Here is a 144,179-nt window from a genome sequence, read left to right as displayed (position 1 = left end):
GATAGATAGATAGATAAAGATAGATAGATAGATAGATAGATAGATAGATAGATAGATAACTTAAAAAGTAGAAGAAGGGGCACATGGCTGGCTCAGTCAGTGGAGCGTGCAACTCTTGATCTCAGCCCCACATTGGGCATAGGCTTACTTAAAAAAAAATAGTGAACAAAGAATAAGTAAGAATCCTAATAGTTTGCTGAGATTCTGTAAAGCCCAGGGAAAAAGAAGTTGAAATAAGTAGAATATAAGCAGACTTACTTCAAAAAGCATATCAGAAATGAAGAATGTTATAATTTTTTTTTAGTTCTTCACCTTTTTAAATTTGTTTTTAATTTGACTGTAGTTGACACACAATGTTACATTAGTTTCAGGTGTACAACATAGTGATTCAGCATCTCCTTAAGTTGTGCTATGCTTATCACAAGTATATCTACCATCTGTCACCATACAACGTATTCATTTTATAACATTTTTATCATTGTGAATATTTTTCTCTTTCTGTGCATCAAGGGAAGCTAAATAACACTGACTGTATGTATTGTGTGTGGACCCAAACACCATGACCAGCCATTTCACTGACTAATAAACAGATCAGAGTAGGACTATTGTGAGTCATTAGAAAACATGAAACCATTACCAACCATACTTCTTTATCTTTCTCTCTCTTTTTAAATGTTTTGTCCTGTATGGAAGTTGTCCACCTAGAAAAAAAACTTCCATAGAGTTGGGCAGCATCCACTAATTTTAGATAGAAAATTTATATTTCATACTTGATCTGGGATATGTCCACACTAATTCTTTATATTATTTACAAAAGGAAAGAGAAACAAAAGGTCTGCCTTCACAGGACATAGACAAAGGAGGGCCATGCAGAAAACTTGTGAGTGATTAGACATAAAAGAAAAAAACCATTTAGACCATTTTGTAAATGAAAACAACTGAAATAGAAGCCACAGAGCATGAATAAATTTGACATAAAAAAAATGTAGTGCCTTAATAAGATAAGTAGAATGTAGAAAAGAGAAAAGATATGAAAAATCAAAAATCATTTTATCAGAGATAAAAATGATTAAAGAGAAAGTGGAATATTAAATATAGATAATATGGAGATAAAGGAAACCCTAAAGGGAGATCTAAAGCAAGGATCAGAGTTAAGACTAAATATTATAATTAAAAAAAAATAAACTTTCCTGAAATACTAAAGATTTGGAAAGTACATATTGAAAAAGCATGCTCCATACCTGAGAATGAAGAACAAGTCATATTCTAGCAAAACTCCTGAATATTAAAGGAAAAGAGAAAAAACCTTTTGTGTCTCTAGGTGAAAAGACCAGATGACATACAAAGACTGAAAAACAAGGGCCAACACATAGCAATGTGATTTGAAAACTAATTCAAAATATCATTTCCCATTAAATAAAGATGGTGTGTCTTGGAGAAATGCTTTTAGCTTGTGCAAGATAAATCTGGAACTCTGACATAGTAGATAGTAAGGGACTGGCTTCCCAGTTTTTGTTTCAGATTAGAACACTACCTCAGAGCCAAGGGAGCAGTGAAGTATCCTGCTCTGTTTTAGAAGTATTTATTATCACTTTTCACCCAGATTTCAAAAGAAATAGATTTATCACATTTATAAATATTCAAACCTATATCACCACATTTTATTATATTTTCTTCACTTTTTAGTGCCTTTTTAAATGTATGCATACATTCTAAATATTCATACAAATTTGTCACTTCCATATCATACAAATATTACATTACTCTTGGATATACTTGAATACAAAGATTTTTTAATGGTCACATTGCATCCCATTACATGCATGCATTTAAAAAACCAGTCTCTAATTGCATATTGTCCTATGATAAATTAGGCTTAGAAGAGTATTCTTGTCTTTTAATTGTCTGCATCAGGGAGTCTACCATGTGCTTCAAAAGGATTATGTGATGTTTCCTGTCAAACAACTTCTTATATGACACAGTTACTGCAACTTGAATTGCCTATTGCATTATTAAATGGGACTGATTAAATTGAAGATAATCTTGGAGATAATACAATTAAAATATTCTCCAAAGATCCGGTATTACCCTACAAGCCCTGTCACATGCATATGCCATTTTAAACTGGGTCCTCCAATATTTCAATAAAGTTAGAGAGAACATGGTGGTCGTGGGAAGGGTGATGAGGGAGGAAGAAAGGGAGGGAGGGAAGAAGGGAGAGAATTTCAGCCACACACACACACACACACACACACACACACACACACACACACACAGAAAGAAAACAAAAAGGAAAGAAATAGGTGAAAGGGATAAACAGGGAAAAAAGAAATAGCTAGGGACTAGAAGGTGGATCTGAACCTGAATACAGATAGATCCAAATTCCATAGGAAAATAAGAATTCCTGATTTAGATGTTATCCATTCCTTGAAGCCATATAAAACTCATTATACTTGTTACTTTTCATAAACAAACAATAGGCACTCATTTCATTACACCTGTGAAAAGAGGGACTTTGGGTCCATCATTTAGCAAAGACACATCAAAAAGTGGTGTTCTCTCCCGAGAATAATGATGCGAACTACACTGAGGGAAACTTTTAATCCTGACAAATGTTAATTCGGTAGTCTACAAATAACTTTATTAGTAAATGCTAAGTAAAGCCATTCTCAAACGTTTCGGTCTCAGGACCCCTTGTTGGAAGAGGTCATCAAGAAGATGTGACCACTGGTTGACCCACAAGCAATTGGCGGCTTCTCCCCACCTTCCCTGTCTTTGGAAAATAGATTTGCCTGTCCACCACATCTGAAGCAGTTCCAAGGAGGCCCTGAGAGAGCAGTGTGTCGTGGAGACCATCTGCCCGGTATACTTGGCAGAACCCCATTAAGGCCTTTGTCTAAACTTTGAAGATTCTAGAGAGCAGGTGCAGAGATCTACTTGTCTTTCAGCCGCCCAAGACAAGCCTCCTAAGTTCCCTTGCTTGTTAAGACTGCATCTGTCAACCTGGAGTGGTTTCCTCTTTCTCAGGTTTCTCCTTGCCCTCTGTGTACGGGGGATTCACCAGTTCACCGAAAAATTCCCAATATTGTGAAATATCACCCCTTTTAACTGTTTAAAAATTACTGAGGGGCGCCTGGGTTAAGCGTTTAACTTAAGCTCAGTTGGTTAAGAGTCTGATTCTTGATTTCCAGCTCAGGTCATGATCTCAGGGTTGTGAGATCGAGTCCTGCCTCTGGTTCTGTGCTGGGTGTGGAGTCGGCTTAAGATTCTTTCTCCCTCTGCCCCTCCCCCACCCACTAAAAAAATTATTGAGGAGAATATGGAGATGTTGTCTCTGTGACTTGTATCTATTAATATTTTTCATTAGAAATTAAAACTGAGGAAAATATTTACTTATAAAATCATAAACTTATATGTTAATATAAATTATTTTTTAATTAAAAAAATTTCCCAAACAAAAAACTTTAGTGAGAAGAATGTCATTGTATTAAATACTTTTAAATCTCTGTAATGACTAGCTTAATTGAAGACAGTAGCTTTCTTATATCTGCTTGTTTGATCCCACAGTAAAAATCAACAATCCCAATCAGCATACTCATTTTACTCCATAACATTGATTGATCTGTCTTATATTTTGCATAGATCTTTTATTCATATATGATTTTTATAACATCAGACATTGATTATTTGAGAAATATTGGTTCACTGAGTAATGCATGCAGATCTTCTAAATGTTTGACATATTTCATAACACAGTAGCAAAAAGCCTAATTTTTACTAGTATAACCAATTTCAACAGGAAAGTAAGTATTGGGAAACTTTCAATTTCCAGGAACTAATACAAGTTTTCCAAAATTCTAATTTTCACTTCAAGGCCCAAATTTGATTATTGACAAAATTGCTGTCAGTTATTTTCTTTGGCTTTGCAGGCTCTTTGTTCATTGTAGACAAAATTTGTGTCAAATATATCAAGTCTGGTTAACCATAGGTTGTCCATTCATTTGCTTTTTCGAGTAAAAATGATTTTCCACGAAAAAAAGCAGATCAGCTGCCCACGCATACAATTGCACATAGGCTTTTCCTTGATTACTCATTACACTTCAGTACACCTGGAAAATGATTTATGCATATTTCTCATTTTGTCACATAAAATATTAAAAAGACACTCAAACATGAAGATTTAATAAAATTAATAATTTTTATTGACCCCTCAAGGACAATCTCAAATGAAACTGAGTTTTATTTTTTTTCCAGCAAGTTTATGGTAATGAAAAATATGATGATGCTAATACATTTTGAGGCCATGCCTTGTTTTGGGTTAATTTACCAGGAGATTTTCTACCATTGCTGTTGCACTGTCAGTGAAAATATCACACAGAGAGAAAGGCACAGAGAAAAAAGATAATATGATATTATAATAGTAGTATAAAAATGATTTTGAGCTTAGAGATCCTCTGAAAATGTTTTAGGAACCCACAGGGGTCTGTAAGCTATGCTTTGAAGACAGTTACTATGATAAATAAATCCTAAAAATATGGTAGTCCCTGGTGGACAATCCAAAGTGAGATCCTTTCAGTTGTCCTTTAGGAGTGCTTATTTAATATATACATATTTTTTCTTTCCTAACAAAATTCTGAAGAATATATTGTTAGCAGAAGAGGACTGAGGTGGGCACCTGGGTGGCTCAGTTGGTTAAGCTACTGCCTTTGGCTCAGGTCATGATCCCAGAGTCCTGGGATCAAGTCCTGCATCAGGCTCCCTGCTCAGCAGGGAATCTGCTTCTCCCTCTGACCCTACCCCCTCTTGTGCTCTCGCTCTTTCTCAAATAAATAAATAAAATAAAATCTTAAAGAAAAAAAAAGAATAGGACTGAGGTAAGAGCACCTATACCTTTGTTTTGCCCTGAAAGGTAGTATGAGACTGTTTCCAAGGGCCGGGGTGCCATGTTCAGATATTTTTTTTCAATTCCACCAGTGCTGTTGATACATACAGACTTGATGTCTGATAATAGTCATTTAATAAATATATATTAGCTAATAAATTACATTTATTGATAGCTATTAGTATACATTAATATTTACAATAATTAATGAAGATGTATCACATGAATAAACAGGAAAGATTTGAGTCTTAGTTTTGCAACTTCCCAACTGTGTGACTTTGGGGAACTTAGCCTGTTTTTTTCTCAGTATCAGTATTTGTAAAAAAAAAAAAAAAAAGCATTCTATGAGTACCCCTATCATAGAGCTTTGGTAGTTTATGCTAGAAATTCAACTCAGTGCCTAATTCATGGGAATGTCTCAAATATTAGCTCAATATATTTAATTCATTGTCTATCAAGCTCTTCAATCATCTCATTGTATTAGTTTGCTTATTTTTTTTTCAAGATATATTTACTTTAGGGAGTGAGACAGAGCGCATGCATGGGGGAGGGAGGGACAGAGGAAAAGGGGAGAGAGAATCTCAAGCACACTCCCTGCTAAGCATGGAGACTAATGCCGGACTCCACCTCAGGACCCCAAGATCAGGACCTGAGCCAAAATCAAGAGTTGGATGCTTAAGTGACTGAGCCACTCAAGTGCCCCTGCATTTCCATATTTCCTAAATATCACTGAGAAGAATTTTATATCTGTGAGATTTTTCATACTAATGCATATATATATCATAGTTCAATAAAAAAAAAAGAATGGAAGGAGGGAAGTAGGAAGAGAAGGAAGGAAGGAATCACTTTACGGTCAAACAGCAGGAAGAATTTAATATGAGGATTTATGTATAAAAATGATGCAAAAGAGGGGAGCTTGGGTGGTACAGTCAATTAAGAGTCCAGCCCTTGGTTTCAGCTCAAGTCATGATCTCAGGGTTGTGAGATTGAGCCCCGTGTCAGGCTCCATGCTCAGTGCACAATCTGCTTAAGACTTGCCCCCACAAATTTGTATGTTGAAACCTGATCCCCAGTATGATTCACTGAATTGGAATTACTCTCACCAGCCGCAACATAAAATCTTTGGAAAAGGTATGTGCTGACTTGATCAGAGGTGCAAAGGAAAAGAATCGCAAAGTGAAAGGACCAGTTTGGATGCCTACCAAGACTCAGAGAATCACTACAAGAAAAACTGCTTGTGGTGAAGGTTCTAAGACTTGGGATCGTTTTCAGATGAGGATCCACAAGCGACTCATTGATTTGCACAGTCCTTCTGAGATTGTTAAGCAGATTACTTCCATCAGTATTGAGCCAGGAGTTGAGGTTGAAGTCACCATTGCAGATGCTTAAATCAACCTTTTTAATAAATTATCAGTTCTTTAAAAAAAAAAGAAATTCTGTTGTTTATAAGCCATCCAGTCTATGGTAGTTTGTTAGAGCAGCACAAACAAATATCAGTTTCTATATTGACCTGGAGATGATATTCAGCATAAGACACCATGCCTCCTACCAGTGCTTCTGCCAGAATCACCAAAAGCCACTGGCGGCCCACCACTAGCTGGCACCGCCAGCAGAGCCCCAACCATTGACGCTGCTAGATTCCTCAGCCTCCCGGGGCTGTGCTTTGTCCACTCTTACCAGAACTGGTGCTAAAACAGGAAAAATGATAGAAAAATATTTTTTTTTCCTCCACAGTTTGGATTTCTTGCCAGTGACTCCCATTGGCAGAACAAAAATGGGAGTCTGGAAACGGAATATGCAGAATTCTAGCACCTGGAGCGTAGAGTTGAACCCAGCATGGCAGAAATGGAATTGATGGGAAACAGGCAAATGGAAACAGTAAATGTAAGTACAGCATGTAGATGTGGTGCATTGTGATGGAGCAATGTCTATGACAGGCTCTCATCCCCACAGATTCTAACCCTTTCACTGCCATGGAATTACTGAGCTCTCTGAAGGCTTGAGAAAACTGGAACTGAGGTGGGGAGAGAGAGAGAGAGAGAGAGAAATGTATTTCTGAGCCAAGATCCTGAGCAGAGATTCAATTTGGTCAACATTTATTTATTTGTCACATATTTAATCAAGCTCATGCTAAATGCCAGGCACAGCATTGCTATGTTGCTATGAGAGACATAGTGATGAATAGAAGAGGCCACTTGTCTTCTGAGAGTCAAAAAGTAAAGCAAAATATGCTCACAAAGAACTGAAATCTAGAGTAGTATATGGAAAAACTATGTAAGTAGTACATTTTGTGACTAGAAGAATAGGTACAATTTTGATGAGTAGATATGAGGGGTAAAATATACAGTAGAGTTTGAGTCAAGTGAAGATTAGGGAAAGTTCAAGGCTCATTTGACAAATAGCCACTATATCAGTTTATTTTTGCTCTAAATAACTATAATAGTTACCAGACAGCTGCCTTATCTTTTAGAAATATTAGTGTATTATAGATTTTTTTTTCTAGGAGACACAAAGTCTACAATTAATGTATTATAATTAGGAGATAATTCCCATTTTCTTCCTATTATCATTATTTCCCCTTGAGTATAAAGTCATTGTAACTTAAACTGAAAATACTAAAATATTTTAATGTCTTCCTAATGGTAAGAAATTAATATTTTCTAAAATATAATTTAATTATTTTTAATGTTTTTAATCAAAACAGGCTCATTTTAGACAATGTGGGAAATACCCTATGCAATATCTTGACTTCTCCAATTTATTGCTAATTTATTGTAATTAATATCAATATGTGGTAAAACACTTTTATTTCATAATTGAGGTCATCTCTGATTAATTCCTTAGATTAAAATTCTAGGAGTGGACAAACTGCATTATGGAGAAAAACACACTTAAGGTTTATGTTGTGTGTTGGTAAATCAATTCACACTTCTATCAAATTATGTTGGTTCTTTTGTGCTGGGCATGAATTTCATTATTTTATTGAAAATATTTACATATATCTTTGTAACCAATATATTGTTGTTAAGTTTGATCAGTATTTGGTATATTTATGATATTCGTGAAGTAATACTGGAGATTTTTGTATTACTATTACCCCAAAGCAACCTATATGGCATGGAAATGGATGTTTGAAAGAAATGAAGGAACTGGTGAAACTATCCAGTTCTGGGGATATTTTGCAGAGACAATTTTCTTTTGTTTAGATTTGGTTTTGATTTTGATAGATTTACATTTCTTTTTTCCTCCAGTTTTATTGAAGTATGACTGACAAATGGAAAATGTATATATTTAGGTTGTTCAACTTGATATTTTGATATATTGTATATATCCTTAAATAATTACCACAGTCAAGCTAATTAACATATCCATCACCTCATGTAGCTACACTTTATGTTTCTTTTTTTTTTTTAAGATTTTATTTATTTATTTGACACAGCGAGGGAGGGAACACAAGCAGGGGGAGTAGCAGAGTGAGAAGCAGGCTTCCCGCAGAGCAGGGAGCCCGATGCGGGGCTTGATCCCAAGACCCTGGGATCATGACCTGAGCTGAAGGTAGACGCTTAACGACTGAGCCATCCAGGTGCCCCTACACTTTATCTTTTTTTTTTTTTCATTTCTTTCAAGAAACAACAGATTTTGATGAGGATGCGCCCTCTTACACAGTTGGTGGGAATGCAAACTGGTACAGCCACTCTGGAAAACAGTATGGAGGTTCTGCAAAAGTTAAAAATAGAACTACCCTATGATCCAGCAACTGCACTACTAGGTAGGATACAAAAATACTGATTTGAAGGCGTACATGCGTCCTGATGTTTATCAACAATAGCCAAACTATGTAAAGAGCCCAAATATCCATTGTCCATTGACTGCTGGATAAGGACGATGTGGTGTACACACACACACACACACACACACACACACACACACACACACAAACACACACACGAATATTATTCAGTCATCAAAAAGAATATCTTGCAAACTTGCAACAACATGAATGGAGCTGGAGTGTATGATGCTAAGCGAAATAAGTCAGAGAAAGACAAATACCATATGATTTCACTCGTATGTGAAATTTAATAAACAAAACAGATGAACATAACGGAAGGGGGAAAAAAGAGAGAGAGAGAAGGAAGCAAACCATAAGAGACTCTTAACAATAGAGAACAAACAGGGTTGATGGAGGCAGGTGGGTGGGGGATGGGCTAAATGGGTGATGGGTTATTAAGGAGAGCACTTGTTATGATGAACACTGGGTATTACATGTAAGTGGCAAACCACTAAATTCTACTCTTGAAATTACTATTACACTATATGTTAACTAAGGAGAATTTAAGGGGCTCCTGGGTGGCTCAGTTGGTTAAGCGTCTGCCTTCGGCTCAGGTCATGATCCCAGGGTCCTGGGATTGAGCCCTGCGTTGGGCTCCCTGCTCAGTGGGGAGCCTGCTTCTCCCTCTCCCTCTGTCCCTCCCCCCAGCTCAGGCTCTCTCTCTCAAAAAAATAAAATTAAAAAAAAAAACCTAACTAGAATTTAAATAAAAATTTGGAGAAAAAATACATTATTATTAACTATAGTCACCATGTTGTGCATTAGGTCTCCAGAACTTATTCATCTTATAACTGAAAGTTTGTACCCTTTGGCTAATGTCTATTTCCCCTACCCTCCAGCCCCTGATGACCACCATTCTACTCTTTGTTATTTTGAGCCAGACATTTTTTTAGCTTCTACATATAGGTAAGATCATGCAGTGTTTCTTTCTGTGTCTGACTTCTTTCACTTAACCTCATGTGTTCTAGGTTCCTCTGTGTTGTTGCAAATGGCAAGATTTCCTTCTTTCTAATGGCTGAATAATATTCCAGTGTGTGAGTGAGTGTGTGTGTGTGTGTGTGTGTGTGTGTGTGTGTGTGTGTGTGTCTTCTTTATCCATTCATCTGCTGATAGACTCAGGTTTTTTCCCATATTTTGGTTACTGTGAATAATACTGTGAACATGGGAGTGAAGATAGCTCTTTGAAGTAATTATTTTATTTCCTTCAGATATACCCAGAAATGAGATAGATGGATCCTATGGTAGTTCTATTTTTAATTTTTTGACGACCCTCCTACTTTTTCATAAAGGCTGTTCCTATTTACATTCCTACCAGCAGTGTATAAGACTCCCCTTTTCTCTACATCTTTGCCAACCCCAGTTATTTTCTGACTTTTTGATGATAGCCATTCTAATATGTGTGTGGTGATATCTCATTGTGCTTTTGATCTGTATTTTCCTGATGATTAGTGATATTAAGCATCTTTTCATGTGACTGTTGGCCATTTTTAATTGGGTTGTCTTTTTGATTTTGTTTTTGTTTTGCTGTTGAGTTTACAAGTTCCTTACATATCTTGGAATTAACCCCTTAGTAGACATATGATTTGTTAATATCTCCTTCCATTCCATAGGTTGCCTTTTCATTCTGATTGTTAACTTTGCTGCGCAGAAGCTTTTTAATTTGATGTAGCCCACTTATTTGATATACTTATAGTTATTTTTCTGATTTAAAAATTAATTTACATCAAGTCGTCTATATTTTCCCTGGATGATACTTTTGCAATCTCCCCAAGTTTTGAGATATATTGTTGACATGATTGCTCTTTCCTAAATAGTCCATGATTTTTGCTTTAATTTCCTTTTTACTCTCTGATTTTTGTACTTATAGTTGCTTTGTTTTAATTTATGTATGGTGAAATTCAATCATTTCTCAATTAGCCTGTGTAATGAGGGTACTGTGTGGATTAAAAATGCCTTCAAATTCTTTGATATTTCACACATGGATGAAGAGGATTCAATTTATTTTCCTTTGAACTTGGGATAGTCTTAATGGCTTCTCAGAAAGTGGTTGAAGTGATGTTGGTGACTGACCTCCAATGCTAGTGCAGCCAAACCCTTTCAATCCACTAATTTTCAACACAAAAATAGATAACTAGAACAGGTTTTTTATCTTTTGCTTTTGTTTTTCAGAAAAAGCATAAATGGTGAATATATATTTCAGCTTTTGCTTCAGAATATCTTTGTTTATTAATCTTTATGTATATATGTATGCATGTATTTTCTTTTTCATTATGACTAAGAAAAAATAATGACAGAGTTGGTATGCATTTACTGACAATATTTTTACTCAGAAATCTGTAGCTATCACTCCATTTTCTGAAGGTATTTAATGTTTTTGAATATGTTAATCTCAACCTGTTTTTTGTACTTTTGCATGTGATTTTTTTTTAACTTTTCAAAATTCCTAAATCCCTATGGGGTTAATCTTTTTTCATGAGATTTCTGATTGTCACTTCATTGTGTGTGTTTTTTTTTAAGATTCTATTTAGTTATTTATTAGAGAGAGTGAGAGAGAGCACGCATGCACATGCAAGTTGGGGGAGGGGCAGAGGGAGAGCATCTCAAGCAGACTCCCACTGAGCACGGAGCCCTATACAGGGCTCGATCCCAGGACCCCGATATCATGACCTGAGCCGACACCAAGAGTTTGAGGCTTAATTGACTGAGACACCCAGGCGTTCCCTCGTTGTGGGTTTTTTTTTTTTTTTTCAACTTTTTATTCCTGCTTAAGTTTGGTTCATTTCAATCTTTGTGAAGTTTTATTCTAAAATAGTTTTTACTTTTTCTTCTGTCCTTATTGTTATGGTTACTTTAGAAACACAAAAAGGTTAAAAACTTTAAAGGATTTTTCCTTTTATTTTACAACTTAAGTAACTTACCTCAGCATTATTTTTCTTTTGCTCCTTCACTTTGCATTCTGAGAGAATATCACAAGTTATCTTATATATTATTGATTATCCTGTAACATTTACCTTACTTTTTACCATTTCTAATAATCACTTAAATTCTTATACTTACTCCTTTTTTATCCCGTGTCTTAGAGACAGCTATATTATCAAAAGAGGTGAATGAAAAATTATAATTCATGGAGTATACTTAACAAATGGATTTTTTGGGGGGCTTACATAGTCTGCATTCACTGTTGGGTCACATGTAAATCACCATTTTTTTTTTTTCATTTCTGTCATTTACTACCAGAATCAGCATAGTCTATAAGTATTAGTAGGGGAGTTTTTGTTTTTGTTTTTTTACTTTTTAATTTAATCCTTACATAAACCCTTCAAAATCTGCCCAATAAGTATTATAATTATTCTCAATTTATAATTATTTGATTTGACAAACACTTACATAGCATGTAATATGCCCAGGCAGTGCATATTAAATGCTTTATATAGTATCAACTCATTTTATTCCACTAGATGAGGTATTATTATTGTCCCATATTACAGATGTGGAGACAAAGACACAAAGTGGATGGATGAGTAAGTGGCCCAGTGTCACCCACTCTTATGGATTGAATGCTTGTGTCCCTCCTAAATTCATATATTGAAATCCTAACCCCCAATATGATAGTATTAGGAGGGAGGGCCTCTGGGGTGTGATTCAGTCATGAGAGCGGAGCCCTTATAAAAGAGAGAATAGAACTAGTGCCCTCATAAAGGAGACCCTGTAGAGCTCTGCCAGCCTTCCAACATGTGAGGACCAGAGAGCCATTCCTATGAACCAGGCCCTTCAGAGACAGTGGTCTATGAAATAGGAAACAGGCTGTCGCCAGACACTGAATCCATACCTTCATCTTGTACTTTCCAGCCTCCAGAACTGTGAGAATAAATGTTTGTTGTGTAAGCCACCTAGTCTATATTTTGGTGATAGCAACCCAAACGGACCAGAACACCCAGGTGGTAAATTGCACAATGGAGGTTCACCCCCAGGCAGGCCAGCTCCAGCGGCAGTGCACCTGCTCATGGTGCTATCATGTGCAACTGCCTACAAGTGGCATGGGACCAAAAATTGATGAAGAAACTGAAGATACATAAAAATTATATAAATTAATGTATAAAAGGGATATTTTAAATAATTTTGAGGGACACTGCCTTAACCTCATCACCTGCCCCCTCCCCAGTTGGGCACAGTGTACTAGTGAGCTTGGCTTATTCACAAGGCTCGTGTCAGGAAACGAAGTAATTAGCCTTGGGTTCCTCACGCCCTGGAGGCAAATACAGCTAAAAAGTGTTAATATATATTTTTTAAAGGCTTTAACAAATAATTTTTTTTGTTTTAAAAAGTTGAAGACACTTAAGTTACACTAAGAGCAATCTTTCATAGTATTTAATGATAATCATTTTTTTCAGATTTGTCACTTTTTTTAAATTAGCAGGTATCTCCTCTGTACATTGGCTTTTCTAAACTATTATCATAAACACACTTATTAAATGCCTATTCTGTGCATTGCACTGTCTCAACTAACAGAGATAAAGAAATAAGACATTATATCAAGTGGTTTATCATCTAGTTTTCTCTTTTAAAAATTATCCTGTTTCCTTAATTCTTTAACTGGTTGTCTTAATAGAAATAAGATCTACCAACCATTTTATATTTCTTAAAAAGGAGATGATGCATTATAATGTTTTATGTAAGCATTACAGTTAACATATGGCAAATTATTCTAGACAAGTGCTGTGTATAGATAATTCAAACTTTTTTTTTACTTAGTTTACATTTGTATTGTTCTAAATGTTTTTCTTTCACTTCTTTTTAAATGTTTTTCCCTTCAGGATCGTCATGATAAGTATGTTCTTAATCCCCTTTGTCTATTTCATCCACCCCCCCCTACTCCCCTCCCCTCTAGCAACAATCAGTTTGTTCTCTGTACTTAAGAGTCTGGTTTGGGTTTGGGTTTGGGGTTTTTTTTGTTGTTTTTTGTTGTTGTTGTTGTTTCTTAAATTCCACATATGAGTGAGATCATATGGTATTTGTCATTCTCTAACTTACTTCATTTAGCATTTTACCTTCTAGATCCATCCATGTTGTTGCAAATGGCAAGATCTCATTCTTTTTTTATGGCTGAGTAATATTCCATTGTATATATACCACATCTTCTTTATCAGTTCATCTATAGATGGGCACTTGTGTTGTTTCCATATCTTGGCTACTACAAAAAATGTTGCAATAAACTTAGGGGTGTATATATCTTTTCATATTAGTATTTTCATTTTCTTCGAGTCAGTGCCCAGTAGTGGGATTACTGGATCATACGGTAATTCTATTCTTAATTTTTTGAGGGACCTCCATTCTGTTTTCCAAAGTAGCTGCACCTGTTCACAGTCCCACCAACCGTGCACAAGGGTTCCTTTTTCTCCATATCTTTGCCAATATTTGTAATTTCTTGTCCTTTTTACTTTAGCCATTCTGACAGAGGTGAGGTGATATCTCACTGTGGTTTTCATTTCCATTTCCCTGAGGATTGCTGATGTTGAACATTTTTCATGTGTCTTTTGGCCATTTGTCTTCTTTGGGAAAATGTCTTTTCAGGGCTTCTGCCCATTTTTAAATTAGATTATTTGGTTTTTTTGTTTGTTTTTTTGTTTTTTTGGTGTTGAGTTGTATAAGTTATTAATATATTTTGGATATTAACCCCTTATTGGATGTATCATTTGTAAATATTTTTTTCCCATTCAGGAGGTTTCCTTGTTATTTTGTTGATGATGTCCTTCACTGTGCAAAAGCTTTTTATTTTTGTGTAGTCCCAATAGTTTGATTTTGCTTTTGTTTCCATTGCTTGAGGAGCTATATCTCAAACAATGTTTGTTTGTTTATTTGTTTTTATAGCTGATGTCAATGAAATTACTGCCTGTGTTTTCTTCTAGGAGTTTTATGGTTTCAGGTCTCACATTTAGGTCTTACTCCATTTGAGTTTATTTTTGTGTATGGTGTAACAAAGTGGTCCAGTTTCATTCTTTTGCATGTAGCTGTCTAGTTTTCCCAGCACCATTTGTTTGAAGAGGCCATATTTTCCTCATTCTTGCTTTTTTTTTGAATCATAGATTAATTTTTTTATTAATTTATGTCTATTTCTGGGCTCTCTTCTGTTGCATTGACCTGTGTGTCTATTTTTGTACCAGTACTGTTTCGATTCCTACAGCTTTGTTGTGTATCTTGAAATCTGGGATTGTGACACCTTCAGCTTTGTTCTTTCTTAAGATTGCTTTGGCTAGTCAGGGTTTTTGTGGTTCCATACAAATTTTAGTGTTATTTGTTTTAGTTCTGTGAAAAATGTTGGTATTTTGATAAGGATTGCGTTAAATCTGTAGACTGCTTTGGGTGCTATGGACATTTTAACAATATTGGTTCTTTCAATCCATGAGCATGAAATATCTTTTCATTTGATTATGTCATCTTTAATTTCTTTCATCAGTGTTTTATAGTTTTAAGAGTGCAGGTCCTCTTTAAATTTATTCCTAGGTATTTTATTATTTTTGATGCAATTGAGTAGGGGAGATTCTGAGCTGAAAATGCTGCAGCCACTTTAGAAAGGATATCTGATATAATATAAGATGTATTCCTTTCCAGTTGTCAGTGAAAGCATAGAGTATATTAGGTAAGGGTTTTCATTAAGTAGGGATGAATTCGTGGTCATCTCTTTACCATTCTTCTGCAGAACCCAACTGTTCTTCAGATGTTCACTGAAAATTTAGATAGTAAAATCTTTCCTGGTATGTTAGAGGTTTGTGTCCATTGCTATAGAAAACCTGTTTTACTTTATAACTTTTTAATAATGATGTTAATGGGGGGCATGTGGGTGGCTCAGATGGTTAAGCTTCTGCCTTTGGCTCAGGTCATGGGTCCTGGGATCAAGCCCCACGTCAGGCTTCTGACTCAGTGGGGAGTCTGCTTCTCCCTCTCCCTCGCCTCTCCCTCTGCTCATGCTCTCTCTCTCTCTGTATCTCTGTGTCTCAAATTAATAAACAAAAAAAATAATGATGTTAATGGTACTAGAAGTTTAAAAGGGATGACAAAGTCTTTCTGTGGAAAATAAAGCCCATCCTTCTGTGATTTGACCTGTTTGGTTTTATTATAGTCCTTTTTTACCTAATATTTTTTGGTTTACTGTTGCTATTTGCTCAACAATTCCTTCAGAAAGATAGATAATAGAAGTTAGGTCTATTTTTTCTTTCATGCCTAATTAGTGGAAAAGGAGGAGAGCAAAATGGAAGCTTGGAAAGAACACTTTTATTGCATATAGAAATGGAAAACATTTTTCTATAATCCATTCCCAAACTCTCAGAAGCTATATACAAGCACATTAAAATATGCCCAGCTATGTTATATTAAACCTCTAGTTATCATATAGTTTATATTTCCTAGGATAGGAATATTTCCAATATTCTGCCCCACATCATTCATATATGCATTCATATACGACTGATCAAATGCTCTAGTATTCTGTCTGCCTCTCTCTCTCTCTCTCTCTCTCTCTCTCTCATACAGAGACACACAAATGACACACAAATTCCCAAGGATTATTTTAAAATAGATGAACCAAGATATTATAGCCACTCAGAATCTTTATATATAGTTATATTACTTCATTTAGGAGTTGGGGATTTGAAAGTGGAAAACAGGCAGATGTAGGCATATGTAGGGACTATAATTTTTCAGTTACTCACCTTGTTTCCTTTTAAAATTCTTGAAATATTGAGAAATAATTATAATTATTCATGGAAGCCTGTAAACTTCAGACTAACATTTATGGGTTGAAGGAGAAATAGATATTCCATCTTCTGAGTAATCTTCTAATACAAAGTTTATTATTTAACTCTACTCTAGACAGATCCTTTAATGCTCAATGTCTTTTTTTTTTTGCCCCAGTATGTAACTTCTAATTTTATTTTTTGTATTTTTTCCATTTTTTAATTTAAATTCAATTAATTAACATATAATGTATTATTGGATTCAGAGGTAGAGTTCAGTGATTCATCAGTCTTCTATAACACCCAGTGCTCATCCCATCATGTGCCCCCCCAATGCCCATCACCTAATTGCCCCATCCCCCCAGTCTCCTCCCCTCCAGCAACCCTCAGTTTGTTTCCTATGATTAAGAGCCTCTTGGGGTCCCTGGGTGTCTCAGTCGTTAAGCATCTACCTTTGGCTCAGGTCATGATCCCAGGGTCCTGGGATCGAGCCCCGCATCGGGCTCCCTGCTCCGCGGAGGGCCTGCTTCTCCCTCTTTCACTCCCTCTGCTTGTGTTCCCTCTCTCGCTGTGTCTCTCTCTGTCAAAATAAAATAAAATCTTAAAAAAAAAAAGTCTCTTATGGTTTGTCTCCCTCACTGATTTCATCTTGTTTATTTTTTTCTCTCTTCCCCTATGATACTGTTTTGTTTCTTAAATTCCACATATCAGTGAGATCATATAATTGTCTTTTGATTGACTTATTTTGCTTAGCATAGTACCCTCTCATTCCATGTCTTAAATCAGAGTCTACATTGAGGTCACAGGTGACTCCAGCAATTCTTGTGTGGTTCCAATACATGTCGCTTTCTCTAACTACACACCTTTGGCACTCATTTGTCCTATCACTTTCTAGAAGTTGACCTGATTTGGAGAGACACTGTAATCCAACTCAGTAGGACATTGAACAATCAGTGCCAGAGGACATTAAAATTAGATTCAAATGGAAACTCTGCTTTGCTTGTTTAGTTATAATTGCCTAATGAGTGGGGGGATGTACTTCCACAATTAGCCTCTAAATCTCTAAGTTGGGTATAAGAAAAAAGAGCACATGTGGCATCCCCCAACCTCCTTACCAACGGTTCTGCCTGCTAAAACTACATGAAAACCAACAAAACCAAACAAAACCCAAACAAATAACAACAGGCAAACAACAATAACCCATGTCATGTAAGTTTGCTTAAATGTTTTTGTTACTCTATGTAGAACATCACAAATACCTCACAAATCTCAATCTCTCAGTGTTTCCCACATTTATAAGGCATCAGACAACTTATTGAGTACAGAATATAGATTTTCTAGGGGCATGTCAAAAGTTAAAGCAGCAGAAAAACATTTTTAGCAACTGACTTCACTTATCAAACACCAGAGCTGGAAAAAGGTCTCCAGCACCTGAAATCATTTAATGTTTTTATGGCAGTGATAAAAATCACTTCAGGTGTTGCTGCAGCAACAGTTTGAAAGCAATAGAGTTCCAATGTGGAGAAGATCCATCAAAAATAAATCAAACCTTGTTTCCCTGGTACCAAAGGAAGTATGTGTAATGGAGAGTTATTAAGATCAAAGCCACGTGCAGGCATTGGCCCCAGCACAGAGTCCTGTTGCCTGAGTATTCTCCAATCAATCACTACCCCTCTCATTTCTTCTTCCAGGTATTGTCAGGAGATTCATAGGCTGTAGAAACAGAAGGTAAGTTCTTTAAAGGCTTTGAGAGCTTTTCTAGCATGCCATTTTGCCACCACATTAAATACACTCACATACGCACACTCAGAGGAAAGAGAGAGAATGAAAGTAACTGCAAATAGTTTCATAATACTTATAAAGATTTTCCCCAATAATCATATCACTCTTTCATCATCAGAAAGTCAGCAATATTTACCTAATATCTACAAATTTCTGTCCTCTTTAATGTGATCTCATTTAGTATTTACAAAATCCTAGGTATAACCCTGCAGGAAATGTATACTTAATCGCATATTGCAGACCAAATACCAGTGCTCATAGAAGTTAAGTGTTTTGCAATATTTACAAAACTAACAAGTGGATGGAGCTAGCTCACTATTCAAAATCTTCAATTTCTTCTGTATTACTTCCATTTTTTTAAAGATTTTATTTATTTATTTTGAGAGAGAGAATGACTTCCCTACCTCTAAAGCAATATTTTAGAAACCTGTTATATATATTTAAAATGACTTTTAAGTAGAAGTTGTTTCTATTTTAAAACAGATATATTAAGTGGAAATACTATTCAAAAGTAAATTTCTTGGGGCACCTGGGTGACTCAGTCCGTTAAGTGTCTGACTCGATTTTGTCTCAAGTCATGATGTCAGGGTTATGAAATAGAGTCTCTCGTCAGGCTCCCTGCCAGGTGTGGAGCCCACTTAAGATTCTCTCTCTCCCTCTGCCCCTCCCCCTCTCTCTTTCTCTCCCTCTCTAAAAAAAAAAAAAAAAAAAAGTAAATTTCTTTCCTGAAAAGTGAGTGTTGATGTATTCACTTTTAAAATGTAATATTATATAAAATCTTGCATACTGTGTGCCATAGCTTTTGAATACCATAAAAAAGCGAATAAGACTATGTACAAAGAAAAATACAAAATTAAAATGGAGCTCAAGTTAACATGACTGAGATATTACTCAGTTTTGTTTTTTGTTTTGTGTGTGTGTGACTTCTTTCACTTAGTGTGATGTATTTCAGAGTCATCGTGTTGTATGTATTTTTTTAAGGATTTATTTATTTATTTATTTATTTGAAAGAGGGAGAGAGAGCACATAAGCAGGGGAGGTGCTCATTTACATTATTGGCTACTGGCCAAAGACATTAGTTCCTTGACTTGTGGACCTTTCCCTTGAGCAGCCTGAATATCCTAGGACAAGACAACCGTCTTACTTCAGAGTAAGTTAACTGAGAGAGAGAGAGAAAAAATAGTATGTGCAACCAAGAGAGAAGGAAGTGTTTTTTTATAACCTAATCTTGGAAGTGACATCCCATCTCTTTTGCTGTATTCTGTTGATCACAAAGGTCAATCCTGGTGTAATGTGGGATGGGAATATACAAGCATGTGAGTACCATGAGGTGGGGACCTCTGGGGGCCTTCTTGGGAGGTGGCTACCACAGACACTATCTATATTTTGGGCAGAATGCTATTTGCTGAGCAAGAATATCCAGTGTGTTCAAGGATGTTTAGCATTCTTACCCACCCCATCTCTGTGCCCCGCTGCATGGAACTAAATAACAGCCATTGTGAAAATAAGATATTCTACCTGACATTTGCAAAATCCCTCCACCAAGGAGCAATATCTGAAATAGGGGTATCTCTTGTTTTCAGAAGCTGCTTGTTAAAAAGGAGTCTCTCTGAACCTATTAGAAATGCAAGAGAAGTCTATGTGAATTAGTCAGCAGATTCTTATTTAGAGGCAAGCCAGCCAGCTTGAGCTCTTCATGTCAAGGTGCATCAGAGTGTTCATAAAGGTGATTCATTGTGACAGCAAGAATGCCTAATTATGTGTATAGCCCATTGAATTTTTAATAGAATACCCTATACATGAAGGGCTGAAAGATGTACTCCCCCATATAGCAATGTGTGTGTCTACTTTCCCATTGTTCTTCATCAAACAGCATTAGTGTGGAGACCTTCAATTCCACCTACTATAACAAAGCTGTAATTATTAAATCAATAAGTCTTTAGCCTGTTCAAATTCTATTTACAAATGTATTTACCACTGCAGTGTCTGCAGACTTAAAATTATTCTTCATTTTTAAGACAAAAGATCAGATATTAAATTTGTTTTCCTATGTCAGAATGATGTAACAAAATCAATTATTTCAGATTTATTGTACAAGTAACATACTCTTATTCCTTATCATTGTTTGTCAGAATGCCAAAGAACAATTTTTTATTCATTCCTTTATTTATTCATTTATTCAGAATTGAATAGATTTATTGAGCACACTAACTATTTTAAAAAACATGTGTTGGATACCAACTAGATTACAGAGATGAATCTCATCTGGATCCCATTCTCAAAAGGTCTACGATCTTTTAAAGAATATAATTTGCAGTGATTACAGGGAAACTCATGACTTATTTATTTTTAATTAAAAGTTTCACCCAGGTAAAATATAGTTAAAAATCCTTCTCATATACTATAGCACCCTAAAAGTCCAAATAGACCTAAAACTGACATTTTCTTAAAGCTTTTTAAATACTCAGGTATATGAAATAAAGACATCAGTGATTCATTAATATTGGATAGATATGATCTACTAGACCAAATTAAATGTTGTCTTGTTCTCAGCAGGTGTTCTTTATGGCATCAGATTGATATTAAATTATGTTATTTAAAAGAGACCATTGCATGCAGTCTTAAGGGATGGCAACACAGTGGCATGATAGAACCAGCATGCCCTGATCTCTAGGGCCAATTGCTACATTTTTAGTAACTTTGCAAGTTGGTTAACATCCTTTGGTAGCTTGAAATCAACTGTGGTGAGAGTAGTTACACCAGGGAAATTGACAAATGCTACAAATCAGGAACTTGTAAAATTCTTCACAGAGAGCTGGTTGTTAAATAGTAGCTTCTAGTCTGAAATTTGTGACCCAGTGAGATAGGCCATTCTAATATCACACTCAGTATCACGTTACTTTCTTGAGTTACATAATATGGCTATAACCTGTGCCAGCCAAAAGCATAATATAATAGTTTTCAGTCCAGAAGAACAAAGCATTCCAACACCATTTAGATTATCTATTTGGGGTGTATTATACCCTAAAAAATCAATGGGTTTTCAAGAAAGAGAATTCTCAATAAAAGTGTCTTTTTTGTCCTCCTTGAATATGATACTCTACTTCATATTCATGAAGATTTAATAGAAGCAGAAGAGTACACAAATTTGGCAGATTAGTATTTGTGTAGATCAAATTTTACCGCTTCTCTTTTGCTAGAGAGTAAGCGGTATTATTACTGTGCCAATGGGCTCAGAATGTTAGAGAGCGAAGCACTATTGTCATAAACATATAGTTTTACTATCGTTTTATTAAAACAAGATACAAGGCCCCTGACTGAACCTGTATGTCTTACATCAGGCAGTTATAAAATGTAAGTTTATGAATCTACACTTATTCAAAACTACGTCATACGTTTCTTTCTCTGGGAATCAATACCACTATTTTCTTCATATACTTTGAAAATATAGCAAGAAAAAGGAAGCATTTGCCAAAAACTGTATTACTATGATTTTAAGACTTTGATTATTAATACACATGGGTCAGAAAATTTCAGTTCATGGTTCCCAGAGTGAAAATATCTCTGGCAGGCTACATATAGTATATATAAAACGACATACATGTTATAGTGCATATGCACTGCCAAGATGCTCCATCTGTGCACAGTGGCTGAGTTATGGTTGCTGGGGGAGATATAACTTTCTAATTTACTTACTTTCATGTCTTTCAGAATTTTACTATACTGAAGACTTTTGTAACTTATGTTTAATTTTTTTTTAAAATACTGGACATTTTATATGTGATATGGAAATGCTCAATTCAATAAGCTTTTTAACAAAATTGTTATCCCCTAAATTCTGACTTGAGAGAAATTGATGACCACAGACAAGATATATAACTAGCAATCCATGATATTGAACATCTACCCCATTTCTTACCCCAAAGATTTTAGAATTTTATTTCACACAAAACAGTATATATAAAATGTTGATTTGTATCCAGAACCCAATTAACAATTCTAAAATTTTCATTCCACCTACTGACAGAATCATTCAATATATAATTGTCAGTGCAATCATACAATAGTTTTTTGGGTTTTTTTTAAGATTTTATTTATTTATTTGACAGAGAAAAAGCATGAGCACAAGCAGGGGGAGTGGGAGAGGGAGAAGCAGGCCCCCCGCTGAGCAGGGAGCCCGATGTGGGACTCGATCCCAGGACGCTGGGACCATGACCTGAGCTGAAAGCAGACGCTTAACCGACTGAGCCCCCCAGGCACCCCATACAATAGTTTTTTAAGGGTGATCTAACTAATATAGAGAAGCAGTTGCTACCGGTTATAGTGCTGGCATTTATATACAATAGTGTTTTCTTATTGTTATACTCTTATCAGAACTACCATACCTATCACAGTGCATTTGAAATGTTTCTTCATGTGATTGTCACCCACCAGGAGTTTTTAAGTGCTTTAAATAAAGGCCTTTTCACAGTGTGTGTTTGTATATTGAGCCCCTGTAATGGCCCCCGATATATCATATGTGTTTTTGATGAAATGTGAAAAATGAGTAATACAATTTTGGATTTGTAGATTTTCTTAATTTTGGATATCTCATTTATATTCAGTACTGATACACTCTAATTATTCATCTTCCCCAATAGCAATGTTTTGAGATAAGTCACATCCCTTTCTGAGCAAGAAAATGAGGTCCATAGGACTTCCCTCAGGCAATAGGACTCAGTAGTGGAGGACAGTGCCCCCCAAAGCTTTCTATAACTTTATTACCCTGGGGTCAGTTCCTTTATTGGCCCTACATGCTGCTAGCAGTGCCCATTATTTCTTAGAGGAACCCAAGCGCAAGAAAATAAGAGGAAGAAGGGAAGGAAAAGGAGGAATGTAAAATAAAAACCTGAAGACAATAAGGGAGCAAAGAAAGCAAGAAGGAAAGAAGAGAAGGGAACAAGAAGGAAGGTAGCTCAAGTGCTGTAAGCTCACTGGTCTAATGCCTACTTTTAAATTTTCATTATTATTGCCAGAGAAATGTGTCCTTTCCTTCCATCTGGAAAAGTCTAATGAGTTTGTACAGAAAAAAAAGGTAACTACAGAAAAGCTCACATTTATATTAAATCCAATAAAGAATAGATACTCTACATTTTTATTCAACAGGGCATGCCATTAATTGGGCAAATGCCAATGCTATCTATAGATTTGAAAGGCACAAAAACAAAATAATTAAGGTATAGCTTTCATTGAATTTAATGAGGTAGTAAACAAGAAAATGAGTTTGAAACATCTTCAGTGATTTCTTGTCTTATTAGCTTCTATTGCGAGGTAATAACTACACTCACACACACACAAAAATCCATGTAAATAAATTTTACTGAACAACGAATAGAATTACGGGAGCCATCAGAGTTAACATAATGCGCTGCAATTTATGTTATTATATTTCAATTTAATCTTATTACCATTTACTTTCCTTCACTAAAATAAAAATATCTGGGTGGTCTCTGTGACCTTTCTGTTCAATATGTTGATCAGTACAAGTCCAATTTTTTTATGTTTGGTCTCTAGACAAAATAATGTTTCACTTCTAGTTTGTGTTGTGAACTTAGATCTAGATTCTAGTATGTTAAGTGGGTGAATTTAGAAAGACTACCTGTTAAGGTGGAACATTGGTGAAGTGTGTGGACCCAGGACTCAAGCAGTTAAGGATTCGCAGTTTTGGAATTTGTGTAACCATGGATAAGTTACTTAACCCCTGCCCGTCAGTTTCCTCTCTGTAAATTGGGATTTCTATTACTTACCTCTAAGGTTATAAAGGTAAAGCATGTAGACGAGAGACTGACACATAATGATTACTAAAAAATATTGCTTTTATCTCATTAGTATTATCTATATGGAAGCATCAAATTATCCTTAAGGATACTAAAGCCAAGCAAAAGCAGGTACTTTCTGCACAGTCACAGAATTGATTAGTAGAAAAAACAGGACTAGAAACTAAACAACCTACTACCCAGAATTTTTTTAAATACAGAAGAAGAATGAGGAAGATGGGAAAGTTTCTAATCTTTTTATGATTATTAGTGGTTTCTCATAATTTTTCATAATTTGAAAATACTTTGAATATACAGAGTAGAATTCTTGTCCTGGATGCATGAAGTAATACTCAATACTTCGATAAATAAATGAATGAACAACTCTTTAATTTAAAGCTGGAATTTGTAGACTCCAGAGATTGTTTTGGGTAGAAAGGATTGAAAATAGAACTTTTTCAGGGACTTTTTTTTGTCAAAGTGGAAGTTGGCAGCAATGATGTCTCTTTGTGCTGACCAAAAGCATCTAAACATATTTCTCAAAACCTCTAAGAAAATTGTGAGTTTGGAAAATCTATTTTCAAAATTAAAGATATAATTAATAATGTACTATTTAAATTCACATTACTAATGTTCATTTTTAATAAAAGTGTTGAGTTAACTGGCTCAAATTACTTGAAATATATGATATTGCTATGATATGATACAAGAAAATAAAATCATTACGAGGAAAACATCTAGGACCTTATTGAATTATAGTCTAGTCAATGAATGTTGATTGTACAATAATTAAGATATTTAATAGTTCCAAATATAGCAGGCACTTCTAGATCAGTTCCTAGTGGAGGGAAGCCTACCCTTGGTTCCTGCTTCAAAGGAACTACAGTTTTATGTAATGTAAAAATTCCAGAACATTTTATAGAAATTTTCTGAATCAGAGAAATAAACACACACAATACACATACGTATATGGTTATGTATATGTTACTTGCTCATAATATATACATAAACACACACGTACATGTATACATATATACACATACTCTCTTAAGAAAGATAAAGGAAATGAGCAATTTCTTAAAAATTTTGTATTTTTACAAAGCTTTGCATATTTTTGGTAAGGCTTAAAACAGACAAAGCTTTCAGTTTTCTATGTCAACAGATGGAATCAGACATCTGGACAATCCAAAGGCTCTTTAGATCTTGAATTTTCAGTGAGTTTATTCATATGATTATATCTTTTTAATATTAATTGGAATTGCCATTGCCTGGATAAACATTGTCTGGGAGGCAAGAAACAACTGGAAAATAAATAAGACATGAATAAAACTTAACCACTTTTAACTTTCCACGTGAGTCATAACTTTCCACGTGAGTCAGCAACATTTATTTACTTTCTGTGTGCAGAGTTTCTTCTGCAGCAAACACCTCTAGGAGTTTCAAGTGTTTGGGAGAGTAGTCATTTGTTTACTCACTGAACATGAATTTATTGAAACATTTCAGGCATAGGCTCAAAGGATGTACAGTTGAATAAGGTACTTCCTTTACAGAGATTATATATAATTTTGGAAGATGAACATATAAAGGAATAACTTATAATACAATAAACCAAATCCTATAGAAAGACAAGGAACAAGTGTGTTTACAGTTTAGATGTTGGAGTGGCTGATGAAATATGGTTGAAGACACGTTTTATAAAGTCAGTTTTGAGCTAGAGCTTAAAAATAAATAGGTTGTTTCCCAAGATTAGAAAGAGGAAATTATATATACAAAATAGTTAAAGTAATCAAAGGGAATGGCTTTTTTCAGCAAATTTTGTGAAGTCTGGAAAGACTGAGGAATAGGTCAATGATAGGAAAGTCGGGTGGGAGAGGAGACTGGGTCAGACTCAGGAGAATCTTATATGCCTCACTAAATTATCTAGCAGTCTAGGAACAGTATTTAACAAATCCTAACCAGTATCTGAATTCTGCAGCAAATTTTTGTCTTCCTGAGATTTATAAAAATCCCTAATTGTAATCCTCAGCTGTATCAAGATGTATAGTTTCTACTGATCTTCCATTTGGGTCAGCAGTTTTAACAGGGTATTTAGCAATGTGATTGTTCTGCATTTAGAATATCAGAGGAAGGAGCAGAATGAAGGGAGGGTAATCCTACTACTGTCCCAACAGAGATTTTTGCTGGGCCCAGTGCATTCTTCTGTGTATGGGTTGTCTTTCAAAGGAAAGATTATGTATCTACCCCATGTTGCTCTCCAATTTCATGAGGCAACAACAACCTTGTCATTGGTCTATAAACTGATTGCGTGGCACCAAACTATTTGCCAAGAGTTTATGGGTAAACCAGCTGCCAAATACTGTAGAATGTGGGGGTCAATGGAAAGTTAGAATCAGACACATTACTTCCTCTTGGGATAAAGTCACCAGTCTAGTGGGAAGTTAAGCTTAAACAAAACCCATCCTGCTGGGGAAGCAGAATTCCTAGTCCCAAGTAGCTGTCACTGAGCTAAATCAGAGTAAGATCCCAAGGTCACTTGTAATCTACTTATTGCATTACATTCCCTGATGCTGAGCACTTATCAAATTATAATAACTTATTGGAGAGACTATCCTTCCCCCATTGTATATTCTTGGCTCCTTTGTCATAATTTTTTTTTTTAATATTTTATTTGAGAGAGAGAGAGAGAGAGAGAGAGTGGGAGCATGAGCAGGGGGAGAGACAGAGGGCAGAGGGAGAAGCAGACCCCCTGCTGAGCAGGGAGCCTGACGAGGGCCTCTATCCCAGGACCCTGGCATCATGATCTGAGCCGAAGGCAGCTGCTTCACCGACTGAGTCACCCAGGTGCCCTCCTTTGTCATAAATTAATTGACTATACATGCATGGGGTTATTTCTGGGCTCTGTATTCAGTTCTGTTGGTCAATATGTCTGTTTTTATGCCAATACCACACTGTTTTGATTACTATAGCTTTGTAATATAGCTTGAAATCAGGAATGTGATGCCTCCAGCTTTACTCTTTCTCAAGATTGCTTTGGCTATTCATAGTCTTTTGTGTTTCCATACAAATTTTAGGATTGTTTTATCTATTTCTGTGAAAAATGCTGTTGGAATTTTGGTGAGGATTGCATTGAATCTGTAGATCACTTTGGGTAGTATGGACATGTTAACGATATTAATTCTCCCAATCCATGAACATGGAATAACTTTCCATTTATTTGTGTCATCTTCAATTTCTTTCATCAAAGTCTTAAAGTTTTCAGTACACAGATCTTTTACCTCATTAGTTAAATTTAGTCCTAGGTACTTTATTCTTTTTGATGCAATTATAAATACAATTTTTAAAAAATTTTTATTTCCTATAGTTCATTATTAGTATATAGAAACAACTGATTTTTGTATATTGATTTTGTGCCCTGCAAATTTGCTGAATTTGCCTATTAGTTTTTTGGTGGCATATTTAAGACTTTCTATATAGATCATGAAACTGCAAATAGAGACAGTTTTCTTTCTTTCTTTCTGATTTGGATGTCTTACTTATTTTTCTTGCCTAAATGCTCTGACTAGGACATTCAGTATTGTGGTGAATAAAAGTGGCAAGAATGGGCATCTTTGTCTTGTTCCTGATCTTAGACAAGAAGCTGTTAGCTTTTCACCATTGAGTATGATGTGAATTGTGGGCTTGTCACATACGGGCTTTAGTATGTTGAGATATGTTCCCTCTATACCCATTTTGTTAACAGTTTTTATAATAAATGGATGTTGAGTTTTGTTAAATGCTTTTTCTACATTTTTTAAGATGATCATATGATTTTTATCCCTTGTTTTGTTAATGTGGTCTATCACATTGATTGATTTGTGGATGTTCAACCATCCTTGCATCCTTGGAATAAATCTCACTTTATCATGGTATATAATCTTTATAACGCATTATTGAATTCAGTTTGCTAATATTTTGTTGAGGACTTTTCTATCTATATTCGTCAGGAACATTGGTCTACAATTATCTTTTCTTGTGTCCTTGTCTGGGTTTGGTGCCAGGGTAATGTCAGCCTCATAAAATGAGTTTGAAAGTGTTCCCTCCTCTTCCGTTTATTGGAGGCATTTAAAAAGGATTGTTACTAATTCTTTTAAAAATGTTTTTAGAGTTTACCAGTGAATCCATCTGGTCTTGTACTTTTCTAGGACTTGTTGGAATAAAAACTTCTGTACAGCACAATAAATCATCAACAAAATGAAAAGGCAACCTACAGAATGGGAGAAAATATTTGCAAACTGTGTGTCTGGTAAGGGATTACTGTCCAAAATATATAAAGAACTCACACAACTCAATCTGATTAAAAAATGGGCAGAGGAACTGAATCGATATTTTTCCAAGGAAAACACACAAATGGCCAACAGGTATGTGAAAAGATGCTCAACATCACTAAAATCATCAAGAAAATACAAATCAAAACTACAATGAGATATCACCTTACATCTGTTAGAATGGCTATCAGCTATCACCTAAGAGATAAGAGATAACGTGTTGAGATTGTGGAGAAAAGGCAACCTTTGTACTTTGTATTTCTATTTGGAATTTTACATAATTTGTACATGTCATGCCATGTAAGATTTTTGTAAGTCTTTGATGGAAAGATTATATTACACATGCCTTTGTTTTCATTATAGTTTCATTACAGATCTATATTAGGAACTTAATATGTGTTTGTTTAACCATATTGACCATAGTAATTTAAGACTAATTTTTGTATGGTTTCAGTTAATGGAATCAAGAAGTAAAATAGAAAAGCCATGCCTTCTATTTCTTATCTACACAAAAGTTCTTTCAAAGAGAATTTTTATGGCTACCTTGTGAAAGGTATTTCATTGTAAGACTGCATGAGCATAATAAGAAATATTTGATAATATATTTTTATCCTTTAGGAGGCTGCAGTTAGAGAAAGAATAGTCCGTGAGATTATCCTCATTTCTGATGCTAGTTACAAGTTTAGAGGTTTCCCAAAACCTCAAGTTTAATAATTTGCTAGAAGGATTCATAGAACTGTCTTAAAACTATTGTACTTACAGTTACAGTTTATTAAAAAAAAAAAAAAGGAAACTTAAAAATCAGCCAAGAGAAGGGATGTTTGTGGGGCAGAGTCCAGGAAAGTTCCATTTATGGAGCTTCCAGCTGTCCTTTCACTATGGAGTTATAAACAGCATTAAATTTCTGGCATTGATGTGTAACAATGTGCTTGGAGGACTTGCAAGCAGGGACATTCACCTTGGTGTCCATAGTCTTTACTCGGGCTTGAGCACATAAACGTGGTTGGCTGGCCATGTGGTCAACCATAGTCTTCAGCCCCTCTGGAAGTTGAGCTGATACCATGTGACCTAAAGCCTCCATCCCAAATCACACTGTTGCTGTCAGGCTCAAGGTCCCCAGATAAACAAAGACACTTTTTTCAGGGCTTAGACATTATCTCCTAGGAGCCATGATTAGTGGCCAGCCCTCTCTTTGGATAAAGTTACCTTATTACACAGAGGCCATAATAATATAGCTTTGTCTTTAGCATTTATCTGATATTATTTTTGTTGGAGCAAATTATCATGGTGGCATACCCAACAATAAATTGGCAGTAAAGCAACTTTCTTTTGTGTACTCAGTTAAAAGTTGATTATTGTGAACCCGTGCTTTGAAAGTTTAAGAAAAAACATTCTTTGACTTAAGAACATCTCACTCTGCCCAAGAAAAAGTAGTAGTTGATGAAGTAAGAGTCAATTAGTCAAAGTTATACTGATGATACATCTTTGAATTCTAAATAAAGGAGGATAAGGGGAATCTTTGACTTAGGTATTAACAGGATCTAGTTATTTGTTTTCTTTACATTCACCAAAAAGGAAAATACTGGAAACTATTTCAGTCATCTATTCCAATATTTAACAACATTCAAATGGCATTAGCTTTTGGGTACTTCAGCTATCATGTAAGGTATATTCCTCTTATTTAGACTTCTGTGGAAACTATAAACCTTATTTTAGGTATATTATTAGGTATATTTTAGGTAGTATATACTACTCCCTGGTATTATCATGTATTCCTTAAATAACTCCAAATCAATTTAAAAATTCTCAGTTCTTTTAACTTTTTATATTCAAGATAAATAACTTTTTTTTTAAGGATTTTATTTATTTATTTGACAGAGACACAGCGAGAGAGGGAACACAAGAAGGGGGAGTGGGAGAAGGAGAAAGAGCCTTCCCGCCGAGCAGGGAGCCCGATGTGGGTGGGGCTCGATCCCAGGACCCTGAGAACATGACCTGAACCGAAGGCAGATGCTTAACAACTGAGCCACCCAGGCGCCCTTCAAGATAAATAACTTATAGAAAACTTGTAACTTCAAAAATTCAGTGTTTCACTGTTTCTAAAAGCAAATACTCTCTGTAGAAAAAATAAAAAAAAAAAAAACTTTGGTCTCTAAGTGAACAAAAAGAAAAAAAATCACTACATGTATTTTGTCTGATCATTGACATTTTGGATTTAAATTGCTAATTCCCTAGAGGAATTTTAAGTAAATTGGGAGGGATGGCTAAAATTAGATCATATAGGAACATTTTCCCTTATGCTGTTCTAAGGAACTAAATTCACATTTAAACCCAATTTTCATAGCAAATGACTTTTTTATTCCATGTTACTCTTGGGAAAGTCTTTGTACTCTCACTTTTTAATCTTTTACTCTGTCCTCGTGTTATTATTTTTGGCCACTCTGAACTGCTGAAGTAATTTATTAGGCAGGCTTATCTGTGGTGTTCTACTTATACTCACCATTAGAAGAAACATTTTAACGTCCTTCTGCAATTACAGGGTAGCTGGACACTAAGGGCAGATGCATGTGGATTCACATGCACATCGCACATCCTAGATATTTTGTGGACCTAATTGATTTGGGAACCTGTTAACTGTACCCTTGATTAATTATGCCATCAAGCAAGCAGTTATGTCATCATGCAGAAATACGGGTATCATTATGAGTCTTACATTTACAAACTTGTCTGGACACATACATTAAGCTCATTTTTCTAACCATGGTCATCCAGTTACAGAGACCCAGGATTTAACTTGAGCCTACATGGGAACTGTGGGAGATTTCAGATACAGAATGCATGTGCGCTGAATCAGTGAGAAAACTCCGCAGTCAGTCATTAGGTAAGGTTTCTCCAACGCACAGGGATGAAGCACATGATGAAGCAGGTCAGGCTTGGTCAGGTGCAAGGGATCATGTTAGTCATCTTCAAATTTATGAGGAGGGACTCATTAATTTGTGCCCAAAGGGTAGAATGGAAGACGAAAGAAGGGTCTCGTTCATTGCTCATGCTTAAGGGTGTTTTTGTTGTGTTTGAGAGTAATTTGTTATATGTGTGGCTCAGAGGATTGCGTTGTGGTAAAACTTAAGTGAGTTAAAACATGCAATACTGTTGGGATAATGCCTGAAAGAGAGTAACGTGGAAAATGTTCAATGATTGTTAGATATTTATTGTTGTTACTGGGATCCATCTTTTTGTGGTTTTGATCTAGTTGGTGTTGCCTAAATAACAGATAATGAAACTCAAAGATATGGTCAGAATTTTTCACTATTTGGCCTGATCAAATGGGCATGTATTTATTATACATGGCTATTATACATGCCTGGCAATGCATGTATAGGCATAATAATACATGTATGTATTGCACAGATGGCCCACTTTCAAAAGTGCTGAAGACTTACGTATTCCTAAAATCTCCCGTTTATGGTTTATTTCCTATTCACAGCCCCATTATTTATTTTTTTTATTGAGCTATAATTGACATATAACATCGTGTGAGTTTAAAGTTCACAACATGTTGATTTGATACATTTATATATTGCAGTAGGATTACTAACATCTCTATCACCTCACATAATCATCATATCTTTTTTTGTGGTGACAACGTATAATATCTAGTCTCTCAACAATTTTGAAGTATATGATACAGTGTGGTTGACTAGAATGACTACACTGTGCATTTGAGCCCCAGAACTTACTCATCTTCTAGTTACAAGTTTGTACCCTTTAACATCTCCCCAATTCCCCCCGCCCTATTAATGCAGGCAGCAAATTAGAAATAGTTTTTTCAAAGTCTAAGAGCCTAATTTTTAAAGTAAACAAACAAGCAAACAAATAAAAAGAGAACCATTCATTACTGGTTCTAAACTAATCTTTCTGCACCTCATGTATTAAATTCGTATATAATGAGCCATTACCATGAAACTTGGATTCCTCACCCATAAAATCAGACATCTGTTATTTGATGTTATTGTTAAGACTGACACGCACCATGTTCCCAGTAAGTGTATGAGACACTATTCGTATTTGTAATTTGCAAGTGAGGAAATTCAGGCCTAATGAGGTTAGATCAGTTTTGCAAAGCTCTACAAATAGAAAAAGTGGAGCTGAGCTGAGGGGCTCTTTCTTAATGTAGGCAACTCTAAGGCAAGATTTTTAAAACTGGAGTTCCTAAAGTTTTTTTATGCACAGAATAGTAAAGAATGCATGCCAAATTATTATGGTATGCTACTCAGAATGAAAATAATGTCAGATATTGAAACCGTGGACAGTTTTTCCGCTCTGAGCTGGTCATGTTGAGAGGAAGCTCAAACTAAACGAACTAAAGAGGCTTTGTGGAGAGACCTGATACTAGGGCTCTCAGCTGTCCTAGCTGTAGCGGACATCTGATTGAAACTGTAAGAGAAAACCTAACTAGAACCACCCAAACTCTCCCTATATTCCTGACCCAGAGAAATTATGAGAGACAATAAAATGTTTGTTGTTTTCAGCTACCACTTTTGGTGCTGATATGTTACCATGCCATAGATAATTGGAATGTCATGTTTATCAGGAAATAATGTAACTTACGACCTCTTTGTAATAACTCACCAAGAGATTTTGTTCTGTTATTTGCCCAGAAGAGTGGACCTATTTTTGTTTGTTTTTTCCTGGCCAATTGGAGTTTATTTTCCACTTGGTGCAACCAGGATTACTGGATGGCTTGGATACTAAAGTGGGGTTTTCTCTCAACTCCGTTTCGGCGTTTTGCCGTTGGAGGAAGAACCCCACTGCTCCTGCTTACCCCAGGTAGCCTGGCCCAGGGCGAAGGCGGGGTGGGAGCGGAAGGAGATGGGTAGGCAGGCTCTGAGCAGCCCAGGTGGCTGGAAGCCTGGCGCGCAGTCGCCCACGCAGGAGGCCTGGCTGCTTCCTGGCGGCTTTCCCCAGCCGGGTCACAGGGGACCACGCTGGCGGCTGGGGGAAGCTCCGAGTGCTCTGGGGACTCCCAACACTGTGGCCAGGAATGGCAGAGGGACTTCCGAAAAAGCAGCTCGCCCACCTGTGACCAGAGGCCGGGGATCTCACGCAGAATGGCAAAGAACACCTGGAAGTAAGACTAGCTATTAAATGTTTGATTTCAACCGGGAAAAACTTGCATGTAGGCTCGTTAGAATCTTCTAGGCTGTTAACTACAAGTGAGGCTGAGGCGATTTGGTCATTTATCATCGGTTCTTTTTTGAGAAGGTTTTTTTTTTTTTAAGATTTTATTTATTTACTTGAAAGAGCGAGCGAGAGGGAAGGAGCACAAGCTAGGGGTAGAGGCAGAAGGAGAAGCAGACTCCCCTCTGAGCAGGGAGCCCGATTCGGGGCTCCATCCCAGGACCCCAGGATCAAGACCCCAGCCAAAGGCAGACGCTTAGCGGACTGAGTCACCCAGGCGCCCCTAGAAGGTATTGTTTTAATAGTCGGCAAGGATATATAGATCACTGCTTACCTACCACCAGAGGCTTTGTTAAGAATGATTGTGGATATTAAAACTTACTTTCCTCTGATGAAACAAGACAAAAAATTACTATGGTTTGAATAAGCATATTGTAGAGCACTTGCCATCTGCTCATGAGCAAGGTGTAAAAATATATTTGGTCCAGTTGCATACTTATATGTAAATAGCACTCAGGTTGGGTTCTGAAGAGCTAATTTTTAGAGGATTGTGCTCCATTAGACTCCAAATGGAAAATAAATAGTTAAGTCTCACCACCAGAATAAGCCTCCAGTGAAATTTTGTATGAAAGGTGATCTTGGAGCGTTTTAGAAGGTGAGAAATTTGGAATGTCATCAAATCTACAGATTAGGACTCTTTTTTTGTGTGCCTGCTTAATATGCTGCCTATCAAACTGGTACAGGGATCCATAGCTAAGAGCTATGGTTGTGTTCCCCTATAACTTCATTACCACATAACCATGATATCAAGTCTAGACACTTACTAAACCAGAAGTTAAATCTAAAGATTTATCTTAATTTAAAAAATTGGTGGTAAATATTGTAGGTAACTTTTTTTTTAATTTTTTCATTGTTATGTTAATCACCATATATTACATCATTTGTTTTGGTGTAGTGTTCCATGATTCATTGTTTGTTCATAACACCCAGTGCTCCATGCAGAATGTGCCCTTGTAGGTAACTTTTATATTTGTGGTTATCATTAGGGACTTAAGGCAGTTTATAGATAAATATGTCTGTTTATTGCAATCATTATTCTTATTTTTATAATTAATTGTTACAGTCTGACCATTGTTAGCCCTCTCAGCGAGGTTCTTGTGTTTCTTGATACAACCATGTTAAAATTCCTTGCTTTGCTTCCTGCTTAAATGAGATACACCAGCATCACAGGTATCATTTCCTGCCCCAAGCAAGAAATCAACCACTACCTCAAGGAGAAAGCCATGGTTCCTTTTGGTGGAAATCGGTGATCTGGGGAACAAAGACATTATATCAGGCTTATGCTGGTAGGATGACATCTTTACTAGGTAATTTTATTGTACAGATCAGGAAAGAGTCCTATTATTTTAAAACCATGAGTGAATACTGGTGTTTCCAATTTTGTTCCAAATTGACAGCAATCCTTCATTTCTTTGGCTTTATGGCATGCCGTATTTTCCACCATGTGGAAAATCTTGATTCTTATTAACGTAAATGTAATTTCTAATTTTTTTAATCTGGTGATCAAAACTTAATTTATACAACATCAAATAATATTGCTAATCATAAACTACTCAATATGGTGGAACATTTTGTTATGAAAATTAATCCTCTTGAGGATGTGTAGTCAAAGCATTGTATTCTTATTCCTTGCTCTGTGTGTGTTGATATGTCAAATTATAGTTTCTTTTATTGTTCACTTAAATTTTAGTTTGTGAGTGTGGAATGCCAAAAGTTATGTTTCAAGAGGAAGGTTGTTTTCAGAGATGGTCTTTTTGTGGAGGCACTTTTAAGTTCTAAGAACATGTTTGAGGCAGAAGGGAGGGACAGCTCTAGTACTCTGCTTTGAGATGATGGGAAAATTCAAACAAATTTTTATCCAAAGTCCTAGGTGAATGTTTTATTTTAGCGACTTGATAATGGTCATTTAATAATGGCATCAGCATTTTTATGAGTGCATAGAACTATTTTTAAATTAATATTTCTATTTGGGGATTGTTGCATGAGAAAGGTAAAATTCATCATTTATTTGACAGCATAAAGACAAAGCAAGAATTGATTGAATGTTCCTTTGCAAGGCCCTATTTTGTTATTAGGTAAACTAGACTTGATGAAATACATAAGCTATACGTTTCAAAATTTGTAGATTTTTTATTTCCCAATATTTTCTGCATCATCACCACATGGAAGCATGGTAAGCTGAGAACTCTAAAATTAAAGGGCCATGAAACTGTGCAGTCCTCAGCACTAAAATAGGAGAAGTTGAGGAAACTGAAAATCTTTTTAACAGCAACAACAACAAGAAAACACAGGCAGCAGCATTACTAAAAATACTTGAATATACTTACATCTCAGGGTCTTTCTTTTGTCCACTCTTTTTCTCCCATTTTTTCTCCTTTCCTCTTCTGTCTTCTTGGAACTAAATGCAGGTGTTTCTTAGTAGTAAATAGAAGTTCTCGTTTTCTCACAAAGACCATTTGGGGGAGGGGGACAAGGCTTAGATTCCTATCCTTAGCATCTCATCTACTGCAAATATTTACCTAGACATTTTCTCAAACAGAAGCCATTTTTTTCTTTAGAGGTTTTCTGGTTCTCTCCATTATGTCATTGACCTTTTCTCCAACCTTGGGGAGGTGGTTTTTATTGTGCTATTTATTAAAAGAGGAAGCAAAGGGGTGCCTGGGTGGCTCAGTCATTAAGCGTCTGCCTTTGGCTCAGGTCATGATCCCAGGGTTCTGGGATGGAGCCCTGCATCGGGCTCCCTGCTCCGGAGGGAAGCCTGCTTCTCCCTCTCCCACTCCCCCTGCTTGTGTTCCCTCTCTCACTGTCTCTCTCTCTCTCTGTCAAATAAATAAATAAATCTTTAAAAAATACAAATAAAAGAGGAAGCAAAATAAAGCGGTGTTATTTTCCCAAGTTTTCACAGCTGAGGAAATCATAGAAATGAAACTATATAAAGTATTTCTAATATTTCACATTATCCTGAATTTTCCTTGTCTTCATTTATTATTCTTCATTTGAGAAGAGTGGTCCTTTTTATAAAGAAGAACAAAAGATTAAATATGTGCTTGACGTAATATAAAAATAATAACTAACATTTATCAAGTACTTAGTGCATGTCAAATACTGTGCAGAGCTTTTTACATCGATTACCTCATTTAATTTTGACAACAACCCTTTAAGATATGTATTATTATTATTCTCCTTGACATTTGCATTTATCCTCTGTTTGGAGGAGTCTGAGTCTTACAGAGATGAAATAACCTGCCAGAGATTATGCCTAAAACATTGGCAAGTGAGGATCGTTCCATCCTCTTTTGTCTGCTTGCAGACAAAACTGTGATCAGAACACTATGCCAGGGACGCCTGGGTGGCTTAGTCGGTTAAGCCTCTGCCTTTTGGCAGAGGTCATGATCAGGTCATGATCCCAGGGTCATAGGATCCAGCCCCACATCCTCAGTGGGGAGCCTGCTTCTCCCCCTCCCTCTCCCTCTACCTGCAACTTTGCCTGTTGTGCTCTCTCTGTCTCTCTGTTAAATAACTAAAATCTTCAAAACAAAACAAAGCAAAACACTATGCCATAGTGTCACAGTTTGACCTTGGTTGACTGACATAAGGATCTGGGTTGGTTTGCAAACCAGATATCCTGGAGAGCAGAGACTTTCTTAAATTTATTTGCATTTTACTTAGTTACTAACACAGTAGGTTTGCAATAAATAATCATTTAATGAATGAAAACATAAATGAATGTGTTGAATCAATGTTTTAAGCATTTAAGTGGTCTCATATTCAGACCATGGCCTTGCATAAAATATTAGGTTTTCTTTTATAATGGGAAAAACAAGGAAGAAATAGACCATTTGAAAAATTTTACTCTGCCTCATTTTGTTTTCATGAACTCTTTTCCCCTCCAGGGCCTGTAAAATAGGAAAACTGGCCCTTTCTGAAGTTCTGAACTAAGGGAAGCACAGTCACTCTTTATAAAAGGGAATAATAAATTCTCAAACATATGAATTAATGCATCCTAGCTAGCCAATATGCATCTCTTTTCACTTATAAAATATCACAATACTACCTAAGTAGAGTATAGGCATTTTCAGTTTAAACATTTCATGTATTTTACCAAATCTGTATAATCAAGTGAGGTAGGCAGAGCCAGTATGATTTTCACCATATGGGCAGAGATGCTAAGGGTCATCACATTATCAGTGATTTACTTACCTGCAGTTCAGATGTAGTATCTTTTTATTTCTTCCTCTTCTCCTTGTTCTCTTCCTCCTCCCTCGCTCTTAAAAGTTACTAGACCGGGAACAGGATATTGCTGTCACTCTAGACATCACTGACAACTGATCAAATTTGGCATATGAAATATAGCTTCCTTTCATTTTTATATTGAACCATAAGCAGTACAAGGATCAAGCTCATGTTCCATTCACTGCAGTGTCTTCTGTGTTTTGCATGGTACTTAGCATGAAATAGCTACTCCATGCATCATATTAGTTGAAGGAAAGAATGAATTGTGCCTACTTGAAAAATATCCCTAATATCATAGCATAATAACGAAGGTGTACAAATAATTAATGTGTATCTTTACTGAAATATGGGCTGACCTTTTATTGTAAATTCAGCCACACCTCTCCCCAACTGTATATTTAATACTTCAGTATTATATATAATTTATATTTCCATTATATTAACCACTCCTATAAATGATATGGGAAGGGACTAATCATGTTACTCTCTTTTTGTGTATGTGAGATGTGCCACTGTCCAGGATTTGTGGATGCAAGTTTTAAATAGTTGAGACTAAGGTAGTAAATGAACAAGGCCTCATGTGTCCTCCTTTGATTGAGCTTTGCATCATTCAGAGTTCCTTTAAACTGCCTCATATACTCTTTTCTCAGTACTTTTCTGCCAGTTTTGCAGCAATATAAATTTCCAGATGACAAAATCTGTTAGATGCTATAAAAACCAAACAAAGCAATGGTACTGAGTTTGGGTGAAATGAAGATTTTTCTTTGAAACTGAGCACATGGTATGACTTCTGATAATTCACCATGGACAGCATGAGCTCAGCTATACTGAAATGGTTCAAGAAGCTGAGAAATAATGTCTCTTGGTTCTGGCTGTCAAAGTATAACCAACCCAAGCTTACGGTATTGAATACTTTCTGGAAGTTTGTGGAGGAGACTCTCAGTAATAAGATTTGACCACTGTGACATAAAATTCTACATTTAGCTTTGGAAATACTGAGCTTTTTTTTTTTTTCCCCTCCCCTTTCAAAACAAGTAGAGTGGTGATTCTATAATTAAACTCTAAATAGGACAAATTAAATGACCTGCTTTGTGGTGCCCCAGAAGTTTGTAAGATCTTGCACATGTTTCTTGGCTCCCACCTGCTTCAGAAAATAGGCTCCAGGTAGCATAGATGAGCTTCCTCACTCAGTATTTCAACTCTCAATCCAACCTCTTCCAAAAAGAGGCAGGAGTATTTGCAAGAATATTTATAATCATTCTTACCTCAGAATGCACAATATCCTAATTATATATGATCAGGTTTCTCTTCAATACAACTATACCAATAAAGCTTAGAAGGACTATAGTTATATATAAAGTGCTCAAAATGTACATACTTAGGAAAAGGAATGTATTTATAGTAAATATGTTAAATAAAAAGGGCTAGTAGGTCAAATTGGATCATTTTCTATTTTATTCTGCCTTTGGGCAGGACTTTTTTTGCCTGAAATAATACTGACTCTGTGGAGTGGAAGATTCCATTGATATTTTTTAATTCAACTAAATTTTAACTTCTTTTGTAAAAATTTTATTGACCTTCCCTTAGAATGGAGAACTTGGATGTGCCCCAATCTACCATGACACATTTATTACTGGTAAAGATATAATTCAATTAGTATTTTTTTTCTTTTAACCTGTAATTAAATTAATGTTAATTGAAGAAAAACACCCTCTACCTGTCAGATTAAGATAAAGTGCTATCTTAAAATTCAGATTATACTGCTTATAATGAGCATTAGATTCCAGTAAGAAATGAAGATTTAAAATAGTGACCTTCTGTATTAAGCACCCTCATATTGCTGGGGGCTAGGGGGAGGCTATTACTGGACATTACAATAAAATAATTTGAAAAAGAGCATCTTATTTTAATAGAACAATCCTGAGTACATAGAAGAGCATTGAAAATATTCTCTTAGATATACATAAGAATTCTCACTGAAGCATATATAGGGATTGCTAAAAATGTCCATTTATATAGTTATGTATATCCTCACAGACTCACACACACACAGATAAAGATGTCTGTGGGGTGACTGTCATAGTACATAATGGAATACCTGTAATTAAATATTTATCATTAAAGAATGGGGACCATATTTTTCTCAGCAAGTCCTTTTCATTTTCATAAAGTCTCTGGTTTAAAAAACTGCCACAAAAATTGTTATATAGAGATATAAAAGTAAAAGCAGTAACAATAACTGAAACGGATTAATTGGTTATTAGCTTATAGGCATTATGTTAATTGGTAAAGGTTATATATGCTATATATATATATATATATATATATACACACACACATATATATACACACACTATATAACATAGCGCTATGTTATATGGCATGGTTTGTTGCTGTATAACAAACCTCCCCAAACGTGGCTTAAAACAATAATTACGTATTAGCTTACTTTTCTGTGGTTCAGCACTATGGGCTCAGATGGTAGGCGCCTCTGATGGTTTCAGATGGAGTCACTAACGCAACTGCAGTAAGCTCGTGGGTCAGCTGGAGGCTGATTGGTTTGGTGTGGCTTGGCTCACGCGCCTGTTGGTTAGTGCTGTTATCTGCTACTGGCTGTCCTCTGAATTGCTTGTGGTGATTGGGCTGCATATCTCCACCAAGTTTGTCTGGGCATGTTCATGTGAGGACAGTTATGGTGTTCGAACGTTCCCAGAAGCAGGAGGAGGACAAGCCCCCAGACGTGTACTTTTCAGTTCTCTTCTTGCAACATGTTTGCTGTTAGACTACTGGTCCAAGCAAGTCCTTGGAAAATTCAAGAGTCCATGTAAACTTTGAAGAAATGTCTATTCAAATCCTTTACCCATTTTAATAAATACATCAAGTTATTTGATAAATCAGGTTAATTATTTTTTGCTGTTGAGATGCAGAAGTTCCTCATATGTTTTAGATACTGACCCCTTATCAGATATGTGGTTTGCAAATATGTTCTTCCATTCCACAGATTGTCTTTTCATTCTATTGATTGTTTCTTTTGCTCTGCAGTAGCCTTTTAGATTTTCACTGTTTAGTCTCACGTGAGCTGTGGATTTGTTATATAGCCTTTATTATGTTGACGTGCATTCCTTCTATATTTGTTGAGAACTTTTTATTATAAAATGGTGTTGAATTTTGTCAAATGCTTTTTCTGCATCTATTGAGATGGTCATGTGATTTTTGTCCTTCAGGCTGTTAATGTGATATATCACAGTAATTGATCTGCATATGTTGAACCATCTTTGCATCCCATGGATAAATCCCACTTGATCAGAGCATATCATCCTTTTAATGTGCTGTTGAATTCTGTGAGAATTTTGTTGAGGATTTTTGGCATTTGTGTTCATCAGGGATATCGGCCTGTAGTTTTCTTTTCTTTGTCTAGCTTTGGTATCAGGTTAATGCTGGCCTCATAAAATGGGTTTGGAAGTGTTCTCTTAAGCTTTTTGGAAGCGTTTGAGAAGATTAATTGTTCTTTAAATTTTTGGTAGAATTCATCAGTGAAGCCATTCAGTCCTGGGCTTGTCTTTCCTGGGAGGTTTTATGAAATGGTTTTCAACATTGCTAGTCATCAAGGAAATGCACATCAAAACCACAGTAAGCTATCACCTGTTAGTATGGCTATTATCAAAAAATAGTTTAATAAATGTCGGTGAGGATATGGAAAAATTGGAATCCTTGTACCCTGTTGGTGGAAATGGAAAAATGGTACAGCTGATATTGAAAACAGTATGGAGATTCCTCAAAAAACTGAAAATAGAACTCATTTAGAACCAGCAATCCCACTTCTGGGTATAATCTCTAAAAAAATGAAAACCGTATCTTGAGGTGGTATCTGCACTCCCATTTACATTGCAGCATTAGACATAAGAGACAAGGAAGAGAAATAGCTCAGATGTCCACTGATAGATAAAAGGATAAAGAACATGTGGTATCTACATCTATTTAAATATTATTCAGCCTTAGCAAAAAGGAAATCCTACCATTTGTAAAAAATGGATGAATTTATTCATGTATTTGTTCATTCATCCAACAAGCAGTGTTTTTTGTTGTTTTTTTTTTCAGACATTGACTGGGTTCTGCAAATTTAAAGATGAATAAGACAGGGGATTTGCCCTTGAGGAGTTAATGCTCTATTGGAGAATCAGATGGGAAAATACTTTATGCATACATTATAGCAGTCTATTACACAATGGCATATTATGTAATAGAACCTAAAATCATAGATGATTGTTAGATGTTTCTAAAGGATTCATATCTGACCCTTGCTTTTTGCTTTAAAATGAGTAGCAGTTTACCAGAGATTAGTTTTCTGGATGGAACACATAGCCCTGAATGTCAAGATTCTGTACTTCTAGGATTTATGAATATTGAGATCTATTACAATGTATTTGCTATTTGATCCTATACATGATTTACTTCAAAAAAAAAATCTCTGCTTTTAATTTGTTTATTAACCCAAAGACTACTAATAGGAACCAAAATTAGATCATAAAAATATTTCAAGAAGATACTAATTATAATTTTTACTCTTAAAAATTCAATTCAAAATCCACTAACACTCTTTCCTTGGAAGATTTTTAAATACTTGAATATGTAGATGTTCGACTTTTTCTTAATTATATATATTTGGCCAGTAAAACTAAAATGGGAACATATCTGGACATTTTATTTTATTTTATTATTTTTTAAGATTTTATTTTTTTGACAGAGAGAGACACGCGAGAGAGGGAACACAAGCAGGGAGAGTGGGAGAGGGAGAAGCAGGCTTCCCACTGAGCAGGGAGCCGGATGCAGGGCTCGATCCCAGGACTGAGATCATGACGTGAGCCGAAGGTAGACGCTTAATGACTGAGCCACTCAAGCGCCGTTGGACGTTTGATTTTTTAAAACTCTGTATAGCAAACATATCTTTTCCAAAAGTTGTTGTAACTTTTTGTTTGCTGCCTTTTTACTTTTCTGTAAGAAATAATTGAATAATATTTTAGGATCATTAATGCTTTTAATACGGTTTGCACGAGATAATTAATTAACCTTAATTTGACATAAAATTGTAATGTGCATTTTGTGTATTATCACAAAATGTTGAAAACATCCTATTGCATTTTAAAAATTATATTTCTTATTTCTTTTTATAAATACATTATGGAACCTGGCTGCAAGGACTATGGGTAGAAACCTGAATTCCATCCCCCATTCAGAGGCATCAAGCCTTCCCCTCCAACTAGTGACCAGGGGAAAATGACCAGAACTAAGCTGGCAAAAGCATTTTTAAGTTTACACATTAAGTCCTGAGCAGAACCACAACTGAGCTATGCATGAACCAACCATAATTAACTGTGTGAGAGGCCTGAAAAGTGAACTATGGTGTGGAATACTACTAGGTTTCACATTGGCCTCTGTGTGGCACATACTCAGGAAAGACCAGAATAGCACAGCAAAGGCTTTGAAATTAAATTGGCATTTGCGATATAGCACACAAAACTGGGGCAGGGCATGTTTTCTGAACCTAAAGACTTACTGACTGCTAAAATAAAGGAACAACCGGAGTCTTGTAACATAATACCTAAAATTTCCAGCATACGGTAGAAAATTACTCATCATGCCAAGACCCAGAGAAATCCCAACTCAGATAAGAAATGACAACAGATACCAAGATTGGGATGACAGATGTTAGAATTTTCTGACGTGGATTGTAAGGCTGCAGTCATAGACATACTTCCAGAAGCAATTACAAAAACTCTTGCAAAAATGAAACAAACAGGAATTCTCAACAAAGAAATAGAAGGTGTAAAGGAAAGCCAAATAGGAATTTCAGAACTGAAAAATACAATAACTATGGGAAATACAATAACTAAGGGAAAAATGGGAAAATGCAAATATCAGAGTGTAGATGACAGGGGAAAATAGTCAAGTGTATTTGATGATAAATCATAAAAGAAATGATCCAGATTGAACAATAGAGAGAAAATATATTGAAAAAAAAATGAACTCAGGCTCAGGAACTTGTGGGACTCCAATAAAGTATTTATCTTTCGTTCATTGGTGTCCTAGAAGAAGAGTGTGGATCTGAAAAAGCATTCAAAGAAATAACAGCTGAAAACTTCTCAAGACATAAGCTTACAGATTCAAGAAGGTGTGTACTCCTAACAGGACCAGTCTGAAGAAATACACACTAAGAAACATCATAATCAGATTTCTGAAAGCTAAATTTAAAGGGAAAATATTAAAAGCAGACAGAGAGACACATGTTAGAATCGAGTAAAACTGCAGGACGACCAGCTGGTGTCACAGAGAATTGTTTCGTGTGGGGAAAACCCGCCCGCACAATGGTGACCAGAAATGTCAGAAGGGAAGTGTTCTCTGTGGGTGGTAAAGGAGACACACAAGGGGAGACACAGTAGGGAAGGACTGTGTCCCTCCATAAGTGGAAGGCTGAGTTTTTTCCAACGTAGTTGCCTACCTTACATCATACACAAAAATTAATTCCGGATGGACGGCAGACTTACTTGTAAAAGGTAAAACTGTGTATTTTAATGGAAAACATAGGCGAATATATTCCACGGAATAGGAAAATTTGTTTAACAGTTCACAAAATACACTAAGAAGATACAAAAGACACTCACTACAAGGAAGAGAAAAAGATAATTAGTGCTTTGTGAAAATATGTGCTTCTGTTTATCAAAAGACACCAAGATGATAAAAAGTGACAGAATTAGAAAAGTTATTTAAAAGACATATATCCAGCAAGTGGCTTGCTATCCAGAATACATAACAAAATTCCTACATGTTAGGAAAAATATTGAAAACCTAGGAGTAAAACTGGCAAAAGACTTCAAAAGGAGATGGCTACTAAGGATCTAAAAAATGCTCATTTTTATTATTCTTAAGGGGAAGTTAGGTAAAACAATAATTAGACATCATTACACACCTTTCAGAATGGCCAAACAACAAAGAAAATTGGAGATTTTCATGAACAGCTGGTCCTCTCAGACATTGTGATGAGACTGAATTGGTACAAGTACTTTTAAAAACTCTAGCATTAATTAGTCAAGCTAAAGAGATACCACTAATGACACAAATTCCGTTTCCACGTTGTATGTTCAACAGAAATGCTATCTGTTCACTTAAACCTTTTGCTGGAATGTTCATAGCATTTCTCTTGCTCTAGTTTTTGTTGTTTTGGTTTGGTTTGTAGCCTTCTTTCTAATTCCATCCCCAAACTGGAAACTATCACAGTGTCCATAAGTTAACTGAATGAATTAATATGTTATGGAATCTTTACATAACGGCTTACTAAATAGTGATAATAGAATTAATTAAAACTATATGCAACAACATGAATGGGTTTCATTAATGTAATGTTGAGGGGAAAATGTCAAACATAATCATTATGTTTTCATTTATGTAAAGTACCAAGACAGATAAAACGAATCTATTATTAGTGGAAGGATAATGGTCACCCTTGGATTAAGATGGGGCAAGGGTTACGCATGTGAAGGCAGCACAATGGGCATTATTATAGGATAATGTTCTTCTTCTTCATCTGGTTGCTAGTACATGTGTCTGCTCAGTTTTTGTATATTCATCATTCTGTACAGGTTTGATGTATGCACTCTCCTGTATGCATATCCTATTTCCATTGAAATTAATAAAATACTAGGAAAGATTCTGAAACCCTAGTAGAAACTAACATGTCAAGATCAAGTGTGTTCCTTCAGGAATTCAGGAATAGTGTAATATTAGCAAATGTATTCATACAGGTTCACCATTACAGTATATCTAAGGAGAAAAATTTTAGGACCATCTTAATATCAAAAAAAATTCAACAAAATTCAACATTAACGCTTATTTAAAAAACAACAACAACAAAAATTTAAACAGCTAGGAATATGTATATTTACAAAACCTGGTAACAAATATACACCTCACCCCAAAAGATGGCAGCTTATTTTATGTTGAAATATAGCATTCTTACTACTAATAAGAGCCATCTTTATTTAAGCATGGTGCTTAATTTGAAAAGCAGTTAGTCTTGCTTTTTCAGCCCCCAAATTATTTAGACTTAACCAACAAGTTTGAGATAGTATACCAGCATGGGGCACATTTTAAAAGGGTTAGGCCTTGAACAACCTAACACCTTGGAAAGACAGGAGAAATCCTTTCTCAATGAATGGATCACTCCCAAGAGCAAGAAGAGAAGGAATGGAACTGAACTGGGAACACCCAGTTATTTTTATTAAATTTACACAAAAATGATGAGAGATACGTGAAGAAAAAGGTCAGAGAGAGGCTCAGAATGGCATGTTACCTTATTCTTCCTGTGTAGGAAGGAATCAGAATCAATATAAAAATGCTCACAATGTAAAATTAAGTGAATACATGGGAGGTAATTTTTTAAACATGATGATAATAAATATATTAAATATGTAGTGCATGTATATACAAAAACTTTGTAAAATAACATTTTCTTATATTAGCACGTAGCACATTGCTTGGCATGGGTTGGGCGTTCAGTAAAACATCTTTGAGTAATAATAGAGAGGTTTTAAAGAATAGATTACAAGGATCTAGAATCTCCTTAGAATCTCATTTCAAGAGATATCTAAAATTTTCTCACCTTTAATATCTCCATGAAAGGCAATTACACAATTTGAGGAAATGAGTTCACATTTGCATAGTGTGCTTAGCAATCCCTCATCAAGTGTGAGGAAATTGGAAAAGTAGGGGGCAGTGTATTCAAGTGACACTCAATCAAATTGAATGAATAATCATCTACATCACATTTAAGCTAATTTGAAAGTGGCAGGAGGTAAAAAGACAAAGTAACTTGAAGATGGATGAAAAGATACGGAAATGCAAAAACAAAACCAAAATCACTTCAGAACATGTTTCTGCTTGTCTGTCCTATTTTCCTTTAAATTTTGAAATGTAATGATTATTTTTTAATGAGTTAGTTAAGGGATTATAGTAACTAATTGTGGCATAACTGGATTGTGTTTTACTTTGGGAATTACAAATAATGCTCAATTGAACTGGATCTCACTTCCACCTTTCTTCTACTTGTAATTGTTTTACTGCTATTTGTGGCATTTGAGCCCCCAAATTAGGTAGAATGAATCTCAGCTGAGTGCAGCACTTTGCAGTGACTTTTTTTTCAGGCCTAGCTAGTCAGCTGCTTCTTCAGGTTCATTCAACAAGTATTTGTGGGTGGTTTGTATGTACGACACCCTGGCCCTGCTGCTGGGACACAGACAAAATATTTTTGTGACCTAAAGAAAGGACTGGTTTTATAAAGGAAATAGAAATGGATAGTACTAAACATGTTTAAGTATCCACACCTTTTTTGACCACATGCTCTTTATTTTTATTTATTTATTTTTTTTTTAAAGATTTTATTTATTTCTTTGACAGAGAGAGAGAGGAGCAGTCTCCCTGCTGTCAGGGAGCCTGACATGGGGCTCCATCCCAGGACCCTGGGATCATGACCTGAGCCAAAGGCAGACGCTTAACCGACTGAGCCACCCAGGCGCCCCAAATGTCTTTTTTTTTAAAAAAAAAGATTTTATTTGAGAGAGAGAGAGAGCACTAGAGAGAGCAAGCATGAGTGGGAAGCAGAGGGAGAGGGAGAAACAGACTGCCTGCTGAGCAGGGAGCCCGACATGGGGCTCCATCCCAGGAGCTTGGAATCATGACCTGAGCCGAAGGCAGATGCTTAACCTACTGAGCCACCCAGGCACCCCGACTACATGCTCTTTATTAACATTCTCATGCAAACACTATGTTTTTTTTTTTCCTTGAAGTTGAATGACCCAGGAAGAACAAGGACTATTGCAACCTATTAAAAATATATTTATGGATACGCTTAACAACATTCAAGTTATTAGAATATGTACTAATTAGTTTGTATATATTTCCCTTTCTAAAATACCACTTGTACAGGTAATGATTACGTTTTATTATTTTCATGCTCTGTGCATAGCAGAATATGGTCCATAATAAATGTTCAGTGAGTGAGTGCTACATTTTTGGCAAATTAATATACTATTAATGGCATTAAAAACACCCAAGAGAAGGTGTAAAGGATGAAAGGAAGGAATATGATGATCTGTTCAGCTTTTGATAGTTTTTTTTTAATTTGCTTGAAGAAATACTTACTGGGTACCTAAGTAATATTTTAGGGAGAGAAGTATAAATAATGGTTAGCAAGGCTGAACATAATCAAGAAGAGAGAAAGAAAGCATTGTATGATATAATAGGAGTCGATAGAGTACTTTGATATAAACATGAACAGTGTGAGTTGCCTCATTCGTGGCAAAGGGATATGATAGTGGTAACCTGGAATCTAACATTTAAGTGAGCAAGAAATTGCTATTACTTCTTTTAGTCAAAATCTCTTGCTGTTGATATTTTTGTTGTTAATGATAGTAATCACGACTCAAAATTGAAAACAGTTACTTAGGGAATTGAATTAATTCTAGTTTTGAAGAGTCAGAAATCACTTAAAGTGAGTACAATTAAGCTGGCAGAGGATTAGAATTACTTGAAAATCACAATAGGAATTTTCTGAAAATTCCAGTAGTCTTTTTTTTTTAAGATTTTATTTATTTGACAGAGAGAGACACAGCAAGAGAGGGAACACAAGCAGGGGAGGGGGTGGGAGAGGGAGAAGCAGACTCCCTGCTGAGCAAGGAGCCTGATGTGGGGCTCCATCCCAGGACCCTGGGATCATGACCTGAGCCCAAGGCAGATGCTTAACAACTGAGCCACCCAGGTGCCCCTCCATTAGTCTTTAATTTTCTTGATAAAGAAATGTCTTTTCTTTCAAAAATATGAGTAATCATGCATCCCCTATCTTTATTTCCTCATTTGAAACTAGTATTATTTCTCTTACAAAGATTTCTTTGGTCTGAACATTTGTTCAGTTAAAAAATATATATATTATATATACATGTAACGTATATATAGTGATGTTGCTCTGTATTCCATGCATTGTATTCTGAGTTAGTTCTACTGGAGATACTTCAGAATCCATTTTGAATCTTGTTTACAGAATTTAATAAGTACATGCTTATGTAAAATCAATGTACTGTGTACATAAAATTTAACAGCCATGAGCTTAAAGAAGTTAATACTTGGTTTGCTTCAGTGTCACAAAGTGGTTATATAAATAGATTTGATTTAATTATAAAGCTATGTAGATATTTATAAGTTTTATTTATTTTTTTAAAAGATTTTATTTATTTATTCGACAGAGAGAGACACAGCAAGAGCAGGAACACAAGCAGGGGGGGAGTGGGAGAGGGAGAAGCAGACTCCTCACTGAGCAGGTAGCCCAATGTGGGGCCCGATTCCAGGACCCTGGGATCATGACCTGAGCTGAAGGCAGACGCTTTACAACTGAGCCACCCAGGCACCCCAGGAGTTTTAATTTAAATGCTACAAGTTAGCAAAACCTAAATTTTAAATACTGTGAAAATTGTATAAAATATTTAAGTAAACGAGATAATGTAAGTCAAATAAGTAGCGGTTATTAAATCTACTCAGATAAAAATGAAGGTAAGGCCGATGTAGATAAGTAGATACAGATATATAGGTACGGTATATATACAGATGAAAAGGAAACTTTCACAGTAATCAACCAAGTGATTTAGGTAACCTAATTATCGTAAGATTCCAGTACTTTATTGGGCCATAGAGAAATTTTTACAAATGGCCATCTACTTTTTTTTTAAAGATTTTATTTATTTTCATTTGAGACAGAGAGATACAGAGAGAGAGAGAGCATGAGCAGAGGAGAGGCGGAGGGAGAGGGAAAAGCAGGCTTCCCGCCGAGCAGGGAGCCGGACGCAGAGCTCGATACCAGGACCCTGGGATCCTGACCTGAGCTGAAGGCAGACGCTTAATGACTGAGCCACCCAGGCGCCCCTGGCCACCTGCTTCTAATCACATATAATCCACACAAAGACTCCACGAGGAAAACCCATTTAATTGTCTATTTTGCAGACAAGGAAACTGAGGTATATAAATTTTTTTCTTAGTTTCCTTTACCTAGTCTTGAACCTGGAAAACCCATTTTCTAACTTCTCCATATTACACTGTAACTCCAGATTAGCTGTGTTGCAATCTGAATCAGCCTTTTTAAATCTCACCATAAAATATACTTACAATTTGGATTTTCACACAGTGGTCTTTATCTTTTCTCAATTAATATTTCTCATCCAGAAATCCTATATTCCTCTTTGGTTTTACTTCCTAATTATGAAGTATTTTTTGTTTGTTTGTTTGTTTTTTGTTTTTCCCAGAGAGATGGGAATAGAGAATAATATGCATACTCTGGGTACTCGTGTACCCAGAATCTGACTCTATCAAATCTTAACAAGATTCTTTGTGTTTAAGAAATTCTTTTCCTTTTTAAAAACTAAAGCGACGTAGATACGTTTGAGGCCCACTCTCTTCCCTGATTCATTTTCTCTTCTTTCTCTCTAAAGACAGCTGGCTTGTGATATCTGTGTTTATCATTCTCATGTATATGTTCATATATTTGAAAAATAGGTGTGAGTCCATAAATATGCATGAATCTAAATATGCATGAATCTATAATGTATTATTATGTAGAGTTTGCAATTTATTTATTGAATGCTACCATGATGTTCATACTACCCTGCAGCTTCCTTTTTTAAAGTAAGCTTTCTATTTATGAAACTTATCCTCATTTGTATATGTAGCTTTCACTCGATCATTTATGACAATCTCACAATTTATCCATTCTTCTGTTGAAGGCCATTTCATTTCTTTCTAATTATTTTCTTCAACAAACAGTGTTGCAGTGAATGCAGTTATATATCCTCTCTTGTGCACATATCCAAAAATTTCTCCTGGTCATCTGTCTTAGCACTGTACATTTAGAGGCACATGAATTTTTCCAAGGTTAGTTTGAATCTATAATGTAACCAAATTCGGCATGTACACTTTTTTGAAACTGTTCTGCCTGAAATGCACCTGTGTTAAAGTGATCATGCCAGAATTCCTTCAAACTTGCCCTTCTATATTTTGCAGAGAATGGCAAATTTCTCTTATTAATTTGTTGAGAATTTTTAGGTTGGAGATTGACATTTTTAATGAATATATTTTTTCTATGCATAATATATGCTTGCATGTGTTTATACTGGGTCAAAAGGTGTCTCATTGTCTTGACTCGGTTTTGATAACATTTTCTAATACTTTTTTTATACCTCATTGAATTACGTTGTTGGCTCCATCCATAGTAATACCTTTTTTAAAAATACACTAATGTTTATTTCTACCTTTGTCAGAAAATTATCCAAAACTTGCAAATATATAAAAGTAATTAATGTTCTTTTAGTTGTTAGGCTTTTATGGATTGTGTATTGAATGTGCTATTTTACAATTCTGTAGAGGCAGAGTCTAACTCGTAGATTTCTATCTGGTAGAGATACATAGAATTTCTGTCTGGTGGAAAGTTAATTTCAAAGTTTACAATGTATGTCCCTGTAAGACAGTTACCAGAAATCTTATCCTAAAATTTCTGTAGTAAATTGCCTGTATTATGTATATCTACCTCCTCAAATACACTTTGGACTATTGTAACATCCTAGTAGTTTCTTTCTTAATTAGTGAGTTGTGGGCACCTGGGTGGCTCAGATGGTTAAGCGTCTGCCTTCGGCTCAGGTCATGATCCCAGAGTCCTGGGATCGAGTCCCGCATCGGCCTCCCTGCTCCTTGGGAGCCTGCTTCTCCCTCTGCCTCTCTCTCGCTCTCTCTCTCTCTGTGTCTCTCATGAATAAATAAATAAAATCTTTAAAAAAAAATTAGTTGCATAAAACCTTTTGCATGTATTCATTTTATGTTTGCATTAGATAATGGTTTTATCTTTTTAGAAAGTAAACTTTAATACCACCATTTTCATGCTAGGTCTCAGGAGATAATCTTCTATTTAAACAAACCCACTTTTGGAAGTAGCCAGCCTTTAAGTTTCTTGAGTATTATATTCATCCATGTTTATTGGTATTATTTCCTCCCATCTTCTTGAGTTCATTTTTTTGTCTTTAAATGTCTTAGATTGGTCACATTGAAATTTCTTATTAATTTTCAAATTTCATTATTTCTAAATTAAATATCTAAGACTATCAACTTTCATTCCACTAGTTTTGATTTGTATTTTTTTTAAGATTTATTTATTTATGAGAGAGGGAGCATAAGCAAAGGTGGCTGGGGGAGAAGGAGAGAGAGAATCCCAGGCAGACTCCCTACTGAGCGTGGAGCCTGGCTGGGGCTTGATCTCACAGCCTCAAGATCATGACCTGAGCCTAAATCAAGAGTCAGATGCTTAACCAACTGAGCCACCCAGGCACCCTGATTTGTATTATTTTTAACATTGTTCAGTTTTATTTATTTTGGTCAATTATAATCTCTTATGTGCATGTTACCATGTTAGTATAGTAGCGTATTTCTTTTAATTTAAAGAATTTGCAAGAGACTGGCAGCTTTTAGTTCCTTATTTTGTTAGTTTTTTTGTACTATGGTTATAGATTAGTTTTGTCTCCCCCCTTTCTGTTTTCCTAGTGCTGTAATTGTCTTGGCCTATGGAAATTGACACAGTTACCAAAAAAAGAGATAGGAGCATTTAGAAATGCTTGTTGCTACAGGAACTAACAGAGAGAGATTGCCTAGCCTCCATAGAACCTCTGGTTGCTCTTTTGAGGACTCTTTAGCTCCTTTGGGTTTCTGGATGCTTCTGTTGTCTTAAAATGCCAGTATCTGGAATACATTATCCACATTATGTTCATAGCAGAAATCCATTTATGTGACGTGTGTGGATAAAAAAAAAAATTATAGCATAACATCATCTAACAATATGCTACCTAAAACTGAATTTAACACTTTGTTCCCTATAGCTTAATTACATAAATAAAAATAAGCTCAGGTCTCATTAAAGTTGATTCACTGTTTCTTCTATAAGTTTGACAGGAGAGTATTTTGTTAAACCCCTTTTTAAAATAGTGACATCATTCCATAGGAGCGGTGATTTATACCAGTAGATTATGGAGAGGATAAATTCATTTATCTTACCTCTTCAATAGTCTGGAAGACAGAGGAGTTCAGAAAGAAGTTCAGATGTTAATAACAAAACAGATTCCCCCCTGCTTATTCATTTTAAAGACCACAGTATTGTTGGATCAGCCAGGAGACCTATGGAAATCTCAGTGAAATGAATAGTATGGAATAGAAAGAAGTGAAAAGATTACTAATAACTAGATATATTTCTCTTAAACAGATAAGAAATGAAAGTCTTTAACCCTGTAAAAAAGTAAATTAAGCATTTTATGTTTCTATTTAATCCTGAATTAGAAAATATAATAGGAAAAGTATAACATCTGACAAGTATAGTCATCTGAAACAGGTAATTGTAATATTGTAAAGTTCCACTATTAGAGAAAATATGTAAATGAAAAATTATTCAGCTTTTGACTAAATGCTAATCTCTTACAGTTTGCTTTAAAAACTAGTTTCTTGTTTTCACTAATGTGTCAGTTTATTTGTTTCTATTCTGTCCTTTATTAACAAAGATTGATATTTTTGACAGGATATGAAATAGTTTTATCCCACAGTTCTAACTAGACTTTATTTTTTATATATATAAAGCTAGTTGAACCAACAGTGACTATTAATTGGTTTCTTCCCTGATTTTTTTAATGTCACATATTATGTAGCAATTCCACCTACGTGTTAAGGTCCATTTCTGGGCTCTCTGTTTTCCTGTATTATTTTAACAGTGCTTTGTTTAAATTAGTACAACTTGAAAATAATTCTGTATCTTTTAAGCAAATCTGTCTGCTTGTTCCTAGCCTTCAATTTCCTTTTTTGGACGCCTGGGTGGCTCTGTCGTTAAGCGTCTGCCTTCAGCTCAGGTCATGACCCCAGGGTCCTGGTTTCAAGCCCCGCCATCAGGCTCCCTGCTTCACGGGAAACCTGCTTCTCCCTCTCCCACTCCCCCTGCTTGTGTTCCCTCTCTCACTGTGTCTCTCTCTGTCAAATAAATAAATCTTTAAAAATAAAAAAAATTCCTTTTTTCTTCTTTTAGTCCCATATAAAATTTAGAACCAATTAATCAACTTCTGTGAAAAATCTTGTTGGGATATTTATTGGGATTGTGTTGAACTATATGTTTTAATTTAGTGAGACTTAAGATCTTTAATGTATTTTCTCATCCTTTAATGGGTTGTGTTTTCTTAACATTTATTCATATCTGCTTTTATGTGGTCTTCAACAATATTTTGAAATTTTCTCCTTAAAGATTAAAAAAACTGTTGGTTAGATCTCTTCCTGTATATCATATAGTTTATATTACTATTATTATTTTAAAGACTTATTTATTTGAGAGGGAGAGAGCAAGTGAGAAAGCACAAGTGGGGGAGGGGCAGAGAATCTTCAAGCAGACTCCCTGCTGAGCTTGGAGCCCGATGTGGGACTTGATCCCAGGACCCCAATATCATGACGAGCAGAAATCAAGTCAGACGCTCAAGCGATTGAGCCACCCAGGTGCCCCTAGTTTTTATCATTTTTATTTTACTATTATTTTTTCTAAGCTGTGGCCAGGATACAGGAATGCTATCGATATTTATATCTCAGTGTTTTAGCAAGCAATATTAACAGATTGGGGTTTTATTAAACAATTTCTTGGTCTAGATAAAAAGAAATGTTTTTTTTCCCCTTTCCATCAGTTACGGTATCTTGTAGAGTGTTGACATGAAGCAGGAGCATGTCTTTCTTGTTTTGCTGCTGTACTATTTTGTTAGGGCTGCCATAAAGTAACACAAACTGGGTGACTTAGCAACAAAAATTTATTTCTTACAGTCTGGAGGCTAGAAGTCCAAGGTCAAGGTGTCAACATGTTTGATTTCTTCTGAGGCCTCTCTCCTGGCTTGCAGATGGCTCCTTTTTCCAGGTGTCCTCACATGGTCTTTTCCTCTGTGTAATCCTGCCCCAGGTGTCTCACTGTGTTTCCATATATCCTTTTCATATAAGGACATCAGTCAGATTGGATTTGGGTCTACCCTAATGGCCTCATCTTGATGTAATCTACCCCTTTTATAGTACTATTTCCAAACACAGTAACAGTCTGAGGTATGGGGTGTTAGGGCTTCAACCCACAAATTTGCAGGAGACAAGATTCTATCCAAAACAGCCACTAATTTGGAAGTTCCTAAGGATTTATTATTAAATAGGATGCAATTTTTGTATTTTCCTAGTTTGGGGATGCTTTAATCACAATTAGTGAATTTTATAAAATTAATTTTCATGTATTAGGATGATTATGAGTTTTTATTTTTGCCTTCTATCTAACGTGGTAAAATACATAATAGATGTGTTGATGTCTATCCATCCTAGAATCTTCAGACTGGATCCAATATGTTCATGGTGAATTTTCTTTAATGCACTGCTGAATTAATGTGCTTATGTTTTTTTTTCAATTTTTTATTGTTATGTTAATCACCATACATTACATCATTAGTTTTTGATGTAGGGTTCCATGATTCATTGTTTGTACATTACACCCAGTGCTACACGCAGAATGTGCCCTCTTTAATACCCATCACCAGGCTAACCCATCCCCCCACCCTCCTCCCCTCTAGAACCCTCAGTTTGTTTTTCAGAGTCCATCGTCTCTCATGGTTCGTCTCCCCCTCCGACTTACTCCCCTTCATTCTTCCCCTCCTGCTATCTTCTTCTTTTTCTTTTTTCTTAACATATGTTGCATTGTTTCAGAAGTACAGATCTGTAATTCAACAGTCTTGCACAATTCACATCACTCACCATAGCACATACCCTCCCCAATGTCTATCACCCAGCCACCCCATCCGTCCCACCACCCCACCACTCCAGCAACCCTCAGTTTGTTTCCTGAGATTAAGAATTCCTCATATCAGTGAGGTCATGTGATACATGTCTTTCTCTGATTGACTTATTTCACTCAGCATAACACCATCCAGTTCCATCCACGTCCGTCGCAAATGGCAAGATCTCATTCCTTTTGATGGCTGCATAATAATCCATTGTGTATATATACCACATCTTCTTTATCCATTCATCTGTCGATGGACATCTTGGCTCTTTCCAAAGTTTGGCTATTGTGGACATTGCTGCTATAAACATTGGGGTGCACGTACCCCTTCAGATCCCTACATTTGTATCTTTGTGGTAAACACCCAGTATTGCAATTGCTGGATCATATGGTAGCTCTGTTTTCAACTATTTAAGGAACCTCCATACTGTTTTCCAGAGTGGTTGCACCAGCTTGCATTCTCACCAACAGTGTAGGAGGGTTCCCCTTTCTCCGCATCCCCGCCAACATCTGTCCTTTCCTGACTTGTTAATTTTAGCCATTCTGACGAGTGTGAGGTGGTATCTCATTGAGGTTTTGATTTGGATTTCCCTGATGCCGAGCGATGTTGAGCACTTTTTCATGTGTCTGTTGGCCATTTGGATGTCTTCTTTGGAAAAATGTCTGTTCATGTCTTCTGCCCATTTCTTGATTGGATTAGGACCTCTCCTCCTGAGTGAACACCGGGGGCCCTTTGTGCTTGGAGATCTCCTCATCAGTGTGCACACCCAAGATGAGGTAGTCGCCCATGGCCCGTGCCTGGCGCAGCTGGTTAGAGTAGCCGTAATGCACCATGTCATAGCAGCCGTCGCACCACACTCGCACGGCGCGCCTGCCTTCTGGACCTGGCTAGCAGGCTGTACACCGCCTGCCGCCCCGTGCCCGTTCCGGATCATGGCCCCGCAGCGGCGGCGCGGTGTGCCCGGCTCCGCGACTCCCAGCGGCCGCCACCCGCCGGCCTCGAGCCTGTGCTTATGTTTTATATAGAATTTTAGCATCTGTGTTCATTCTGAAACTTTTATATCTTATACCCTTGTCATCTTTCAGGTTGAGGTAATTCTATCTCCATACATTTTATAGCTGTCCCTATTTATTTTGTATGATAAAAATAGTAAGCTTCTTAAAAATTTAATTAGTTTTCTTTATAATTGTCTACCCTGGAGGACTGGGTTGGTTTCTTTGGTTATTTGTGGATCTCACATAGAGAAAGATTTCTGTATACTTAGTTTAAAACTTTTTGGGGACCAACCAAATATCCTAAAGATTAGGTGATTTTAGATAATTTGTATATTTCTAAATATTTTCCATTTAATCTAAGTTTTTAAATGTATTTACATAAAGGTCATTATTTTATGACTTAAAAATCTTACTAGTATTTTCTTTCCCCATTTTGTTTATATCTTACAAATAATAAATACACATTCCATTTTGATCATTCTACATCCTAAATTTTAATATTTCTAGGTAGGGGCTCCATGATTCTTCACCATCTGAGTGTACCAGTTTGAAATATATCTGTCAGTAAACTCATTTTTTTATTTTATAAATTATTTTAAAATACTGCTGTAGTTATATTTGTGTCCCAGTTTTTGTTCCTAATACTGTCGATTTGTGCTTTATCTCTGTTTTATCATTCTTACTAGATTCTGCCCAGTCTCCTTTTTTGTTTTCTTTTGCATCAATTTATGCTCCTCCTATTATCTCTTTATGTTTCTTTGTATTTCTTTTAATTTCTTGACTTGAATGCTGAGTTTATTATTTAGCTTTTTTTTATTTTAATTATTGTATTTAGTTCTATAAAATGTACCTTAAATATGGCTTCAGTTTTTTTTTTTTTAGATTTTATTTATTCATTCAAGAGAGAGAATGAGATAGAGAGAGAGAGCATGAGAGGGTCAGAGGGAGAAGCAGACTCCCTGCCGAGCAGGGAGCCCAATGCGGGACTCTATCCCAGGACTCCAGGATCATGACCTGAGCTGAAGGCAGTCACCTAACCAACTGAGCCACACAGGCGCCCCTGGCTTGAGTTTTAATATGCTGTGTTTTTCATGCTGTTCAGATAGAAATATACATATATATATTTTTAATTTACCTTCTAACTTTTTTCAGCTTTATTTGAGATATAACTGAGAAATAAAATAGTATTTATTTAAAGTCTATAGTATGATGATTTGACATACATATACTTTGTGATGATTATCACAGGTTAATTAACAGATCCATCACCTCACATAGTTACTATTACTTTGTTTTTCTGGTGAACATGCTTAAAGTCTACCCTCTTAGCAAAGTTAAAGCACACAAAACAATGTTATTTACTGTAGTCACGGTGCTGTACATTAACTCCCAGACCTTACTCATCTTATAACTAAAATGTGTACTCTTGGACCAACATCTCCACTGTGTTTGTGTCTTCAGTTTTTCACCACTGTCTTACAGTTTTCAGTGTACAAGACTTTTACCACCTTGGTTAAATTTATTCCTGAGTATTCTATTGCTTTTTGATGCTATTATAAATAAGATTGTTTTCTTAATTTCTAGTTCCAATAGTTTGTCTTTAGTGCATAGAAACACGACTGGCATTTGTATATCAATTTGATATCCTGAAACTACTGAATTTATTGATTAGTTTTAATAGTTTTCTGGTGGAGTCTTTAGAGTTTTCTGTATAGAAATCATATCATCTGCAAACAGAGACAGATTTACCTTGTCAGTTCCAATTTGGAGACGTTGGATATCTTTTTTTTGCCTACTTGCTCCGGCTAGGACTTCCAGTACTATGTTGAAAAGAAAGGATGGAAGTGGGCATTCTGTACTGTTCCTGGTCTCAGAGGAAAAAGTTTCAGTATGATGTTAGCTGAGGACTTGTCACATATGGCCTTTATTACATTGAGGTATTTTCCCTCTATATCCATTTTACTGAGTTTTTTTATATATATAATGAAAGGATGTTGAATTTTGTCAGATGTTTTTTCTGCATCTGTTGAGGCAGTCATAGGATTTTTATCTGTCATTCTGTTAATGTGGAGTATCACATTTATTGATTTGCATATGTTGAAACATCATTGCATCTTTGGGTAAATCCAACTTGATCATGGTATGTGATCTTTTTAATGTGCTGCTTAATTCTGTTTGGTAATATTTTATTGAGAGTGTTCAGATCTATATTCATCATGAATATTGGCTTGTAATTTTCCTTTCTTGTAGTGTCCTTGTCCAGGTTTGGTATCAGAGTAATGCTGGCCTTCTAAGACCAGCTTGGGAGTGTTCCCTCCTCTTCAGATTTTTGGAAGGCTTTGAGATGGATTGGTATTAATTCTTCTTTAAATGTTTGGTTGAATTTACCAGTGAAGCTATCGGTTCCTGGCCTTTTCTTCATTTGGATGGTTTTGATCACTGACTCAATCTTCTTTCTCATTATTAATGTGTTCATATTTTTTAGTTCTTCATGATTCAGTCTTGGTAACTCATGGGCAAGCTTCCTGATGAAGCAGTTAGTAGGATCCACATACTTATCATGCCCTCCAAGAGCTGTTATCCCAGCTATTTCTCACCCCTTAGTCATACAGCACATCTAAGGATTCTACATGGGGCAAGAAAGAAGTGGGCCTCTTTGGCAGAGCCCCATGCGGCTGCGGAAGTCAGGCACTCACTCACATGTTCTCTTTCCCTCACAGTGAAATCATGGGTTGTGGGATGGTACCTTATGGGAGAGGTGAGGCAAGTACAGCAAAACTGTTCTTATTACCCTCTTTAATTTACCTAATCTCAGATATTTTTTTTTGCTCCAGTGTTGTGTTGGAACTTCTCAGATGGATTCCTGGAGTTCCACAAAGATACTCCTATCTATGAGTGATTGTTAAAATCAGTGTTCTTTGAGGGCAAGACAGTAGAAAACTCCCATTCCACCATTTTGCTGACATCACTCTCACAATTACAATTTTGTGGTTTCTAAATATATGTGTTGGTGTTTTTATTGTTGCTTCCTGATGATACTATGGTTCAAGAAGGTGGTTCTATACTATTGATTCTTTGGAATTTCTCAAAACTTCTCTAGTAGTTGATATGGTCACTTAAAATTGTTTTATATGTAGTTAAATAAATATAGGCTTTTTTAAGGGTTATGAAGTGTGTGTGTGTGTGTGTGTGTGTGTGTGTGTCTGTATGTGTCTGTCTGTTGGTATATAAAATCAAGTCTTACTTTTTTCCAGGCTGTTTGGGGGTGTTTCACTCATGGTTTCACACAGTGAGCTTAGCTCTAACCCTCTATCACATATTGTATACTGTTTTATTCTTTACTCTGTAGAAGTTACTGTCCTCTTAATCTGCTTTTCATCTAGGATTTCCTAAGTGTGTCTTTTCCCATCTCTCTCCCATTGAGCTATGTGTTTTGTGGATGTTTATTTCTGTTAAAGGGATAGATATACTGATAAGGGATAGTTTGTTTATTCTGTTATTAGTATATGTTGAACATTTGGTCATGGCAGGAAGTTATGCATAAATTTGCATCATGATTCTAGCTCACAGTTCTGAATGTCTTTTTTTATGTCTGTTTGCTTGCTTAGTTTTTCATCTATTACTATATCCTTGGGTCTCACTCTCAGATACCCTGAGTCAATAGATCAGTTTTGGAATTAAGGAAGCTGCATTTCTTTTTTTTTTTTTTTTTAAGATTTGTTATTTATTTATTTGACAGAGAGATAGAAGCACTAGTAGGCAGAGAGGCAGGCAGAGGAGAAGCAGGCTCCCCGCTGAGCAGGGAGCCCGATGCAGGGCTCGATCCCAGGACCCTGGGATCATGAACTGAGCCGAAGGCAGCCGCCCAACTGACTGAGCCACCCAGGCACCCCAAGGAAGCTGCATTTCTAAAAATCACTTCTGGTGGTTCTGGTAATAATCCAAGTTCAGGAACCACTAGCTCAAGATTTAGATATGTATTTTAGTTTTTTCATTTTCATTTTTGCAGGTTATTTAATTCATCCTAGGTCCTAGCCACATGGAAAACTGTTCAAGTTTGGAAACAACTTTTTAAAATTCATATTATATACAACCTATATTTTCTTAGTTATTTATTCATTTAAAAACTCATTTATTAAACATATTATTGCCTTCTATGTGCCAGGAACTACTATATATACTAATATAATAATTGCTAGTCATTTTGAAAAGGTAGTCTGATAGTGACTTAGTGCATGGATTCTGGAAATAGACTGCTTAAGTTCAGGACACAGTGCTAGCATTCACTAGCAGCATATTGAGAAATTTGCTTAATGTTTTTTGTCTTAATTTGTTTATCTGTGAAATGGATACAATGATGGTATCTTTCACATGGTGATTTATTATATGTTTACTGTTTGAAATGGTGTCTGGAACATAAAAAGTGCTCATTAAGTATTTGCTGTTGTATTATTGAGTGCTTGCCATGCATCAGCCACTGTTTTAAACATTTTCATGCATTGCTTAATTTAATATTCACAACAACCATTTGGGAAATTTATCACTAGCTCAAGTAATCTTTTGAGGACATGGGATACATGTTACTAATATTTCTAGTTCCATGATTGAGCACAGTAGCCAGAATACTGTAGACCCTCACGATACATGTCAAATAAATAAGCTCACAGTGAACCAAGGATGAATGGAAGACAGGCATTTATCACAGGCCATTTGAGGGAAAGAAAACTCAAAAAAGTAGGTTGCATCAAATGAAAATATGCCAGACAAATAAGACTGTGCCCTAAGCATATAAAAGGTGAAAAGATGCGAGCGAAACCTTTGTAAAGGAGTATGCAAGTTATTTAAGACCTGAAGGGCATGAGGAAATTGGGAAGCACATTTTCTATGTCACAATAGGACATGGTATTAGTGGGGATGGGCTGAACATAAAATTGTAGCTAGATTATGATGGATCATATAAGCCAAGGTAAGGGGTTTGACTCTCTATTCTAAGACTAGGGATCAGCAAACTTGGGACAAATGATCTTTGTTACAACTACTCATCTCTGCTGTTGTAGTATGAAAGTAGCCACTGACAGTAGTAAATGGACAGGTATGATTGAGTTTCAACAAAACTCTATTTATTAAAACACATGTCAGGCTAATTTTGATCTGAGGGTTGTAGTTTGCTATGACCTACCTTAAATAATTAAAAATAGAACTACCATATGACCCAGCAGTCACAGTTCTGGGTATACATCCAAAGGAAATGAGAACAGGATAGCGAAATGCTATCTGCACTCCCATATTTATTGCAGCATTATTTGCAGTCACCAAGATATGGAAACAATATAAGTGTCCATCAACAGATGAATGGATAAAGAAGATGGATAAAGAAAATTGTGTGTGTGTGTGTGTGTGTGTGTGTATATATATATATATATAGTATCTGTGTATACACACACACACATACACACACATATATAGTATATATACACAATGGAATATTATTCAGCCACAAAAAAGAAGGAAATCTTGCCATTGTGATACCATGAATGAATCTTTAGGGCATTATGATAAACGAGATAAGTCAGACAAAGACAAATACTGTATGATATCACTTTTGTGTGGAATCTAAAAAAACCAAACTTGTAGAAACAGTACAATGGTGATTCTGGGCTTGGGAGTGGGAGGGGAATGGAGAGGCATTGGTTAAAGGGTACAAATTTACAACTAGAGGGTGAATTAGTTTTAGAGATCTGACACACAGTAGAATAGTCATTATAGCGGACAATACTGTATTATATACTTCAAAGTTGCTGAAAATTTGATCTTAAATGTTCTCACCTCCCCCCAAATGATAATTGTGTGATTTGATAGAGGTGTTAGCTAATGCTATAGTAATGGTCATATTACAATATATAAGTGTATCAAAAAACACATTGTATGCTTTAAATGTACACAGTACTGTATGTCAGTTATATCTCAAGTAAAAAATAAGCAAATAAAAGAGAACCATAAAGTTATATATTGATAAGTGATCTTGATGGCTATAATTACTAGAATTCTGAATTTGAGCCAAACACTGTAGTTTATGCATAAACTCATTTAAGTCTCATTTATACTCTCACTTAGCTGTGTCAGAACATTAGATCTATATGCTCATTATTCTAATTTTTTTCTGTTGAACAAAGCAAACATTTTTTGGGGGGATTAAATAATTTGTCCAAGACTACCCAGGTAGTCAATGTTTACTTAAAGCAATATATCAGGAGTGATAAAATCTTTGGGAAAATGTTAGAAGTACCATATTATGGATTCCTTGGACTGAAGAAATTTATAATCTAGAGGGGGGAAAGTCATAACATATAAGATAATTTCATGTTTACTAGCACAATACAGCATCTGTCAAAAATATTATTTTTGAATAATGAAGGTGAAGTCATGTGGGCACTTAATCTATGAATCCCACCACACTTCAAAGCACAGTGAGATACAGTTAATTTGTGGACCCTATTTAAAATCATGGAACAATTAAAAATCAATTTTAATAGTAAAATCTGGTTTTATAAGTGAAAATATTATTTTCCATAATAGATTTTTTGTTTATAAATATATGTACAGCATAGAAAATTCTAAAACACTAAAATTATACAATATAAAGTTTAATCATATATAATAATAGGTTTCTAATATGTCAATGCATTTATTTCTATGATTTTTAAAACCCATGTATACTTTTCTTATAAAAAAGTATTCCATATGTATTTTTTTCTAGTAATCATCTTTAGAATGACATTTCCAAAAATATATTTTGTTTTTATTTTTAAAAAATAATAGTTTAATATTGCTATCCTAGATGAACTTTAGGTAAATATTTAGTAAAGACTAAAGAGTTGATTAAAATATGATGTCAATGTCTCCTGCCTGTTGCTTCCAAATTGGAGGTCACCTTCTCCATTTATAGCCCCTTGATGACATGATATCAAAAAGCAGTCAGAAAAAAACACAGCCCCACAAAAATACAGTACAAAACTGGTAAATCTTGCAGTCTGGCAAAAAAAAAAAATGTATCTTCATTAAAGTATTATATATTAACAATAAAATGTAGCATGACAAAAATATGACTTTGTTCATAAAACCAGCTTCAGCGTAGGCTCTTGTTATGGTTTAAGAAAGATATATGAACAGTTTAAAGAAAATTACAGAAATAAATCTTTCTTGGCTGTCCCTAAAGCTCTGCAGATAGTTAAAAACAAGAACACATGAGGAAGGAAAAGGTGTAAATTGCTTTGGGTTACTTAATCCTTCAAGTGACAAGTCCTATGATTTTCACTGATACCATATTATTGTTATTAATATTTATCTTCATTGGCTACTGTATTATGATTGACATTGTGTAGAGCACAGACTAATATTTAAAAATTGTTGGTAAACCAAGCACAGAATTTGAATTTTCATAACCATTCCTGTTGGGGTGATCAAATGGAAGGTCTGAAAAAAGCCATGTGAATCAAACTAGTGTTTCTGGAATATTTCTAAGGGGCAGTAACAGGTAGTCATGGAATCGTTGGTTCTTGAAAATTGTCTCCTTTGCTTACTTACAACCCTCAGGATCTCTAGTCCTCTCACCTTCTAGGAAACAGGATGACTGCAAATTTATTTTATGTTGTTTTCTTACATTGTTGTTAAAACAAGGAGTGGAAGGTTTACTCCAACTCTGTACAGTTAAAACATCTGGCTTACTCAGTGCCCCAATTTCTTGGGTTTAACCTCATTTCTACCTCAAATCTGAACTAAGTCTACTAGGTTTGACCTTGTGTGAGTTCTAAAGATCCACTTAAATTTTCCTCGTGCTCTTGCACATCCTATTTCTCACTTTGAGTCTGGCTAATTGAGGTTTAACCTACATGTTAAACTCTGACCCAACATCAGCAAATGCTGCCACCAGCTCTACAAAGCTAAAACTCGATGTTCTCCTACAATTTCAAAAGTAAACTTGACAGAGGAATATAAGGATGGTAAAATAATACATTTTTTTCTCGATTTCCTCCAGTAATTTTAGATTATTGATATAAAATTAAATCTCTTTTTAGCTCCAGTTATATCACAGATATTTTGTTGATCCCAATTCAAGGCAGATACAGTCCTTCCACCATCCAATATATATGTGATAATGGTAATTCTTAGAAAAATTAAGAATTAATTTCTTTTATCCTGAAGTATTTAAAAACTCATGAGAATACCATTTGTCTTTACTACAAGGTATAGTTTTTAAAAATGGACAGAATCCTAGTTTGGAATCATAGGTCTCAATTGGTGGTGTCTTAAAATAACACATGTAAAAATTACCCATGCTATAAAATTTATTAAAGTTCATATATAGAACATCAATTGTTTGATTTATAAGAATATAAAAAAGAAAGCATCTGACTCAAAGCCAAAATGATGTTACATGGGCAAATCAGAAAACTTTCTGAGCCTCAACTGGCTCATCTGTAAGATGGGGAAAATATTGTATGTTCTCTCTGGATCAAGTAAGAAAGCAAGACAGTACGTTTTAAGGATATTAGATGAATATAATACAGTTTATACTTTATAGAAATCATCCAAAATATATTGAAACGGAATTATTTGACATGCTAGATTAGTCATCAAAACTCTCCAAAGATGTCTGTCAGGGAATTAACACTTTTATTATCCACATAAATATATTTTGCAAGAGATGCTTTACATGAAACAGTCTTATTAGAGGCATTCCTTTTTTATTTACAATAGGGGCAAAAAGAGTAAATGATTTTGTATCTTGATTATATATTTCTAGTAAAGTTACCAAAAAAAAAAAAGTGGGAGGGGATAAAAGATATTCTAAGGAAATAAAAATATACCTCATCAGTTATCACATGAACTGTACGTGTGTGTGTGTGTGTGTGTATAAAATAAAAATCTTTTTATATAATGACATATTTTGTATTAATGTACCTTGTCACCCTTTCATAAGAACTGGGATTAAACAAGGTGTCATACAATTTGTCTCAAATATACCTATCTGATATATATTTATTTTTAATCAATGACAACTAGAAATTAACCTTCTCATGGCCATGATTGTTTCTTATAACCCATCTGCTGTTTGCTTCTTTCTGGGAAGATGAATTAAATCTTTGCCTCTCTGTTATCTGACATGTTTTCCCTACATAATAGGAGACACTCACAGTTTCCTACTTCTAGCTTGTGACAGGTATTTCTTTGAGGTAAGATGAGAGTATTTAATAAATAATTTCTTGGAAAGCTCATAGTAATCCCAAGTCATCTGTATAATTTGTTTTCAATGAAAATGATAACATTTTATGCCATGAAGTTGATTTAACTTCTAACTTAGATTTTTAAAAAAATTCCTCTGTGTAATGCTTTGAGAAGCATCTGCTTTGATAGTCATTATCTGTACATCTGGTCAAAAATACTCTCCACATGTTGATTGCTGTAAAGGAAGTTTACAAAAACCATAACCCACGACTCTGTGGAATATTAGTAAAGTGTTTCAGTTATCCATTGCCATTTAAAATGTCCATGTGGGCTTGTCAGTACAGCTTTTGAAATGTAACAGATTAATATCCTTACTTTGACTTAATTTGTGGACAGATGGCATGAATAGGACTGAGTGATGCATTGGGCTATTCCTCAGCTTGTCAAGACTTATTTACAGCATGGGAACCATCCTCCAATGGCTGATTATCTGCTTCATTTAGTAGGAAGGAAATTAACCTCTGATTTCTGTGCTGATGACTCAGCAGGTAGCATACTACGAATGCAAATAAAGTTTGGGAAAAGAAATAAAAGCATTTTATTTCCTGGGATAACCAAACAAAAGGTAGTATGTTAAGTGATATTTTTCACATAATTCTATGCATTTTTGTGCCTTGGAATGTACCCAGTTTAGAAAAAAGGTTCTGTGCAGTAAAGCACGTGTTTCAACTCCATATGTTTTATGTCACTTAATCCTTAATAAAAGCAAGCCCCAAAGAAAACACTGGTAGCTAAGAAGCATAATCTGAAGTAGAGAAGCATGCTTTTTTTCACAATGTAAAATTCACTTAAACTCACAGATTATTTTATAGTCTGAGTTACTTTAATAAGGACCTTTCTTGATGTGGTAGCATATCTTAATGCTGTCAAAAATGTAATATTATGAAAAATGTGCTTGATGCAGCAATTTTATTTTCTCTCTTTGGACAAATAAACTGTTTGGAAGCATTAATATAGTAGCTATTTGTAGAAAAATGCGTTATTTATAGATACATGGTACAAATGGTGCTAGAATAACGACATCAGTATGCAGAAAGATGAATCTAGACACAGAGCTCTCATCTTTCACAAAATTTATCTCAAAATGGATGAGAGACCTAAAAGTAAATGATAAAACTATAAAACTTCCAGAAGATAACATAGGGGAAAAATCTAGGTGACCTTGGGTTTGGCGATGAGTTTTTAGATCCAATACCCAAAGTACAGTTGATGAAAGAAAACATTGATATGTGGGACTTTATTAAATTTAAAAACTTCAGCTCTGAAAAAAGAGAATGGGAAAACAGGCCAGAGACTGGGAAAAATTTTTGCAAAGACACATCTGATAAAGGGCATCTATCCCAAATATACAAAGCATTTTTTTAAAGATTTTTTTATTTATTGAAGAGAGAAAATGAGGGGGAGTAGGGGGAAGGGCAGAGGGAGAAAATGAGGGGGAGTAGGGGGAAGGGCAGAGGGAGCAGGGAGCCTGATGCAGGACCCCAGGATCATGACCTAAGCCGAAGGTAGACACTTAACCAACTGAGCCACCCAGGTGCCCCTAAATATACAAAGACTGTTTAAAATCCAACAATTAAAAAACAAAGCCCAATTTTAAAAAATGAGCAAAAGATCTGAATAGACACCTCGCCAAAGAAGATATACAGATGGCATATAAACTTATGAAAAGATACTCAACACCATATGTCATTAGGGAATTGCAAAGTGAAACAGCAAGATAGCAATGCACACCTTTTAGAATGAGTAAAATTTAAAACACTGATCACACCAAATGCTGGTGATGATACGGAGCTACAGAAACTCTCCTTCATCACTGGTAGAAATACAAAATAGTACAGCCACTTTGGGACAGAGTTTGGCAGTTTCTTACAAAGCTAAACATAGTCTTACCATACAATCCACAAGTCATGCTCTGGTATTTACTTAAGTGAGCTGAAAACTTGTCTTCATTTAAAGCCTGCACACAGGGGCGCCTGGGTGGCTCAGTCATTACCCATCTGCCTTAGGCTCAAGTCATGATCCCAGGGTCCTGGGATTGAGCCCTGCCTCAGGCTCCCTGCTCTGCGGGAAGCCTGCTTCTCCCTCTGCCTGCCACTCCCCCCCAACCCCCCGCTTTTGTTCCCTTTCTCGCTGTGTCTCTGTCAAATAAATAAATAAAATCTTTAAAAAAAAAAAAATTAAGACTGCACACAAAAGCTTCTAACAGCTTTATTTATAATTGCAAAACTTGGAGACAGTCCAGATCCTTCAATAGGTAAGTGGATAAACAGTGGTACATTCATATAATGGATGGAAATTTTTCAGTGGTTAAAAAGAAATGGACTATCAAGCCACAAAATGACATGGGAGAATTTTAAATGAGTATTACTAAGTGAAAGAAGTCACTCTGAGAAGGCTATGTACTGTATGATTCCAGCTATATGACATTCTGGAAAGAGCAAAACTATAGAACTAGTAAAGGGATCAGTGGTTCCCAGATGTTTGGAGGGAAGAGAGGTGGGATGAATAGGTGATGCCCAGAGGACTTTTAGGGCAGTGAAACTATTCTGTATGATATTATAGTGGATACATGACATTATACATTTGTCAAAACCCATAGAATATACAACATGAAGAGTTAACCCCAGACTATGAACTTGAGTTAATACTGATGTTCAATATTGATCTGTCAATGTAAGAAACGTATCACACTAATGCAGTAGGTTAATAATAGGGTAACAAGAGGGCATGTGTGTAGAAGGAGGTATGTGGGCACTTTCTGTACTTTCTGCTCAATTTTTATGTAAACCTAAAACTCTAAAAAATAGTCAATGAACTTAAAAATGGACTAAATTAGGGATAAGCAAAATTAAATTTAAACAACATCTATTTCAGTCTAGAGCAATATATGACTAATATAAAAAGCTTTTTTCAAAATGTCATGATAAATCACAGGGATTCTGCCATAGTTAATATAAAAAAAAGTTACAGAATTCAAGTTCAATAAAATCCATGAAGTCTCATTGAATGCTTTGGGTAAAAGAGCCAATAATTGACACAGAATTTCAGTTACCTGTATGTATCAATGTAGGGAAGATAAACCAAATTATCCTATGTATGCCTTCATGTATTCACTCCAATACAAATAAACCACATGGTTCAAAGAAATTATGGAGTAGTATAGCATGCTGGGTAGAGTGAAGAGTCTTCCATTAAAATGAAATGGGGCAAAAATGAACCAGACATTTTAATTTATTGCTGAGCTCTAAGGGATGTAAGGGAAATCATCAAGATCAACCCCCAGTTAAAATGATCTCAAAAAGTGGAGCACAGTGATTTATAAGCATTTCCCATAGGTAGGGATGCCTATGAAAAATGCCTGCTGCATGCTGGAAAGATGGTTAAAGTGTTTTCAGATGCAGTGTTCTTGGCCCCAAACACAAATATGAATTCTCTTGAATGAAGGAACTACCCACATATCTAATAAATAAGCCAAGTACAAGCTTAAAATCAAAGATAACAAAAATATTCAGATGTAGAACTCTTATGGACTTTAGATATAATGTGTAGAATACAAAACAACTGAGTATGAAATTTTTAAAAAATGAAAAACAAAATTAGAAAAATGAGCAGGCCAAGCTATAATTAAAACAACCAAATTTGAAAAAGCACCAAGTAGATATCTTAGAATAGGAAAAGTTGTGTATGTGTGATTATATATATATTACATAATATATATATATATATAGTATATATAGGTGTATATGTATGTGTTACATTGTATAATTATATGTGTAATTACATATGTGATTATATATATGATTAGAGAGAACTGGCACTAAAAGTAGTTAACTGGAAAATGTATGAAGAACTTGACTTTAATGTACTTTAATTTTTTTAAAGATTTTATTTATTTATTTTAGAGAGAAAGAGAGAGGCAGAGGGAGAGAGAGAATCTTAGGCAGGCTCCATGCCCAGCATGGAGCCTGCCCTGGGTTTAATCCCACAATTCTGAGATCATGACCTGAGCCAAAATCAAAAGTCAGACACTTAATTGACTGAGCCGCCCAGGCGCCCCTAATGTACTATAATTTAATTAATTTGAATTAAATGGCAAGTTCTCTTTGTTTGGAAACAGTATCTGGTTTATTTAGCAGCCAAATAGAGTTGGAAAAGAGAGGAGAAGTGAGTTCTGGTGTTACATCCAGCACTAAGTCACAGAAATTGCTAAAAAAATTTCATTGCCAAAAGGAGCAGACCTCTTTCTGAAGGCAAAATTTAGTAAGTGGATCTGAGAGCAAGTGGTGAAGCAGAAATTGAATCACTCCCACTTGGGGTGAATGTGGGAAAGAATACAGGGCACAACGAGAGTCCTAATGGCTTCAGAAAAACACATCAAAATAAATTTCCAGGACTGAGGACTGCACTGAGGAACAACGCTGTAACTAAAATCCAACTTTAGTAGGCAGAATCATTGGTAGTTTAAAAAAAAAAAATAGATGGGAGACAAGGTTTCAGAAGACACAGATCTCAGAGCAGTGGAGGAGGCTGCACAAACAGCCACTTTTTTTTTTCAAGATTTTATTTATTGGCGAGCGTGGGGGGAGGGCAAGAGGGAGAAGCAGCCTCCCCACTGAGCAGAGAGCCTGACTTCATCCTGGGACCTTGGGATCATGACCTGAGCCGAAGGCAGTTGCTTAACAGACTAAGCCACCCACCCGTCCCCAAACAGCCACTATTTTTAAATGTTGTGAGGTGTATGTAGTTGAGAACACCACCCAGACACCCCTCAACTCCCACCTAGGACACTCATTTAAACGGGAGTACCATAAATGATATGCTAATACCAAAGTTTTAAAAGAAAAAACAAGAAAAGCATCTAAATGATAAAGGTGCATCAGAAAAATAGAAAACAATTAGAATTTAACCTAAATAATTTTTAATGATATTAAAAAACAAGCTACTAAGGGCGCCTGGGTGGCTCAATTGGTTAAGTGTCTGCCTTTGGCTGTGGTCATGATCTCAGGGTCCTGGGATTGAGCCCTGCATCAGGCTCCCTGCTCAGTAGAGGGCTGCTTCTCCCTCTCCCTTTGCCCTTCCTCCCTGCTCGTGCTCTCTCTCTTTCTCTCAAATAAATTAAAAAAACAAAAAAGCTACTAGAAAAATCATACTAGATAACCAAAACTCATAGGAAAAGCTATGGCATAAGGATAGATGGCAGATGGAGCCTTAGGAAAGGATGAGTAGCAAGGGACTCTGTGGAATCTCGATCTTGAAGAGGGCCTGCCTTCACGTTGGGCCTTTTACATCTGTGGACACTGGAGGCCAGCAGAAACGGTATCTGATCTGATGAGACAGAGCATGTGAGAGCTCTTTGTAACCAGAAAGTGCCTTTCAAAACTCCTGATTGGCTGCTGGTACCTGGTAGAGACAGAACACTTGACCATAGACCCATCAAGTGACTCTGTGAATAATCAAACTGTCCATGATGAACTTCGTGGTATCTGATTCACCAAACCATGCACCTGGATGGGCACAACAGCAGTCCACTCCGTACAAGACTAGGAACATAGCCACCACAAAAGTGAATGAGCTGGTGACTCAGACTACTGTTAGTACCTGCCCGTATTCCTTCAGCCCTTCTCCCTCAATCCATACTGATTGGCTTTATGAGGAGTTCCCTCTGACCAATTAATGGAAGAGAAAAAAGTGTGGGTCTTGCTCATTCACAAAACTATCTGCAGTTAGCTAACAGGAGCTGGGTGTGAGTGGTCACTACACAACACCCTCACTCATTGGTAGCCCTGAAACACAAGAGTAAAGGGAAATCCTTGCATTGAGAAGAACTTCAAAAGACATGGCCTGAGGTAAGGGTATAATCCTGGTTCATTGTTAGTGACTTATGAGTTGACAGGCTGGAAAAGAACTTGGAACAACACTAATCTTCCCCTTCTTAGTCATTACTCTTTTTCCTTCCCAAAGGTGATCACTATCCAGAATTCTAACACCAGAGATTAGGTTTGCCAGTGGTTAACCTTTACATAAATTGAATACATGACATTAAAAAAAAATGCAGTCAAGAAATGGGCAGAAGACATGAACAGACATTTCTTCAAAGAAGACATACAAATGGCCAACAGACACATGAAAAAATGCTCCACATCACTTGTCATCAGGGAAATACAAATCAAAGCCACAATGAGATACCACCTCACACCTGTCAGAATGGCTAAAATTAACAAGTCAGGAAACAACAAATGTTGGCGAGGATGTGGAGAAAGGGGAACTCTCTTATACCATTGGTGGGAATGCAAGCTGGTGCAGCCACTCTGGAAAACAGTATGGAGGTTCCTCAAGAAGTTAAAAATAGAGCTACCCTTTGACCCAGCAAATGCACTACTGGATATTTACCCCAAAGATACAGATGTAGTGAAAGAAGGGGCATGTGCACTGCAGTGTTCATAGCAGCAATGTCCATAATAGCCAAACTGTGGAAGGAGCTGAGATGTCCATCGACAGATGAATGGATAAAGCAATGGAACATTACTAAGCCATCAGAAAGGATGACTACCTACCATTTACATTGATGTGGCTAGAACTTGAGGGTATTATGCTAAGTGCAATAAGTCAGTCGGAGAAAGTTATATGGTTTCACTCATGTGGAATATAAAAAATTGTGCAGAAGATCATAGGGGAAGGGAGGGAAAACTGGGAAGAAATCAGAGAGAGAGACAAACCATGAGAGACTCTTAACTCTGGGAAACAAACAGCGTTGCTGAAGGGGAGGTGGGGGGGGATGGGGTAACTGAATGATGGACATTAAAGAGGGAACATGATACGATGAGCACTGGGTGTTATATGCAACTGATTAATTATTGAACACAACATCTGAAACTAATGTACTATATGTTGGCTAATTGATTTAAAATAGATGGCAAATGTTGAGTATAAATATTTATAAATAAAGTTATAGAGGCAAATATGCCAGAATAGTATGTAAATGTAATGTGCTCTGCTGTAATCAGATATAATCCAGTTATCAAGAAATGGGGCAGAAAATGGAAATAAAATCTATTAAGATAACACAGAATCAAAAATGTTTAAAGTTTTTGTAGCCCTCCTTTTGTTTTCACAGGCCCCCCAAACCCCCACTCTCCGTCACCCCCTCCCTACACCTACCGCACAACTTCCTAGCCCTCACAGCTTTCAATTCAATCTCTATTATCCTCCTACCAGTTACATGAAGAAATTTATTTTTGCACTATACATTTTCTTTTTGCCAAATGTGTTTAACAAGTGTGTTTGGGGAGACCTACTTGTAGCCTCCCTTCCCTCCTGCTGTGTTCTCTCAGGACCTCTTTGGTATTTTTAATATATCTCAGAAGTACCTAGTCTTGATAGCCCTGGGTCATGACTTTTATTGACCTTTTGTTCTTCTGTCAAGTTGTTTTGTTCTGCAAAAGTCTTAAGATTTAAAACTATCATTTTTATTATATGATGGTGTGGTATGTTAATGTTATAAAATTATTAATGAAAAATTTTCTTCACTGTTCTGTTTCATAATTTTTAATTAATATAAGATATCTATGCAAAAATATTATGCATTTTAATTTAAGAATGCATTATATGTAATAAACAGTAGAATGTGTTTGGACTTAAGGAGAGAAATGGACTCCGAGACATGTATAACTGCTGGCCAGTTGGTCATGGTATCCCTAAAAGAGAAGGAGTCTACTAAATTTTTACCTGATCTGTATAAGTAGAAGAGCTCTAGGTTACACAAACAGAAGTCTAACTTGAATTACCAAAAGAGAGAGTCATTTTTCCTTAATTAAGTCCCAGACTGAGCCAGTTTACAGACCCAGAGCCCCTCAGATGAAGGGGAGGTTGGTTCCCTGTGTGTTGTATGTATGTGTGTGTTATGCTTTAGAGTGATTCCAAATATATTCATGAAGTAAATCCGTATATACGCATGTTTTACTTCTGATATTTTAAGTGCCCTTAGAGTAATGCTTTGTATATCTGAGATAATCAAACAAACAAACAAAAAAATTGCATGATGTCATATGTTAGGTGAGCTGTGAGCTGAAAGCCATTCCAGCCTGGTATGAACTGAGCAGATGAAAAATATAGCAAAGGGTAAGACCCTAAGTATTCCAACTTCAGCTACTGAAATTAATGTGGAAAATGGGTTAAAGGGTTTGTTTTTTAGATAATTTCATAGATCAAAAGAAAGTGTCCAAGCTAGAAAGATGACAAATCAAATCCACAATCAACCACAGGCCTTGCCTTCTCCAGAGCCTGACTTTTAATTTATAATTTGAAATATATTACTAGGGGAAAATGACTTGAGGTTTTGGGAATGCAAATTTTTTTTTTTTGCTTTTATGGATATCGTTCATGCTTAAATGTGTTTGGAAAAATATTCAAATTACATGTGTGGTTTTATACTTCATGAAAGCTTTTCAGTCTGAGACATTTGTATAAATGAAGGCAGTTCATATGATAAAACTGAGAATGTGATAGAATTTATGAAATTATGCTGTATAGATAATCTTTAAGGCAGTGCTGTCCAACAGAAATTTCAGTGATGGTGGAAATTCTCTGTTTGTACCATCTGACTGTAGCTCCTAGCTATAGGAGGCTCTTGAGCCCTTGAAATGTGGCTAGGGAGACTGAGGAGCTGATTCTTGATTTTTTTCTTAATTTATTCAAATATAATCTTAAATCTCTCCCTGTGGCTGTTTATCCATGTTAGGCAGTACGGCTTTTGGTCTGTGAGGGGTGAAGTTAAATGTATAGTTGTACAAACAGAAATGTTTCAGAATTACCTACCGTTCTGTGTTCTAATAGAATATTAATTTTTTAAAAATACTGTTTCCAAAGTTGTATTTTAATTAGTCAAATACCATCCCTCTTATCTACAAACACACACATAAACACACATGTCATGCTCATTCAGTCAGTAATTCCAGCTATCAGATAAAATTGCCCATGGATTTTTCTTAAAAAAAATCTGTAAGGTAGCTGAGTTGAGAATGATATAGTCTCTGATTAGTTCTGGAAATATTCTTTTAATTATTGGCATATTGATATGTTTTAGATCACATATGCCAACTCAGAACAGTGTTCTATTCTACAGCATTTCCTGCACCAAACTACCTGCATGACTTAATTTTTATCTTAGGATATTACTCTTACATTTATAGTGGATTTACAGTGATCATTTGTCTAGCTGCATGATATTCATCTTTGGTTCCGTCTGTTGTATAATCATTGCATAAAAGCATATTATCTTGCTGGAGCCACAAGTCTCTGTAGTTACCTCTGGCATGAATTCTTAAGGAAGGTGACCCATTTTAGATACTCAGTCTGTGATGATGAATTAAAGTGGCTCCAACTGACGTGCTTGGGGATCAAATCTTTGCCTGTGGCTTCTTCAGTATAATATACTAACCAATTAAGTAGGCTTACTATTTATTGCTATAACATTGTGGTGTGCCCAAGAGTAATAAATGATCTGTGTATAAGAAGGTACACAGAAACATGTAAGTAGATGTAAAATATAGCAAAATTATAAAAAAAAATAGAATTTAACTGCTGTGAACTTGATCTAAAAAATATGTATTAACTTGAATTATACTCTTCTGTAGTTTGCTTTATGCATTTTTAATTTGTTTTTGTCATGTGATAAGCTTGTTGGAGTGAGTTGGATTGCAAGAAATTATTACCTTCCTCAGTTGTACTATGGGGAATGCAGTTTGCACTATATCTTTCTTTTGATGGTATATCATGAGAAATTGATCCCCAAATGTTCCTGGGAATATTTATAGTTCAAGTTAAAGTATAAGCTCTGGATGACATGAACTATGTGTTACATTTCTTTGGGCTACCAGGCATCCTTGGTATAGTATAGTTTGGTTTAAGTCTTCGTTTAGTTAAACAACACTACCATAATACTACTGAGAAAATAACATGCACATACTGATAATTCCTGAGACAGAGGCACAGACAATAAATATGTGGTGAATAAATGAATAAAAACTAAGTGCACTATTCAGGCACTGGGTACAAAGAGGTGGAGTACACAGGCATGGTCTCTCTGTTTACTAAGTTACAATATTTCAGAAGATAGCATTCAATAAATAATCACAAAAATAATTTGAATCAGAGCTATGAATATAAAACTTAAAATACCTTGAGAGCTTACAGTGAACAACAAGCTAGGTGAGTTTGATAAAAGGGGGGGGGCAAAAGATGTTGAGAGAGAGGCTTTTTTTGGAGTAATTGATGTTTAAGTTGAAACATGAAAGGGATAGGAGGGAGTTCATTGTCAAAGAGCGAATGATATGATTATGTGCTAGAGAGAGCAGAGAACACAAGCAAAGGCCCTAAAGTGGGCAAGGACAAGGCACATTTCAGGAATAGAGAGAAGGCCAGTGTGACTAGAGGGTAGTATATAAGGCAGTAGTGAGGGAAGATGATGCCAGCAAAGCAATTTGGTTCCATTATCATGCAGGATTTCACAGCCATGCTTGGGACTTTTAACTTTATGTTAAGAGAAGGAAAAAGCAACTAAAGAGGTTCAAATTCAGAAATAAGAAGATACAGCTTATATGATTAAAAGATCATTGTGTTACGGTGAGGGACTGCTTGTTACATCTTTTAGTAAGCATTTGCAGTGTGCTGGGAAGAGAAGATAAGGCCTGGAACTAAGATGTATTGTCATTGATGATAGAGTGATTTGAATGGATCTGAGATTTATTTCAGTGTAGGGAATGACAAGACTTGGTAATTAACTGAATGTCTCCAGTGAAAGGAAGATGTCAGTCATGACTTCTGGGTTCCTGGCATAAAAACCTCGGTTAATGGTGATGACATTGACTGCAGTGGGAGAAGATTGCAGAAGAAAAAAGAAGTGAGAATGTCATGAATTCAACATCCAGGAGAGATTACAAGATTGTAGTTTGATATACATTTAGAGTTTAGAAGAAATTACTGAGATGGGAACAGTCGATGCACACTTAACAGTGTAGAGACGGCACGCACATTCAAAGGAGTTAAAAGCATTGCTTATGTAGACAAGAGAGGATAAAAAGTAGAGTATATTGTATCAAGCGGAATGAACCCCAATACTTCAAAAGTCAGAGGAGAAGGCAACAAAAGCAAATAGGGAAGAAAATGAGAGAAAGAGCAGATTATTATGACAGTTATAATGCTATGGAAGCTGAGGGAAGAGAGTGTCTAAAAAAGAATATTAGCTGATATTCTTTGAATGTTGTCATGAGTGAAGTACAATAAGACAAGGACTGGAAAATAGCTCTTGGATTAAGCAGCATATTGGGAGCAACTTGAGTAGTTACAGTTTTGCAGAGTAGAGGGAATGCCGGTGAAATGGTGAATGACTGGGAGGCACAGAACAAAGTTGCATAAACTATTTTTTTTTTCCAAAATGTTAGCTGTGAAGGAAAACAAAGAGGGAAAGCTACAGTCCAGACAATTCAGTCTAATTTGATTTTTCGGGTGGGAGAGACTGTAGAGCATGCCAAAGGAAAAGAACTAATAGGTAAATGAGGTGGCTGAAGCATGAAAGAAAGACATTAATGTATTAAGACTTAAGATGATGGGGGTGGATATAATATGGAAGACATGGAAGAGTGTGTACAATATGGCATTTTAATGAATGCAGAATGGAGGACTTCATGAGTGGGCTTCATTATACCAAACATAAGACACATAGAATACATGACAAAATGCAACTTGTGTAAAGCTACGTGTAATGTTTAAAAAAATGAAAGGAAGAAGTTAGCAGAAAGGAAAAACAAGGAGAGAGAGAAACAGATTGAAAGAGAGGAAGGAAGGTAGGAAGAAAACAGGGAAGGGCTAACAGATCAGAACAAATTGTTGTAAAGGATATCCAGCTTTTTCCTGAATATGAGTGTCTTCTAGGACAGTTGGAATCTAGGTGTTGGTTTGTTTTTTTTTTCATGTACCAACAGGAAAAAAATACTAATAATTTTCTTTTACAACCATTTGGAATGTTACAGCCCCAAATTTTAACTTGGTCCCTTCCTCAATTACAAATTTCTCATTAATATTCAAAAAGAAAACTGGAATCCTCTTTGTGGTGGATTGAATTGTAACTCCCAGAATGATATGTCCAAATCCTAACCCCAGTTATCTGTGAATGTGACCTTATTTGGAATTAGGGTCTTTGCAGATGTAACTAAATTAAGGATCTTGAGATAAGTCATGCTAGATTTAGGATGAGCTCGAATTCCATTGACTAGTGTTCTTATAAAAGAAAGGTGAGAGAGATTTGGCACAAAGAGACACAGAGAAGAAGACTAAAGACAGAGGGAGAGATTAAAGTTGTGTTGCTGTGAGCCAAGAAGTACCAAGGATTGTGGGCCACCACCGGAAGCTGGCAGAGAGAGACACACAACAGATTCTCAGAGCCTCCAAAAGGAACCAACCCTGCCAGACAGCTTGAATTTGGATTTCTGGCCTCCAGAATTGTGAGAGAATTAACTTATGTTGTTTTAAGCCATCAAGTGCATGATCATTTGTTACAGCAACCTTAAAAAACTACAACTCCAAATAATCAATTGGAGCACACAAAGACTACCTCTTGGGATCATTTGCATCTTCAGCTGGCTGTAATTTCTGTGAGCAACCAAAATAGAGAGCAGAGAAGGATCCCAGAGCGATTTCCTCTGGGATGTGAACAATCCTCCTGGAATGTAACTTGGAGGACCCTGAGGCAATGCTTGTCCTCACTACACCTGAGCAGCAAAGAGCATCATGTACTGCCTCACGTCTTTCTGGATCTCATTTTCTTTTCTCCTATTCGGAGAAGTATACACTGATACACTGATGGGATGAAAATGTTTTAATTATTTGATATGTAATAGATGTGCAATATTAGGAGGTTGATAGTGAAGTCAAGATCAGGGTCCCAAATGAGAGCATCCTGGATAACAGTTGTTGACCCAGACTTACCAGGTGGGTGAGTGTCTAATCTCTACGCCCATCCTGTGTTTGTGCTGAGTGTTTCCTTGATCATTCAGGAGCCTCATAGATTTTTATAACAATAACCTAGTTCTGTTAGCAATTTGTTTTCAGGAATGTCAGCCTACCGCTTTTTTTTTCCCCCTACTTTTCAGAAGGATGAGGATAAGCCCTGAACTAATATGTAAATAATATCTATTCAATGTATACATTGGTAATTCCCAATGTATAAGAAAACTCCAAATCTACTTTTGTGTTAAAGTTGAATAAATAGCAATAACAGAGTTACCTGAATGTTGGTGAACCAGCATACACGGGCAAAGAAACTTTCCTCACCACAAGGACAAGATATTTGTTCCATCTGTGGTATTTTTAAACAAAGAATCTACTGAGCCAAACCCATGTTTGTATATTTTAATAGGGGTTGAAGAAATTAGGAAAATCATTTCCTGTTTTGATTTCAAGGTAACAGTTTTTCAACAGACGTCCCCCACCATTAATAAATTAATTAAAAAAAAATCCATCCTTAAAAAAAAAAAAAGAAAAAATCCATCTTTCATCATGATTCTTTGATACTGGCTTTCTCCTCATCTAGAATGTAAGATCCATAGGGCAAGAGAGTTGCCTTTCTTGTTCATTGCTGTATCACCTGCATTCCCAGTAGTTCTTGGAACATTATAGTGCACTATATATGTGTTGAATGAGTAAATTATGATTATTCTCATTATTGAGTGAATAAATTAAAAATAAAGGATGTGGGGCAGACTTGAAAACATTCCCAAAGCTGTACATAGATCAGTTGAGAAATGGTGGAAGCCTCACTTGTCAAGCGGCCTAAACACAACCTCTGACCAAACACCAGGCAAACAATAATCCACTCTGATCCAAAAGAAACTCCAAGGAGCCAACTTGAAAATAAAATCACTTAGGTCCTTGGAAGCCTGGAAGCGTGTGTACATACCAAAGGGTAAATCTTCTCAAGAGTGATTGAAGAGGAAAAATCCAAACAATTAGTACCTAGTTGAATGGGATGGGGGAAAAAACATAAATGCCTTGAACTGTATTAGTGGTCTGCAAAATATACACACACACATCCAGTGGTAAAAAACTAAAAACTAGCTGGCTAAGGCTGTTTAAACAGAGCTTTGACCAATGAGTATCTTTTTTAAATCCAAGGTGACCCCTATATAACCAGGCTAAAAGATAACATTAAGGAAAAAAATAATCTGAACCTAGATTTGGATATTGCACATTGCCAGGAATGTGATTTCACAGAATTGGTTAAGCCAAATCACTAAGCAAATAACAACAAAGCAACATTAATACCTTTGGGGAGAGGAGGAGGAAATCAATATTTAGTTCACTTCAAGATATTATCTGAAATACCCATTTTTCACCAAAAATATATGAAACATGCAAAGAAACAACAAAGAGTGACCCATGCAGAAGAAAAAGCAGGTGATAGAAACTGCTTTTGAAGGGGGCCTACATGTTGGACTTAGTATATAAAGACTTCAAGACAGCCATTATAAATATGTGTAAAGAACTAAAGGTGACCACGTCTAAATAATTAAAGGAAGATATGACATCAAACATAGAATATCAATAAAATATATAAATATTTTTAAAAGCAAAGTGGAAAATATAAAAACTGGTTGAAAAATTCACTAGAAGGGCTAAGTGATAGATTTGAAGTGGTAGAAGGAAAAAAAAATCACTGAACTTTAAGATAGATCAATAAAGATTATATAATACTAAGAAAAGAGAAAAGACAAAGAAAAATGAGACTAAGAAATATGAGACACCATTAGCCACACCAGCATGCATGTAGTGTGAATACCAGAAGGAAAAGAAAGAAGGGGACACACAAAATAAATCACAGAAATAATGGCTAAAATTTGCCAAATTTGCTGAAAAGCATTAATCTAAACATCCAAGAAGCTCAACAGACTCTAAATAGGATAAACACAAAAAGAAAATTCTTTCTCTCTAAGGTAAGGAGCAAAGGAAGGAAGATGTCCAACTCTCACCACTTCTTTCAACATTATCAATTTACAACTTACAACTCAGTAACAAAAAGAAAAACCACCTAATTTTGAAACAGGCAAAGATTTTAAATAGAAAATTCCCTAAAGGAGATAGACAAATGACCAATGAGCACAAAATACAATGCTGAATCATTACCATTAGAGAACTATAAATCAAGCGACAATGAGATACCACTGTATACTCACTAGGATGGATACAATCAAAAGGAGAGGTAATGACAAGTGTTTGTGTGGATGTGGAGAAATTGGAACGCTTACACATGGCTGCTGAGGATGTAATATAGTGAAACTGCTTCAGGAAACAATCTGGCAGTTCTTCAGATGTTAAACAATTCTCATGAGACCTACCAGTCCTACTTATGGCTATACATCCAAGAGAAGCACACACACCTGTGCGCACTCACACAAACACACGTACATGGATAGTAATGGCCTAAAAGTAAAATAATACATGGCCAGTTATAAAATGTCCATCAACCATTAGATGGATGATCGAAATATGGCATATTGATATAATTGAACATTATTCAGCAATAAAAAGGATCAAAGTACTAATACATGCTACAATATGGATGATCTTTAAAAACATAATGCAAAGTGAAAGAAGCCAGTCACAAAAGACCACACGTTGTAATGCTTTCCCATTTATATGAAGTATCCAGAATAGGCAAATTTGTAGAGTCTGAAAGTAGATTAGTGGTTTCCTAGGGCTAAGGGTGGAGGGAAGGAGAATGACTGCTAACGGGTCCAGGGTTGCTTACTGAGGTGATGGAGATGTCCTAAACTTACAGTGGTAGTTGCACAACTCAGTGAATGCACTGGAATAAATAAATGTGACTAATGAAACCTCATGTAAGAATAAACTATGAGTAAATACATGTAATCATAAGATGTGGAAGGCCTTTCTAAACTGAAAAATATAGAATAACACGATTAAAGTATTGAACCAGTAAAGCATTATAATTTCTGTACGGCATAGAAGAAAAGCCAAAAAGAAATAGTCTGGTTATGTTTAAGATAACAGGAAAAGAGTGAATTAGTTGACTTTAATAATTCACAAATGAAATAGTGTATGCCCTAACACTTACTTTTGACTGTAACTGAGAGAAAGAATATTAATGTTTGTAAAATGTAGTTATCTCTAAAACATGACTCTCCTTCATATAATTTTATTTTTTATAGTTAAATTTAAGCAAAGTAATGTTTCCTATAGACAGCAATATCCCACTATGGAATACAGGCATCTTCATTTAGCATTAAGTTAAATGCAATAGTTTCTTCATTTAAGTAAATTTAACATTTTCAAAAAAAAAAACAATAACTTTGGATCAGCTTCAAAAGCAGAAGTACACTGAAACAAGAGGAACAGATTTCCTCTAGAGTCTTAGAGTATTTTCAAATGCACTTTTTAATGGAAGGATGTAAAGTAAAAGTGAGGTGCCTACAGGCACAGAAGACTATGACAACTTGACTCTAAATTAAGATGACTTTGGGAAAAAAAATCAGAGAAATTAGAAATATAAACAAAAAAAAATTATTCCAAATGATCAGAATTATTTTCCAGAATAAGTGTGCTTTTGGAAGTATTAATACTTAAGTGTGTAAATTCCCTTGAAAATGTGACTGGAATATTCCCAGTGATAGTGTATAGTCTAATTGCCCTGGCCATTTTGCTGTAGTAGCTCTTTACATAACACTTAGTAGTCTTTAATCTGGAAACACATCTTGCTAGTTTTTATGAAAATAGAAAGTACTTCTGTTTAGTGAAGATTTACACAATGTTTATACTAGAGTACACTATGTGCTTATTTGGTATATGAGAAAAATTTTAAGAAGTTATTCTTTAATGAACTATTGCTTAATTTCCTTCTATCTGGATTTGCCTGTTTGTAATTCAACCTCCTATTTTTAGAAGATGGCATGCCATAAAGTTACTCAGACATATAGCAGTATTCATATTCAAATTGCTTAGAAAATGGGATATTCCAGACAGAGGATTCATTATTCATCCATTCATTATTGTACTTAAAACCCTTTGGTTATTTTAATTTATGTATTACTATGAGCCCCTTATATAGATCATATTCTGTATTTATTATTCTCACTAAAAAGAAATTGATAACATGTTTTAGTAGCAGAACAGATCAATGTCTAGAGCAGGGCTGAACAATTTATAAAATCATGAACCTGATTTTCATTTAGTTTCTGTTTTTGATTCTGTTGTGAAGGCTAAACACAATTTGTTAGCCTAAGAACCTTTGCCTTAATTAAAACATCATTATGTGACAGTATTCAGAGTTTCTAATCTCTGCTGGGAATAATAATGTAAAATATCTAATAGGAGAATTTCAGCTTAAATTATCCTTGGCTCCTACCTACACAGAGCTGTAATAAAGAAAAGAAGACAAAATCAATAGACAAATGAATAGAATTAAATGACAGAAAAACAGGGCCTTAATAAAAACGCATTTATTTTCTTTAGTGTTAGTTTCCAAATAAGCCTGTCTCTCATCTGTTAAAGTTAAATGAAAAGTATTTCTAATACAATACACTAGTTGACAGTGTAGGGAGTTTCATGGTAAGTCCTACTAGTCTTTTTCTAGTTCAGATACTCATGTATTGGATAGGCAAGTTTGATGGAGACATAAGAATAGATACAATATATTCAACAAGATCTACGAAGAAATTCCAAAAAGTAGGAAGTCTCACAGTAGTTATTGTATTCTACAGATACCTCAAGAATAAATCAAAATTGATGAAATTCATGTATGTTCCATAGGACCCCAGCTAGTCAGAGTACAAAAGCCAGGAACATGGAACCCAAGGGATTAAGGAAAGGCAAGAATGGAATTAGGGATGGTAGGAGGGTTTAGAAAGATAGTGAATGCTGTTGAAAATGGAGACTCACAAGCCACATTGAAACTCTCTCACATCAGGACTAGAAATAGGTAGAAGTAGATGTTACAAAATTAACTCAAGTAAAACCCAAGTTACAAGTTTAGAGAGCAGAAATGGAAGGGTCCAAATAAATATTTTTTTTTCTAAATACCTAGTTGTGAATCAGGCTACCTATAACTCATATTTATTTTTTTTAAAGATTTTATTTATTCATCTGACAGAGACACAGCAAGAGCAGGAACACAAGCAGGGGGAGTGGGAGAGGGAGAAGAGCCCAGCAGGGAGCCTGATGTGGGGCTCGATCCCAGGACCCCAGATCATGACCTGAGCCGAAGGCAGATGCTTAATGACTGAGCCACCCAGGCGCCCCTATAACTCATATTTAATATTCTGTAGTTTAGCTCCTTCTGTGCTTCACTTTCCTCATTCACAAAATGGGAAAGATAATAACACCTACTTCACAGGGTAGTTGTGAGGATTAAATGAAAATTGAGTATGTGTAAAACATTTACATTAGTGTCTGGAACCTAGTATTTATGTGTTGCTTATGATTATTCATAATAATTTTATTATTAAAAGAACAGTAACTTAGGAGAGAAACTTCACAGTATACATTTGTGAAGCAATATAAATTGAAAATCAACAACGTATCAGCCCAAAATAGCAGAAAAATTGCTGAAAATCATAGAAACTTAAAATTACTCTTGGAATTCTCTCAGAGAGGCACTGGAAACTAATATTGTAGCTCTTAAGGAATGCAGTAAAACCATTTTTCCTCCACTGTTGAAACAGAAGAATGTTCAGCTCCGCACCTGATACAGTACTTTAATAACCAAATGCCAGCCTAGTCCTTCCACTAAATTAGAGTTTAGGAGAAAAAAAAAGTTTGCATTATAGTTAATATTTACCAAACCAAAGGGTGCTTTCTCTGCTAAGGTACTTTATCTTCAACAGCAAAGTACTAGTTAGAGATGATACACATCCTGAAATGAGTTGTGGAATCGGTAAAAAACAGGAGATTAAAAAAAATGAACATTTATTAAGTCATTATTCCTGAGTATGACCTCATTATTTTCAGTGTTGTATATTATTGTAAACCTATTTTATAAACAGTATTCATAGGAAAATGCAGTTAATTGACTATGATGTGGAGAACAAGGGAAGAATGAAAAACCAAACAACAAAACCCACTGTATTAATGTATACGAGTGGAGTATCTGTGCAGTTCTCAGTCTCACTAAGTCTCTTTCCTCAAGCACATCACATCAGAGCCACAGGACTATAATAATGAACTCTGCTGCCCGAAGTCATGGGTAGACCTGGAGTAACAAGGTTAGCCTTGAAATCTTTAACTAGCATGGCTCTGCCAAACCTTAGGCAATATGTTATGGTCCAGGGAGATTTGCACGATTCTGGGTAGACAGGCTCAAAAAATGACTGAGATTAACTTTTCTGCTAGCTGCCAGAATTTGAGTTGAGAGTCAGAATTATTTTGACTTAACAGATTTTTTTTTAAGTGAAATATTCCGGTGTCCCGAAATTTATGGATTGAATACCTTGCTTATCCAAACTTCTTATTGGGTTAGACAAGAAGGATTAATTAATTGTGGAACTAATATTTTTTGACTGAAACTTCATTCTGAGATCTTTGAAGACTCCATGTGTCTGGAAGAGCATGAAACAAATGGAGCCCATCACAAAAATAAACAGACAAGCATACGAACAAGCAAGCAAACTAACAGGGTTATGACAAAATTGTGAAAAGCTTGTGTCTTACCATATATTCTGATAGTGGTATTTTCTTCATTGTGGGAGACCATTCCAAACATGACAGTGAGTGTAAGTTCCTTCCTATCCCCATCTGGCCAAAACATGACAGGAGCTCTGAAGTTCTTGACCCCATCTCAGTTAGGGGGACAAACAAGCACCTTTGCATTTACTAAGCCCCCAGGGTGAATGGGCTTATTCAGGCAGATCAAGAACATTATAATCTTCCCCATTTTGTAGAAGGCAGAAATGCAACTCTGTGTACCACGTTTCCTTCAGAGGAATGCTTGTTTTATAAGAATCGATTTTGGGCGCCTGGGTGGCTCAGTTGGTTAAGCCACTGCCTTCGGCTCAGGTCATGATCCTGGAGTCCTGGGATCGAGTCCCACATCGGGCTCCCTGCTCAGCAGGGAGTCTGCTTCTCCCTCTGACCCTCCCCCCTCTCATGTGCTCTCTCTCTCTCATTCTTTCTCTCAAATAAATAAATAAAATCTTAAAAAAAAAAAAGAATCGATTTGGACTTGACTGAACCTACAAAGTGTTTGCTCTTGTGGAGTTAGATGTTTTGGTTTGAGCCATTTCTCATAGGAGATAAAAACCTAAGGGAGAGGCATAAGGACCTCTCTACATGGAAGATCTAGTAAATAGAACCTAGAAGTTTCTGATTCAAAACAGATTATTAAAACACATGGTCCCAGACTCCACTGACCTGATGATGTAAATATAAAAGTAAGATAATAGCAGTTACAGTACATCAAGAGTTCAAGTGTCCAAATCCAAAAGGAAAAGAAAACAAAACTATAGAAACTAAAAAGGAATTAATAGAGTAAAACCTTTTAGTTAATTCACTTCAAAACATTCTAATCTCAGTTTACACTGCAGAGAATTGAACAATTTTTGCTTCAACTTGGGTTAAAGGACCCTGAAGCTCTCTGAAACCAGATGAGTAGCAACCCAACCTGATATCTAAAATTAGACAAAATGGTTCTGCATGCTTCTGTTGATGGGGTAGAGATCAGAACCAGGCAGAACAGGGTGCAAACATTCTGATATGGAATTGGAGGTGAATGTGAAAGACAGTTTCCCCCCAAAACAATGGGTAAGACTTTAATGACATCCCTGAAGTCTCAGGGATGAGTGAGCACACTGGGGTTCAGAAATCAAGCAGCTTGGAACTCAGACTATCAACATTTAGAGTATTAAGACAGATGATGGCCTCTCTTGTACTTATTAGCTAATTATAAAAAGACTTGTACTGGGGGAGATTAAAGCAAATTAAATAAGTATATGGTGCCTCAAAGGGGATTAGGTCAAACGTTGGATAAGATGGAGCCCTCAGGGGGGTACCCACATACAAGGAATTGGTGATACAGATTCAGGTAAAATGATGGCCAGGGAGGAGTAGGAAGTTGGAAAATAGAGTGTTTGTCAATCTAGAATATTTGTACATTTGATAGTTTACCTAAAACTTGAATGTTAACATACCTGAAAAATTTCAGAGGTGCCTGGGTAGCCCAGTTGGTTAAGTGTCTGACCCTTGTTTTTGGCTGAGGTTGAGATCTTAGGGTTGTGAGATCAAGCCCTGTGCCAGGCTCAACGCTCAGCACAGAGTCTGCTTGAGACTCTCTCCCTCTTCCGCTCCCTCTGCCCCTCCCACTCATGCTCTCACTCTCTCTAAAATAAATAAATCTTCAAAAAAAATTTCAGTCATCTCTGGAGATACTTTTATTGCACATAGTCATGGCCTCTGAGAGTAAATATGTAATGCATATTCTCTAGATCTAGCATAGATATTCAACATAGAATAAAACATTCAAAAAACATATTCAGTAAGTTCAATTTTATTAATGCACTGAAATACACATACGCACACACATAGGAAAGGTATAGTGAATCATGCCATTTGCTCATTTTAACAGATACATTAAATGTGGGAAATTGGAATATTATACCAAACCAAGGCTTAAAAAGTCATATTCTAGTTTTTGTTTCAAGATAAAGATCTTCATCTTATATTCATTAGATGTAATTTCACTTTAAAACCCATTTTTAAATGAGTAAAAAGAAGTACAAGTACACTTCTGTTCTTTAAAGTCTTCATTTTTAAATGTGTACTCAATGACTGCTATTGTTTTGCCTGAAAAATGGACATAATTTAGTGTAAAGATATCTCAAGAGAAATGTATTCAGGACTGCTAAATTGCCTAAAAGCAATTCTATGCTTGCTTTATATGTGTATTATTTTACCTAAGACATCAGAATATTCAGGGGTAATCAACATTTTGTAAGGAAAAAAGTCAATTATCCAGATGTATCTCAGAAAGACTGCTCTTTCACCTAAAATAGAACATACATTAGTTTAAAGCTTAAATGGTAAAAGCACAATAATTTATAAAATACCATGAAAAAACACTTTGAAATGTACTTTTCTTCAAGATCGCATGTCCACATTTTCATTCAATGTACACAAATATGAAGAGCTACCCTCCCTTTGGTTAGCAATAACACCATTACTCTTTTCTGTGAATATTGACTTGTCTGTGTGACTCATCTAAAGGCATGTAGAAATCTTATATTTGGTAATTTGTTTGGTTTTCACTCTCAGGATGGAACTGTGGTAGAGCACAATGTACTGAAATCCAATTGCACAAGATGAAAATGGGAAAAAGTTGCCCAGCAGCAGCATATGTAAGGTAAAAAAAAAGAGTTTAAACAAAACTAAATTTGGTGATTAGACATGGTAATATATTCTTCTCAAACCAGCTAATGTGGCCATACACTACATTAAGAGAATTATCATTTTTAGAAAGGGAGGTTTAGACTAATCCATTTTATTTATTTTGCCCTTTGAATGCATATCCTTACTGCTTAGCAAACCAGGAGATAAGTTGATGTTTATGTTCTAATGGCATGGCCTTTTGATCATGTTTGGGGAAGGACTCATGAAATGGGCTAAAGCTGTTGTTCAACTTCATCTGGAAAAACAATTAGATCGTTACCTCCTCAAGGGCATAGAGTATATAGCATTTATGTTTTTTGTGCTTTAATAGTCTAATAGAGTCTACCATATAGTGTGTATCGAGTAAATGTTTACTAAAATATTATAATTCATTTAAAATATGAAGCAATGAATATTATAAAATCTAGAATATCATATTCACAGCCATGTTTTGCATCTTAATAAGTTCACATATTTAATTACTTCTACTTAATCTTGCCGATGTGTTTCCTTAAAGGACTCATTGCAGGGAAGTGAGGTTCGATATTAAATGATATGACATCTACAATAGGTGGACATTAGGTAACTGTACTTCTCAAATTCTTTCAGGTCAAGGATGTATCTTCATTTCCTTAAATACTATAGTTTGCCCTTAAAGACATGCAGACTTCTGAAAAAAGACTAGGGACTTCCTATAGGCAACCCCACAATCCACAGGTGGATTGAACAGTAGGGAAGTAGAACTTTTTTAGTTTATATCTAATATATGCCAGGTAATTAATATAATATAGCAGGTAATTAATTCTTCTAAAACTTCCACGGAGGTGAATATCACTACTCCCATTTTTTAGTAGACAGGGGAGGGCATTTCAAAAGAATTCAAAAGAATAAGTTCCTGGGGCGCCAGGGTGGCTCAGTCGGTTGGGCAGTTGCCTTTGGCTCAGGTTGTGATCCCAGGGTCCTGGGATCGAGTCTCTCATCTGGCTCCCTGCTCAGCAGGGAGCCTGCTTCTCCCTCTGCCTCTGCCCCTCCCCCCTGCTCATGCTCTTTCTTTCTCTCTCAAATAAATAAATAAAATCTTAAAAAAAATAAGTTACTTATTTCAAAGACAATAAATAACTTGCCACCTTAGGCACCTGATAAGTGAGAGATCTAGAAAATGAGATATGTATCTGATTCACTCAGACTTTCCCAGAAGTCTTTCTGATAGTCCACCAGAAGGGGTCAATACTCAGCCAGTATGTAGCATAAGATTACTTTTCTCAAAACAGAGTCAGTGGGGACGCCTGGGTGGCTCAGTTGGTTAAGTGTCTGCCTTTGGCTGGGGTCATGATCCCAGAGTCCTGGGATGAGTCCTGCATCGGGGGGGGGGGGGGGTCCTTGCTTAGCAAGGAGCCTGCTTCTCTCTCTGTCTGCCACTCCCCCTGCTTGTTCTCTCTCTCTCTTTCTGATAAATAAATAAATAAAATCTTTAAAACAAAAACAAAAAACAAAGTCCGTGAACATGCTGGGTCTTAAACTATGCTGTCCTCAGACTTTCCGTGGCCACCCATTAGGGTCAAGAAAAGACCTAGATAATGGATCTTAGAACCTCTTCTCCACCAAGATTACTTGGCTATGCAAAAGGACTCTTTTTTAGTTTAAAGCAGTTCACTTATTTTTGCTTTTGTTGCCTTTCCTTTTTGAATCAGATTAAAAGATTCAGTGCCATGACCAATGTCAAGGAGCTTACCACCTATGTTCACTTCTATGAGTTTTATGGTTTCAGGTTTTGCATTCAAATCTTTAATCCATTTTGACCTAATTTTTGTGTATGGCGTAAGGGGTCCAGTTTCATTTTTTGGCATGTGGTTGTCCAGTTTTCCCAACAGTATTTATTGAAGAGACTGTCTTTTACTCACTGTGTATTCTTGGATCCTCTGTCGTAAATTAATTGACCATATACATGAGGGTTTATTTTTGGGCTGTCTATTCTGTTCTGTTTGTCTGTGTGTCTGTTTTTATGACAATACCATAGTGTTCTAATTACTGTAGCCATATAGTATAGATTAAAATCAGGAAGTGTGATATCTCCAGCTTTGTTTTTCTCTCTAAAGATTGCTTTGGCTATTCAGGATCTTTTGTGGTTTCATACACATTTTAGGATCTTGTTTGTTATAGTTCTGTGAAAAATGCCATTGGCATTTTGATAGGGATTGCAGTGAATCTGTGGATTGTTTTGAATAGTATGGGCTTTTTAACAATATTAATTCTTCCAATCCATGAGCATAAAATATCTTTACATTTATTTGTGTCTTCTTTAGTTTCATTCCTTAGTGTCTTACAGTTTTCACTGTACATGTCTTTCACCTTTTTGGTTAAATTTATTCCTAGGGATTTTATTCTTTTTACAATGAAATCATAAATGGGGTTGTTTTCTTAATTTCTCTTTCTGATAATTCATTAATAGTGTATGGAAACAACATATTTCTGTATATTGAGTTTGTATCCTGCAGCTTCACTGAATTCATTTATTAGTTCCAGCAGTTTTTTGGTGGCGTCCTTAAGGTTTTCTATATACAGTATCATGTCATCTGCAAATAGTGACAGTTTTACTTCTTCCTTTCCAATCTGGATGCCTTTTATTTCTTTTATTTGCCTAACAGATGTGGCAAGAACTATCAATACTGTGTTGAATAAAAGTGGTAAGAGTGGGCATCCTTATCTTGTTCTTTATCTTAGAGGAAAAGCTTTCAGCTTTTCACCATAAAGTATCATGTTAGCAGTGAGTTTGTCATATATGGCCTTTGTTACGTTGAGTTACATCCCCTCTATACTCACTTTGTTGAGAGTTTTTATCATAAATGGATGTTGAATTTTGTCAAATGCCTTTTCTGTATCGAGATGAAAATAAGATTTTTATGTTTCATTTTGTTAATGCAGTGTATCATGTAGATTGATCTATAGATGTGGAACCATCCTTATATCTCTAATAAATCCTACTTGATCATGGTGTACAGTCCTTTTAATGTTGAATTTATTGAGGATTTTTGCATTTATGTTCATCAGGGATATTAACCTGAAATTTTCTCCTTTCTTTTCATTCTTCCCTCCCTCCCTCCCTCTTCCCTCCCTCCCCCCTCCCTCCCCTTCCTTTTTCCCTTCCTCCCTTTCTTTTTTTGTAGTATCCTTGTCAGGTTTTGTTATTGGGGTGATGCTAGCCTCATAAAATGAGTTTGGAAGCATTTTCTCCTCTTTAATTTTTTAGAAGAGTTTGGAAAGGATAGGTATTAAATCTTTGAATGTTTGGTAGAATTCACCAATAAAACTGGCCCTGGGTTTTTGTTTTGGGGAGGTCTTTGATTATTGATTCAATCTCCTTACTAGTAATCAGTCTATTCAGGTTTATCTATTTCTTCCTGATTCATTCTTGGAAGATTGTATGTTTCTAGGAATTTATCCATTTTTTCTATGTTGTCCAATTTATTAGCATATAATTATTCATAATAGTCTCCTACTAACTTTATATTTCTGTGGTATCAATTGTAACTTCTTTCATTTCTGAATTTATTTGAGACATCTCTCTTTTTTTACTTTGTCTAGCTAAAGGTTTGTCAATTTTGTTTATCTTTTCAAAGAACCAGCTCTTGTTTCATTAATCTTTTCTATTATTTTTTAGTCTCTATTTCATTTATGTCTGCTCTGATCTTTATTATTTCCTCCCTTCTACTAACTTTGGGCCTTATTTCTTCTTTTTCTAGTTCATGTAGGTGTAAAGTTATATTGTTTATTTGGGATTTTCCTTATTTCTTGAGGTAAGCCTGTATTGCTATGAACTTCTCTCCTAGAACTACTATTGCTCCATCCCATTGCTTTTGGATTGTTATATTTCCATTTTCATTTGTCTCAAGGTATTTTTGGATTTCCCCTTTGATTTCTTTGTTGACCCATTGGTTGTCCAGTAGCATGTTGCTTAATCTCCACATATTTATGATTTCCCAGTTTTCTTCTTATAAATGATTTCTAGTTTCATACCATTGTGATTGAAGGAGATGCTTGATATGATTTCAGTCTTATTAAATTCATTGAGATTTGTTTGTGGTCTTACGTGATCTCTCTTGGAGAATGTTCCATGTGCACTTGAAAAGAATGTGTATTCTGCTGTTTTAGATGAAATGTTCTGTATGTATTTATTAAGTCCATCTGGTTTAATGTGTTGCTGAGGGCCGATGTTTCCTTATTGATTTTCTGTCTAGATGATCTATTCATTGATGTAAATGGGGTATAAAAATCCCCTACTATTATTGTATTGCTTTCAATTTCTCCCTTTAGGTATATGAATGTTGCTTTATATAGTTAGGTGCTCCTATGTTGGGTGCATAAACATTTACAAATGTGATATCCTCTTGTTGGATTGACCTCTTTGTCACTATGTAATGCCCTTTTCTGTCTTTTAGTATAGTCATTGTTTTAAAGTCTATTTTGTCTGATATAAGAATGGCTATACCAGTTTTTGTTTCCATTTGCATGGAATATCTTTTTCCATCCCTTAGACTTTCAGTCTGTGTTTGTCTCTCTTGTAGGCAACATATAGATGACTCTTGTTTTTATCCATTCAGATACTCTGTGCCTCTGTTCTGTTCTTCCCCTCTGTGACTTCTGTTTCATGCTTTAAATATCTTCTGTTTGTTGATATTCTCACTGTGTTCATCCATTTTACTCCTGAGTTTGGTGAGCATTTTTATTTGAACTGTTTAAAAGTTATTATTTTTTAAGTATGGTTGACACACAGTATGGTGAGTATTTTTATGACCGTTACTTCGAATTCTTTATCAGGTAGATTATTTATATCATTTCATTAAGGTTTTTTCCCGAGGTTTTGTCTTGCACTTTGGTTTGGAACTATCTCTCTCTTTCCTTATTTTGCTTGACTCTCTGTGTTTCTGTGTTTGAGAGGTAACTATGTGAAAGAGCTACCTCTCCCAGTTTTGATGAAACAGCTACCTCTCCCAGTTCGGATGAGTGGCCTTGTGTAGGAGATAAGACTTATCATTTAACCTTGCCCTCCCTCTTGGTTGTCTCTAAAACCTCTGTGATTGTCTAAGTAGCCTGATTTATTCTTGGTAGGTCTTAGCTCTTGAGACTGTGCCGAGACTTGCTAGTAGATGATCTCAGCACCTACTTTCAGGCTGATTGGAAACCAGATCCTCTGGCAGCAGGTTTTAAAGAATGTAAATATATCTAGTCTTGTGAGACCATAGTGGTAAGTCCTGCTGCCTTCCAGACCACAAGATGTGTAAGTGTCCCTTAGGTGACAGTTGCAGAAATTGAGGCTTTAGGCAAGTGTATAAACATCTTCCTTGGAGTTACCAGGGAGCTGTGGCAAAGCCTAGGGAGGGCACAAGAAGTTTGTTTCCCTGCCCGTGTTCCCTGTAGCCTTTGTAGCCTCTAGATGTGTGGCAAACCTGAAAACTGTCCTTTAGGTTGCAGCTCCAAGACAAGTAGATAGGCCTTTTTCACAGGCAGACTAGGTATGTGCTCCAATCTGCTATCTGTAGTACCTTGGCTGCAGTAGCCTGCCTGGAACTGTCTTTCCAGTTGTTATAGTTCTGTGTAGAAATACAATCTCTTCTGGCCACGAGGACCAGGTGATGAAGGGGCATTCCCTGTATACTGTGCTTGTCTGCCTGTGCTCATCCATAGGCATTAATGAGGCTGCAGGAGAGTGCTGAAGGTGGGGCATGTCTACAGCTTTAGCATGCAGGCAAAGAGTGCTGAGGGCAGGGTATGCTGGCAGGTTTAGTGAGGCAAGAAAATAGTGCTAGGGGTGGGGCACTATTTTTAGTGAGGTTTTAGAGAGGCTGCAGAGGAATTTTTTAAATTTAAAAAATTTTTTAAATTTTACATTAAAATTGGCACTCGCCAGCAACTTTGTCCCCAGAGAAAGTCTCAAATGGTCCTTGTCCTTCTGGCAGATGCTTTAATATAGCAAATGAAGCTCTTTCACATATAATTGTTACCTCTCAAAATGCTGCCTTTGCACTGGGTCCCAGGGTGAGTGAGTCCATACATGAGTCCCTTTCAAGGAATATCTCAGATCCTCATAGCCCTGTGGATACTCTGGTTGTAAGCCTGGTTGGTTTCCAGAGTTAAGTGTTTTGGGGGCCTTGTTTCTCTGGTGTAGGTCCCAAGGGTTGGGTTGGGATGCCTACTGTGGGTCACGAACCCCCTCACTCCTCAGGGAGAGGCTCCAGGCCCTTGAGATCCCTCCCTATTGTGGTTTGCTGTTCCAGGGTGGGGGTTTTAATGAGACAGCATCTCTGCCTTTCCTACATATCTTATTGTGGCTCTTTTATTTGTTGTTGTGGAGGGACTGTTGAGCTAGTTTTCAATTCTCTTTCAGTAAGAATTATTCCATAAGTAGCTGTCGATTTGCTGTGTCAATGGGAGGAAGTCTTTCCATTCCACCATTTTAGTCCACCTCCCAAGGATAACATAGTATATGCATGCAGAAAATTGTTTCAGTGTTATATGTTGAAGCTTATCTGTATGATAGAAAATTTTTTTTTCCAGTCTACAGAGGGAAACCAGCAGGGTCAAAAGGAACTTAACTGGTTTTCCTAAAGGTGTATCTGGCAGATTTGGGAAAAACAGTACAGATAGATCTGTGTTTTGAAGTAAGAATTAGGCTTTCAAATTGAGAGTAATAAGGAATATTCCCTTTTCTGAGTTTAGTGTACCAATTATCTCTGTCATACCTTCCTTTCTTTTTACATTTACCCTTAGGAAATCACATTTATTTATCCCATGGAAACTAGATAGATATTCTTTTGACTTCATTGTGTTTAGTATTTATATCATCCGGTACTAGAACAATAACAAAGAAAATATATGTATTTTGCTTTTAAGGAAAGAATGAATGAATGAGAATGTATATGGATTCACAGATGGTAACAGATTGTGTTCTGTCACAATCTGGACATGTAAACTAAATGTCCAAAAATATGCAGAAAATGGTTAGTCATATTAAAAGTAGTTTTATCTGGTTTGCTTTATGTGGTCCTTAATTTTATTACACATGTGATATTAGCAAAGTTTGGGTAATACATGCAAAAAAGTCACTGACCTTGGAATAAGAAAACCTGAGTTATAGTTTATATTCGCTTTCTATTACTGTGTAGATAGTAATGAAAATTTAGTTGCCTAAAATAATACAATTTATTATTTAACAGCTTTCATGAGTTAGGAGTCCAGGGATAGGTCCGCTGGGTTCTCTCCTCAAGGTCTCACCAGGCTGAAATAAGTGTTAGTTGTGGCTAAAATCTCATCTTGGGCTCAGAGTTCTCTTCTAGACTCACCTATTGTTGGTGGAATCCAGTTCCATGTAGGACTGAATTCCCCATTTTAGTGCTGTCACTAGCTGGGGGCCACCCAGCTCCTAGAGGCTGCCTTACAGTTCTGGCTGTATAGTTCCCTCTGTAGGCAGTTTACAGAATGGTTGTTTTTTTACTTCTAGTGGGCAAATTTCTGTTGCTTCTAATCATCCTGGTTTATTTTACCTCTACATCTTCTTTTAAAGAGTTCATCTAATTTGGTCAGGCCCACCAAAGCTGATCTTCCATTTGATTAACATAAGTTAACTTATTAGGGATCTGAATTATATCTCCAAAATTTCTTCCCCTGCCATATACTATAACCTCATCATGGAAGTGATTTCCCTCACCTGCAACTCAAGTGAGGGGATTATACAAGACATGTATACAATGAAGTAGCAATCTTGCAAAACCGTCTTAGAATACTGCTTACCGTAGAGCCCAATATCTATAATGTTTTATCTATGTAACATTGAACAATTGACATCTCTTACCTCTATCTTCCCATGTGTAAAATTAAGTAAAGGCACTAAGTAACCCCTCTAGGAAACTTCTAAATTTTATATATTCTAAAATTCCATGAAGGAGAGAGAGTTTGAAATTATTAAAAGTGATAAGGGATAGACATACATGGATTTGTGATGCCCTCTGATTGTCTGGTAACAGTTGCAGGAGCTTCCCTTGGGTTCAGAAAGTTGTCAGTAAGCAAGTAAATAAAGACATCAAGAGCAAGTATTTAAATGAATTCAGGGCACACATTTATTGCCTGTCACCTACTCATTCAACTGCTATGGGATTCAGAGCATAACATGGGACATTAAAGTATTCATTGAACTATAATCGTTATGGAAATTTAGAAATTTGAGAGGTTTGACATAGTAGGTAGTAAAACTGACTAAAACTCTAAAAGTTGAGGTATTTTTAATGGCTTCTCATCTAAAATGACAAGCTTATATTGCTATGTAATCTGTCATATTATAAAATTGTATTTCTAAGCTAATAAAATGGTTTATAAAATTTGACTTGAAATATATTAGTAGTAGTATATTAATATTAGAAAGATGTAAGAATACATAAAACATAGATGCAACAGACTTCTCTCGAGAAAGTTTAGCAGTCATGCCAGACAATGGATAGTTTTTTAGTAAATTCCAGAAAGCATAAGCTCTCCGAGGGAAAAAGGATAAGAGGGAATGGAGTAGTAGGGTTTTCTTTTCCATTATAACCCCATTTAGAGTGTTTCCAATTTAGTTAGAAATACCAGAGATGTTCTTGAGCAATGCCTCTGAAAACAAGATGGTGTGCACTTTCTTTTTGCATGGTATTCCACGTAACTGTTTTTTAGATGGCTTCTGGAAGAGTTTTATAGCATTAACTAACTCCAGACAATGTGGCACTATGTGGTACTTGAAAAATTCACAGGACTGGGCCTGGGCCAACAGATCTTATTCAATCTGGATAGATTCATGGCCAAAGAGAAAGTACAAATCCTTCAATAACAAAGAAAACAGCAGTTACTGGGATGTCTTTGAGGGGCTTAAATGGTGACCTGGCGACTAGCTTTGGTCAGAGTAAAAAGCTAATCCTCTAGGGTTGAATAAGAGCTGCTAGAAAAATCCTGAGCCACTTGAAATCATTGTCCTATTTATAAAGAAACGATACGGAGGGCTGAAGAAGTGGTCATAAAGGTGATGCAGGTTGCCAGGAAAATCGGCATAATGGTGAACTTCCTTTATTCATGCTCCACCAGTCTGACTCTCAAAAGGGATTTGCTGTCAGACTTGCTGGCTGACTGCCAAATTTATTGGTCTTGCTGCCAGATATGTTTTGACTCACAGGGAGGTAGAAAGCTTGAAATGCCTTACAACGTGCTCTGCTGTACTTAGAAAAAGCAGCCAGTCACAAAATGTCAGAAGCACAGTGCTACACTTCAGACTTCCAAAAGTCACCCTACCATCAGTCAGGTAACTGAGTGGCATACTTTAGAAACAGTATATGAGCTCTTGCTTCAGGGTTATCCAAGACCTCTAGATTTTCCACTGCTGATAGGGAAGGCAGTTCAATAAGTTACTCCTCTTTTTAATCTAACTGATGAAAGAATATTTAAGAGGAGAATGATTTTTTTTTTTTTAAAGAAACTGTAAAATTGCTGTGGTGGCGCTTGGTAGGTCATAAGCTCTATTGGCAATAAAAGGAAGTCTTAAGAACTCTGTTTAAATATGGGCTCTTCTAGATCTTGTGTGACCTTCAGCAAATTGAATTACGCACTCTGACCTTGGCTTCTATAATTAATAATCATCATCTAATAAATTATTAAATATTGTACTATAAAAAATATCTCTTTTCATCCACCTAGAACTGTAACCTGCCAATGCTCCATATAACTTTTATCATCTTTCATTTCTCCATAGCTCTTATCATTATACTCATTATATAGTTTGCTTATTTATTTTGCTTATTTTTGTTTTTCCCTCCCCAAAGAGATGTTAACTCCATAAGGAAAGGTATTCTGTCTACTTTGCTAACAGCTTTATCTCTAGGGCCTAGAGATACCTAACACATAGTAAAGCTTCATATTTTTGTTTGGTGAACAAATAAACTGAATCCTGTTTAATAGGTGCTTGTGGAAATAAAGTGAAATGGCTTATGTAAAGAATTAAGTCTTACTTGAAGAATTAAGCCCCTAATAAATATTAGCCCCCCCCTTTTTTTTAATACTGTTCATAGGTCTTTTCTTTGTAAAAGTATATAGGGATCCACCTCCCTGTCATGTTGTGAGTTCTGAGAATGCAGGTTATCTATCTATCTATCATCTATCTATCATCTGTCTTTTTATTTATTTGACAGAGAGAGACACTCTGAGAGCAGGAACACAAGCAGGAGTGGGAGAGGGAGAAGCAGGCTTCCTGCCGAGCAGGGAGCCCGATGTGGGGCTTGATCCCAGGACTCTGGGATCATGACCTGAGTCGAAGGCAGAGGCTTAATGACTGAGCCACCCAGGTGCCCCGAGAATGCAGGTTCTTATTTTATTTATCTCTGTATACTCATCACCTGGCCAAGGGGTTGGCACAGTATTCAGTAACTACCTAGTGAATTAATGTGTGAATAATATTTCAGTAAGCATACGATCATTAAATAATTGAGCAGGAAACAAACAAACACTTGAGCCATACCTGAAGGCATAAAATACATCCTTCTAGTGAACAAGGTAATATAATTATTCACTTTCTTGGCAAATCATCTACAGCTGTCTTTAACTAGACTCTAAACCAGAGACTTTGGCATTTTGCAAAACAGTACAGAATATTTTAAGTCATTTTGATCTTATTTATTTAATCTATTTTTCCCCAAAAGGGCATGCATTATATTCCATTTGTGTTGATTCCGTAAATATTTATCATAGTCCCTTATATATAATAATAGGTGCTTTTTTGTAGGAAAAGTGATCGAGACCTATTTTTGATCTGGGGATCAACTTTGTCTTCCTTTGAAACTAATCTGCTAGAAATCAAAATATAGGAAACAACTTTGTTCTATGAGTGGTTGCAATCTACCTGTACATACTAAACTTTAATAACAGAAAAAATGAAGAGGCATGGTTTCAACTACATTTATCTTTGGGTTAAGAGATATACTAGAGGATTTAAGAAACAAAACAAATTATCATAGGGGGAAAAAAGAGAGAAAGAGACAAACCAAGAAACAGACTTTTAACTGTAGAGAACAAACTGATGGTTACCAGAGGGGAGGTGGGAGGGGGTGCTAAATAGGTGATGGAGATTAAGGAGGCCACTTGTGATGAGCCCCGGGTATTGTATGGATGTGTTGAATCACTATATTGTACACCTGAAATTAATACTACACTGAATGTTAACTGGAATTTAAATAAAAACTTTTTAAAAAGGGAAAAAAAAGAAATACACTAGAGGAGTTTCATATTTTCGGTTGCAGTTGCTGAGAGAAAATTCAAAACAGACAGAATCATATTCTCTAACAATCATGGCATTGTTGCTGGTATTCCAGATTGTCTTGAATATAAGAAATAGATATGTTAGCATAATGAGGAAAGCTTTAAGTTCTGTCCAATGTTATTTCCCTCAAAGGTTCTAAGATTTGAAGCCTTGCATCAGTGAAATCTAACAGCAGTTAGAGACCAAGGTGTGGTCCTGGAGCAGAAATATAAATGGGATACAGTATGAGGTTAAAAGTCTATAGTATGTTAGATAAATTAGAAAATTAATAACATTTCATTCGTAGAACTACTAGAATTCTTGGTAGTACTCTAAGAAGGAAATGGGTACAGGAAAGTTAAGCCAAATTTATCAGGACAGAAACTCTAATTGGCAACAAGAGTAATTATACTTTTCTAAAGTGTTCTTAAGTTCTTATAAACAACTCATACTGAGTTTGGACCTACGAAAAACCTGAAATGGGAGTAAAACGGTCATAGCTTTAGCATAATCTTAAGTCAGGACTCCTAAAATAGGTTTAGCGGGTTTAAAAGATAATCTTACATATATAATTAGTGATAAATAGAACTGGACACGAGTCCCCAAAGAATCTCTGCAAGAAAAAGTTTTATGCTATTAATTTCCTAAAATCACATTTGTAAAATTGACATATTTTTATAAGAGGAAAGATAATTTTTATCTTGGAATGACTTCAAGCTACAAAAAAGTTGCAGAATTAGTACAGATAGCTTTTCTCCCCAAGACAGTTGAGAGGAGATTGCTGACATGATGGCCTTTCACCACCTAACGCTTTAGTGTGTCATTTCTACAAACAGAGAATATGTAAGGACAATAAACCAAGAAAATCAGAAAATTAATTTGATACAGTTTTACTGTCTAATCCACAGACCTTAGTCAGGTGTTGCCAGTTAAGTTAACCAATCTCAGGCCATGCGTATTCGTTTGTTGTGTTGATTATACTCCGATCCCGAATACTTCTTTAGTCTTTTCTTGACCTCTGTGACGTTGAAATGTTTGCATATTGCATATGTAATTTTGTAGACTATTTCTCAGTTTGGGTTTATCTGCTCTATCATGATTACTAGTTTCGGGTTGTGTATTTTGGCATATTTGTCAGATGTGTGATACTTTAGTCTTTGATTTGAATTATATTAGGTTCCATATGATTTCAGTTTTCCCATTACTTGAGAAGCTAACTCTATTCACTTGATTAAATCAATCGGTGTCTACTAAGTTTTTCCTTTGAGAGAGTACTATATTTCTCCATTGAAGTAATAATTTTGATAAGAGGTAAGTTAAGTCCGTGTAAATCCTGTTCCTTAAAAACTTATCTCCATTGATTTTTCGTAATTGAATGAATTATTATTGTTACCTAATGGGACATTTCTAATTCCATTCTTTCATCTACAATTATTTGTTGCATTTTTATTGCAAAGGATATCTTTCTCTTCCATGCATTGTCATTCACTGATATCACTACGAACTCATGAGTCAGTATTTTATTCAATAGGTTATTTATTTTGATGCACACATTATTGTAGGTCTTGTTCAGTAGGAACCTCTTTAAGATTAATTCTGTTTCTTTTTGACATATTTCCATCATTCTTCCATCTTTCTTTTTTCTAAGAAGCCGTGCTCCTTTTTTGTGAGGAACCATTCTAGAAACCAAAACCAGTGCTAGGTACACATCAGTTTTGGACAGAGCTAGAAAATATAAGTAGATATACATTCACATAGACTTCTACATCTATATTTCTCTCTACATGTTTGCATGTTCACCTCCGTGGTTCAAATTCTAACCCAATATTAGGGAGTTCTCCATAGCTGTATCCTTTTCCTCTTTGTATCTCCTTTCTCTGACCGTGATAAAGCTGGTTCTCATTATGCTCAATATAATTACTTATTACTAAATTAGTCTCTAGAATATGGAACCAGCCTCTGTTTGTCACCACTGTCTCCCCATCCCCATTAGCATCTCCACTCCCAGATTCAATTCTGGCCCTTCATGCTGGGCCTTACCCATTTTTTTACCCTCCCATCTTCCCACGTGACCCCCACTCCTCAGTAGATTGCCTGTCAGCCCCCACCTATTTTTTTAACGGAATTATTATGATGGAAGGGAAAGAGAGGGGCTGACAGAAAGGATAAAAGAAAATAAAGACCTTTCAAAATATAATTCTGTCCCTTAGTCAATCTATCCTACCCTAAATTAATTTTAAAATGGTAAGAATTTAAACACACAATCTGTGATTCTTTTCTTCCTGCAATTTTGCTTTACATAGCAAGATGTACAGACTCTGGGAAACCTTTGCTTACCTTGTAAATGGTTCATTTCATTATGTTACCTTCTCATACAAGCAGTGGTTTTACTCAGAACCAATATGGTATCATTACTGCATACTGATTAAGACATTATCTTTCGCTTGGACTACACGAGCGAGAACCAGACACATGTCACACTATTCTAATCCTGTTCATCCTTCGTAACAACTGCTATCCCATCTTTTTTTTTTTTTTTGGAAGATTTATTTGTTTATTTTTGAGAGAGAGAGTGCAGGAGAGCACGAGCAGGGAGGGGCACAAGGAGAGGGAGAAGCAGACTCCCCGCCGAGCAAGGAGCCCGACATGGGGTTTAATCCCAGGACTCTGGGATCATGACCTGAGCCAAAGGCAAATGCTCAACTGACTGAGCCACCCAGGGCCCCTATCCCATCTTGCCTATAAAAACATTGTCATCCTTCTGTGCTGGTCCTTGTATGTTAATCTGCTTTTTTCCCATCTTTCTTGGAATTCCTAGCTGGGAATAAGCTACACACTGAATACTGTCATTCTCAACTCTCCTCGTGAGTTTACTCAAGAGAGAATATGTCTACAAAGATCTAGCTAATCCAAGCATCGTAAAACTATTCCCCAGATGGTGAGCAGTATTCTGCCCTCCAGCTTTTAGAATCCTGTCCACCACACTCAGAATGTTTCACTAAGAGCCATTACAACTCTGTATACAGACATATACCCATATGCACACATCCTTACATTCATTCTTACATCCTTACATATACATTTACAGAGATACTCTTGCCCACCTCCTGTGCTTTTCATCATTCTTAGAATGATACCTTCAACATTTTGGCACTGCTAAAAGCCAGTACTTTGGAATGTTAGTACATGCCATCCATTCTCAAGTGTGATGCCTGTGTCCCAAAGGGGGAAAAAAAGGGTTGTGATGTGAAAAAAAATTTACTTTTTTTATGTATAAAGCACAACTATGCTTATAGTATACACACTCACACACACATTCCCATACCCACACTATATGGCATTAAAATTTCATGGTAAAAAGGTAATTAGGAAAAATAAATGTGTAATAAAATATTCCTTAGGGGGCAATAACGAAAAAGGTTTGAAACATGCTACTATATGCTTATCACTTTGATAAAAAGTCTCTGTCATCATCAGTAAAATAAAATATCATCTTGGTTGGAATTTCAGTTTTGCTCTGTGGCCTTCTGGCTCTGCTCTCATATCATTTGAAGTGGCTTGAAGTATGTCTGAGAGTTACAGGTCATTTAATTCTTTAACAGGTAATAGACTAACCTTTAGGTTTTATAGCTATCAAAGACACTCCCTCTGGGTAATACAGCATGGCAACTCTTGAAGAGATGGTGCTGTATTAAAAGTTAGCAATTACCTAATTTAGGGATATTGAAAGTTAATTAGTAAGTTAGTTGTTTGTTTATTCATGTATTTATGTTTAATGGGCAGGATTTGATGGGAGATGCTAGCTAAGGAGAGTAAGTCTGGAATCTCATATTCTTTCAAAAGCTATGGGATGGTTATTAAAAGTTAGTAGCATAGCAAGTGATAATCTCAAATTAATATTCTAATACTCAAATCACTCCTTCATTATAGAAAACCTGCAAGGCACTAAGCCAGGCTGTGAGATTAGTTAAATAACACAAAGTTCCTGTCCTTAGGATTTTTACCATACAACAGTAGATACTATGCAAGGGAAACAGTTACTCATCACCTACATGAGTTGACCAACATATTCCTGCATGATATATAGAATAATAAAATGTAATTTCATTGCCATCTTGTCCTTATTGTAATTAATTTACATTATGTTATTTCTCTACAATATTATATCTACTATATTAAGGAAATGGGATGAGATTTATGAAGGAAGTAATGTGGAATGGAAGTGCTACTGTATCCTTGTTTGCAAACAGCTGTGCTGTGATACCTATCTGTGGTTAGAGTATCATGGGACTTTGCAGCTAAAAAGAATACTAGCTAGTCTGTTCAGAGTGTGAAGTATTTTATCTTAAAAATATTTCCTTATAGCACTATGAGGAGCTGTTTGCTCAAATATCCCTCAAACCAGCTTCTGGTACTACAGCAGGGGGGGAAACAGGTGGGCAGAGGGCAATTATCTGTGCTTTGAAAAACAAGAGAAAGAAGGTTGTATTCTGCACCAAGGCTAAAGTAATATACAATAGGCAGTAATCAAATAAACTCTGGACCTAAAGCAACGTTGGGCTAAAGAATAAACAGTTTTGTCATTTTTCAGAGTTTAGAAGATTATGATGGACATAGGGCTCAGAGATCTGAAATTTGTTGAACTTTTGGTGGGTGAAACAAATTTTTCAGAATGCATTGTGGAACTAGGAGAGTCAGAAAAAGCTTGAGGCATATAGTTCCTTATGGTAATATGATTTAGAAGGTGGTTTCACTCCTAGACTTATTGTTTTGGGACACGATAGGAGATCTAGGAATACCTATCATGCATGAAAAGTGTTTTTCTTCTATATATTCTGCTCATCTCTATGGTTGGTAAAAAAAGCTTATGCCTTTTTATTGGTGATTGAAAATTATTTAACATGGAGAAGGAAGAATTTTGATCTGTAATTTTATAAATGGGGAATGGCATAGGAACAGTGAACCCTCTGACACATAAAATTGAATGGCATCTGCAAAAGCTTCACTCTAAGCAGTTCAAGCATATGTGATTGGAATCTGGTTTTATCAAGGCTCACAGCTCAAAACAACTTAGTAGCTATAGAAATTGAATAATATAAATTAGTAGAATCTTTTAAAAATTAAATTAGATCTTGGGGCGCCTGGGTGGCTCAGTCGTTAAGCGTCTGCCTTCCGCTCAGGTCATGATCCCAGGGTCCTGGGATCGAGCCCCACATAGGGCTCCCTGCTCGGCGGGAAGCCTGCTTCTCCCTCTCCCACTCCCCCTGCTTGTGTTCCCTCTCTCACTGTGTCTCTCTCTGTCAAATACATAAATAAAATCTTTAAAAAAATTAAAATTAGATCTTAACATTTCATTGAGACACCTATCCCATGAAATTTCACCCAGTTTTCGGTAGATAATTGTGCCTTTAATATTAATGAATTCACATAAGAGCTTTTAAACACGATAATACTATTATTTTAAAAACTTTCCCGGGGTGCCTGGGTGGCTCAGTTGGTTAAGCGACTGCCTTCGGCTCAGGTCATGATCCTGGAGTCCCTGGATCGAGTCCCGCATCGGGCTCCCTGCTCGGCAGGGAGTCTGCTTCTCCCTCTGACCCTCTTCCCTCTCATGCTCTCTATCTCTCATTCTCTCTCAAATAAATAAATAATCTTTAAAAAAAAAACTTTCCCTAAAAAAGATGGACCATGAATAAATGTGTTAACAAAAGAAGTAATTTACTGACAAGTAGGCAAAAGAGAGTAGAGTTGTAATCACAGAAGCTTGATATTCCTTTATAATTACTATATAATTCTATACACAGAGAGAAGGAGTTGGGATAGAGAGAAGACCATTTTAGCATTCACAGAACTCTACTGACTTCTGAAATTGGTGATTATCACAGGAATAAGATCCTGCATTTTCAGAAGGAGAAGGTGTCCCTTTTCATGGAGCTCTTCAGTAAGTATCAGGTTCATTTCCTGAGTCCTAGGTACAAAGTCTTCTTCAAGACCTAACAGCAGGTAGGTTAAAGGAGTACTTAAGTTATTGCTGTAAATTCAGTTTCCATAACTCTTAAATAAATTTGGTCTTAGTACAGCCAATCATAGAAACTGGCTATAGGACTCCAGCCATTATGATGGAGTGAGCTAATAAGAAAAGAATCCCCTTATGTTTTTTAAACACAAACAAATGTTGGGTAAAATAAAAAATGTTTTAAAGTGTATATACATAACTGAGTTTGATACCTTCTGTTAGAAATGAAGAAGAGATTAATAGCCAGTACTTCATCGTCTTACAGGGTCACAAAAGCCCAACAGAGAGAGGGAAAGAGAAGTCAGGGTTTGTGGTTATAAATACGTAGCTGAGCTAGAGCCTTATTATCTGCATAAAGACAAAAGCAATGAAGAATGGGGACACGAAAAGAAAAAAAAAAGTACCTTGATTCACTATTTTAGAAAACAGCAAAAATGTTTGCCGACTTTTACGACTTTAGGTGAAAACTTTCCTCTTTGAAAAATTAGAACCTCATGCTAGCACCCTAGTGTAGAGTCCAAATTCACATGACCGAAGTAGTGAGGGACATCAGCTGAGACATCAGTATATAAACACTGATCTACACCCATTGGGCCTTGGCGGTGGCGAATGCGGACTGGTCCCCTGGAGGGCATCCTGTAGTCCAGAGCACACAGTGACCCTATGGAAAGTCATGCCCACTGAGGATACATAAACTCTGACTCAAAGACCTCAACACATGGCAGAGAAATGAACTGTCACAGAGAGTGGAGGGTGAAAAATATTGGTCACATGCATCTCGAAATGTAGACATCAGAAAACACGTGAAAGGAACTTCAAAACAAGTAATTCATTATCCTCAAAGGAGAAAGAAAAATGCAGGCAGATTCAAAAAAGAATCAAATAGAAATTATAGAACTGAAAACCTTAGTCATTGAAGTTAACAAAATAAAATAAAACCTCAAAGTATGGTTTGAATTGTTGACTAGTCATAGTTGTATAAAGAATTAGTGAAATGTTAAAACACTTTGGAGCTCACATCAGCATGGCAGTGGCTACTAGAAAAGATAATTTAGACATGTAGGAAGAAGGAAAAAGTGCTAAGAAAAGAAATAATAATAAGGATGGGGCAAAAACATATTTCCAGTAATTAAGGGCTTGGACTTTAGGTAATTTTTATGAGATGATAGTAATGATTCCTTTTTCTTTTTTTTGACTGCCCCCCTCCAGAGGCAGCCATTGTCCTGACTTTGCTTCTAATATTCTCTGTGATTTTTTTTCTTATGTTTTTATATTAATTTTTCTTACTTTTGAATTTCTTTTTAAATTTTTTTTTATTTAAATTCTAGTTGGTTAACATACAGTACAGTATTGGTTTCAGGAGTAGAATTCAGTGATTCATCACTTACGGACAATACCCAGTGCTCATCATATCAAGTATGCTCCTTTATATCCATCCCCCATCTACCTCCCTCTATCAACCCTCAGTTTGTTCTCTATAGTTGAGTCTTTTGTGGTTTGTTTCCCTCTCTCTTCTTTTCCTTTTTTTCTTTTTCTCCCCCTTCCCATCTACTCACCTGTTTTGTTTCTTAAATTCCACATATGAGAGAAATAATATTTGTCTTTCTCTGATTGACTTATTTTGCTAGCACAATACACTCTAGCTCCAGCCACATTGTTGCAAATGGCATAATTTTTCTTTTTTTCTTAAGATTTTATTTATTTATTTGAGAGAGAAAGAATGAGAGAGAGAGAGAGAGAGAGAGAGAGCGTGCATGAGAGGGGAGAGGGTCAGAGGGAGAGGCAGACTCCTTGCTAAATCCCGGGATTCCAGGATCATGACCTGAGACGAAGGAATTCACTTAACCAACTTAACCAACTTAAAGCCACCTGGGCACCCTGATTTCATTCCTTTTTGATGGCTGAGTAATATTCCATTATATGCATATAATGATAGTGGTGATTTCTTACAGAAAATAGATCGAAATATTTTAAGGGCACTCAAATTTTTTTTAAGATTTTATTTATTTATTTTAGAGAGAAGTGAGAGAAAGCATGAACAGGGGAAGGAGCAGAGGGGGAGGGAGAGAGAGGGAGAAAGAATCCCAAGGAGACCCTGCCCTAAACCTGGAGCCCAACTTGGGGCTCTGTCCCATGACCCCGAGATCATGACCTGAGCCAAAACCAGGAGTCAGATGTTTAACCTGCTGAGCCACCCAAGCTCCCCTAAGGTCATTCAAATTTAATTCAAGGAAAAGCAAAATGCCTTCTGCCTGCCTCTAATAATTTTTAATTGGCTTTGCCTTTAAAGTGTTCTTAAAATAATCACACATACCATTTCTAAATGTTTTACTATATGCTAAGCACTTCACATTTATTTATCTCTTCCAGTCCTGGTAACATCAACATGAGATAGATACCATTTTTGTCTCCCTTTATTAAAGCAAAGGGAACTTAGGAAAACAGAGGTTTAGAGGGAGTTAAGTAACTTCGAAAAGCTTTAGACAATTCATGGGTGGAATGTAGATTCCAACTGTAGTTATCTGGCTCCAGCCCACGTTCTTAGCAACTGTCCTACACTGCACATTTTAAAGAATGAAATTTCAGGTTTCCATATAATGAAGACAAATATTTTGAAGCAAACCAAAAAGAAAACTTCCTCAACAAAATCTTTTAGACAAAATTTTTAAATCCATGCTTTTTAGAATACAGATATCCTCCCCAAATTACCATGGTTTTAATGGCTTTTGCTTACCAGACATCTGAACCCCTTTCTGAGGTTCTCAGTAATGTGACCCAGAGTCAGACAGCCCCTTTAAATCTTGTCTGATAACCTTGACAATTGAAACAGACAAATGTTTTTATTGTGACAGATCAAAAAACCACTGAAGTTCTCTTACAAAACCCTCTGCCTTCCACCTCATGCTAGCATCCAGAATCTGTTGACAGTAACTGACTTCTTTTAGTTTTTAAGACTTGCATGATTTTCATACTCAGAGGACAGAATAAATAAGGAGAGTAATGGATTTTAAGCCCCAGACTAAAAAGTATCCATGGATTCAAATAATATAAAAAATTATTGAATGAATGAATAAATGTGGGAAAAGGGACAGCTCTCCCTTACCATAGACTTCCCAAATCACCATTGGGCAAACAGCACAGTACTAATTGCCACAGGCAAGAATCAACAATAGATGGTAAATTAGTGGATTAAAGTATAAGAAACGGGATATTGCATTTTTTAGTATTTCTCCATAAGAATTTTATTAATTCCAAAGAGAAAAATAGTAACTTTACACTGGAAAAGCCCAGAAGACACTGTCTTAATCAAGTCGTTAATATTAACATCACCTGTAATAAGACACATCTTCATTGTGTACCTCCTGATATGGTACATTGAGAAGGGCATCAGTTACTTTTAGGGTAGTTTAGTCAAAAAAATACATAACTTTAATCATGAAGCAATAACAGACTAACCAAAACCAAGGGACATTCCGCAAAATAACTGACTAATACTCAGTGGTGTCAAGGTAATGAGAAACAAAGACTGAGGAACTGTTACAAATTGGAAAAGACTAAGAAAACATGGCAAATAAATGAAATCTGGGATCCCAGATTGAAACCTGGAGCCAGGAAAAGAATGCTAGTGGATCATTCCAATAGATTAGTTGATGGTAGTGAGTCAATGTTGATTTAATGGTTTCAATAATTATACTATGTATAACATTTTCTGTAAGTCTAAAATTATTTCAAAATGAAAAGTTAATAAAAGATAATCATACACTTGGCTGTTTGCCTTTGGTTGGAGAATATTTGCTATTTGCTAGAGAATTCTTTCCCTCCTGTGAACCTATAAATTTTCATTTCTTCGTTAACTTATTTTCTTTGTCTTGAAACACACACACACACACACACACACACACACACACACACACACACACATTATTGCTGTTCTTATGTATTTTTCCAAGAGAAAGTTTATTAAACTGTATTAAATAAATCGTAACTGCTGTTCACCTTAGATCGTGCCTGTATAGAGTTGCCTAAGTAAGAAGCCAGGTGGTTTGAATCTATGTTTATAGATGCTCGTAGCACAGTAGTTTTCAACTGGGGAAAATTTTGTCTCATGGGAAATTTGGCAGTTCCTGGAGAAAAGTTTGTTGTGACAGGGGAGTGCTATGGACATCAGTGGATGCTGTTAAAGATCCTGTGATTGCTGTGCTTGGCTGGCTTAGTCAGAAGAGCATGTGACTCTTGATCTTGGGGTTGTTAAGTTCAAATCCCATGTTGGGCACAGAGATTACTTAAAAGTAAGTAAATAAATAAACTTTAAAAACATCCTGTGATTCACAGTATAACCCCCACCACAAAGAATTACCCCATCTTTCAGTAGTGCCAAGGTGGAGAAACTGCTCTAGTCAGTGATTATTTAACCCTTTGTGGTGCTCCATGTGGCCCCCAAATTGTCTGCATAATATAGATTCTGTATTGTATGTCATGCCATCGCAAATATATGCGCCAAATGTAATAAAAAGCCGTATAGCTGTTTTTGTGTGGTGTGCAAACAGAGAATAAGCATAAATTCAATTGAATTTATGTTAAAAAAGAATACATGTAACTTAGGCTGTGTGAACATTTTGCTTTTATCTCTTTTTCTTTGCTTTTCCTTTTTTATGTTTTCTCCCCCAAAACACACTCCTTGCATTTCAGTAGATACAGTGTTGCAAACCAGCATCATGAAAGCTGCATTCAGAGCCTAAGAGGACAGAAATACTGGTTGCTACTTCACTGTCTCCATTTCAGTGACTTCAGGGTTTTTGCTCATTGACTAGTAAAAGTCAATTTCTTTAAAGAGTTTTCTTTTCTTCTGATTTTTTTAAATAAGCTTGATGCACCCTCTTCCAGTACAAATCCAAGCAGTTCTTTAAAATAGGCCTCTTAGGGGGCTCCTGAGTGGCTCAGTTGGTTAAATGTCTGCCTTCAGCTCAGATCATGATCTCAGGGGTCCTGGGATCGAGCCCAAGCCCTGCGTCACCCTGCGTGGGGCTTCCCATTCAGCAGGGAGCCTGCTTCTCCCTCTCCCCCTGCTCCTGCTTATATGCTCTCTCTCTCTCTCTAATAAATAAATAAAATCTTAAAAAAAATAGGCCTCTTGGAAGACTACAAAACAGTCATTGTGATTATGATTTTTGATTCATATTCTGCCCTTACTATGGATTAGCTGTATGTCCATGGCGAGGTTAATTTTCATGCTATATTTTTCTCATATATAAAATTAAAACCATAAAATTCCCACTTCTTAAGATCGTTGTGAAGATTAGCTGTAAATATTGTAGAATACTGTCTGACACATTAAAATATCCATTTGAGTTTCTGCTGCTATATTACTATTATTATTACTATTACTAATTATTCAGGAGGCTACTCCTTGTAGAATAGCTAGGATTGAATTTAATACACAAGGAGTCTCTGAAAGTTTGGTTAATTCACAATGTCCTTCTGGAGTCTGTGTAGGCAAACATGCAGAACCCGTATATTTTTCCTCAGGTTACCAGGGACCATCTATATCTCTTCTTCTTTTTTTTTTCTCAGTGGAGACTTTTTTCCTCTAAGAATTTTTCATCAGTTTTCCTTATTTTTTCCAGGTCCCTGAGGTTCAGATCACCTGGTTCTGGCCTCTCAAGGCCTTTCCTTCAGATGGATATACTTAATCACTAACAGTAGATAGTGCCTTTTGATGGTAGAGCCAAAACGTAGGGTAATCATGGAGATATTTTGGACTTACATGGGTAATTTCATATATTTATAAGACTTGATCTCAAATTTGTGACTGCATGAAATTTGAACCACAAAATATCTTTAAAGATTTATTCCCATATTATTTTGTATTTGTTTCAAAGCTGGCCATCTGGGATCTTCCTTCTGCCTAGAAATAACCTCCATTTACCCATTTCTAAACCAAGACATTTGCTAACACCTTTACTTGGGGAACCCGAGTCTCTAAAATGTGGTCTTGTTTTAAATGCTGTAATTAAAATGCAATTATTCTTGTCTAAAATGGGCTATATTAACTAAGTGCATGCACTTTTGTTCTGTATGTTACATCCAGAATGAAATCAAAAGCTGCTTTTTAAAGCTGAACGCTTTCTATTTTTAAAACTCTAAATACATTATTTTCTTTGCATTTTGACTTGCTTTTGTTACATAACTTGATAGACTATAACGACTATCATTTTCATTAGGAGTTTAGAGAGTTGTATAATTTAAAATATGCTCTTAAATTAGGACAGGTTTTTAAAGTTTATTTTAAGTTTCTTTTCTTTTCCTTCACATTTTTGCTTTTTAGTCTCATTGTGCACACCAGAGAGAAAGACATAATGTAGTACATATGAAACCAAGGCCACAATTATTACTACCACTTTTTATAGGACAGAAGTAAAGGAGATACTCTGTTCAATGATGCCTCTCAAAAGAACCGTAAAATCTTTTAAGTGTTATTAGTAAACATGCTATGCAAAATGCTTAAAAATTATGAATTCCTTAATATGCGAAGAAACACTGTCTTAGCTCAGGCTAATGGCAAAGTACCATAGAGTGGTGAGAAATGTATTTCTCACAGTTCTCGAGGCTGCAAGTCAGAGATCAGGGTGCCAGGACTATGCTGGTTCTGGTGAGAGCCCAGTTCTGGATTGTAGACAACCAACTCCTTGTATATTCACCTGGCCAAAGAGAGTGAGCTAGCTCTGAAGCCTCTTCTTGTAAAGGCACTAATCCCATTCATTAGAGCTCCAGCTTTATGACTTAGTTAACCTCCCAGTGGCCCCCACCTTCAAAATCATCACTTTGGGGATTAGGGTTTCAACATATGAAGGAGGTGGGGAGGTTACACAAATACTGAGTCCATTGCAAGTAGATTATGCAAAATATTGTAGTAAGGCACAGTTTCCTTTACATGAACTTAAGTACTGGGGTAGGAAAATGTCTATCTGCATTTTAATAAGCAAAAGAAGATTATTTGGGGATTTAATGTTTTTCTAAAGTGTGCAGATCAGGAACAAATGGGTTATCATGGAAAGTACAACTTTTTTGTACTTGGCATAACGTTCTTCATTGTTGTAAATTTTTTGCCCAACCTCCTGCTTGAGCCATTTGTGGAGACTACGTAGACTCTCTTTCTCAAACTATCTCAGAAAGTTTTAAGTAACAAAGAAGTAGAATGAGGCTAAGCCATTATCTGTCTATCCCTCCCTCCCTCCCTCCATCTCTGTAGCCATCTACTTACTTAATTCAGTTTTGTAGAGCACTGTTTATAATCCTGGCTAGCCATATGTTTATTCTCTGTGAAATCTGCTCTCTGATGGTAGTGAGGACCCTGGTGCCACATTTATATAATACGCAGCTGTCCCATTCATGTCATTTATTGATCTGGGTGTATGTTCTGATTTGGTGTGCTCAAAATGATGATTAAGTCAGACATATAAACACCCATGTCACTTTTTTTTAAAGTTTTTATTTTAATTCCAGTTGGTTAACATACAGTACAGTGTAATATTAGTTTCAAGTATACAATACAGTGATTCAACAATTCCATTTATTAGCTGGTGCTCATTACCGACAAGTGCACTCCTTACTGCCCACCACCTATTTCACCCATTCCCCCCACCCACCTCCCCTCTGGTAACCATCATTTCGTTCTCTATAGTTAAGAGTCTGTTTTTTGGTGTTTCTCTCTTGCTCTTGCTCTCTCTCCCTTTGCTCCTTTGTCTTGTTTCTTATATTTCACATATGAGTGAAATTATATAGTATTTGTCTTTTTATGACTGACTTACATTACTTACCATTATACTCTCTAGCTCTGTGAATGTCCTTGCAAATGGCAAGATTACATTCTCTTTTATGATTGAATAATATTCTATAGTATATATGTACCACCTCTTCTTTATCCATTCATCAATTGATGGACACTTGGGCTGCTTCCATATCTTGGCTGTTGTAAATAATGCTGCTGTAAATATAGGGGTGCAGGTATCCCTTTGAATTGGTGGTTTTGTATTCTTTGGGTGAATACCCAGTAGTACGATTGCTAGATTGTAGGGTAGTTCTATTTTTCACTTTTTGAAGAACCTTCATGCTGTTTCCCTCAGTGGCTGCATTCCCACCAACAGTGCAAGAGGGTTCCCCTTTCTCCACATCCTTGTCAACACATGTTGTTTCTTGTGTTTTTGATTTTAGCCATTCTGATAGGTGTGAAGTGGTATCTCATTGTGTTTTAAATATGCATTTCCATGATGATGATGAGTGATGTTGAGCATTTTTCATATGTCTGTTTGCTATCTGGATGGCTTTGTTGAGACCCTAGAATCATCACCTGAGCCAAAGGCAGACCCTTAAATGACTGAGGCACCCAGGCACCCCTACCCTTCCTCTTGTTGATGGGATGTATCACATTGATTGATTTGTGAATATTGAACCACCCTCACAACACAGGAATATATCCCACTTGATCTTGATGAAGGATTTTTTTTAATGTATTGTTGGATTCAGTTTGTTAATATTTTGTTGAGAATTTCTGCATCTACATTCATCAGGGATAATGGCCTGTAGTTCCCTTTTATAATAGTTTCTTTACCTGGTTTTGGTGTCAGAGTAATGCTGGCCTCATAGAATGAATTTGAAAGTTTTCCTTCCTTTTCTATTTTTTGGAATAGTTTCAGAAGAATAGGTGTTAACTCTTCTTTAAATGTTTGGTAGAATTCACTTGTGAAGCCATCTGGTCCTGGACTTTTGTTTGGTGGGAGATTTTTTGATTACTGAGTCAGTTCATTTGCTGGTTATTGATCTGTTCAAATTTTCTATTTCTTTCTGTTTCGGTTTTGGTAGGTTATGTTTCTAGGAATTTATGTAGAATTTCTTCTAGGTTGTCCACTTTGTCTACATATAGTTTTCATAATATTCTCTTATGACTGATTGTATTTCTGTTGTGTCGGTTGTTATTTCTCTCTCTCGTTTGCCATTTTATTTATTTGGGTCCTATCTCTTTTTTCTTGATAAGCCCTTGCTAGAGATTTATCAATTTTATTGATTTTTTTCAAAGATCCAGCTCCTAGTTTAATTGATCTGTTCCATTTTTTTAGTCTCTATGTAATTTATTTCTGCTCTAATCTTTTTTTAATATTTTATTTATTTACTTGAAAGAGAGAGAAAGCAGGAGAGAGAGTGAGCAGGGGGGAGGAGCAGAGGGAGAGGGAGAAGCAGACTCCATGCTGAGTAGGGAGTCTGACGTGGGGCTCAATCCCAGGCCCCTGGGATCATGACCTGGGCCGAAGGCAGACACTTAACTGACTGAGCCACCCAGGTGCCCCAAATATCTGCTGTAATCTTTATAATTTCCTACCTTCTACTGGTTTTACATTTTGTTTGTTTTTGTTTTCTAGCTCCTTTTGGTGTAAGGTTAAGTTGTTTATTTGAGATTTTTCTTCTTGAGGTAGGCCTGTACTACTATAAACTTCCCTCATAGAACTATTTTCACTGCATCCCAAAGGTTTTAAACCAGTATGTTTTCATTTTCATTTGTTTCCATGTACTTTTTAGCTTCTTCTTCTATTTCCTGGTTGATCCATTCATTGATTAGTATCATGTTATTTAAGGTCCATGTATTTATGATCTTTCCAGGTGTTTCTTATGATTGACTTCTAGTTTCATAGCCTTGTGGTCAGAAAAGATGCATTGTATCACTTTGATCTTTTTTAATTTGTTGAGGCTTGTTTTGTGACCTAATACGTCATCTATTCTGGAGACTGTTTCATGTGCAATTGATAAAAATGTGTATTCTGCTGTTTTTAGGATGGAATGTTCCAAATACATTAGTTAAATCCATTTTGTTCAGTGTGTCATTCAAAGCCATTGTTTCCTTATTGATTTTCTGTTTAAATGATCTGTTGATATAAGTGGAAGTATTAGAGTCCCCTGTTGTTATTGTATTATTATTGATTAGTTCCTTTATGTTTGTTATTTACTGTTTTATGTATTTTAATCTTCCATGTTGGGTGCATAAATATTTACAATTGTTATATCTTCTTATTGGACTGTCCCCTTCATTATTATGTAGTGTCCTTCTTTGTCTATTGTTATAGTCTTTGTTTTAAAGTCTAGTTTTTCAGTATAAGTATTGCTATTCCAGTTTTCTTTTGACATCCACTTGCATGATAAATGTTTCTCCATTCCCTCACTTTCAATATGCAGGTCTAAAGAGAGGTATAAAATGAGTCTTTATAAGCAGCATATAGATGAATCTTGTTTCCCCCCCCCCCTTCCTGCCCCCATATGTCTTTTGATTGGAACATTTAGTCCATTTACATTCGAAGTAATTATTGATAGATATATATTTATTGCCATTTTATTACCTGTTTTGTAATTGTTTCTGAAGATTTTCTCTGATCCTTTCTTGTCTTTCTTTTATGGGTTACTGGATTTTTTTTTAGTGATATAATTGGATTTGTTTCTCTTTATGCTTTGCATATTTATTAGTGGTTTTTGATTTATGGTTACCATTAGGTTTACAAATAACCTCTTCTGCATATAGCAGTCTATATTAAATTGATGGTCATTTAAGTTTGAAGCCATCTTTATTCCTCTCCTCCTCCCATCTTAGATATATGTTGTCATATTTTACTCCTTTTATTTTGTGAGTTCCTTGACTTATATTTTACAGAAATATTCATTTTTACTGCTTTTGTGTTTCCTACCTTCATACTGCCACTTTTGGTCTTTCCTTTCCACTCAGAGTCCCCTTTAATATTTATTGTAGGACTGGTTTAGTGATCATGAACTCCTTTAATTTTTGTTTGTCTGAGAAACTCTTGATCTCTCCTTCTATTCTGAATGATAGCCTTGCTGGATAGAATATCCTTGGCTGTAGGTTTTTCCCATTCAGCACTTTGAATATATGATGCCACTCCTTTCTGTCTTGGAAAGTTTCTCCTGGAAAATCCCCTGCTAGCCTTATGGGGTTTCCCTTGCATGTTACTGTCTTCTTCCATTTTTTTTTTTTTTTTAAGAGTTACTGATTTATTTTAGAGAGAGAGAGAGAGAGTGAGCATGTGAGTGAGTGGGGGGGAGGGGCAGAGGGGGAGAATCCTCAAGCAGACTCCCTGCTGAGTGTGGAGCCTGACATAGGGTTAGAGTCCATGATCCATGAGATCATGACCTGAACCAAATCCAAGAGTCAGACACCCAACCTACTGATCCACCCAGGCACCCCAGCTGTCTCCTTTTGTCTTGCTACTTTTAAGATTTTTTTCTCTATCACTATACTTTGCCATTTTAATTATGATATGTCTTGGTGTGGCTCTGCTTTAGTTGATTTTGTTGTGGGTTCTCTGTGCATCCTGGATCTGGATATCTGTTTCCTTCCCCAGATTATGGAATTTTTCAGCTATTTTCTTTTTGAATAAATTTTCTGTCCCCTTTTCTTTCTCTTCCTCTGGGACTCCTATAATGCGAATGTTATTATGTTTGATTGAGTCACTGCGTTCCCTAAGCCTGTTCTCATTTGCATAATTCTTTTTTCTCTTTTGTTCATCTTGATTACTTTATCTGTCTTCTAGGTTATTAATTTGTTCCTCTGCTTCTTCCAGCCTGCTGTTCATTGCATCAAGCAATGTTTTTAATCTCATTTATTGCACTCTTCATCTCTGGTTGGTTCTTTTTTTATCTCTGTGTTAAGGGTTTCACTGATGTCTTCCACTCTTTTATCAAGTCTATTGAGTACCCTTAGGATCATTGCTTTAAATATTCTTTCAGTAACGTTACTTATATCTGTTTTGCTTAGATCTTTGGCCATGTCCCTGTCCTCTTCTTTCATTTGGGATAAATTTCTCTGTCTCCTCATTTTGTTTATATTTCTGTGCCCGTTTCTGTGTGTTAGGAAAGTCAGCTGTGTTTCCTATTCTTGAGGGTAATGGCTTAATCAAGAAGAAGTTCTGTAGTGTCCCCTGCTCTCCAGGGACTGGTGCTTTCGGTAGTGTGTCCAATATGTGCTGCACGTGCTCTGTTTTGTCCTGGCTACTTTATCCTTCTGGCCAGCCATCTGCAAAGGCTCTCTTTGCCTGTTGTGGGCAGTGTTTGGTCCCTGTCCTGAAGGGTGACACATTTTCACTAGGTGTGCTCTGGTTTGCGTGTGGAATGAGACCCGTCACCACTGCCACCACCTGGAACCGAGGCTCTGCAGAACTCCCATGTTGGGAAACAGGGGTGCAGGCAGGGGTGGGCCTGTCTTCTGGGGGAGAGGGCCTGTGCTGGCAGTGAGACACGCGTGACTAGGAAGGGCAGTTCCACTGGTGCATGGGGGGCAGGGCTTAGTGTAAGCAGGTTAGGTGTCGGGTATTGGCACTGCACTGGTTTCCACAGGTTGCCCTGTGCTTATACTGAAGGATGGGAGAGGAAAATGGCACCTGCCGGTTCCTTTGTTCCCAGAGAGGTCTCTGTGAATGCTGCTCCTCAGGAACAGGCTCTGAGATGAGCAAGTAACCTACCCACTGTGTGCCCCAGGTGCTCTTCAGATCACTGTTTCCAGGCTTTATGTCCCTGGACTGTCTGCCCAGCCTTCTCTACAAGAGCAGCCCCAATGCCTTTGGGTTCTCCTTGAGCCAAGAACCCTGACCTTTAGAACTCCAGGTTTTAAGCTCCACTGGTTGCAAGAACTTATGAAATTTGGTCCCCCTTGCTTTCTAAGACAAATGCTATGGGGATTAGTTTTCCCCATGTACTCCCCTGTGTGTTAGTCTGTCTCTTGCCCTTCTCCATGACCTTGGCTCCTTCCCCACCTCAGCAGCTGTGATCTGTTTCTCACTCAAATTGCATCTCTCCACTTCTTACCTTCTTTGAAGTGCGCTGTTCTCTACCTTTAGTTGTGGAGTTTGTTCTGCCAGTATTCAGGTCAATTTCTGGGTTGTTTAGGATGATTTGACAGTTATCTAGTTGTATTCAGGGGATGAGATGAGCCTCAGGTCCTCTTACTCTGCTGTTACCTACCCCCTAAATCATCAGTGTCACTTTTTAAATAATCATAACTAACATATATTGAGTTCTTACTATGTGTCAGACACTATTGTAAGGGTTTTGTAGGAATAAATTTGTTTAATTCTTAGAACAGTCCTAAAAGGTAGGTATTTCTTTCATTCCATTTTAGCACAAAGAGGTTAAGTCAGTTGCCAGTAGCTGGTAGCTTGCACAAGAACTAAACCCAGGAACATGGCCCCGGAGTCTTCACTTTTACTGCTACAAAATATTTTTTGTTTTGTTTTTTGTTTTTGCCAGGAATTGGGTAACGCTATCAAAGACAGTATTTTTTTTCTTTCCTTTGAAACAAAGGCTATTCTGAGTATCTAGGATGTATGAGATGCCAGAAGTATTCTTCATTATATTCCCCTCTTTTGCTTGTCTGCTATAGAATAGCCCAGGTAATCAACATTTCTGCCATTATTTTATGTAAAGCTGAACCCTCCATCCACATTGCCATCTAACAACATAAAGTTGAAGACCAAAGAGGATGGATTCTGGTTAAACAAACAAACAAAACAAAACCCTCAAACAAACAAAAAATGAAGTGTGTGGGAATTAAAAATTCCCAGCTAGAATACTACAAGAAAGCTGGCAATCTCGGAGTATAGACACAGAATCTGTACAGATGCTCTGAGGGAATCTTTTCCAGTGCCCCTTTCTAAAGCAAGGGCCAGATGGTGGACACTGACAAGGCCTCTGATGGGACAGCTAGTGTTGCTAATTGAGGAAATTATTCCACTGGCAAGAAAATTAATCAATAAACTAATGCTGGTGAGAGTTGTTACTTTTTTGTGTGCATGATATGTTATAGCCTATGGAGTGATTTCCATTTTGACTAAAGTATTACCTAAAATATAAAACAATTAGACTTTTTAACTTGTACTTGATTTTTTTTTTTTTTTTGGTAGAACACCTGTTCTGTATAAGTACTTCATCCTATTCCTATAAAGACTACAGTATAAAAGATCATACAGGCATTTGAAAAGAATTCACATTAATTGCCCAGTAAACTAGAGAGTTTTCAAAATGTTCACAGAAATATTTTTAGAATTTATAGCAGTTTTTTTGATACTCACGTTCCAATTTTAATAAAAAGTTGTGTATGAAAGGTATGGCTCTGTTATTAAGACTAGCTTTATCAATTCTCAGATTTTAGAATAATTTTGTTAAAGTATTAAATATATCCATGTGTATATTTGATAACAGATTAAATTAGAGTTTTAAATAAGAAAGAAAAGATAAAGAAAAATCAAAGGAAGGAATAAATTATGTTGAAGCAAGCCTATGGGATCAGCAAGAAACATATATATATATATATAACCAATAAGTAACACTTGTAATATGCAAGCTATAAATACAATCTGTGATTCAAAAAAGTTGCTTTAGACAGTAAGAATCAAAACATATTCTAAGAGGAAAAATATAAAATCAAGTGTGAAATAAGAAATAGCATTCTTCAAGAAACACCTAAGGACAAAACCAAGAGACTACAGCTAGATATTTTTTTTAATTTTATTTTATTATGTTATGTTAGTCACCATACAATACATCATTAGTTTTTGATGTAGTGATCCACGATTCATTGTTTTCGTGTAACACCCAATGCTCCATGCAGTATGTGCCCTCCTTAATATCCATCACCGGGCTAACCCATCCCGCCACCCCCCTCCCCTCTAGAACCCTCAATTTGTTTCTCAGAGTCCATGGTCTCTCATGGTTCATCTCCCCCTCCGATTCCCCCCTTCATTTTTCCCTTCCTTCTCCTAATGTCCTCCATGCTATTCCTCATGTTCCACAAATAAGTGAAACCATATGATAATTGACTTTCTCTGCCTGACTTATTTCACTTAGCATCATTTCCTCCAGTCCCATCCATGTTGATGTAAAAGTTGGGTATTCCTCCTTTCTGATGGCTGAGTAATATTCCATTGTATATATGGACCACATCTTCTTTATCCACTCATCTGTTGAAGGGCATCTTGGCTCTTTCCACAGTTTGGCTATTGCAGACATTGCTGCTATGAACATTGGGGTGCATATGGCCCTTCTTTTCACTACATCTGTGTCTTTGGGGTAAATACCAGTAGTGCAATTGCTGGGGGGGTCATAAGGTAGCTCTATTTTTAAATTTTTGAGGCACCTCCACACTGTTTTCCAAAGTGGCTGTACCAACTTGCATTCCCACCAACAGTGTAAGAGGGTTCGCCTTTCTCTACAACCTGTCCAGCATTTGTTGTTTCTTGCCTTGTCGATTTTTGCCATTCTAACTGGTGTAAGGTGGTATCTCAATGTGGTTTTGATTTGAATTTCCCTGATGGCTAATGATGATGAACATTTTTTCATGTGTCTGTTAGCCATTTGTATGTCTTCTTTGGAGAAGTGTCTATTCATGTCTTCTGCCCATTTTTTGACTTACTTGTTTTTTGGGTTTTGAGTTTGAGAAGTTCTTTATAGATCTTGGATACCAGCCCTTTATCTGTAGTGTCATTTGCAAATATCTTCTCCCATTCTGTGGGTTGCCTCTTTGTTTTGTTGACTTTTTCCATTGCTGTGCAGAAGCTTTTTATCTTGATGAAGTCCCAAAAGTTCATTTTTGCTTTTGTTTCACTAGCTTTTGGAGATATATCTTGAAAGAAGTTGTTGTGGCCGATGTCAAAGAGGCTGCTGCTATGTTCTCCTCTAGGATTTTGATGGATTCCTGTCTCACATTGAGGTCTTTCATCCATGTTGAGTTTTTCTTTGTGTATGGTATTAGAGAATGGTCGAGTTTCATTCTTCTGCATGTGGCTGTCCAATTTTCCCAGCACATTTATTGAAGAAACTTTTTTCCATTGTATATTTTTTCCTGCTTTGTCGAAGATTATTTGACCAGAGAGTTGAGGGTCCATATCTGGGCTCTCTGTTCTGTTTCACTGGTCTGTATGTCTGTTTTTGTGCCAGTACCATGCTGTCGTGGTGATCACTGCTTTGTACTACAGCTACAATTTATCAGTTAGGAATTATATATCCAAAACTGCATTATAGGGGAAAACATCATTCTCTCTTCGTTGAAATTACTAGTGGTCAAATTGGTAAGAGCATGCTTAGAAGAAAGTTATTTTAAGCCCTCTGAGAAGTGTTTTATCATCAGTAGATGAGCATGCTTGAAACAGAATCAAGGCTCTATTTATACACCAACAAGTAGGCAAATTAAGATACAAATTAAAAAGAGTTCCTTTCATAGAGAAAGGATAAATTAAGGAGTAAAGTAATTATGAAACAACCAAAATATTAATATATGAAGACATACATCAAAATATTACTCTCAACAGCACACTTCATTATTACGATTATTCTATGAAAAAAAAGCCTATGCCAAATATATTATATACATAAACACACACACTTACAGAGTGATACCTGCCCTTAATGAGATTACAATCTAATTCCATAACAATTCAGAACATTTCTACATTTAGAAGGAAAAAATTTCAAAAATTTATTTTCCAAATGACTACATTATGAAAGACTAGTAGATTCAAATTTAGAGTTGCTATTTGTTTGCAGTAAAGAACTTGTCAAAATGAAAATTTTTGTATATATGTTACATAAAATTATATGTAATGTCTTCTTTTCATTCTTATCCTGTTACTTCAGATTTAGAAGTGACATTGAAATGCAAAATAGCATTTCTCCTATCTTTAACTTTATGTCTTTGAATGTTAACTTTTATTATGGCCTCACAAAGGTAAATAAAACAGTGGCAACTTCATTATTTTTATCTCACACTAGCCCACACTTATCAAAGGCATTTTTTTCATTTTTATTTCTTTCTTTTTAAAGATTTTATTTATTTGAGAGAGAGAGAGACAAAGAGCATGAGCGACGGGGAGGAGCAGAGGGAGAGAGGAGCAGGCTCCCTGCTGAGCAGGGAGCCCAACATGGGGCTCAGTCCCAGGACCCCAGGATCGTGACCTGAGCCAAAGGCAGACTCTTAACCGACTGATCTACCCAGGCGCCCCTGTTTCTTCTTTATAGTTAGCAACCTTTTCTAACTTGATAATTCCCACCTACCATGGCACATTCATTCTGTGTGCAAGTCAGTTAACACTTGTGCATCAGTAACAAACTCTGTCACAATCAGCACATCCAAAACTCATTCCCATCCTTACCTTACTAGCTAGTTTTCTAATTATCCTGTTATCTTATAATTGGGGAGTTCCTGAAGCCAGCATTCTAATTTGCTTGCCTGACTCACGTGTGCTCTTTCTTCTGTGACATTACACAAAGAATTCTCACTACCATTTATATCATTTATAATTTTTTTCATTTTTGTTAATTTGTTATCTCTTTCCAGAATTTGATCTACGTCTCTCTCTGTGTGTGTGTGTGTGTGTGTGTGTGTGTGTGTGTGTGTGTGTGTTTTCCCATATGGATGGATGGATACCTATTTGTCTTGTCAATGTGTGGAACATATACAATTTCATGGTATGTTGGAGAACAATGTAAAGAATTAAGAGGAATTATAATAGCAATTGCCCTGTAGTTTATGTATATGACTTAACTTTGACAAATATTAAAATCACCTTATGTTTTAACTTCTCTGAGTTATGTCATAAAAGAAGAGAGATACAGGAATACCTAAGGGCCGTTTGGTCCAAATTACAAGCCATAGTAGAAATAGGTTCTGCAGCATCACTGGCCTGTAATATCCATAGTTCTGTATGTATATGTCTATCTTCATTATGCTACTCCGCCCATTGTCACATAACCTTAGTTTTCAGAAAGTTTTATCTTCTATTAAAGTAACCTTACCTTCATCTAATAACGCTGGTTCTTTTTGGTGAAAGTTAAAATCAACCTTCTAAACAATTTCAATCACTCTTTTCCATGACAACTCTTGAAATACTTCAGACCGCTGTCAAATAATCCCTTAGTCATTTTTTTTTGTTGAAGTATTTTCTTGTGCTCAAATATTTTTTGTATGACATAATTTTCAGACATACAAAATAGAAAAAGTTACTATTAACTATTTTTATAATAGTCTTTGTCATTTTTCATTGTAACTTCAATAGAAATTTATCCAAAGATAAGCTTATAAGTTCAGTATAATTAAAAACTGTTTATGGTATTTTCCTATGTATTAGACTGACAATAAAATGATTAAGCTTAAAAGACTATGTTTGACTTTTAATTCAACAAATAACAAATTTCTGAAAAATGCCATGGCAGTGAAAATTGCTTAGGATAAGGAAAAGAAATAATTCCCACCACTTGTAAATTCATAATCTAATTCAGAAGGCAGACTATGATGCATGCTAAGACTATGATGGAGATAGGGTCAGATTGCTTCAGAGACAGAAATGAAGGAAATGCAAATCGATTTGGAGGCTGTAAGGGAAAGGACGTGTCAGGAGATTCTTGAGTCATGAATACCAGCTTCCATCTTTCTAGGTGAATAAAGATGGAATTACTAGATTTACAATGAAAGTATCATGGATTTGTCATATTTTCCTGATACTCCCACAGTTCTGATTTAGTTACTTACTTCTTGACCCCTTACTGCCACCAAATGCTATACTTCTATCTCTTATATGCATTTAGCACAGTCTCATTTTTTCCAGATTTTCCATTTATTGTAGAATATATCAAAGAGAAGAATACAGAAAGTATTACAGCAAATACTTGTGTATATGGTATTCAGTTTAAAAACTCTTAATTTTTAAGCAATTTTGCCTCTGAAAGTGGAACATTCATATCCTTTGACCAGAATTTCCTTTCTTTTTCAGTTTTGTTATTTATTTGTTTTTTATTGAAGTATAGTTAACATACAGTGTTATATTCGTTTTAGGTGTACAATATAATGATTCAACATTTCTGTATGTTACTCAGTGGTCATCATGATAAATGTATTCTTAATTTCCTATTTCACCCATCCCCACCAACTTCCCCTCTGGAAACAACCGGTTTGTTCTCTGTATTTAAAAGTCTGCACTTTTTTTGTTTTTTTTTTTCCTTTGTTTTGTTTCTTAAATTCCACATATGAGTGAGATCATCTGGTATTTGTTTTTCTCTGACTTATTTCTCTTAGCATTTTACCCTTTAGGTTCATTCATAATATTGCAAATGGCAAAATCTCATTCTTTTTTTATGGCTGAATATTCCATTGTATAAATATACCATGTCTTCTTTATCCACTTATCAGTGTATACTTGGTTTGCTTCCATATCTTGGCTATTGTAAATAATGCTGCAGTAAGCATAGGGGTGCATATATCTTTTTGAATTAGTGTTTTTCCTTTCTTTTGGTAAATACCCAGTAATTGGAATTCCTGGATCAAATGGTAATTCTATTTTTAATTTTTTGAGGAAGCTCCATACTGTTTTCTAGAGTGACTGCACAAGTTTATTATCCCACCAACAGGGCACAAGGGTTCCTTCTTCTTCACATTATTGCCAGCAATTGTTATTTCTTGTGGGGTTTTTTTGTTTTTGTTTTTGTTTAGTCATTCTGACAGCTGTGAGGTGATACTTCAGTGTGGTTTTGATTTGCATTTCTCTCATGATTAGTGATGTTGAGCAGTTTTCCTATGTCTGTTAGCCATTTGTATATCTTTGAAAAAATGTCTATTCAGGTTTTTTGCCCATTTTTTAATTGGATTATTTGTTTTTGTGTGTGAATGGCGTTGTATCAGCTCTCTCTCTCTCTCTCTCTCTCTCTCTATATATATATATATTTGCATATTAACCCTTTGTTATGTATATCATTTGAAAATATCATCCCTCATTCAGGAGGTTGCCCTTTTGTTTTTTTGATAGCTTTCTTTACCATGCAAAAGCTTTTCAGTTTGGGTTAGTCCTCTAATAGTTTATTTTTGCTTTTGTTTCACTTGCCCCAGGAGATATATCTAGAAAAATGTTGCTTTGGCCAATGTCAAAGAAATAACTGCCTATTTTTTTTTAAGATTTTATTTATTTATTCATAAGAGACAGAGAGAGAGAGAGAGGCAGAGGGAGAAGCAGGCTCCCTGCTGAGCAGGGAGCCCGATGTGGGACTCGATCCCAAGACCCTGGGATCATGACCTGAGCCAAAGGCAGACGCTTAACCATCTGAGCTACCCAGGCGCCCTGCCTATGTTTTCTTTTAGACATTTTATGGTTTCAGGTCTCACATTTAGGTCTTTAATATATTTTGAATTTATTTTTGTGTATGGTGTAAGAGGGTCATCTAGTTTCATTCTTTTGCATATAGCTATCTATATTATTTCCTATTTTTGATGGACAAATGTACATAGTGATATCTTCCTTCTCTTCTTTCTTTCTTTTTTCTATTTATTATTGGTAATCCAGCCCCTCCCCACCCCGTTGGTAAATTCATTCCAAAGACACATTATAAGTAAATCTGTCTCTGCTTTAGAAAACAGTCATTGATGTAAGGTCGTTTACATATTTCTTTTTTTTTTTAATTTTTTATTGTTATGTTAATCACCATCATTACATCATTAGTTTTTAATGTAGTGTTCCAGTATTCATTGTTTGTGCATAATACCCAGTGCTCCACACAGAACGTGCCCTCTTTAATACCCATCACCAGGCTAACCGATCCCCCCACCCTCCTCCCCTCTAGAACCCTCAGTTTGTTTTTCAGAGTCCATCATCTCTCATGGTTCATCTCCCCCTCCGATTTCCCCCTCTTCATTCTTCCCCTCCTGCTATCTTTTTTTTTTCTTAACATATATTGCATTATTTGTTTCAGAGGTACAGATCTGTGATTCAACAGTCTTGCACAATTCACAGCACTCACCATAGCACATACCCTCCCCAATGTCTATCACCCAGCCACCCCCTCCCTCCCACCCCCCACCACTACAGCAACGCTCAGTTTCTTTCTTGAGATTAAGAATTCCTCATATCAGTGAGATCATATGATACATGTCTTTCTCTGATTGACTTATTTCACTCAGCATAACACCCTCCAGTTCCATCCATGTCGTTGCAAACAGCAAGATCTCATTCCTTTTGATGGCTGCATAATATTCCATTGTGTATATATACCACTTCTTCTTTATCCATTCATCTGTCGATGGACATCTTGGCTCTTTCCACAGTTTGGCTATCGTGGACATTGCTGCTATAAACATTGGGGTGCACGTACCCCTTCGGATCCCTACATTTGTATCTTTGTGGTAAATACCCAGTAGTGCAATTGCTGGATCTTATGGTAGCTCTATTTTCAACTGTTTGAGGAACCTCCATACTGTTTTCCAGATTGGCTGCACCAGCTTGCATTCCCACCAACAGTGTAGGAGGGTTCCCCTTTCTCCACATCCCCGCCAACATCTGTCGTTTCCTGACTTGTTAATTTTAGCCATTCTGACTGGTGTGGGGTGGAATCTCATTGAGGTTTTGATTTGGACTTCCCTGATGCTGATCGATGTTGAGCACTTTTTCATGTGCCTGTTGGCCATTTGGATGTCTTCCTTGGAAAAATGTCTGCTCATGTCTTTTGCCCATTTCTGGATTGGATTATTTGTTCTTTGGGTATTGAGTTTGATAAGTTCTTTATAGATTTTGGATACTAGCCCTTTATCTGATATGTCATTTGCAAATATCTTCTCACATTCTGTCGGTTGTCTTTTGGTTTTGTTGACTGTTTTTTAGCTGTGCAAAAGCTTCTTATCTTGACAAAATCCCAATAGTTCATTTTTGCCGTTGCTTCCCTTGCCTTTGGCGATGTTTCTAGGAAGAAGTTGCTGCGGCTGAGATCGAAGAGGTTGCTGCCTGCATTCTCCTTTAGGATTTTGATGGACTCCTGTCTCACATTTAGGTCTTTCAACCATTTTGAGTCTCTTTTTGTGTGTGGTGGAAGGAAATGGTCCAGTTTCATTCTTCTGCATGTGGCTGTCCAATTTTCCCAACACCATTTGTTGAAGAGACTGTCTTTTTTCCATTGGACATTCTTTCCTGCTTTGTCAAAGATGAGTTGACTATAGAGTTGAAGGTCCATTTCTGGGCTCTCGATTCTGTTCCATTGATCTATGTGTCTGTTTTTGTGCCAGTACCATACTGTCTTGATGATGACAGCTTTGTAATAGAGCTGGAAGTCCGGAATTGTGATGCCGCCAGCTTTGCTTTTCTTTTTCAATATTCCTCTGGCTATTCGGGGTCTCTTCTGGTTCCATACAAATTTTAGGATTATTTGTTCCATTTCTTTGAAAAAAGTGGATGGTATTTTGATGGGGATTGCATTGAATGTGTAGATTGCTCTAGGGAGCATTGACATCTTCAATGAACAGATCCACAAAACTAGGAGCTGGAAAAACAAACAAACAATGTTTGTTCTTCCAATCCATGAGCATGGAACGTGTTTCCATTTCTTTGTGTCTTTGTGTCTTCCTCAATTTCTTTCATGAGTATTTTATAGTTTTCTGAGTACAGATCCTTTGCCTCTTTGGTTAGATTTATTCCTAGGTATCTTATGGTTTTGGGTGCAATTGTAAATGGGATCGACTCCTTAATTTGTCTCTCTTCTGTCTTGTTGTTGGTGTATAGGAATGCCACTGATTTCTGTGCATTGATTTTATATCCTGCCACTTTACTGAATTCCTGTATGAGTTCTAGCAGTTTTGGGGTGGAGTCTTTTGGATTTTCCACATAAAGTATCATATCATCTGCAAACAGTGAGAGTTTGACTTCCTCCTTGCCAACTTGGATGCCTTTGATTTCTTTTTGTTGTCTGATTGCTGTGGCTAGGACTTCTAATACTATACTGAATAGCAGTGGTGATAGTGGACATCCCTGCCGCGTTCCTGACCGTAGGGGGAAAGCTCTCAGCTTTTCCCCATTGAGAATGATATTCGCTGTAGGATTTTCATAGATGGCTTTTATGATATTGAGGTAGGTACCCTCTATCCCTATACTCTGAAGAGTTTTGATCAAGAAAGGATGCTGTACTTTGTGAAATGCTTTCTCTGCATCTATTGAGAGGATCATATGACTCTTGTTTTTTCTTTTGTTAATGTATTCTATCACGTTGATTAATTTGCGGATGTTGAACCAGCCTTGCAGCCCAGGGATAAATCCCACTTGGTCATCATGAATAATCCTTTTAATGTACTGTTTGATCCTATTGGCTAGTATTTTGGTGAGAATTTTTGCATCCATGTTCATCAAGGATATTGGTCTGTAATTCTCCTTTTTGATGGGGTCTTTGGTTTTGGGATCAAGGTAATGGTGGCCTCATAAAATGAGTTTGGAAGTTTTCCTTCCATTTCTATTTTTTTGGAACAGTTTCAGGAGAATAGGTATTCATTCTTCTTGAAATGTTTGGTAGAATTCCCCTGGGAAGCCATCTGGCCCTGGGCTTTTGTTTGTTGGGAGATTTTTGATGACTGCTTCAATTTCCTTAGTGGTTATAGGTCTGTTCAGGTTTTCTATTTCTTCCTGGTTCAATTTTGGTAGTTGATACATCTCTAGAAATGCATCCATTTCTTCCAAGTTATCTAATTTGCTAGCATAGAGCTGCTCATAATATGTTCTTATAATTGTTTGTATTTCTTTGGTGTTGGTTGTGATCTCTCCTCTTTCATTCATGATTTTGTTGATTTGGGTCATTTCTCTTTTCTTTTTGAGAAGTCTGGCCAGGGGTTTATCAATCTTGTTAATTCTTTCAAAGAACAAGCTCCTAGTTTTGTGGATCTGTTCTACTGTTCTTTTGGTTTCTATTTCATTGATTTCTGCTCTGATCTTTATTATTTCTCTTCTCCTGCTGGGTTTAGGTTTTATTTGCTGTTCTTTCTCCAGCTCCTTTAGGTGTAGAGTTAGGTTGTATTTGAGACCTTTCTTGTTTCTTGAGAAAGGCTTGTATTGCTATATACTTTCCCCTCAGGACTGCCTTTGCTGTATCCCAAAGATTTTGAACAGTTGTGTTTTCATTTTCATTGGTTTCCATGAATTTTTTTAATTCTTCTTTAATTTCTTGGTTGACCCATTCATTCTTTAGTAGGATGCTCTTTAGCCTCCATGTATTTGAGTTCTTTCCGACTTTCCTCTTGTGATTGAGTTCTAGTTTCAAAGCATTGTGGTCTGAAAATATGCAGGGAATGATCCCAATCTTTTGGTACCGGTTGAGACCTGATTTGTGACCTAGGATGTGATTGATTCTGGAGAATGTTCCATGGGCACGAGAGAAGAATGTGTATTCCGTTGCTTTGGGATGGAATGTTCTGAGTATGTCTGTGAAGTTCATTAGGTCCAGTGTGTCATTTAAAGTCTTTATTTCCTTGTTGATCTTTGGCTTAGATGATCTATCCATTTCAGTGAGGGGGGTGTTAAAGTCCCCCTGTATTATTGTATTGTTGTCAATGTGTTTCTTTGATTTTGTTATTAATTGGCTTATATAATTGGCTGCTCCCATGTTCGGGGCATAGATATTTACAACTGTTATATCTTCTTGTTGGATAGACCCTTTAAGTAGGATATAGTGTCCCTTCTCATCTCTTATTACAGTCTTTGGTTTAAAATCTAATTGGTCTGTTATAAGGATTGCCACCCCAGCTTTCTTTTGGTGTACATTAGCATGGTAAATTGTTTTCCACCCCTTCACTTTCAATGTGGGGGTGTCTTTGGGTCTAAAATGAGTCTCTTGCAGACAGCATATTGATGGGTCTTGTTTTTTAATCCAATCTGATAGCCTGTGTCTTTTGATTGGGGCATTTAGCCCATTTACATTCAGGGTAACTATTGAAAGGTATGAATTTAGTGTCATTGTATTGCCTGTAAAGTGACTGTTACTGTATATTGTCTGTATTCCTTTCTGGTCCATGCTGCTTTTAGGCTCTCTCTTTGCTTAGAGGACCCCTTTCAATATTTCTTGTAGGGCTGGTTTCGTGTTTGCAAATTCCTTTAGTTTTTGTTTGTCCTGGAAGCTTTTTACCTCTCCTTCTATTTTCAATGACAGCCTAGCTGGATAGAGTATTCTTGGGTGCATATTTTTCTCATTTAGTGCTCTGAATATATCATGCCAGTCCTTTCTGGCCTGCCAGGTCTCTGTTGATAGGTCTGTTGCCAGTCTAATGTTTCCACAATTATAGGTTACATATCTCTTCTCCCGAGCTGCTTTCAGGATTTTCTCTTTGTCTCTGAGACTCGTAAGTTTTACTATTAGATGTCGGGGTGTTGACCTATTTTTATTGATTTTGAGAGGGGTTCTCTGTGCCTCCTGGATTTTGATGCCTGTTTCCTTCCCCACATTAGGGAAGTTCTCTGTTATAATTTGCTCCAATATACCTCAGCCCCTCTCTCTCTTCTTCTGGGATCCCAATTTTTCTAATGTTCTTTTGTCTTATGGTGTCGCTTATCTCTCGAATTCTGCCCTCGTGATCCAGTAGTTGTTTCTCTTTTTCTCAGCCTCTTTATTTTCCATCATTTGGTCTTCTATATCGCTGATTCTTTCTTCTGCCTCTTTTATCCTAGCAGTTAGTGCCCCCATTTTTTATTGCACCTCATTAATAGCCCTTTTGATTTCGACTTGGTTAGATTTTAGTTCTTTTATTTCTCCAGAAAGGGTTTCTCTAATAACTTCCACACTTTTTTCAAGCCCAGCTAGTATCTTTAAAGTCATGATTCTGAACTGTAGGTCCGACATCGCACTAATGTCCGTATTCAGTAGGTCCCTGGCAGATGGTACTACCTCTTGTTCTTTTTGTTGAGGTGATTTTTTTTCATCTTGTCATTTGTCCAGAGGAGAATAGATGAATGAGAGAACAAAATGCTAACAAGTTAGAAATGTCCCCAGAAAATATACTCTAATCAAATCAGAAAAGACCTGAAACCAGGGGAAAAGAAAGGGAAAGAAAAAAAAAGAAAGAAAAAAGAAAAAGATAAAAGCAAACAAAAACAGAACAAAACAACAAAAAAAAAATATCAAATATGATCAGGCTGGTACATAGATCAGTGCCAGACACTAGATTTTGGGTGTATTTTAGTCTGTTAGAAGAAAGTGCCTCTAAAATTTTAAAGAAAGACTTATATATGTACAAAATAACGGTTGATACGATGAAGGGATGGAATATGAATGTAAAGATGAAAATTATAAAAATTTTTAAAAAAAGAATTGATAAGAAGATGTTTGAAAAAAGAAAGAAGATTTAAAAAAAGGAAAGAAAGAAAAAAAGGGGGGGAGAGAATGTGATCAGGTAGGAGACTAGAATAAAGCCATACACTAGAGATTTAGGGTATATTTTGATATGTTAGAAGAAACTGTATCTCAAAATTTTAAAGATAGAACAACTTATATATATATCTGCCAACAATAAGGGTAACTACTATGAAGGGATAGAATATGACTCTAAAAATGAAAAATAAAAATGTTTTTTTAAAAAAAGGGACTGAAGATGTTGGTTGAAAAAGGGAAAAAGAAAAATTCAAAAACAGTTAAAAAATATTAACTTTGAAAGACTAATGGCTCATGGTAAAAAAGCCATGAATTCTATGTGCAGTATTCCCCCAGCGCTGGAGTTCTGCTGTTCTCATTGATCGGTAAACTTGGTCTTAGCTGGCTGTTCACGCTGATCTTCTGAGGGAGGGGCCTGTTGCCGTGGTTCCCAAATGTCTTTGCCGGCGGCGGAATTGCTCCACCCTTGCTGGTCAGGCTAAGCAATCGGCTCGGGTTTGCTCTTGGGAGCTTTTTTTCCCTGCAAGCTTTCTGTACAGCTTTGGAGGATAATAGTGAAAATGGTGACCTCCCAATTTCCGCCCGGAGGAGCCGAGAACTCAGGGCTCCGCTCCTCAGTGCGCCCCCAGAGAAAAGCAGTCAGTCACTCCCGTCTCCCCGGTCTCCGGCCACACTCCGTGCTCACCCGGCCTGTGACTGAGCGTTTCTATCTCTGGCACCCAACCCCGTGTGGAGTCTCCAAACCCAGCAGATCCCTGCGGTGCGCTCCCGCGCCGCTCCTCCCAGGGGAGGAAGGGGAGTCTCTCTGGCTCTGCCGCTTGTTGGGTTCCTGCTGCAGGAGCAGTGGCCCAACTGGGCCGCGGATCACAGTTTATGGCAACCCCGAGCTGAGAGCCCGCGCCTCAGCTCCGTCTCTGCAGCCGGCTTCCCCGCTCCGGCACCTGGGAGCTCTGCCGCACTCAGTCACCCCGGGGTCTTTCTGTGACCCCGAGGGTCCTGAGACCACACTGTCCTGCGAGGGTTCCACCCCCTGCTTAGCCACTGGAGCAACGTCCCTCAGCGGAGCTGACTTCTAAAAATTTCCGATTTTGTGCTCCACAGCTCTATTACTTGCCAGAAGCGGCTGATGGAGGCCCCCTCCCCCACCATCTATCCTCCTGAATATCGCCTCAGATTCACTTCTCCGCATGTCCTACCTTCCAGAAGGTGGTCGCTTTTCTGTTCAGAGAGTTGTTGCTACTCTCCTCTTCGATCTCCTGTTGAGTTCGTAGGTGTTCAGAATGGTTTGATCCCTATCCAGCTGAATTCCTGAGACCAGATGAAATCCAGGTCTCCTACTCCTCCGCCATCTTGCTCCACCCTCCATTTACATATTTCTTCCAACATTCATTTTTATTGTTTGAATTGTGTCCCCCAGAGTATAATGTGATGTCCTAATCCCCAGTACATCAGAATGTGGTATTACTTGAAAATAGAGTCATTGCAGATATAATTAGTTAATTTAAGATGAGGTCATCCTGGAATAGGGTGGGCCCTTGATATAGTATGACCAGTATCCTTTAAGAAGATTATGTGAAAACAGAGGGAAAGGGGCCCCTGGGTGGCTTAGTCAGTTAAGTATCTGACTGTTGACTTTGGCTTAGGGCATGTCTCAGTGTTGTGAACGCGAGACCCCACTGGGTGTGGAGCCTGCTTAAGATTTTCTTTCTCCCTCTGCCCCCCCCAAAAAAAACAAAACAAAAAAACACTAGAAGGAAGATGGCCATGTGACAACAGAGGCACAGATTGGAACATACATCTACAAGCCTGATAATGTGAAGGATTTCCACTAAACACTAGAAGGTATGAGAAAGCAAGGAAGGATTCTCCCCAACAGATTTCAGGGGGTACATGGCTCTCCTGACACCTCAGTTTCAGACTGAAAGCCTCCAGAATGGTGAGACAATAAATGTGTAATGTCTTAAGGTACCCAGTTTGTGATACTTTGTTATGGGAGCCCTAAGAAACTAATACATTGCATCCATTTATTCCAAAGTGTTTATTGCTATTTATTTGCAAGACATAAGAAAAATACAGTTCCTATTATTATAGAGCTCACAAGAAAAAAGAAAGAAGCTAAATACATACTATTACAAATTGTGATAAGTACTTTGAAGTAAAAACTAGAGTACAATGCATGATAAAATTGGAGTGGACCTTATATAGATGGAATGATCAAAGATTACCTGAAAAAATAAAGTGAAGACTAAGAAAGATATCTCCTGGAAGAGTATGAGAAAGATCAATTTAGAAATTAAGATCAGTTAAGAAATTTGGATTGCATTTGAGTGCTATTAAAGGATACTGAAGAGTTTTAAGAAGGGACATAATTCATTTTAGATTTTTACAAGTTCAGTTCTATGCTGGGTGGAGAATTAATTGAGAGATAAGTAAAAAGGAAAGTAAATGAAAAAGTAGGCCATTGCAGTTGACTGGCTGAAAAATTCTGGTGACTTAGAAATGGGAATAGAGAAGAATGGGTTGTTTCAAGCTATAATCTAGAGGTAAACTCAAGAGAATATAGTGCTAAATTGCATTGGAGTCTTCTAGTAGATAATTATATTTTGTGATCATGCAGAAACCATCCCTGTTTTCTAATAGTATCCAAATTTCCTTTTATGGTTTTATTGTACCCTTACAATGTATAGAACTGATTAAAAAAATCATATATTCCATTTCATCTGAAAACTTAAAATATTCCTGAAGGCTCTTTTGTCAGGTACTTTCCCCCTAACTTATTAGCAGGGATTAGATACATGAATCATAGCCTATTGGGCACAGTCTCCTGGGTGTTTTCATTTTGAGAGAGTGGTGAAAGTTGGAACAGTTTGAGTTCATTGCCTGGAGGGCAGTCTGACTGTTCAATTCCTGCCGTGAGACCATTGCTATAGCCCTTGTTTCCTGGCTGGATCAAAGGTTGGCTTTTCATTATTTGGTTGGGAATCTAAATTTATTTGGAATTATTTTACATTTATGTTAGCCAGAGTCTGATTCTATGATTTATATACAAAAAATCAGAAAACTTCTCAGCTTTTGGTTTAAACATCTGAGTGAATGGTGGTGAAACCTGAGGAATTAGGAGAAAATGGGGGCAGACACAGGCTTATGAGTGAAAGTGAAGAATGAAGCTTTAGATATGTTAGCTTGAGGTGCCTCTTGATGTTTAAGGAAGAGTGAGAAGGAGTTGGAAATAAGTGTCTAGTGGTTAAAAATGGAGCATTAATTAGAAATTTAGGAAGCATTATAATACATATGATATTTTAAAACCATAGAAATTATGGAAAGCCATTAGAAAGAGATAAGTGAGAAAGACAATGTGGAGAGTTAAGGCAAACCTTGGGAATTCTAACTATGAGAGATGGATCAGAGAGGATAGGAGTCAAATGAGACCCAAGATGGAGCAGCAGAACAACAATGACCTACTAATAGATTTATTTCATAGCATAGTATGTTCTCACAAAAGAAACATAGGTAAAAGTGTATCTCAGGAAGAGAATGATCAACATTATGGATGCAGCTGAAAAGCTAAGATGTGGACTGGAAACTGTGCATTTATTTGGCAGCAGGAATGTCACTGACGACTTTAAAAGAAAAGGAGGAAAGATTCTTCAAAAGTTATCTTGGACATTTACTACTTTGAGCTGATTAGAATTAGAGCATCTCTCTCTTGGGGGAAGAATGCCAAGAATAAAGAGAGACAAGTCTCTTTCTCGCTAAGATTTCCATATGAAGTTGTGGCAGATTAATTCTCCCAGTGCCCTGGCAACTTAGAAATAAGGATTTGATCTAGATTCAGTCAAAATGATGCTTCCATGTGTGCTTTCAGTCATGAGAGAGTAATAGAACAGCTAGAAATTATTCAGTGAGCTGTGGTGGGGCTATAATGACATGTGTTGGACGGTTATTGTATAAGCTTTAGCATGTATCCTCAATAAACACATCTTGTGATTGGACTGTGGTTATATGGTGCCCCTCTTGGTTCCTGTAAAATTTCCTGTTTCTGCTGTACTAAATTACCGCAAGGTTAGTGGCTTAATGCATTTATTTTATAATTCTTTTAATTCTGGAGGTCATGTCTTAAATTCAAATTTTTGGCATAGCTGTTAGGGGAAAGTCTCTTTACCTGCCTTTTCTAGCTTCTAGAGGCCAGCTGCATTCCTTGGCTCTTGGCCTCTTACTCCTTTTTCAAATCCACCAACCTAGCATCTTCAGATCAATTAATTAATCACTCATTCTCTTTCTTTCCATCTACTTTTCCCATACTCTCTTCTGTTCTTGCTGTGGCTTCCATCATTACAACTTTTTCTCTGACTTTGATTCTCTTGCTTCCTTCTTGTAAGGATCCTTTCAATTATGTGTACCCACCCACATAATCCATGATAATCTCTTCGTCTCAAGATCCTTTGGCTAATCACATCTGAACAGTTCTTTTGTCTTTGACATCATGTATTCACAGAATCTTGGATTATAATGAGGATACCTTTGGGGACACGTTACTCTGTCTAAAACTCTTCCTGTTTGATTTCCAAATCTGGATCCCTGGGCTGATGGAGATACTCTCCCCAGAATTCTATCCCCCACCATTTTTGTGCTTATATTGAGCGTTGCATATTTCTCTGGTTTGAAACCAATAATCTTAAATAGCAGAGAGTAAAAGCCAAAGAAAAGTTGAGTCCTCAATGTAGAGAGAACAATCTGAATGTATGAATGGATGGATGGATGGATCAATAAGATTATAAAATAATATGAAGGGCTTATTTGAAGATTTGAAGTTGAAGAAAATGAATATAGATAGACACTAAACTGGCTGGGTGGTTTCACTTTCTTGGACAGTATTAAACTGCATCAGTACAGATCTGAAAAAGAAGTAAAGTCACTTAGGTTACAGTTTTGATAGCCCAGTGAAATGAATATTTTAACTCTTGGAAGACAACTCAATTTCCCAATGTAACAGGATGTCAAGTGCAACTTTTATTGATAATCCACAATTTTCATCCAGAGTTTATGACTGGGGATAAGGTGTTTATTACTCCAAATTCTTAACGATGCTTCCACTTTCAATAGTATGGTAAGCTAGGTATTCTAAGGTGATTGTACTGCCTCACATGAATGGCTCCTGAATAAAACAGTTATATCAGTGCACTTCTGGATCTCTACAAATGATTCTATTAATAGATATGTTGAAAAGTAGAAATCATTATGAATAAAAAAGAACTAGGTAGTTAAGTTAAAATATGTCATTGACAATACCATAAAAATAAGAAATACCTGATATAGGAAAGAAAAATGGGGGAAAAATAAACATTTAACTGGCTCTGGTCATCATTCTCATTTTGTTTCTACACCCCTTGACTAGTGTGTACCCTATCCGGGTGGGTCTGGGAAGACAGTTGACCCTATGGAAAATTCAGGCACCCTGGTTATACCAAACAATGACTGCTCCTTGGCCCCTCATTCTCTTTGATCTACCACATATCTTACAGCCCCATCTATGGTATTCAGCTAGGTAGATAAATGATGAACAAGTCTGCAAACACTGGCCTTTCATATTGGGGTCAAGACAGATTCATTCTCACAGTGCTTTGACAACTAAGGAATGGAAATTCTGTAAGGATGATGCCACTCAATTTTGTTCACACTCTCCAATGGCTGATGGTGGAAAAAGACCTTGGTCAGGTTAAAAAAAATAGCAAGTGGCAGATCTGAAATTTGGACCCGAGTATTCTAACACCAGAGCTCCACTGTTTCAGTTTTTGAAAATGGAGATCAGATAGCTACAAATTTAAGAGGTAATTTTTAATGGTGGAACTATATTGGATTTAATTTCAAAAAGGAAATAAACCTATAACACATCTTAACATGAGGAAGTTGCATTTATGGAATAATATAAGTGCATTCAGGTAAAACCATTATGTATAAAAAATATTTGTGTGAAAGTATATCAATATTTTATGAAGTTTTGTGAATGTTTGATAGAGGTGTCATCAAATTAAAAGCACAAATTAAAGTTCTAAATTGAGAAATTTGCTGAATAATTCTAACAAGAAAGTAAATAAATGGATAAAATAAGAAGTTCCCCCAAAATCTTTATGCCTTTGCTTCAGTGTTCTAGATAATTCTCAAAACAGACACATTTATGTAACTTTGGAATTAATGTTATCATTATTAGTTTTTTGTTTTGTTTTGTTTTGTTTTGCAAACCTGTACTTCCTTTCAAGTAAGGACACATATCTCTCATCAAAATACTCTGTATATCAGGATGCCTGGGTGGCTCAGTCGGTTAAGCGGCTGCCTTCGGCCCGGGTCATGATCCCAGGGTCCTGGGATCGAGTCCCACATCGGGCTCCTTGCTCAGCAGGGAGCCTGCTTCTCCCTCTCTCTCCCTCTGCTTGTGCTCTCTCTGTCAAATAAATAAAATCCTTAAAAAAAAAATACTCTGTATATCAACATAAATGTCACACTTGAACCAATAGGATAGCCATTAGACATTTTCTCTATGAAGTGTAAAATTAACTAACACTCTGTACTTTTCAAAGCAGATAGCCATGATTCATCATTCTATAATTGATCTGGTCTTGGGAATTTTCCAATCTGCTATGTAGGAAATAGCTAAGACTTAAGCCTTCATGAAGCAGTATCTTGGCACTTAACTGACTTGACCATTTTCCATGCTGAAGAAAGATTTATTGATCAGAGAAATAAATGTCCTTTCTGGCCAGTAGGCTTTCTAGAGAACCAAACAATCTGACGGTCTACAACCATCTTAACCAGATCAGATTGGCCACTCAGAATTTCATCCATTGTTCTGTTTTAAACTTTTAAACAGTCGTATAAAGCTAAATTGCCTTTCATTGAAGTTAATTTGGTACACTTGGTTTGCATAGCAAGTTGAATTTTTAAAAAATGGAATTTAAATTCAATTTCAAAATATTTTTGTTTTCTTGAGTAAACAGTTCATTGATTTTAAAGTGTTTTCCTTGTGGCTTGAATTATTGCAAAATTGTCTCCATCCTTATGTAGAAAGAAACTTCAGTAATGTCACAAACATATCAGGAAAATAGAGGCTGAAACATCAACAGTAGAAATCTTTCATAACTGTTCTCAGAGCTGATTTTTCTCTCTCTGGATCTGGGTCACCACTGTGGTAATCATCCAGCAACCTGTGTTGGTAATTAGAACAGGTGACAAAGGCAGAGATGTTCTTTCTCCTCTGCAGCCTTTGTTTGAAGGAAGATGAGCCAGTGTTCTTTGAAAGCATTGTGGGTGTTAAATTTAGTTATATAGTTTGTTGTCAAATGTAATTCTTTCTTTCATATACTCACTGGCCCATTTACATTTTGCATTCATGACTCAAAGAATAAATTGTGAAATATTGTAAGAAACTAGTCACCAAAAAAGCTGCAAACTGTAGGTATTCTTATTTCTCATACAATACATAACCAGATTGAATAACATGCGGATGTATAACCTAATTAAACCTGACAGTACACACACACACACACACACACACACACACACACACACACACACACACACAAAATAAAAAAACCTGACAGTACATACTAAAATTAATGTACAACTTTACTGCCTTTAAAAATGTGTCAACCTTGTGTATTTTTTATTCTTATTAATAAATAACACAGATAAATTGAGTCTTGTTTTTACCCTTTTACTGTAGACTCAATGTAATACATTTTAAATATTAAAATGATATTTGTCAAAGTACAGTAATTTGAAAGCTGAACCAATATACATAAAGTCAAGAAACAAGTCAATTTTTAGATAGACATCACACATTATTAATGTGACAAAAATTTATCTGTCTCTGAGTTTTAGCCTATGTGCAGCATTTTGGGGAACATTAAGCTGAAATGATTGGTGGACAATATAAGGACACTGATTTTAGGTTGATTAAAAATAAGGGGTTTTGAGTCATTATCAGAACTTTATATGCAACCAGAATTTAACCCAAACTCAAAATCATTTTTTTAAAAGATTTTATTTATTTATTTGACAGAGAGAGACAAAGCAAGAACACAAGCAGGGGGAGTGGGAGAGGGAGAAGCAGGCTTCCCGACGAGCAGGGAGCCCGATGCGGGGCTCAATCCCAGGACCCTGGGATCATGACCTGAGCCAAAGGCAGTCGCTTAACGACTGAGCCACCCAGGCGCCCTCAAAATCATTTTTGATCTTTGAATTTTGACTGTTGAACTGTACTTATTATAAATAGCCGAATGCAGTCAATTACATTTGAAATATAGAGAAGCAAAAATTGTACAACCAAATACAAGGTTTGTTTACCTATGGAATTTTAAAAGTTACTATGTATTGTTTATTTGGAGTTAACTGAGGGTAAGTTACTCAAGTCAGATACCCAATTGCCTCTTCTTATGATTTGGGGTGAGGTAAAATCCTGAACAGCTCAATAACCATGATTATATTACATTGTATTTTCTTTATAAATGGTGATCTGTGTGAGTTATTAGGCTATAGGCTTCCAACTCCAAATCTACCTTTCTCTACTTTTGTGACGCTATGCTGTTACTCTGAAACTTACATCTCTCTTTTCTCAGCTACCTTCTTGGTAGATTGTGCCCCAGCAGGAAACACTAGAGGGAGACTGGTAGGTTGGAGAGGAGGAGCAATACTTCGATGGCTAGTCCCGCGAGGGATGAGTCTTCACTTCGGTGCAGCCCCCAGCTTATTCTGACACTTCTAAAGCCGGCCTCCTTGTGCCCTTGAGAGGTCCTGGCAGCTGCAGGGCTGTGTCCTGTCCTCAGAAGTCCCAGCCCCTGCTCTGTGACACCGTGCCTTTACGGTACCAGCAGAGACTGGGCTGCGTCAGCTCCCTCGAAGTCCGACTTTCAGCTCCATAGGGCCTCACCCTTCCTTTTGTTCATTCAGCCCTGGAGTTGGGCTGCTCCTCACTGTTCTTTGTTACCTACAGTTTTCCATTTTGCTTATTTAGCTTCCAACACTCATGCCTCAGCTTCCTAAAATAAATTCTTTCTGTTGAAAACCCTTGCGTGGTTTCTATTTTGCTGACTAGACTGACTGATATGTAGCACATACTTATCTTTATTTATATTCACAGTACCTAGAACTATGTTTGGCCCAGAAAAGGCACCTCATAGTTGTTGAATAAATATTTATTTTGGTTCTTAAGAAAATCAGTGAAATGGGTAAGATAATGACATCAATGTTAACTACAAAAAACGTGCCTCTTCCTTTCTTTCTCTCTTTCTCTTTCTCTCTCATTCTCTCTCTCGATCTGTCTTTTCTTCCTTCCTTTCTCCCACCCCCCTTCCTTCCTTCCTTTTTTTTCTTCTCTCTTTCATTATCTCACTTAAATCCCCAAAGCAACTGGGAAAGTAAATATCATCATCTCGTAATTTATAGGTAAATGAACTGAGTCTCAGAAAATTAAACTGACTTGCCCAAGTGAGAAATCCACTAAATGGTAAGGAAGGATTTGTATTGTCTGGGCTGAAAGTTCAAACATGTCTTATTCTATCATACTTGCTGATATACTAACCAAATAATAACCAAAAAAATAGCAAAACAGAAGGAGAAATTCCTTCTTCTGTTCTGTACTCTCTAGAAAAAGTCATTTAGTATTCAAAATATACTGCAATTTTATTTTAATTCCTGGGGTTTGGCTATCAATTTTTTATAAGAATTACTGTTATTAGTATCCACTTCTAATTTAAAAATTAGAAACCTAAATATTCAAACATAATTGAGATGGATATGTACTTTGCTAAATTGTCTACTAAGGTCAAACCATTTATTTTGAGATTAAGAAAAAAAAAGAGTATTATGTTATTTTACTGCTACTCCTAGCTTCTCCTACAGAGAAAGGAAAAAGCTGTTTTGAAGTTTCTCTTACTTATAAATGTTGAGTTGAATTGCAGCCCCAAAGTAGGTCCTGCTATAGACTACTTCTGTGTAAGGATGTTTTATCAACAATTTGAAATTTTTTTTTAAGATTTTATTTATTTATTTGACAGAGAGAGACACAGAAAGAGAGGGAACACAAGCAGGGGGAGTGGGAGAGAGGGAAGCAGGCCTCCCGTGGAGCAGGGAGCCCGATGCGGGGCTCAATCCCAGGACCCTGGGGTCATGACCTGAGCCGAAGGCAGATTCTTAATGACTGAGCCACACCCATGTGCCCCAACAATTTGAAATTTTTAAACATTTCTTAAGCTATATAGAAATTAAACCATACATATGTGATTTCTTTATTTAAATGGGATTGTTAATATTTTTGATCTCTAATTGTATATTTAATATTGTACAGCTGAGTTCATAGAACTTTCAAAAATTTTTATTTCTATACATAGTAAAATTTAAATTTATACACACACACACACACACCCCAGGCACTGGAATCTAGGGATATAATAATAAAGACACAGCCTTTGCCCTTGAGGAGCTTATAATTTTTTGATCATATTGAATGTTACTAAATTAAATAATGAGAAAAAATATAGGGAAGAATATATAGAGTCTATAAGAGAAGAAAATGTAAATATTATGAACCAAGCCCTTAGGCATGGTTTACACTTTTACTTAGAGAAAACAGGCCTCAGAAGCATTTTTAGTCATCACCAGAATGAGTCCTTTGTGGGCCAAGTGATAGGAACTTCTAGAGAATAGGTAGGTAACCTCGTACAATAAAGATCTGAACCTTTTATTAGATGGATAAAATGAAATTAATTAGGTAACTAGAAAGAATACCTAAGCCTAATGGTGGTTTAACTAATTCTCATGAAGATAAGGTCTTTGAACAATTGAATGTCCAAGGGATCAGAAACCCCTGACTGGGATGGAAACTCTGAAGATGAATATCTCAGTATAAACTGTAACCCATTTAAGCAAGTGTACAGAGCAAGCTGTCTAGAATTCTGGATTCTTTTTGTCTAAATCTGCCTCTGACCCAAAATTTCACTTCCCTTCCTCTTTCTACCTGTGAACAGAACTTCTAGCTGTGAATGAACTTCCTGACCTAACCTAACCTGTGTCTAGTTCTAAGTACTGCCTAGCTTGATAAGATGTCCAGTCTGACTTAAAACCTCTTTCTGTTACTCAGATATATTTTATCAAATCCTGGTATCACAGTTCTCAAAAGGTGGGAGAAGTGGAGTATGACAAAAATTATAGGAGAATCAGAAAAATTCCTAGAAGCTTTTGCTGTGTACATTTATAAAGTTTCAGTGTTTTTATTTTCAGTGACACTCATTTCAAATTCTTCATATGCTTGATATTGTTGTAATTTGAAATTTACTTTTGGCCTAAGGTTTCCAGTAGATTTTTCATGAAGGGCATTTTTGGTGTTACGTATTCTGCATCTGCGTATCCCATTTTGTTGCTTTCCCATACAGAAGACAGGTAGTAAGGATATGGAATTAGGTCAGACTGTTTGCCTTCACTACTCTATGGGTGCTATTTCTTATGTTATTATTTACCATTCAAGATGGCATGGGGGAAGTTGAAGGCAAATCCAGTTTTGCTTTTTTTTTTAATATGATATTACTTATAATTCCTTGGATTATTGTGGAATCTTTTCTCCTTATCTGTACAGTTAAAAAACTACTCTGAGATTTTTTTATTTTTGTTTTTGTACATTTTCATTCTATAGTCATTTCTTTTCATCAGTAATGCTTTCTTCTATTATTTATTAATTATCACGGCTTCTCTGTTTCTCCCTAGTCTGTTCTCCAGGGCAGTCATCTTTTCTCTCATTGTGAATATTATTTTATTCGTCTAAGTTCTTAGACTATTTTTCTATTATACTATCTACTACTGTAATTTGCTTTTCTATGCTAGACTTCTACCTAATGCTGTTGTTGCGATTTTTAATCCATACATCATTGTTTTGCTCTTCTTGACATTTTATCTGACCTCAAAATATTACATACTCCTATATATTTTAGTCTAATTTGTGCAACATCTTCTTGAATTAGAGCACAAGTCTAATATTCTTTTTTTTTAAGGGAAATGTAGTTCAAATGGATACGTTTGCTATTTCTTAAAGTGATTCTCATCTTTCTGAGATTCTCATCTTTCTAAGCTCCAGGATCTCTTCTAAGACATTATGACTTTTCCCTGCGTTTTCAATTTTTAAAAGAGCTATATTGACTCGTCCTATATTTTCTATATGTCTTTAATCCAGGTTGTACTGGACCTGGGTTCTGTAAGAGTTTACTGACTGGGGTCACTTTGAGTTTT

Source organism: Zalophus californianus, chromosome 9 (genome assembly GCF_009762305.2).
Source record: "Zalophus californianus isolate mZalCal1 chromosome 9, mZalCal1.pri.v2, whole genome shotgun sequence".
Taxonomy (NCBI): domain Eukaryota; kingdom Metazoa; phylum Chordata; class Mammalia; order Carnivora; family Otariidae; genus Zalophus; species Zalophus californianus.
Note: the sequence above shows the minus strand (reverse complement) of the source record.